Here is a 132,077-nt window from a genome sequence, read left to right on the forward strand (position 1 = left end):
AATATCCTCAGGGGCACAACCGTGGTGTGCAGACATCTCCACCGCATGGTGTCAGCGAGCAACTTTGACCTTTCTTGATGTATTGTGTGTACCGTGTGACTGGTATCCTAAACCCGTTGCAGAATCGACACGCAATTCCTTTTCACTTACCGTTTAGACTCACAGTTCAGCCAAGCATTTTAGGTGCCAAAATGCACCCCAAAAATCAGGTTCCAAAATCACGGTAACCAAAATACCATAAAATGCGCCTTTTGTTTTGGTGATCTGGCTGAAAATTCGAGGGTCTGCTTATAAAAGTATATACCGTATTTTTACAACTATAAGATGCCCCCATGTACAAGACGCCCCCCATTTTTCCAACCCAAAATTAAGAAATCAATATTTTAAAGATAAAGAAGAGCACATTTTTTTTTAGTAATTAGGTAACATTTACCTGATACACTCAATGGGAAGAGGTCCAGACTGTCTCTCTGCAGCTCTGTTTCCATGCTGTTTTGCAAAACTGACTACATACAGTTAAATTTTGCAGAGTAAGACATTCTCTTATTTATATTTTTATTTTCTGACATCTTTATGGGCTCTCCACCTCCAATGGGATGCGTTCCAATTGGTTTGTTCAGCATCAGCTGACATCAGTTAAATAAGGCTCCTGATTGGAGGAAGCCCGTTCGCAGAGACAAGGTACGGGCAGTTTTGCCGCCGCCCCGTTCTCTTTTTGGCTGACTTCCTTGAATAAGACGCCCTTCAATTTTGAGCTTAAGGATTTTAGAAAGAAGTATCGTCTTATAGTCGGAAAAATACGGTACACTAATACTGTTTTTAAAGTACCCGTATTTCCAGTATATACTGGCGGATAAGTCGATCCGCGTATAAGGAGACCCTTAGATTTTTAACCAAAACAGCAGGATGTAAGAGACTCATGTGCCTGTGAGTAGGTGTTATAACGGGATGTGATACTGTGCTCAATTACGACAACGAGGGAGCCTACGTTGCTCACGGACACTGCATTTTTGCATGACCAGGTTCCTGAACCTCTCACTTCCCTGCCTTTCTGACGCAGAACCACCGTTCTTGACACCAAAGACGATGCCTATCTGAAAACGTGTCGCCACGGAGCAGAGCAAACTTACTGCCCCATCTTCTCACTGGGGAAACTGGTCAGCTGGGCCGGGAGCAACTTTCAGGAGATGGCATGAGAGGTATGAAAGAACTAGGTCCGCTCCTTCCTTCAGGTGGTGGTCCCTCCTACAGTGATGAAGGATGAAGAGGTGCAGCAGGGTCTCCCTTCCCAGTGGAGGAGCCTCATGGACTTCCATTTTCTGGGAAGGACTATCTCCCCACTGTGGAGCTTTAATGGGACCTTCAGACGCGGCTTGGAGGGCGCTATGATGGCAGAGGTGGGGTTGGGTTGAGGGGACTTGTGGTCATCAACCCTAACTGTGAGAAGTAAAGCTGCAGAAATAATTCTTCTTGGATTTGGAAAGGCAAAGTTTATTTCCAAGCGTTTGCAAAGGCTGACGCTTCTCAGCACACAGGCTTCAAGAAGCGGCCCATTAGAGATTTCAACAAGGTTTTTACACATCCCTTCACGCCTCGCGTTGGTCCTGCCTCATTTTTGCCCTGAGGTGTGCAAATCTGAGTTCACTACCTATCCGACAAGCCTAAAACAAATACATTATCTCTTTTTTGCAATGATTCCCAGCCCCCTTTTTTTCTTGTTCACAGTTTATACTTCTCTTGAGATCAGTGTCAAGGCCCAGGACCATCCTGTCTCCACTAAATCTCTGTCCTTTGTGTTGTTATCTTCCTTGCTTCCCTGATTCACACATTCTTACCAACAAAAGGCAACGTTTGTTTCATTCCCTTTCATCCCCATGTCTCTCCTTGGTGTGACCCCTTCCTTTTTTGTACACACATTCAAATTCCAAGCCTCATCACTTTAACCCTTAAGTGTCAGAAAGCCTTATTACCAGGAAGTTTTGTTAAAAGGTAATTTCTATTCCTTACAATCCCCCCTCTAAAATTTTAGACATTTTTACCTTTTAACACTCTGGAGGTTTCCTGGAATCGATGTAATGTCAATTCTTTCATTTCTTTTTCCTTTTCTTCTAGAGATTTAAGCATTAGGTTAATTCTTTTATCTCTTTGCTTTGGCTTTCCTTTCCTTAAGACCATTATTTTCTGGACTCCGTGCTGTTGCCCTCTAAGGGCTTTTTCTGTTGTTAGTTGCATTCCTTTCACCACTTTACCAATTAATCGTATAAAGCAAGGAATCAAACATGGTTTGAATAACAATCCAGTTACTGCACATAAAAGGGAACATCCAACTTTTTCCACCAGGCCCCCCCAACAAATTATCCCACCATTGGGTGTCCCAGGTGCTTTTCCAAGTCTGAACCCTCTTTCGAACCAGATCTTCCCGAACGTGTGCAAAATCCCGTACGCGCCCCTTGAATCGGTATGGATATTTCCAGACCTGTTTTGTAACAGCCTCAAGGCTTGTCTTAGAGCGTACAGTTCGCACGTCTGGGCGGACCAGTCCAAAGGCGACCTCCCCGCCTCCAGGAGCACATTCTGGTCTCCATCTATCACGGCGTCCCCGTTCAACCTCTCTCCTTCCACCACTCTAGAAGACCCATCTCTGGAAATATTCTTTGCGTTGTGCATCTTTTAAATCAGGTTGGATTTTCGTTTGGAGATCTATGAATTCCAGGCAGTCGTCCTCATGTGGTTCAGCCCCATCCCGGTCAGGACTCAGAAATTCACCTGGGTTCATGTTGTGTTTTATGGTTAATAATAAATCAGGCTGTTCTATTCAGACAGCTTCATATTTCAAAATGCAGAGATTGGTGAGCCATCTGCCTTCCCTTTGATTTAAAATTGTTCCTCCTTGATGAGGGGTGCTTACTGCCAAGGCACCCCAAAGGTTAACTTTTGACTTTCCTGGACCAGCAGCTCAGAGGCAGGCACAGCTTGAACACACACTGGCCAGCCCCTGGTCACAGGGCCCATAATTCTAGGCAAAAATGCCACGGGTTTCTCTCTCCCTGCCCAGTTGTGAGCCAACACCCCCCTGCTGCCCCATTCTCCACCTCGACAAACCGATGGAAGGTCATTCTGAATCTGGATGGCTCAAAACAGGGGCAGTAGACAAGGACTTTTTAAGTCCCTCAAAGTCGTTTTTTCCCCCAGCCCTCCAGTTCAGTTCCCAAAGGTTGGAGTCTATCGATTGAGCATACAAGGTTTCGGTTCTTCTGGCATCATGTTCAACCCACAGACGACAATATCCGGTGAGCCCAAGGAATTTTCTTAGCTCTTTTTTATTCTTAGGAAGTGGTTGGGTCGCTGTCCCTTCAATCCGGAAGGGAGTGATCTGTCATTTCCCTTCACTAATGAAATGCCCCATATACTTTACCTCCTGTTGTACATATTGTAATTTAGACTTTGATACTCTTAAACCCTGTTGCCCCAGGAAGTTCAATAAATTCTTCGGTGATCCCTTAACTTGCTTTTTCTTTTCCCCTGAAATTAACACATCATCTACATACTGAAGTAATTTAGTTCCTGCTTTGGTGTAAAGTTTTCCAGGAGTGGTTCCAGCACTTGCCCAAATGGATTGGGGGCTTCTGTGAAGCCCTGGGGAAGGATAGTCCAATGTTTCTGCCTTTTCCTTCCTGTAAACGGGTTCTTACATTCAGACGCAAACAAATCCCTTGAAGCGGACAGGAGCAAAATGCATCCTTTAAACCAAGGACACTAAACCATCGATGTGCTGGTGCAATTCATCCCAGGAGGATGGAGGGATTTGGAACCACAGTGTGTCTGGCTTGGACTATCGGATTCAACAATCTAGGATCCTGCACCATCCTCTACATGCCGTCTGGTTTGCGCACTGGCAGGGTCGGGGTACTGTATGGTGACGTGGAGCGTTCCAGTAACCCATCCTTCAAAAAGCCCTCGATTACTGGTTGCAAACCCTTTTTCCTCTCTGTGGAGATGTCATCTTGTTTTTGCTTTACCACTTCTCCTTCATGCTTTAATTTCACCCTTAGGGGTGGAATGTTTATTCCCCCCCGCATTGCCTTCTTTGACCCAGACTATGGGGTCTATCTCCTTTCCATCTTCCTCAGTAAGGAGGAGAATGTCTTGGGCATCAGGCGGGGTCTTGGGTGATTTTTCAATTTCTATTTTTATTCCAAAAAGGGCCATAGCGTCTCTTCCTAAGAGGTTGGTCCCTGCTTCAGGAACATATCACATTTCTAATTCAATGTGGTCTTCTCCTAATTGCAAAGTGGTGGGTTTCATTCGGGATACATAAAACACTTCACCCTTTACCCCCGAGATTCTGCTCTTTTCTCTGGAGAGTTCAGTTCCCAGAGGGAAAGAGGAAGGAGAGGATTTCGACACTCCTGTATCCACGAGAAATACCACCTCTTCTCCCAAGGATCCCACTGTTAAATTGATCAAGGGCTCCCAGTGGGATCCTTTTATGAGGTGCCCCCGACCTCCCCAATCTTCTAATTCTATCAAGGAGGACACTTGTGGTGCCTGATCTGTTTCTCGTCTTTTTGAGGGACAGTCTTCCCAGAAGCGTCCAGGCTGGCCACACCCGTAGCGCTTCCTTTCAGGCCGGGGAGTTCCTGGTGTTCTAGTAAATCCCCGTCCTCCGTCCCGCCCAAGTGATGCTCTTCCACCCCTGCGCCCCAGCCTGCCTCTGCCTGGTTTTACATGTGATTGGTTCTCTGGTTTATCCGCAGGGGAAGCCTTTCTGGTAACTCCTTCATTTACAGTGCTTATCATCATTTTATTCTTTTGTTTCATCTTTTCAGTATCTCTGTTGACATAGACTTCTTGGGCTTCTTCTAATAGATCATTTAATGGCTGATCAGCCCATCCATCGAGTTTTTGCAATTTTCTTTGTATATCGGGCCATGCCCTAGTTACAAAATGCACTTTCAACAGCGCCTGATGTTCCGCGGTGTCTGGGTCCATGCCAGAATATTTTCTCAAGTTGTCCTTAAGTGGGTGTAAAAGGGAACTTGGTACTTCCTCTATCTCTTGTTCTAACCTGAAGGCTCTAGTTAAATTTTGATTTTTGGGTACTGCCTCTTTTATTCCTGAGACTATCATGGGTCGCAGATCTGTCATACTCTGTTGATCTGCTTCATTATTATTTTGCCGGTTGGGAATCTTCTGGTCCCCTTGGGCGTTATTGTTTGGTCTCGCAGGGTTTTCTCTGTCCCAAACTCTGATGGCTGCGGCTCTGATCAACTAGCGTTCTTCGCTAGTGAATAGAGTTTTTCAAGTTGCCATCATCTCTCTCCAGGAATAAATGCTAGGTCCTAGGAAGACGTCAAATTGCTCGGGTACCCCCAAGGGGTCTTCTACCAGACGTTTCATCTGTAATTTAAAAGCTCGAAGTTCTGAACTGATCAAGGGGTCTTGCACGTAACTTATTACTGCAGCTCCATTGGCCTCTTTGCCATTCGGCACCTCTTTTTTTTAAAAAAGTTTTTTATTTTTTTACAACAAACACAAACATACGTAAACAAACAAGAGCATAAAAAACATAAAACCATCTTCCATCTTATACCGTGTGTGAGCCAGTTACCAATCATTTGTGCCATCCTTTCATAGTCTTCACTCACCATTTATATAAATTCTCATGTTAACTATCCAACGTATATTTGTATATTTATCAGTTATCAATTATTAATCATTTATGACTGGTCTATCTATAACATCATTTATTACGAGAAATTATAGCTTTCATTATAAGATTTGTATCATTTTTGTCCATTGATTTTATATATATATATATATATATATATATATATATATATATATGTGGTAATTTGTATCAGTTTACCGAGTTTCTATTGTAAAATTTCCTAATCTATTACATTACTGTATCTTTTCGTCCAACCATTGATAAAACAAATCCCATATCATAAAAAATTGTTTGTCTTCTTGCTCTCTACTTTCAAATGTCAATTTACTCATCTCAGCCCATTCCATAAGTTTCTTAATAACTTCCTCCTGCATAGGTACTTTTTCATTCTTCCAATTCTTAGCGAATACAATTCTAGCCTCTATCAAAACATTTACAAGCAGATATTTCAATTCTTTACTGTATGTTTCTGGTATAATCCCCAGTAAAAATGTCTCTCTTTTAAAGTCTATGTGTTGTTTTGTCATTTTTTCCAGCCATGTGTGGATTTTAAGCCAATATCTTTGGGCTTCTGAACATGTCCACCACATATGGTAATATGAGCCGGGTATCTGATGACACTTCCAACATTTATCGGACTTGTTCTTACACATTCTCGCGATCCTCGCTGGGGGTAAATGCCACCTGTAAAACATCTTATACAAGTTTTCTTTATATGCAGTTGAGATTGTCATTTTATAGTTTTGAGACCATAGTTTTTGCCACTTCTCTAAATCAATTCCATATCCAAAATTTCCCCCCCATGCAATCATTGTTTCTTTGACCTGTTCTTCCTCCATTTTAAGTTCTAGTAAATGTCCATAAAGTTTTTTAATCACCTTTCCATCAGTACCCATCAAAATTTTATCTAGAACAGTCAGCTTATCATCAATACCTTCTGCTTTAAAATCTTTATCAAATCTAGATTGTATTTGCAAATATGAAAACCAATTTATTTTTACACCTTGTTCTTCCAACGCTTGCATAGTTTTAAGTTCACCCTTTTTCATTCAATACCTCAGTATATCTAACTGTTTGTTCCTTTTTATATATTATTGGGTAAGAGAAGGCTTCGATAGTGGATATCCATCGTGGAACTCTTAAGTAATATTGTCTTCTTGTCTTCTCCCAGTTTAAAAACAATGCCTCTCGAATATAATGCCTTCTAAAATAACCCTGTGTTTTCGTTCCCTTATACCATAGGAAAGCATGCCAGCCCAACAACAAGTCATGTCCCTCTAACGTCCATAATCTATTATTTCTTAAAGTTATCCAATCCTTTACCCACATCAAATTTGTCGCCTGGTGATATAATTCCCAGTTAGGCAAGGCAAACCCACCTCTTACTCTCGCGTCTTGTAGTAATTTAAGCTTTAGTCTTGCTTTTTTACCCTGCCAGATGTATTTCAATTCAATTTTATTTAAATCATCAAAAAACTCTTTCCCTAGACGAATAGGGATTGTCTGAAATAAGTATAATGTTCTAGGCAATATATTCATCTTAACGGTGGATATTCTCCCAATCGTTGATAATTGTAGGTTCTCCCATTTTATCACATCTCTTGCGATGTGTCGTTTGAGTTTAACATAATTATCCTCCTTCAATGTACTACATCTTGGTGTAATATATATCCCTAGGTATTTAACCCTATTTGTGACCTGTATTTCTAGAATGTCTTCCAGTTCTTTCTTTCGCCTTGCTAACATATTCTTTGTCAATATCTTTGTTTTATCTTTATTCATTTTTAAACCTGCTACGGTTCCATATTCTTCTATCTTTTCAATTAATTTGGGTGCTGTTTCCAATGGATCTTCTGGTATAAATACTAGGTCATCCGCAAAAGCTTGCGATTGTACTCTTCCTTTTTGATCTTCATTCCTTTTATTTCTTTCTCTTCTCTTATATTCCTATTCAACACTTCTAATGTTCAAACAAACCACAGAGGCGACAGTGGACAGCCTTGTCTCGTCCCTTTTGTTATATCTACAGTATCTGTTCTGTTAAATCTCCGTTGATCATAACCTTTGCCGTCTGCTTATGGTATATTGTTTCAAGGGCTTGAATAACATTTTTGCCAAAGCCCATTTGTACCAACTGCAATAACATAAATCACCAACTCACGTTGTCAAAGGCTTTTTGTGCGTCTAAAAATGTCAAGGCCATTTGCTTTTCAGGATGTGCCTCATAATACTCCAAAGTGTCCAGAATTCTTCTCATATTATCTTTAATTTCTCTCTTTGGTAGAAATCTGTTTTGATCGGCATGAATAAAATTATTTCAATATCTTTTCAGTCTCTCTGCCAAAATTGAAGCAAACATTTTATAATCTGAATTTAAAAGAGATATAGGTCTATAATTTTTAACCTGTTGCGGGTCAGTGTCCTCCTTCGGTATAAGTGTAATCTATGCTTCAGTCCATGTTTTTTGTGCTAGTTCCTCCTTTTCCATTAGTCCCATTTTATGTTTAATTAAATCCATTTTAGCTTTAATGTCTTTTTTTTGCGGGGATTTCTGTAACTCTTCTTCCAGTTTTTTATGGTCATCCTCCAATAATTTAAAGGTCTTTTTCTACATTATGTTTCTTTTCCTTGTATAATCTATTATTAAACCTCTTGTATAGGCCTTCATTGTGTCCCAAAGATTCTGTAATGATGTATCCTCTTTTTTATTTTCATTAAAAAAGAAGGCAAGTTCTTTCTCTATTTTCTGTTTAAAATCTTTTTCTTTTAGTATCCTGTGATTTAAGGTCCATCTAGATCCCTTCCGTTGTCCTTTCCAGATAACTACCATTGGGTTGTGGTCGGCCCAAATACTTGTCGGTATTTCAATTTCTCGTACGTTGGCAAATAAATCCGCTGACATCCATACCATATCACTTCTAGACCAAGATGCATGTCTATTTGAATACAAAGTGTATCGCTTATCTACCGGATTTCTTTCTCTCCATGCATCTTTCAAATTTATTTCTTCTATCATTCGAAGGAAGGATTTTGGCAGTGTCTTCCTAGTTCTCTTTGTCGATTTCTGTGTTTTGTAATCCAATTGATCATTAATTATTCCATTGAAATCTCCCATCATACAAATATTAGCATAGTCCAATTCAACTATTTTCATATGTAATTTCCTGTAAAATTCTTCTTGATTGTCATTAGGAGCATAAATTGCAATTCAAAGAGTTTTAGCATTATTATCTATTATTTCAACCATCAGAATCCTTCCATCATCATCTGCATAAATTGGTTCTGCCAACGTTGTATCTCTAATATATAAGACCACACCTCTTTTTTTACATTGTGTCAAAGAAGTGAATAACTTACCTAATTTTTTTTGCTGCAGCAAGTATTCATGTTGTTTTTTGATATGTAGTTCTTGCAGACAAATTATATCAAACTTTAACTTCTCTAATTTATGGAATACTTTCCTTCTTTTAGTAGCTAGATTGAGTCCATTTATATTAATCGTAATCAATTTTCTTTCCTCCATTTTAAGCTTTGTACGAGGGTTTAGTTGCTCTAGTAGATCTGACTTCTCGTTGCTGTCTGGGAACACCATCTACCACACTTTCTTCTTTTTCTTTTTCAATTACTGCCACATATTCTTCTTGAAACTCAATTAACGATTCTTCCTTTTGTGTGTCTTCTTCTTTTCCTCTGAAAAATTCTAAATAAAATAGCTCTGCTTTTTGGACTGTATCAACTCTTTGTCTTTGTTCCTGCCAGGTAAACAGGAGACCTTCTGGAATCAGCCATCTGTAGTTTACTCCTCTTTTAAATAGCTCTTTAGTCAAGAATGAGTATTGCCTTCTTATCTCTCTTACTCTTCTTGGCACACACCTGCTTCAGGACTACAATTTCTTTATCTTTGTACTTTAGTGTTTTCTCTCTTGCCACCTGAAGTATCTGTGCCTTAGTAGTTTTTCTGGTAAATCTTATATGTACTTCTCTTGGTAATTTATTTCTCATTGCATATCTTGTGTAAACACGAAAAACTGCATCCATCCCGTCCATCATCTTCTCTTTAGTTATCTCCAATGCTTCTGCCAATATTTCTGTCATTGTTTCCGCAAGATTTTCACCTTTTTCTTCCTCTATATTTTGGAATCTCAAATAGTATCCTGATTTATCAATTTCCCATCCTAACAGTTCACTCCTGCCTTTTTTGACTTCACTCAAACGAGTATCAATATCTCAAATTTTCTTATCTCTTTGTATGTCTTCATCTTCGATTTTCTTGAATCTCTCCTCATATTTTATCATCATCTGTTGTATACTTTCATCTGTCTTTTCAATTCTATGCTCAATATTCTCCATCCTCTTTCCAATCTTCTGGATTTCTTGCATAACTGCCTGCAATGTCACTTCCTTCTCTTTTTCATGTTGTATCATGGTCTGGATAGAGTGTTGTCTCCCAGGCGGTGAGGAGGAAACTACTGATGTTGGTGAAGTTGGGGCTATTATTTTCCTGCTCATCTTGGTGCTTAAAACTGCAGATGAGAAAAAAGGAGGAAAGAAAAAAGGCAAAAACCACAGCTACTACTCCAAAAGATAAAAATAAAAAACAGGAAAAAGGGAAAAAGGAAAAGGAAAAGGAAGGGAAAAGGGAAAAAATCTTCAGGCACTTGTCTACCTTAATCCAATAATATACAAATAAAAATTTTTAAAAAAAAGGAAGGAGAAAAAAGCTAAGTCTCTTTAAAAATCCAACTAAACGGAAGGTGGAAAAAAACCCAGAACTTCTAACAAAAAATGAGCTACTGCCACTAAGTATCCAAGGCTCTTGTGACTAGATCAAGCTTTCCATCTTAAAACTTTTCAAAATGCACCTTCAACTGCGCTTTCTTATTTAGAGTTGTTCGGATGGCACCTGTATAAACAGTTTATCATGCACATCCCACTCTCTTTTTAGAAAGCCCAAAGTCCTTGACTATAGATAACACAAGTCACAATAAAAAAAACAATATATCCAAGCCTCTAGATGGCAGTGCTATTGTGGGACTAGGCTGAAGCTGCCATAACCTAAAGATGAAGCAGGCACGTAAGCAGAGAGGACAAAAGCCAGGAAACTGATCTATGGGATCCCTTCGGGGAGGTAGATAAGAAGGAAGCAAGTCGTTAAGGAAAAAAACAAAGGACCTAAACCCGAAAAAAAAGTTGGGCCTGAGCATATGGAAACCCCAATCCCATCAACACCTGCCAGACTTGTGAATCAACAAAGCAAGGACTTTTGGGGATAAAAGGGGTCCCAAAGCCCGCCCACTCTGAGTCGTCTGAGTTGTCTGAGCTGAGTCATCTGAGTCACCTTTGGATCCAGACTTGGCGGCTTCCGTCCCTCTAGCTAGTGCCTGGCAGCCTAGTTGGGAAGGAGGAGGGTAAGTGTGGATGAGTGTGTGTGTGTGTGTGTAGGAGGAAGAGCACATGTACCTTGCAACCAGTAAAGTTTTGCTGTTACTTTAAATTCACTGGGTCTCCGTGTATTACCAAGAACCTCTTCTGCCTCAGTGTTCGGTTGGAAGTGATTTGTGTGTATCCCCAATTTTTTCCCGGCTGTTGACCAGGGCTGTGTGTCTGTCTGCTCCAGCCGCACCTATCTGGAAAACCCAGGGAGAAAGCAAGGGGGCCCTGGCAAGATCCGCGTGCCTCAACAGGCTGTGAGTGTGTGAGTGAGTGACCATAAGCCGAACCTGGGAGCAGCGTGTGTAACACTACTTTCTTTCATTAACTTTCTCTTCACTCCACTTTCCCTATTTCCCAAAGCCGAGAAATATATATATATATATATATATATATATATATATATATATATGTTTCTTAAGGCAGTAAAAGAAATCTTAGTCCCGAAGAAGAAGCTTGAAATCGAAAATTGTTAAATATCGAAAAGAGAAGCCAGTGCAGTTGCATTTTTTTTTTTAGTGCAATGAAAAGGGAAAGTTGAAAAACTAATTTTTTTTTTTTTTAAAGGCTCGATCTCGCCGCTTAGTCCCGCTTTAATTCACATTTAAAAATTCTTTTTAAATTACTTAGGGTGTTCTCTAAGAAAAGTTAGATAGTAAAAGTCCATCTCACCTGGCTGACACACTTTGACTTTCTTCTTCTGTTTTGGAGCTGTCCCGACTTTTGCACTCTTGATGGCTGCCGCTCCGTCGCTGGTTTTAGGGGCTTCTCCTGGATCAACCCGGGACTTTGCGATGTCCCTGGGATCTACAGGACGTGCCCTATATAATCGCCGTCTCTACGGGACAGCTTGGGTCCTTCGGGACCATCCAGCATCGGAGATATCGGCTGCGATCTTCGGAACTCAATATCGCACCCCATATCGCTGCGATGCCAGCTCCGCCTCCGCCATTCGGCACCTCCTTGAAGAGGAACATTTTTTTGTAATCGGTTAAACTCCTCCTCCCCCTTCATGGATCACTGCCTTGTCGTGGCGAAGGGGCTTGCGTAACTCAGTGAAGCCATGAGCTATACCGTGCAGGGCCACCCAAGACGGACAGGTCATGACAGAGAGTTCTGACAAAATGTGGTCCACTGGAGAAGGAAATGGCAACCCACTGCAGTATCCTTGCCAAGAAAACCCCATGGACAATGTTAAAAGGCTAAAAGATATGACGCCGGAAGATGAGCCCCTCAGGTCGGAAGGTGTCCAATATGCTACTGGGGAAGAGCGGAGGGCAATTCCAAGTAGCTCCAGAAAGAGTGAAGCGGCTGGGCCAAAGCCGAAAGGACGTTCAGCTGTGGATGTATCTGGAAGCGAAAAGAAGGTCCGATGCTGCAAAGAACAATATTGTATAGGTACCTGGAATGTAAGATCTATGAACCAAGGCAAGCTGGATGTGGTCAAACATGAGATGACAAGACTGAACATCGACATCTTGGGAATCAGCGAACTGAAATGGACGGGAATGGGTGAATTTAATTCGGGTGACCATTATATCTACTACTGTGGGCAAGAAACCCTTAGAAGAAATGGAGTTGCACTCATAGTCAATAAGAGAGTGGGAAAGGCAGTAATGGGGTACAACCTCAAAAACGACAGAATGATCTCAGTGCGTATCCAAGGCAAACCATTCAATATCACAATCATCCAAGTCTATGCCCCAACCACTGATGCTGAAGAAGCTGAAGTTGACCGCTTCTATGAAGACCTACAACACCTTCTAGAACTAGCACCAAAAAGATGTCCTTTTCATCATAGGGGATTGGAATGCTAAAGTAGGAAGTCAAGGAGTAATCGGAATAACAGGCAAGTTTGGCCTTGGAGTACAAAAAGAAGCAGGGCAAAGGCTAATAGAGTTCTGTCAAGAGAACAAGCTAGTCATAGCAAACACTCTTTTCCAACAACACAAGAGACGACTCTACACATGGACATCACCAGATGGTCAATACCGAAACCAGATTGATTACATACTTTGCAGCCAAAGATGGAGAAGCTCTATACAGACAGCAAAAACAAGACCAGGAGCTGACTGTGGCTCAGATCATGAGCTTCTTACTGCAAAATTTAGGCTTAAATTGAAGAATGTAGGGAAAACCACTAGACCACTCAGGTATGACTTAGATCATATTCCTTGTGAGTACACAGTGAAGGTGATGAATAGATTTAGAGGATTAGATTTGGTAGACAGAGTGCCTGAAGAACTATGGACAGAGGTCTGTAACATTGTACAGGAGGCAGCAACTAAAACCATCCCAAAGAAAAAGAAATGCAAGAAAGCAAAATGGCTGTCTGATGAGGCTTTACAAATAGTTGTGGAAAGAAGGAATGCAAAAAGCAAGGGTGAAAGGGAAAGATATAAGCAACTGAATGCAGATTTCCAGAGAATAGCAAGGAGAGATAAGAAGGCCTTCTTAAATGAACAATGCAAAGAAATTGAGGAAAACAATAGAATGGGGAAGACTAGAGATCTCTTCAAGAAAATTGGAGATATGAAAGGAACGTTTAGTGCAAAGATGGGCATGATAAAGGACAAAAAGGCAGGGACCTAACAGAAGCAGAAGAGATTAAGAAGAGGTGGCAAGAATACACAGAAGAACTATACAAGAAAGATCTTAATGTCCCTGATGTCCACGCTGGTGTGATCACTGACCTTGAGCCAGACATCCTAGAGAGTGAAGTCAAGTGGGCCTTAGGAAGCATTGCTAACAACAAAGCTAGTGGAGATGACAGTATTCCAGCTGAGTTATTTAAAATACTAAAAGATGATGGTGTTAAAGTGCTGCACTCAATATGCCAGCAAGTTTGGAAAACGCAACAGTGGCCACGGGATTGGAAAAGGTCAGTTTATGTTCCAATTCCAAAGAAGGGCAACGCCAAAGAATGCTCAAACTATCGCACAATTGCACTCATTTCACATGCTAGCAAGGTTATGCTCAAAATCCTACCAGCTAGGCTTCAGCAATACATGAACCGAGAACTACCAGATGTACAAGCTGGGTTTCGAAGAGGCAGAGGAACTAGAGATCAAATCGCCAACATTTGCTGGATCATGGAGAAAGCACGAGAGTTCCAGAAAAATATCTACTTCTGCTTCATTGACTATGCAAAAGCCTTCGATTGTGTGGATCACAACAAACTGTGGCAAATTCTTAAAGAGATGGGAGTACCAGACCACCTTACCTGTCTCCTGAGAAATCTGTATGCCGGCCAAGAAGCAACAGTCAGAACCGGTCATGGAACAACCGATTGGTTCAAAATAGGGAAAGGTGTACGACAAGGCTGTATACTGTCGCCCTGCTTATTTAACCTATATGCAGAGTACATCATGAGAAATGCCAGGCTGGAAGAATCACAAGCCGGAATTAAGATTGCAGGGAGAATCACCAACAACCTCAGATATGCGGACGATACCACCCTAATGGCAGAAAGTGAAGAAGAACTAAAGAGCCTCTTGATGAGGGTGAAAGAGGAGAGTGCAAAAGCTGGCTTGAAACTCAACATTAAAAAAACTAAGATCATGGCATCTGGACCCATCAATTCCTGGCAAATAGAAGGGGTAGAAATGGAAGCAGTAACAGACTTCATTTATTTGGGCTCCAAGATCACCGCAGACGGAGACTGCAGCCATGAAATTAAAAGACGCTTGCTCCTTGGGAGGAAAGCTATGGCAAGCCTAGATAGCATATTAAAAAGCAGAGACGTCACCTTGCCGACAAAGATCCGCATAGTCAAAGCTATGGTTTTTCCAGTAGTAATGTATGGCTGTGAGAGCTGGACCATAAAAAAGGCCGAGCGCCGAAGAATTGATGCCTTTGAACTGTGGTGCTGGAGAAGACTCTTGAGAGTCCCCTGGACTGCTAGGAGGTCAAACCAGTCAATCTTAAAGGAAATCAACCCTGATTGCTCATTGGAAGGATCGATAATGAAGCTCAAGCTCAGATATTTTGGTCACCTAATGCGAAGAGAGATCTCTTTGGAGAAGACCCTGATGCTGGGAAAGATTGAAGGCAAAAGGAGAAGAGGACGGCAGAGGATGAGATGGTTAGATAGCATCACTGAAGCAATGAGCATGAAACTGAGCAAACTCAGGGAGGCAGTGAAGGACAGGAAGGCCTGGCGCAATATGGTTCATGGGGTCACGGAGAGTCGGACACGACTTAACGACTAAACAAGAACAACAAACTCCTCCTCCTCCTTGTTTGGCTGTATTCTGGTAATTCATTGTCTTTCAGGTCATCCAATAAGGCTTTTAATTCCCAAGAATAGTCACCAGGAGCTCTCAGGGTTACGGGTGGCGATGTGGGCCGAGGAGAAGGAAGGATTGATGCCTGGGGAACAGCTGGAATTTGTTTCCCTTGATTTCAATGTGGATTGTAAGGTGGAGGTAAATGGTCCGGGGGGTCCATTTCTTTACTGGGACCACCCCCTCTGTCTCTTCTCCTTGATCCTCTGCCAACAGTTTAAAGCAATTTTCTTCCTCACTTTTGGTCCAAACTCTAGCATAAAATCTCTCTAGTTCAGACGGCTTGTTTTTGTTTCAAAATTCCTTTAGTGCTTGACGTGTAAAATAGTCAGTTGTACCAAACCGGGGCCAATGAACTGAACCCGCTTGGATCGGTTTCTTGGGCCACACGAAATAACAATATTTCACCATTTTCTCTTTTTGTAGATCCAGGGTATACTTTCTCAGTGGTGGGGCATCCCGTCCACTTAACATCCTGCCTAACGGGCTTTCTGCAGGGATCTCTGGAAGCTCGCACTTAGTAGTTCCTTCTGATCTTTTCGGCTATTGTTATTTCCCATCCCGACTGGATATTTCAAGGCTTTACTGAGACTTTCAATCACATACGTTTAACCAAACCAATCGCTTTCTCTTTCTCTGGCCAGGCTCCTCACGGAGAAATGGACTTGCAAATCGGGAGTCTGCTCTCACTTCTCCCGTTCAGGGACCCGTGTCCCGTAATGCGTCTCGTACCGCTCCGTCATTCAAGTCTCACACACGCACCAGTCCTACCCGACCTCCCAGGGAATGCTTTGCGAATGCCTGCGTTTCTTACCTGATTTCGCGCACGATGTTCAGTTCTTGGCCGTTTTTGGTGGGAAAAATGCCGGTCGGGAATTCACCCTAGCCAGCTTGCCCTCCCGAACCACCATTTCCAATCCGGTCCATTAACGGGCGACGGGATCCGAAAGTTACAGCTTCCCTTTGGCTCCTGAAATCAGTAGGGCGCCCCCCAAGAGCGGGCTTGCAACCCCGGACTTACCGAACTCCGCTTCAGATTTCAGGACGAGCCCCCAGTTATGAGAAACAAAGCTGCACAAATAATCCTTCTTGGATTTGGAAAGACAAAGTTTCTTTCCAAGCGTTTGCAAAGGCCGACGCTTCTCAACTGACAGGCTGGAAGAAGCGCACCATTAGAGATTTCAGTAAGATTTTTATGCATCCCTTCACACGTCGCGTTGGTCCTGCCTCCTTTTTGTCCTGGGGGGGCAAATCCAAGTTTACCACCTATCCGAGACGCCAAAAGCAATACATTATTTCTTTTATGATTCCCAGACCCCCTTTTCTTGTTCACATTTTATAATTTTCTTGAGATAATTGCCAAGGCCCAGGACCATCCTGTCTCCACTAAATCTCTGTCCTTTGTGTTGTTATCTTCCTTCCTTCCCTGATTCACAAATTCTTACTAATGGTTTCTTCCAGGCCCATGGTTTAAATAGAGCTATAATCTCTTTCCTTCCTTCCTTCCTTCCTTCCTTCCTTCCTTCCTTCCTTCCTTCCTTCCTTCCTTCCTTCCTTCCTTCCTTCCTTCCTTCCTTCCTTCCTTCCTTCCTTCCCCTGGACCCTCCTGTCTCCACTAAATCTCTGTCCTTTGTGCTGTTATCTTCCTTCCTTCCCTGATTCACAAATTCTTACTAACAAAAGGCAACATTTGTTTCATTATCTTTCATTCCCAGGTCTCCCCTTGGTGTGACCCTTTCCTTTTTGTAAAGACATTCAAATTCCAAGCGTAACCACGTTACCGTTAAGTATCAGAAAGCCTAGTTAGCAGGACGTTTTGTTAAAAGGTAGTTTCTACTCCTTACACAATGGCTCCTTGCTGCAAATTAGGATATTTTTTCTGCAGCTGGCCAACCTTGGCTGAACCTGGAAAGCCAGTCAGGATCAATCCTGGTTAGTGCTTAGATGGGGGACCACTCAGAGATCCCAGGTCTGCAGAGGTGACATGGAAATCAAAACCTCACTCCAATGGGCAATGGTAAATTGTGGCTGCATAATTACCCAGAGAATCACCCTGACATGTCTGTGAAATTCAAGGAGCCAGGAGGATTTTCTTCCCTTCGCTTCGCTTTCTCGGAGCCCCATCACAACCCTGTGAGGTAGGCTGGCCGAGAGAAAGTGTGTGGCCCAAAGTCACCCAGGGAGTTTCCACGCCTGATGCGGGACTCGAACCTGGATCTCATCCAACGCTTTGTGCACTGGGTGACACCAACACAACGCAGCACCGTTCTTAGGGGGCTGTTGAGGGCCTCCAAAACTGTATTGGGTGGGGGGCTCTCCAGCATGCTGCCTGGGGAATTCTGGGAGTCGAAGTCCGCCCATCTCAGAGTGGCTCAGGTTGAGACAGGCTGGCGGGAAGCAAAGCTGGGCCATTCGTGGTCTCTGCCGCCCTCTAGCGGGCACCTGAGGAACAGCAGCACAGGCGGGGCCGTCTCTTCCCTCTCGCGACCGCCTTCGCCAGTTACCGATGCCGAAATGCGGCACTGGGGCGCGGGATGTCCACGGGCACGGTCAGAAGAGTCAAGAAGCCAGCCAGGGCAGTGCGAGGGAAGCGCCACACATATTTCTCAGGTGCTGGGGGTTCTCCTTCGCTGGAGGGGTTTGAACAGAACTGGGGGGCGGGGGAGGGAAGCATCCGTCGGGGGTGCTGCGGGACTGCCCTGGGAGGGCTGGATGACCTCCCGGACCCCTTCATTCAGTGCTTCTGGGAGCGGGGGTGGTGAGGAAGTATGGCAGGAGACCCCGGCTGCCTCAACCAGGGCGTCGGAGGTCTTCCTTCCCTCCCTCCCTCCCTCCTTCATCTTCCTTCTGCTTTGTCTAGCAAAATTCTGAAACAGTCTTTTTCTAATTCTTTCCCCCATCTTAGGGCGAAAATGTTGTTTTCATAATGGCCAATTTGATGAACACCCCCAACGAGCGGCAAGATACCTGCGCTGAGGTAGGATGGGATTAAAATGGACAAGGGCGGCGTGTGTGTAAGGAGTGTGTGGAAGTAAAGGAGTGAGTGTGCAAGCAGTGCAGAGCATACAGTAAAGAAGATTCTGATACTCTGGTGAAGAGTTTCTCAACCTTAGCAACTCTTAGATGTGGGACTTCAAGTCTCAGAATTCCCCACCCAGCATGCTTTAAGACGTGGGCGTTTAACTCCCAGAATTCCACCCATCTTAAAGCATGCAGGCTGGGGAATTCTGGGAGTTGAAGTCCAACCATCTTAAAGTGGCCAAGCTTGAGAAACACTGGGCTGAACAAACCCCGTTCCTTTAATGGTTCTTCATGGGAGAAGTCCACATGGGGCGCCTTCTCCCTTGCATCTTGGTCAGTTGAAGGATTCTTCTGGAAGAAAGCCGGTTGGCTTCCAGCCTTGAGTTCGGGTTTTGGGAAGAAGACTCCGTCCTTTCCTTCTCTCCCAGAACCCGGACACTCCAGATGCTTTGTGTTCCCGTGTCCAAGACTGCACGCCAGGAGAACCAGGGAGATCCGGCAATGGCATAATTGCTATTATTACTGTTGTTACTGCTGGGTAGTAAGATTAACAGAAATGAAATATAAATATCAAGCTTTACATCTATATCAAAAGATACAAAAGAGAAAAATTAGGCATAAAACATATCTTCAACTATACATAAAAGAATCAACGAATACATAATACAATACAAATATAGCAAGACAGCGGGGAATTAAGCAATGAGCCTAAAAGGAAAAAGCAGAAAAGCAGAACAAGTGAGAAGAATTCTCTTGTTAATCTCTTGTTAACTCTATAGTTAACTCTATTAAAGCTGTAGATCTTGCAAATATCCAACACCCCTTCTCAAGATCTTATCAGCATAATGATTGTTAACTACAATTAAACATATTCAGCATTTCTTCAAAATGTATAAACTTTTCTCTTGTCCTTGGCTTGGTTGAAATGTCAGCGACCATTTCATCAGTAGGACAATATACAATATCTATTAGTCCCCTCGGGAATAAATCCTTTACAAATCGACACCTTAATCCAATCGCTCTACTTCTCACCTTAATATTTTCTTCTTTACATTTAGAAATACAGGCTTGATGTCGTCAAACATCACAACTGGTGTAGTTCATTAATATCAAAGTCCTTGAATAAGTGGAGAATCCATTCCAATTCATTGCACGCATTCGCTGCTGATCTCCATCCTGCTTCCGCTGAGGGTTGAGCCACGACAGTCTGTTTCCTACTAGTCCAGTCAACAAGATTATTTCCAAAATAAAACAGATATCCACTAGTCAACTTATATTCCATGGACTCTTCTCCCCAGCTAGCATCCATGCATGCAACTAATCCAGGATTTTCACAAGATGATTTCTTCAATCTTAAGTCCTCAGTTCCTTTCAAGTATCTCGCCACTCTCTTTATCGCATTCCAATCACGATCGCTTGGTGAACTCACTTTTCTACTTAAAATACTAACGGCTGCTGCAATATCAGATCTCGTGGTTTTACTCAAATAAAGAGGTTTACCTATAGCTTCTTCGTACTTACCATGATTTGTAAATAACTGTCTTCCAATTTTAAATCAGTTAATTCCAATGGACTACTTACAGGTTTACAAGTTTTCATGCTAACAAATTCTATAAAGTCCATGATCTTTTGCTTTTGACTTAAGAGAAAACTTCCATCATTATGTTTTTCAATTTCCATTCCTAAATAATATTTTACTTCTCCAAGCTCTTTAATTTCTATTTCCGCCTTTAATTTATTAGCAATTTCATTAATATCCTCCTTGTGTTGACAATATATTAACAAATCATCTACATAGGTCAGGATATATTGATATTGTTCATTCTTAAGTCTCATATAGAAGCAGGGATCAGCCTTTCCTTGCTGAAATCCTTGATGATATAAAAGGTTTGTTAATTTATCATACCAACTTTTGGCTGATTGTAAACTTAATATGAGTATATATGGGCTTAAACAAACAAGATTTTCTTGTCCAATTTTTTGAAATCCTTCAGGCTGTACCATATACATTTCTTCTAAAAGATCTCCATTAAGAAAAGCTGTTTTAACATCTAGATGTTCTACAAACATATTTCTTGAACAAGCAACATGAAGAAATGTCCTAAATGTTGTATCATGGACCACTGGTGCAAATGTATCCAAATGGTCAACTCCATATCTCTTGGAAAAACCTTTCGCAACCAAACGTGCCTTATATTTATCTATACTTCCATCTGAATGATATTTGATTATATATACCCATTTATTTCCAATAGCCTGTCTGTTAGGAGGTAATTCAGTAAGAGTCCAAACATGATATTGTAGTAAAGACTGAGATTCCTCCTCCATAGCTTCTATCCATTTTTCTCTTTCTAAGATAGGTCAAATTACTAATTTCTTCCCAATCTACTGGATCTTGCAAATTTTCACAAAATCCACATCTTTCCGGAGGTTTACCTTTATTACTTCACTCTGATCGTCTTACATTAGTTGTTTGTTCTGTTCCTGTTTCACACAGTTTAATTCTTCCTTCCCCTTCTGTTATAACAACATCTCCCAAAGATGGACCTACTGATTGATCCATGATCTCTATAGGTAACCCGGTGACCAATTCTTGTGGAACGGTATCTATGCCCTGTCAATCAGGTGTTAGCATAGCCTCAAGGGTCTTTTGCATTCTAGTTCTCTCATCCACATATCCAACATTGCAACATTTAAGTTCAAGAGGTTTAGGATCAAGGACTCTATACTCCTTCCTCTCAGAGGCATATCCAACCATAATTCGAATTTCAGCTCGTGGATCAAGCTTCCCCCTTTCTTCTTTTGGAACATAAGAATATGCTTTAGCACCAAAAGCTTTTATGTGCTTTAAACTTGCTTTCTTTCCAAACCATAGTTCAAAAGGGGTTTCACCTGTCACTTGACTAGGAATTCTGTTCTGCAAATAAGCTGCGGTAACGACCGCTTCAGCCCACAAAGAGTCAGGGAGTCCAGCTTGCATCAACGTAGATCTCGACATCTCCTGCAACGTCCGATTCAACTGCTCCGAACATCCCTTCTGTGGTGGAGAAGAAGGTCTGGTTCCTTCGTGTTCTGTGCCCTCCTGTTCCACAAACCTCCTAAACTCTGCCTGACAATATTCTCCACCTCCATCAGGACGTAGCGTTAAGGGTGCCTTCCCAAATCGATTCTTAATTGCGGCTACATAGCACTTAAACCTTTCAAGGGTCTCTTCCTTGTTTTTAAGTATACTGTACATAACGATATCTACTCTTAAATTCAGTAAAAGTAAGAAAATACCTGTTCTTGCCAGAAGATGATGGCATAGGACCCACAATATCTGAATAAACCTCTTCCAAGAAATCCTTATCTTGTACTTTGGATTGTCCTGAATAACTAGGAGCCATTCCCATTGCTTTTATACAGATTCCGCACCTTTCTTTTGCTTCACATTTAACAAATCACATTTAACAGCATTAACTCCGCTTTCTGTCAATCATTTTTCAATCCTTTGCATGTTCTTGTGGGCTAGCTTCACATGCCATGAATAAAGACAAGTTTTATGATCACAGACATCTTGCCTAGTTTGACATATAGGCCTCCCCTCATTTATTATAAGATTATAGTTAACTCCTTTAATCTACAATACTTAGCAATAAGCCCAGTCTTCGGGCACACATAACATGTCCTTTCCTCCAGATCAGGTCTTGTTCTTAACACTGACATCTCTCCAGGCGTGTTATCCATTACCCTTTTCAGGCCAGAGTCTCTCAAATGAGCAATGGTATCATCTAAATCCACTTTTGCCATAGACTCAAGCACAGCCTTTTGGGTTGCAAAGGACTGGGGCAGACTAAGGAAGATACAGGTGTGAAACTCAGAGCCAGATCTCTCTGCTCCTGCAGACTGAAGCTCTGAAAGTAGCTTTAACGTTTCCTCTCAGTGCTCATCAAGACTAGTTCCTTCTTTCATCCTCATACTATGCAATCTTTCTTTCAAAATTATCACATTCTTACTTGATCTAATGGAATGTTTCCCCTTGTGAGAAATGGATAAAATATGTTATTATTGGCAAAGAAATAGTAGCTTGAGCATGCTAAGAGTGCAGCTGTGTGAGAGAGAAGGAAGTAGTGTTAAGTGTTATGGTTATCAAATACTGGCAGATGGAGAGGAAGTTGTCTCCTCGTCTGGGACAATCTAAATAAAAGCTAATTTAACCTGGGGCAGTCTTTATCAGTATAATGCCATTAGCTGAAACCTTGAGCAAATTACCATAGACTTGCAATGGATGAGGTGGGAGGGACCAGGAAGAAATCATAGAGCGGCCGGAAAGACTGTACACCCTGATTCCCTTAGCCAATGGGGAAGAGGGGAGGGACTTGCGATCGGGAATGTATATAATTCGGCCGGAGGGTGTATGTGGGTGTGGCTTCCTATTGGCAACGAAGCCCACCAGCCTTTGCAGACGCTTCCAGTAAAACTTTACTTCTGACTGACCCAGAGAGAGATTTGTGCTGCTTGTTTCGCACACCCTGAAGAGCATTATATAAACCTTGAGCTGTTCTATAGTTAGTCCCTAGTGGACTTTCAAGCTCTTCTGTACAGGCGTATAATATCATTCAGACATTGGCTTCTTTCATTTTATACCCCTTCTGCTCTCATTGGCTTCCAGGCAGATCTTCATCTATGATGTCTAAACAGTCCTGTACTTGAAGGGAATCTCTTATCCTTGCACCCCACATTTGAAAGTTATTCCTCTTTCACTTTGGAATTACAAATACACTGTTGTTATTACTTGCACCCTGTTGGAAACTTTGAGTAGATATACAGTGGTACCCCGGGATACGAACTTAATCCGTTCCGTGACTCTGGGCGTATCACGAGTTGGTCGCACCCCGAGGAAAATATCCCCATAAGATTCAATGCAAATACGGTTAATCCGTTCCGCCCTCCGCCCGAATTTGGTCGCACCCCAAAGCAAATTTTCCCATAAGGTTCAATGTATTTACCGTTAATCCGTTCTGGCATTCGCGGACCATACGTCAGGGGCGCAAAAATGGCCGCGGACCTTGTGTCAGGGCGGAAAAATGACCGTACCCCGAGGCGGAGTTCGCACAGCGAGGTAAATTTTTGCGGCCGGAGCTGGTCATAACCCGAAAAGTAAGTTAGTAGAGGCGTTCGTATCCCGAGGTACCAGTGTAATAGCTTCGTCTGTTCAAGTGCCGAAGGTTACGGACATGCAAGCTCCTCTGCTAAATTCTCCTTTAGTTTAAAAGATTTACTATCAATATTTCACTTGCATAAATCACCTTCTCTCTTTAAAAATGTCCTGCCATCAAAAAAAAAAAAAAGGGGAAAAGCTCTTTGCTTCGCCATCTGGATCAAAAAAAGAATCCACAACCCAACTTAATAACTTTTAATGTCTTCTCTTAAAAAAAAGCTCATCAGCTTCCCAAGCCCAACCATCCTCTGCTACCAATTTGTTGGGTAATAAGATTAAGAGAAGATAAATATAAATATCAACTTTTATATCTATTTCAAAAGATACAAAAGAGAAAAATTAGGCATAAAACATATCTTCAACTGTACGTAAAAGTAACAACCGACAAATACATGATATAATACAAGTATACCAAGACAGCAGGGAATTAAGCAAGGAGCCTAAAAGAGAAAAGCAGAACAAGTAAGAAGAAGAATTCTTCTCTTATACAGAGTTCGCCACCTGATTCGATTTTGTTCACAGCCAAAAAGCCATCTCTTGTTAACTCTACATTAACTCTACTAAAGTGGCAGATCTTGCAAATATCCAACAGTCACCCTTTATGGGAGTCATGTGTCACCCACTGCATTCGGTCATGGCGGCTTAGATGTGCAAGATTAAATCTTCATTGTAAGCCCCGTTCTTAGGGGGCTGTCGAGGGCCTCCAAAACTGTATTGGTTGGGGGGCTCTCCAGCATGCTGCCTGGGGAATTCTGGGAGTCGAAGTCCGCCCATCTCAGAGTGGCTCAGGTTGAGACACGCTGGCGGGAAGCAAAGCTGGGCCATTCGTGGTCTCTGCCGCCCTCTAGCAGGCACCTGAGGAACAGCAGCACAGGCGGGGCCGTCTCTTCCCTCTCACGACCGCCTTCGCCAGCTACCGATGCCGAAATGCGGCACTGGGGCGCAGGGATCTTCACGGGCACGGTCAGAAGAGTCAAGAAAGCGGACAGGGCGGTGCGAGGGAAGCGCCACGCATGTTTCTCAGGTGCTGGGGGTTCTCCTTCGCTGGAGAGGCTTAAACAGAACTGGGGGGCGGGGGAGGGAAGCATCCGTCAGGGGTGCTGCGGGACTGGCCTGGGAGGGCTGGATGACCTCCCGGACCCCTTCATTCAGTGCTTCTGGGAGCGGGGGTGGTGAGGAAGTATGGCAGGAGACACTGGCTGCCTCCACCATGGCAGTGGAGCTCTTCCTTCCTTCCTTCCTTCCTTCCTTCCTTCCTTCCTTCCTTCCTTCCTTCCTTCCTTCCTTCCTTCCTTCCTTCCTTCCTCCCTCCCTCCCTCCCTCCCTCCCTCCCTCCCTCCCTTCCTTCCTTCCTTCCTTCCTTCCTTCCTTCCTTCCGCAGTGCTCTTCTGGGTCCCGCGCTGAGCTGCACGTCTGAACCGCCACGATGCGGACGATGGACTGAGGGCCGCGGGAGCCGCAGGAGGCTACCACTCTCGCCCACCATCTACCTGATCTGATCTCTGCAGCCCCAACATGCCGCCTGCCCCCCAGTCTTTCTCCCCCGGTCCAGCCTGTCCTGCGTGGCCCCGCTGCCCTCCGCGGTTCGGCTGCATTCTGCTGGCTGGCGAGGTGCGAACGCAGCTGCCGTCGACCGAAGCTGTGCTCCCCTGACCTGCTAGGCTGTGATACAGTTGGCCAGTTTCTTGAGTGTTCACGTTCCCATGCAGCGTTAACCCTGGTTTATTCAAACCCAGTTTTGGGGGTCCCTGTGTCATACTTAACCCTAAACGTCTCCGAGAGGCTGATTTTGTAGAACAACTGGGCTAAAACGTTGCTGGTGTGATCATATATTATGATATTCTCCCTAGAACAGCGTTTCTCAACCTTGACGACTTTAAGGTGGGTGGACCAACTCCCAGAATTCCCAGCGAATGTGCTTTAAGATGTGTGGGCTTCAACTCCCCATGCTGGCTGGGCAATTCTGGGAGTTGAAGTCCACACAATCTTAAAGTCGTCAAGGTTGAAGAACCCTGGCATGGATGAATGGGTGCAATTGTTGGAATAGACACCTGACTTTTCTTGTATTGTTTTTATTACTGTTGTTAGCCACACAGAGTTGTGTGTCACAAAAGGGGCAGCCATATAAGTAAATAACTGACAAAATTATGATTAAAAATGTTACGTGAAAGTTGGCAATAGGATAAATTTCCCCTTATTCTCCTTTCTGTCCCTCTACATATTCACAATTTCTTTGGTTATTTGTGTTAAGCGAGCAATTTCATCTTCTTGGATTCTCTTCCTCTTTTTTAGTAATCTTTATAAATTTTTAAATGTTATGTATTTATCGGTATTTATGGTTTTAATGTTTTGTGTAAACCGCCCAAAGTCCCCCATTGGGGGGAGATGGAATGGGAGGAATTTAATAAATTAAAAATTAAAAAATTATAAAAATTGTAAATAAATAAATACATAAGAGAAGGGGCCCCGACAATCTGATCAATTTGATGATTTTTGTCCCCTGGCTTTGAATCCCACAAATGAAAACCTTTCTCATTCTCTCTCTCTCTCTCTCTCTCTCTCTCTCTCTCATTCCTTCTCTACTGAAATGAAGCTGCAAAAATTCTCAGAAAAAAGGTACGGAGCTGGCCATTTGGGTCGGCAACTCTCTCGATAATTGGAGAGCACGAAAACGTTTCCCCAGGCCTTTCACCATGAAGGGTTCTGCTGTTACTGCACAAAGTGGACGGGGAGGGTTGGCTGAGAAAACAGAGATCTTAAAAAAAGTGTAACCACACCAAGACGGATGAGCAAAGCCTGAGCCATCCGCGTGTTCAAAGATCAACAGCTATGTGAAGTGAAAGCAAGCTTCTTCAGAATCGTTTTATTAATCCAAGACTCAAGGGGATGCTCCTGTAGACCCGCCACGAGCATCTGTTCCTTCACTGCTGTCTGCAAGACTCTGAAATCAAAAGGAGAAAAGTCGATTGAAACACAGCTCCCTGCAGGCAGAAGCTTGGATGGCTACGGATCCAAGATACAGCTCTCTCACTTTGCTTGCTCTTTGCGTCTCTCTAAGAGAACCAGGCCTTCGGTCAAGCTTGGGATTGTATGGGACGTCCACGGTTTGCCCCCTGCCTTCTTCTCGGAGGTCTTCTCGACTCTCCAATCCGGGCTACCACCTTGGGGTTTCCTCGCCATCTCCCATCGGAGAGTTAACCGGGTGAGATTCTGCTTTGCTTTTTCCAGGTCAGCTAAGTTGTGCCAAGAAAAGAATGCCAACTTTGGCTAGCTGAAAGGAGAGAAAGAACAGCTTAGGGATAGATTGTCATGCAGAAAAGTCTATCTATGTGGTGGCTAAGAGTCGAAAACGACTGGATGGCACTTAATCAATCCATCAAAGTTTTCCCAAAGCAGCTGGGAGATATGCAATGGGCAAATCTGGGGTGGCCAAAAGATGCTTCCGGGCTGGCAAAGCCAACATCAGAAGTGTGGAGCTGGACACAGAAACCCACAACGTTCGAGGCTGGGAGGAAAGAGGAATTCCAGGAGCTGGAGAAGTGGGTGGCTTTGACGGCAAAAAACTCCAAAAGAGGTTTCAAAAGCACGAAAGAGCCACGTAAAGGCTCGGCTTCCCGGGATCGCAGCTCAAGTCAGAGGAAAAGGGGGCTTACCTTTTCGCACTCTTGGCAAAGCACAGCAGTGCGACCCCGAAACCCCAGGTCTTCCCCGGAGAGAAGGCATTCAGACAAACCGCTGCCCACAACAATCTCCAGCCGCTCGACCGGCACCTGCAACGCAGAGGCTCCGTCAGAACAGACTCCGATCCCCGGGCTCCTATCGTAGTGCTGCAGAACTAACAGAAACCTTCAAACCTCCCTGGCTTTTACGCCAGGATTGCAACGACCCGCCGTTGAGCGGCTCGGCAAGCTACGGAGGGAAACGCCTGTCTTGGTATCAAGTCAGAAGGGCTTTCCAGGGCAGATGAAAATGGTGGAGAACCCCGAACGTAGAGGCAGGAAGGATGCCATCTGGGGCAAAAATACCTGGACTCAGAGTTTTATTTTGAAGGGGGGGGACTCAAGATAGCCAACGAAAACCTTTCCTGTTGAAGATTTCCATGAGCTCTAAAGGCGTGGGGGGGAGGGATTTATTTCTGTATTTATTAATCAAATTTCTACGGCCGCCCATCTTACAAAAAGTGACTCTGGGCGGCGCACCGTTATTACATAAAGCCAAGATGTAATAATTATGAAAAACATGAAAAACTATAAAAACAGAACTAAAGCAGCAGGAGGAAATAATAGGCTGAGGGATGTTCATAATACAGCCACCTCACTAGTGACCTCATGTGGGCCGTGACATGGCAAAAAGGACACAAATGTGCATTATTCGCACTGTGAGGTCACCGTGAAAGGTCTTTGGGGTGTGCACGAGGGACCTACGATTGCAAGGCACAAAATGGAGCCGAGTAGACAACTTGGTCAACCACACCTGGGTTTGTGCATTATCCTCAGCTACGTTTGTCTGGAGTTTATTGGCTGGAGTTTACAGCTCACGGCACCTACTAAGCCAAAACCAGACCAATCACATTTATGGCCTAGGCCATTGTTTCTCAGCCTTGGCAACTTTAAGATGGGTGGACGTCAACTCCCAGAATTCCCCAGCCAGCATTGAGATGGGGAAATTTGGGGAGTTGAAGTCCGCCCACCCTAAAGTTAGAGGTTGAGAAACACTGGTGTAGAGAGAGCAAGCCAACTATAGTGTGCGTCTATTACAGATATAGTGTGTCTACACACACGCACAAATATATCCACGTACTATCTCTGCATCTATTATTCGCTGCCCCTTTTCCTCTTCCTTTCTTAGATCAAAGCGGTTATAACAAACGCCATAAGCCCCTGGCTCCTAGACCCCGGTCCTTGAACCGGGCCCGGCCTTCAGGGGCCGACTCCCTGTTGCCCCGTCTCTTTCCCCTGCCCAGCTCCTTTTCTTGGGGGGGGTCGCCCTTTCATTTCCAAAGGATACTTACGGAAGGAGGAACAGAGGAGACGTAGAGGCTCTCCCTGCCTTGGGAGAGGGAGGGAGGGGGACGGGAGAAGGAAGAGGGGGAGAGGGAGAGAAAGACAGGACAGGACAGGACAGGACAGGGTTAGTCTTCGTGTTCGTGTTAATGTTAGGGTTACGGTTAGTGTTAGGTCAGGACAGGACAGGGTTACGGTTAGAAAGGAAAGGAGAGGAGAGGAAAGACAGGAGGGAGGGAGGAAGAAAAAAGGAATGAAAGAAGGAAAGGAAGGAAAGGGAGGGGAGAGAAAGGAAGGAAGGTCAGGAAGGAAGGAGAGGAGGGAGAGAGGGACAGAGACATGAAGGAAAGGAGGAGGAGGAAGAGTGGAAGGAAGTACAAGGAAGAAGGAAGAACAGACATGAAGGAAGGAGGGAAGGAGGGGGGATAGGAAGGAAGGAAGGAAGGAAGGAAGGAAGGAAGGAAGGAAGGAAGGAAGGAAGGAAGGAAGGAAGGAAGGAAGGAAGGAAGGAAGGAAGGAAGAAAGGCAGACAGGAAGGAAGGAAGGACAGGAAAGAAGGAAGGAAGGAAGGACAGACAGGAAGGAAGGAAGGACAGGAAAGAAGGAAGGAAGGACAGACAGGAAGGAAGGAAGGAAGGACAGGAAAGAAGGAAGGAGGGGGAGGAAAGGAGGGGAGGAAATGGCAACTGGAGAGCCTTGATGGGTCCACTCCAACCTCCAGGCCTGGTCTGGCTCCCACCTTGGCTCAGCGTGATTGTGCCAGTTAGGAAACCATGGCAACCGGGACAGACAGACAGAGAGCCCCTGGGTTGCTATGGCGAGGCAGCAACCATTGGGCAGGAAGTTGCATTGACACGGGGCAGAGAGGGAGACATCTGTTATGAACAGGACCGAGTTTTGCTTTTCAAAGACTAACTTGTCAATCATGCCCTACGTTTGCATAGCCCACGGTCCAGTCCCTTAAACTCATGGAGCCTTCCCTGAACATCATCAGGCAGACAGTGATCATCATCTATCATGATCTATAGGCAGTGGCACAACATTCACAAAGCTCTGGTTGGACTGGAAAAATATATCCCGGTCTGCATAATAAGTGATGATCGCCTGCATAAGCCCCCAACCCTCCAACCCTACGTGAAAATGCCGGGATTGTCACGGGGTGTCTTCTGTGTGCAAAACGGGGGCTTTACCGTCGCTTTTTCTTGGTGAAGCAGACTCTGTGTGAGAATGAGAAAGAGAGAAACGAGACGAGAAAAGCAGCAGCACAGGGGACTGGATAGAGCGGGGTTTCTCACCCTCGGGCATTTTAAGATGGGTGGAGTCCAACTCCCAGAATTCCCCAGCCAGCCGTGAAGTCCACCCATCTTAAAACGCTCAAGGTTGAGAAACACGGGGATAGAGGGTGGGGTTAGGGTTAGGGTTAACCCTAATTCAAACCACTGTGCATTTAACTTGAATTTTGCTGCCATAGGCTCCGTTCTTCTCTATGGCTGGTCCGTAAACCGGGCGCTATTAACCCGGGGACTCCCTTTAAATGCCCGTTTCCCCTCTGGGGTTTTGTGGCTAAATATCCTCTCCACAAGCCGGTTCTTGTCCCCAACCCAGTTACTTCATCAACAAGCCAAGGTCGAGGCTTCCGGCCTCTTCTGCTCAACTAGGCCTAACCCTGCCAGTTGCCACGGCAACCGTCTTCCCTCACGCGGTCCCGTCCCGCCGCTAGCGAGAGCGATGGAGACGGAGGCCGCTGACTCCTCTCGTCCTCCTCGGGTATCCTCCTCAAACATCTGGGCAGAAAAACACCTTTTTTGCCCCTTTTGCAATCTAAGAGGAAGAATTTTCTCTTTTGCTGGGCTTTTCTCCACCAAATTACTTTATGATCTGGTGCATTTCCAAAGTATGAAAGAGAACTTGGTGGCCGAAGTTCAAATCTAACAATCGCTTTACTTTTGCCTTCTTTGTTTTTTCTGATTTTAGTCTCACAAATAGCACAGAATAGAATAAGTTTATTGTCATTGCACTATTCGCTATACACCAGGTTCATAATGAACTGATTTCTTGCATCAGGAAAGTCCTCCGATGCAGACCCACGAAAGAGGAGGCTTGCGAGGGACCCTGGAGGTCGTCCAGTCCCACCACCGGTCCAGGGCCGGTAGAGACTGTCACGACATCCCCGAGAGAGGGCCGGCCGGCCAGCCTCTATTTCGGTGACGGCGAACCTGCGACACGCGTGTCAAGGGTGACACGCCACCATGTTTTGGGGGATGTGCCAGCGTTCACCAACCCCTGACAACAACTATCTCCCTGCGTTACCACAGAAACTGAGTTTGTTTTACTCGTATTTCGTTTTGGTAATTATTTGACGCCTCTTTCTATAAGACAAAGCGCCAGATTTTATAAAAATGCGTGAATATGGAAAGAATTGTTTCTCTGTTGTTCCGGGGGAAGGTGTGACACTCCAGCAGAGTCAAGATAGGCATTTTCTGAATTTTTGACACGCCGAGCCCAAAAGCTTCGCCTTCCCTGGTCTATTTAAATACTTCCAAAGGAGATGCCACCAGCTTGTGGCTGAACTTAAAAATCTGTTCCTGAACCCCCCAGAATAGGCACTCCTGAAATTTAAAACCTGACTCCATCCGCTCCGATTCACACAGACCCCGTGCCCTTTTTTCACCGCTTAACCTCTTTCCTCTGGCTGCATAAAGAAGGGGTGTTTCTGGCCAAGAAGGGGTACCAGGAAGAGGATCCCTCGATCAGAGTTCGGTGATCCCCAAGGCGAAGGGGGTCGCCTTCACCAGCGCCTCGGAGATGGGCAAGAGGACCTGGGACGTGGTGGACTACGTCATGCCCCCGCAGGTACCGGGTTCGGACTTCCCGTGGTCCGACCCTTTTGCTTTCAGAACTGGGTTCACGTCCTCTGCGTTGTCTCCTCCAAACCTCCCGAAACGGGTAGGCCCTAGAAGGCTTGGGCTTCAGGGCCCATCATCCCCAGCCAGGAACTCAATGCTGGAGATGGGGGGGTAGTGGCCCAATCCATTTAAAAGGCCCAGGTTTGGGGAAGGGTGGTGTCCTTTGGACTGGCAGAGGTCCTCTGATAGTTCAGGCAGAGGAGAACAATTTCCAGACTTCTCATGAAATCTCACAGATGCCCTCAAGACCACTCCTTGGGACCACTTGGCCACGATAGAGAATTGGTTTGCAGTAACCTTCTTCTGGAATGTCAGCTTCTGAGTCTAGCCTACAACCCTGGGATCCCCTGGTGGTCTCCCATCCCGCTAAATCCAACCCTGCTTAGCTTTTATGGAATCAGCAATGACTAGCCAGGATGTATTAAAACCAACTACTGTATTCCTATTAAAATCCTCCCACCCTCCCACACTGGACATCAGATTTGGGAATATTGGGATTTCAAGGAAAGGGGTGGAGGGATAAACTATGCCCATGGTTTAAATAGAGCTATAATCTCCTTCCTTCCTTCCTTCCTTCCTTCCTTCCTTCCTTCCTTCCTTCCTTCCTTCCTTCCTTCCTTCCTTCCTTCCTTCCTTCCTTCCTTCCTTCCTTCCTTCCCCCGGACCCTCCTGTCTCCACTAAATCTCTGTCCTTTGTGCTGTTATCTTCCTTCCTTCCCTGATTCACAAATTCTTACTAACAAAAGGCAACACTTGTTTCATTATCTTTCATTCCCAGGTCTCCCCTTGGTGTGACCCTTTCCTTTTTGTAAAGACATTCAAATTCCAAGCGTAACCACGTTACCGTTAAGTATCAGAAAGCCTAGTTAGCAGGACGTTTTGTTAAAAGGTAGTTTCTACTCCTTACACAATGGCTCCTCGCTGCAAATTAGGATATTTTTTCTGCAGCTGGCCAACCTTGGCTGAACCTGGAAAGCCAGTCAGGATCAATCCTGGTTAGTGCTTAGATGGGGGACCACTAAGAGTTCCCAGGTCTGCAGAGGTGACGTGGAAATGAAAACCTCACTCCAAATGGCAATGGTAAATTGTGGCTGCGTAATTACCCAGAGAATCACCCTGAGGTGTCTGTGAAATTCAAGGAGCCAGGAGGATTTTCTTCCCTTCGCTTCGCTTTCTCGGAGCCCCATCACAACCCTGTGAGGTAGGCTGGCCGAGAGAAAGTGTGTGGCCCAAAGTCACCCAGGGAGTTTCCACGCCTGATGCGGGACTCGAACCTGGATCTCATCCAACGCTTTGTGCACTGGGTGACACCAACACAACGCAGCACCGTTCTTAGGGGGCTGTTGAGGGCCTCCAAAACTGTATTGGGTGGGGGGCTCTCCAGCATGCTGCCTGGGGAATTCTGGGAGTCGAAGTCCGCCCATCTCAGAGTCGCTCAGGTTGAGACAGGCTGGCGGGAAGCAAAGCTGGGCCATTCGTGGTCTCCACCGCACTCTAGCGGGCACCTGAGGAACAGCAGCACAGGCGGGGCCATTTCTTCCCTCTTGCGACCTGCCTTCACCAGCCACGGATGCCGAAATGCGGCACTGGGGCGCAGGGATGTCCACGGGCATGGTCAGAAAAGTCAAGATGGCGGCCAGGGTGGTGCGAGGGAAGCGCCACACATGTTTCTCAGGTGCTGGGGTTCTCCTTCGCTGGAGGGGTTTAAACAGAACTGGGGGGCGGGGGAGGGAAGCATCCGTCGGGGGTGCTGCGGGACTGCCCTGGGAGGGCTGGATGACCTCATTCAGTGGCCTCTGGGAGCGGGGGTGGGGAGGAAGTATGGCAGGAGACCCCGGCTGCCTCCATCACGGCGTTGGAGCTCTTCCTTCCTTCGCTCCTTCCTTCCTTCCTGCCTCATCTTCCTTCTGCTTTGTCTAGCAAAATTCCGAAACAGTCTTTCTAATTCTTTCCCCCATCTTAGGGCGAAAGTGTTGTTTTCGTAATGGCCAATTTGATCAACACCCCAAACGAGCGGCAAGATACCTGCGCTGAGGTAGGATGGGATTAAAATGGACAAGGGCGGCGTGTGTGTAAGGAGTGTGTGGAAGTAAAGAAGTGAGTGTGAAAGCAGTGCAGAGCATACGGTAAAGAAGATTCTGATACTCTGGTGAAGAGTTTCTCAACCTTAGCAACTCTTAGATGTGGGACTTCAAGTCTCAGAATTCCCCACCCAGCATGCTTTAAGACGTGGGCGTTTAACTCCCAGAATTCCACCCATCCGCAAGCATGCAGGCTTGGGAATTCTGGGAGTTGAAGCCCAGCCATCTAACAATGGCCAAGCTTGAGAAATACTGGGCTGAACAAACCCCGTTCCTTTAATGGTTCTCCATGGGAAGAAGGCCACATAGGGCGCCGTGCTACGACCGCCTTCTCCCTTGTATCTCGGTCAGTTGAAGGATTCTTCTGGAAGAAAGCTGGTTGGCTTCCAGCCTTGAGTTCGGGTTTTGGGAAGAAGACTCCGTCCTTTCCTTCTCTCCCAGAACACGGACACTCCAGATGCTTTGTGTTCCTGTGACCAAGACTACACTCCAGGAGAAACAGGGAGATCCGGCAATGGCATAATTGCTGTTCTTACTGTTGTCGCCCTTTATGGAACTAACGTGTCACCCACTGCGTTCAGTGATGGCGGCTTAGATGTGCAAGATTAAAACATCAGTGTAAGCTGTGCCACGTTCATGATGATTAGAGATGATACAAGCTTTCTAACGAGATTAAAAACTCCAACAAAATCTCTAATAACAATCAAGCAACTTCTCTAAATAACGTTACGATTTAAAATCAATCCCTTTATGGTCCCCCATGTTCATACATACGGTAGAAGGGTAATTAAGAGCCAAGGCTTGGAGACCCTCCAGAATTCAGTGCGGCTAAAAAGTTTGGAAACGCTTTTGAATTTTCAGTATACTTTTGCCACACACAAATCTGTAGCTTTAGACCACTTTCCTCCACCACTAAAGGAACAAGCATAATGTTTTTGACTCATTTGTTTAACTGGGTCCTCTCCATCTGCTAGTAGGACTTGTGTGCAGAACAGATGACATTTTAGGTCGTATTTAGGCAGAAATGCTGATAATTTAAAAGGGTTCACAAACTTTTAAGCACCGCTGAAATTCAGTGTTTCGTGCAGTGTTTCCCAACCTCACCAACTTTAAGATGGGTGGCGTTCAACTCCCAGAATTCCCCAGCCAGTATAGCTATCTGCTTTTTTCTTTTTTCTTTGGTAAATCTATTCTAGAAATTGATTTTGAATTTGTATGCTGCGGGTGGGCATTCTAGAGTTTATCTCACTTTTATGGACCCCCACCCAAAGTTGTTGGGAATGATCTGGCTGAAAATTCGAGGGTCTGCTTCTAAAAATCTATACAGTATTACTCTTTTAAAGTACCCGTATTTCCAGGATATACTTGCGGATAAGTCGATCCGCGTATAAGGAGACCCATGGATTTTTAACCAAAACAACAGGATGTAATTGACTCATGTGCCTGTGAGTAGGTGTTATAACGGGATGTGATACTGTGCTCAGTTACGACAATGAGGGAGCCTACGTTGCTCACGGACACTGCATTTTTGCATGACCAGGTTCCTGAACTTCTCACTTCCCTGCCTTTCTGATGCAGAACCAACGTTCTTGACACCAAAGACGATGCCTATCTGAAAACGTGTCGCCACGGAGCAGAGCAAACTTACTGCCCCATCTTCTCACTGGGGAAACTGGTCAGCTGGGCCAGGAGCAAATTTCAGGGGACGGCATGAGAGGTATGAAAGACCTAGGTCCACTCCTTCCTTCAGATGGTGGTCCCTGCTACAGTGAAGAAGGATGAAGAGGTGCAGCAGGGTCTCCCTTCCCAGTGGAGGAGCCTCATGGACTTCCATTTTCTGGGAAGGACTATCTCCCCACTGTGGAGCTTTAATGGGACCTTCCGACGTGGCTTGGAGGGAGCTGAGATGGCAGAGGTGGGGTTTGGTTGAGGAGACTTGTGGTCATCAAGTGAAACACTGCAGCAATTCTGATTCGCACCCTCTTCTTTTTGAACCAGGACCCTGCTCTGTTTATTTTATTAATTCATGTCAATTGAGATGGCCACCCTGCGCCCTCTCTCAAGGGGACACTAGGTGGCGAGGAAAACAATAAAAATAATCGTAGACACTTCTGCCACGTTACCCTCTCTTTCCACCCCTCCTGTCTCCCCCTGTTGTCAGAGTGGAGCGATCTGTGATCTGTGACCAGCTCTGGACCCTGCTTGCGGGAGGGGTTGGAGTGGAGGAGGGGGCTGGTTTGGAAGGGTAGGGAATAGAGATGTAAGATTTCCAGAAATGTTGAAGCCTGAGAAAAAACCATTTTTTTCAGGAAAAAATAGAAATTTTGGAAAAATTGAAAAAAAAGTTCAGTGTGGAGCAGTTTTACAAATTGCGTGAAATGCAGTGTACATAAAAGTATTGTGCTTGCAATAAAACAGGTAACCACCCCCCTTTCCCTGAAAAGCAAGAAAAAAAGCAAGAAACCATCAACATAAAAAATCATCCGCTTTGCCCCTTAGTGCCAACGGCAAATAAAGTTAAGGTCCACCTCAATATCGAAGCTCCATAGAAGGTCTACTCATTGAGTGGTGCTTTAAAGAAAAGAAGCAGAAGACACAAGATATACGTGCAGTTTATTCTATCTCATTTTCTGAACTGCTGCCGTCATTTTCCGTTTCTTCCTCCTCTTCCTCTTTGTCGTTTTTCTCATGGACTTCTAAAAACGGTAGGTTTGCACGGATTGAAACAAGCTTTTCTCCCCTTTCGTGGGTCAGTTTGTTTCTTGATTTGGTGTGAATATTACCAGACGTAGACCAGATTCTTTCACGTGCAGCAGAAGATGCAGAATCTGCAGTCAGCGAGATGCGAGCGGTGTCAGAGGTGGTGTGGCGCCGAGACCTGGCCACCGTGTTGCAGGAGGGATGTGTTTTGCAGAATCCAGGGGCGTTCCTGGCCCAGATCCCTGAAGATGGTCCATAACCTGCAACCTTTGAAAGTCCTTTTCCAACCTCATTCCGAAGAGCGCAGCTTCTTTCGTCATCCAGTCAAACGCAGCAGCTGTTTCCTCATCACTCACACCGCGGCCTTTGAGTCGTGGATCCAGTAGATTTGCAGCAGCATGTATTGGAGGGCAACAACATTCTTCCTGTTTCTTAACAAGATCGTTCCCTTGATTTTGGAGATGCACTTAGGTTTCCAAAAAGAGATGTTTTTATCACAGCCACGTGGTTAGGAATTTCTGACAAAAGTGCTGGGTCTGATTCAGATGAACAGATTGCTGAAGAAATTGGCGTTAAAATCTGCCGGGAGTTCTGCAGCTGAACCCAAAAGACGTCCACATCAAGCACAGCGTTCCTGATATTTCTGGGGATTTTAGGATCCTCAGTTATTCCTGTTGCTTGAAGAGCTTCTTTGTTTTTCAGTAAACTTTCAAAGGAGACCACCACTCCACCCCAGCGTGTTGTCCTACAGAGCTTCGGTGTCACTATTTTATTCTCTGCGTTTTTTTCTTCTTGTTTCTTCTTGAAGACTGCGGTGACAACATGAGTAGCTTTGACGTACTTGACAACTTCTTTAGCTCTTCTATAAATCCTTTGAAGGGTGTCCAGTTTCATGAAGCCACTCAGAAGTAAGTTTAGTCCATGAGGTGCACATCCTATTGCAGTAATCTGTGGATACTTGTCCATGATGATTTCCCACGCAGCTTCCATGTTACTTGCATCGTCAGTCAGCAAAGCCAAGACTTCACCCATGTTCTCAATGTCCTCTAAAACTGCACATCTTTCACTGCTGATATATATACTCTGCAGTATGTCTGTTCTCTCCAGTTTCAGTGCTTCTATAAAAGACTGGTTGCGGTGTTGTTATCACAAAGTTGATGATTCCTTCTCCCCGAACATTTGTCCGTCCATCTGTAAGTCCTGCGAGACATAGAGCTTCGCTGATTTTTCCTTGTGCAGATCCCATCGCACGCTCGTATTCTGACTCCGAAAGAGGCTTGCTCAAGGAATGTCTGCTTGGCAAACGATACGCTGGTCGTAATAATTGAAAAGCTTCCTGCCAATATGCATTTTCAGTTATGGACAATGCTGATCCAGAAGCAGATGTTGCTCTTGCAAGGGCATGATCCATTTTCTCCTGATTTTCAGGTGTCACTTTATGTATCAATGAAGGTATGGTGCATCTTTGCGAGGCAGTGGTTTGCAACACTTCTTTACCTGAAGATGCTGCTGGTGAAGAAACACTTTGCAGTGATGCAGAAGCAGCAGAAATAGCGTTTCTGGAATTCGAACTCTGGAAGGAAAAGCTACTTACACTTTCATTCTGGTGCCTCTGGGAGCGGGGGTGGGGAGGAAGTATGGCAGGAGACGCTGGCTGCCTCCACCATGGCAGTGGAGCTCTTCCTTCCTTCCTTCCTTCCTTCCTTCCTTCCTTCCTCTCTTCCTCCCTCCCTCCCTTCTGTGGCGCCCTTCGGGGTCCCGCGCTGAGCTGCGCGTCTGAACCGCCACGATGCGGGCGATGGGCTGGTGGGCGCGGGAGCCGCAGAAAGCTCCCACTCTCGCCCACCATCCTGCCGCCCGTCCCCCGCCTTTCACACGTTTCCTGACTCGCTGCACGCGAAGTCTCTCCCCGTCCAGCCTTCCCTGCGCGGCCCCGCGGCCCTCCGCGGCAGGCGCAGCTGGCGAGGCACGCCCGGGATGCGCCTCGCCGGGCCGCGCAGTCCGGGGGACGCGCGGCGGAGGGACCCGCCCCAGGGAGCGCGGGCGCCGCACCCCGTCCGGGTTGGGCAAACGCGGGTTCGGCTGCCTTGCGCCAGCTGTTGAGGTGCGAGCGTGGCCAGCGTCAACCGAAGCTGCACTCCCACGACCCGCTAGAGTGGCAGACGGTTGGCAGTTTGTGCCCCGGCGGGTGGTGCAAACTGAGCAGGGCGGTCAGTTGGATAACCGGGTGTGCAGAGGTGGAAAACGATCTGCCTCGCGAAGGGACGCAAGGAGAAGAAGGTGTTGGGCAAATCTGGTTTCTCTGGGTGCAGCCACCTAACGTGCGCGTGTACACACAGGCACGCGTTTCAGGCTCCTCTGCAAGGAAGACTTTTGGAGACAGCTTGCTATGTCCTCGCAGCACTTTCGTGGTTAAAAGCCGTGGCTCGCTCAGTTTCTTGAGTGTTCACGTTCCCCTGCTGCGTTAATCCTCGTTTACTCAAACCCAGTTTTGGGGGTCCCCGTCTCATACTGAGTCCTAAACGTCTCCGAGAGGCTGACTTTGCAGAACAGCTGGGCTAAAACGTTGCTGGTGTGATCATATATGATGATATTCACCCTAGAACAGTGTTCCTCAACCTTGGGAACTGGGAGATGTCAAGTCCCAGAATTCCTCAGCCAGCATGGCTGGCTGGGGAATTCTGGGAATTGAAGTCCAGAGATCTTCCAGTTCCCAAGGTTGAGGAACACTGTCCTAGAATATAAGGATTGAAATGATCCTAGAGGTCATCCAGTACAACCCTCAGCCCTGTGCAGGAGTTGGTAGCTCAGGGGTTGTTTAAGTGTGGCCAGAGCGGTACAACTTAACCCTGAATTCCACGTTTCTGACTTCACTAAAACCTAAAGTTTTCCAAGCCATCTGAAAGGGGCCCCGAGAGCGTCCTGTGGGAAGGCACATTTTGGAAAATCAGCAGGCTGCTGGTGCATCAAGGAAGGAAGACCCAGAGGTGGTCCAAATGATAGCTGTGATTGTAGAGAACTCAGTTCTTGATTTGAGAACTGTGCGGAAATGGAGGAAATCAGGCTACCTGGATAACCGTCTTCTGCCCACGATGCTGCAGGAGTGGGTAGGCCCCGCATGGGACAGGGGGGTGGGTTAGATTTCCCCAGGGTCCTGGCCCTTCTGGTCTCTGATTCTGCATCGCCAAGCAAGTTCGGCCTCTTTGTTTGACGGGAACTCCCCACTGCTCCTCTTTTGCACCTATCGCTTCAATCTGACGATTTCAAAGCAGACCGCCTGTCACTGTAATCAAACAAGTGCAGCACTTATTTGCCCACATTTTAAAAGCAGGCATCCTTAACCCCGTGGCCAAATTAGAGACGGTTCCCTTTCTGATCCAAGCCCAGGGGGAGCCATTTTCAATATTTTAGATTTGGAAGGGAAAGGAGAGCGCCATCCTGTTGTGTGAACCTAGCCCCTGTGATTTGTAAACCAGGGTCCATGGCTTAGCCAAGGTGAGGCAGGGTATATCTTGCTGGGGAGGGGGGGCTTCCTAGAGGAGCTATTTGGGCAGGGTGGGCTACACTCCATGCATTAATAATAGAACCTTCGTGCCCAGGAGCAGTCTACCTTTGGTTTTAGAATTGCTAGGAAGGCACAACAGATGCCCAAAGACTGGGTAGATGGAATTTACCAGTGTAAATAACTGGGGGGTCCAGGTAATCTGCTAGTTTGGGGCTCAATCCGCTGCATGAACCCAGCCTGTGAGTTGATGATTTGCAGCCTGCAAACCCAGCTGACTGGCTTAAGTTAAACACAGGTTAACTTTAACAGGTTAAACAACAGGCGTATGAGATGAGAACGGTCCTTCTGCTTGCTGGCTGGGGGATTCTGGGAGTTGGAGTCCACCCCTCTGAAAGCTGCCGAGGTTGAGAAATGCCGGCTTAGAGTCTGGCGGCCTCTCATCCCAAGACCAGCCAGCTCCTGCCCTGCCTTGCTTGGCTTTCAAGGGTTACCCACGGTTGCGCACGCCCCCTTTCTTGTGCCCGCGTGCCGTCCCCGCGCATCGAAAGAGGGCTCTCCGCCGGGACTACTTTCCCCAGCCCCGCCGCGCGGATGGACTCTCAGGAGGACGGTTTCCAGGGAGTGCGCAGTACCGTTGCCGTGGAGACGTTGTCGTGGAGACGCGCCGGCCCACCGACAGGCGAAGAGCGCAGCGCCGGTGGAGGCAGAAGCGGAGGCAGGAGGAGGGGGAGGGGGGAGGGGGAGGGGGAGGGGGAAGCGCCCCCCGCGAGGGAAGGGGAGGGGAGGGGGAATCCCGGAGACCCCGAGGGGGGAGGGGGAGGCGGGTGGTCCCCGAACTCTTCAGGGGGAGGAGAGGCGCCCCCCCACCTCGGGCGGCGGGGGGGGAGTATGGCGTTTTAATAAATAAAAATGTGATCAATGAAATAATAAATAAAAGTGTACTCAATATAATGATAAAGATGCAATAAATAAAAATGAATCAATAAAGGAGATTTAATAAACAAAAATGTAATCAGTATAATGATAAAGTTGTAATATATGAAAATGAATCAGTAAAATAGTGAAAATGTAATAAATAAAAATGTTATGAAATAATGAATAAAAATGAATAAAAATCATACCGATTTGGTAAAATGTAATAAATGAAATAATAAATAAAAATGAAGATATGAAATTGCGGAGATTTAATGAGTAAAAATGTAATAAATGCAGTGATAAATAAAAGTAATAAAAGTGTTATAAAAGAATGATAAGCCAAATGATTTGATAAATAAAAATGTAATAAATAAAATAAAGATTTAATCAATAAAAATTTAAATAAAATAACAGGAATAAAATAGGAATAAAATAAAAATTATCAATAACATTTAATATTATTAATATATAAAATTATATAATTAATACTGATTAATATTAATAATAATAATACTCAAATGTATTCAGTTATACGTTTTGAAACTGCCCAGTAGCCAAAGCTCTGTGGGCAATTTACATAAAAGACTCGAAAGAAAGAAAGAGAAAAGGGGAAACGATTTGAGTTAAAACATATCCAGTAAAAGGCAGAATAAGGACACCGTGCAAACCTGGCTGCGGCAAGGCAGGGGCTTCAAAGCTTACATTAAAATGCAATTAAAAAAAAAAGCCTGGGGAAATTAAACAGTCCTCACCTGGTGCCAAAAGGAGGCCAACGTGGGGGCCGAGCGAGCCTCTCCGGGGAGGAAACCCCACCCGTGGGTCAGCCCCCCCATGAGAGCAGCTGAATCATCCTGTGTCAAACCAGCTGAAGTTCCCAGGGGTTTTCCAAGGCAGCCCCCCAGAGGAGAAGGGCCCGGGGAAAGGGGGGCCTTCCTCGTAGAAGGGGAAGGCCGGCAGTGCCTCGAGGAAAAGCTGCAGAAAACGGTGGGCAAACTCTGGGGGGGCCGATGCAGGCGTGAAATCAAAGGAGGGCCATTTGCACGGGAGGGTGGCAGGTTTAGGAAGAGGAGTGTCACGGCTGGTAGGGAGTGTGCTGCCCTCCCAATGCCGTGTCCAGGTAGCCCCGGTTTGAACGCCCTAGCGATTTGGAGGGGGGGTGCAGTTTTCAGAGAAAGGGGCATAGGGAATGCCCACAGGAGGAGGAGAGGCCATGCCCTGGGCAGACTTAGGGATGTGGCAACCCTAGATTCTAAATAGATGATGATGATGATGATGATGATGATGATGATGATGATGATGATGATGATTGCACAGTCAGCCAGATGTTCAGACTGGATTTGGCATTTTTGCCCACTATCAAGTGCTTCCCAAGGACCTGGGATAGGCAGATATTGGGTTTTATGGTGTTCAGATATAAGCTGTTTTAAGTAAAGCTGCCTTTTGCAATGGACTGGTGGAGATTTCGTCAAATAATTATTATTATTGTTGTTATTGTTATTGTTATTGATGCCAGGAAGGTGAGTTCTGGAGTGAGGAATCAGATGGGGTCCCTCCAGAAGGCCTTTCCATGATTCCTGGGGAGGATGGCCCAGGGAGAACATTGGCTGGTTTGTGGCTCGGGGTGCTGTCCAAACCCAGCCTGTGTAGTTACCCAGGGTTCAGGGTCTCGTGCAACTTCAGCTAACAGGGTTGGACTCCAACTTCAGGACTGTGTGGGTCTGCAGCACCCAGTGGCGAGGTGGCAAATAACCATGCGCGTGTCCTGGCGTTTGTCTCAGGCTCAGCCTCGGCGGCCACGGGGGCTTCCCAGAAGGATGGAGACGGGCCGGCGAGACGCCTCGTCTGAAGGGGAGGGAGCGAAGGGCAGCAAGCTGGCAGCGAAGTTGCCCTCGTCGCCCGGCAAGAAGAAAGCGAGCAAGAAGAAGAAGAAGAAGAAGAAGGCAGTTCGTGATCACGGTGGGTAGCCGTATGAAATCCAACCGACGTTTCAGGGGTTCGCAGTCGAGGGGGCCATTAGCAACCCCCTTTCCTAGCTCAGCAGTCCTTGGCTGCACTCACTGCATTGTGGGTAATTCCACAATTAGGGACAGAGGGAGATTTATCATGGCAGCTCACGGACCCATTGGTTTGGCATGGGAATGGTGGTTAGGATGGATTCCTATGGGCTCTGGAACTGTTTGTTGGCACGGGTGATGATGGCAGCGGCGAACCATAGAAGTAAGGCATTAACGTGTCATTTTAGTCCCCTAACTCTTGGAAGGGTTAGATGGGACATTTGACCCCAAAATGAGTTGCCAGCTACCAGCTTGGCTGGTTTCCAAAACGGGTTGATCCACTTCCTGGAAGCCCTGAGGATCCAGGGCTATTAGTGGGACTGATGGCCCTCTGCTGGGAGACCTGTGGCTTCCTTGGGCCATTGGTGGGCCACTGGGAGAAGAGGCTCTGGACAAGATGGGCCAGGGGTCCAATCCAGCAGGGCATTGCATATAGGTCAGCATTCCCTCCCCCTTACATTGGCCACCCTAATGGAGAGAAACAACACATTTGGCTTATTCAGTTACAAGTCGTCCTCATTGAGCAACCACAATTGGGACCAGCAACCTGGTCGTTAAGCGAAGCGGTCACTAAGTGAAAAATCATGTGACCACAACTATGCCTACGATTTTACACAGGATGATGTGTATTGACTGTTATGGTGAACACGTGACTGAGAGAGAGAAGGTAGTAAATGCGAGGATTGGTTGCAAAGTTACTTTTTCATCACCGTCGTAACTGCAAATGGTCGCTGTCCAAGGCAGTCATTAAGTGAGGACAACCTGTATTTTCACATTAGGAAGTATCTGTGCAGGGAAGGAAGGATGGAATCATGGTTGGGTGGCAGGCAAGTCTTTAGACTGGACTTTTGCCCCATGCCAGGTACTTAACAAAAAATACCCATGAGAAAGGATTGTGGCTAGAAGCTGTGCGCCTGTGTACTTGTCCAAATGTCAGCCATGGGGGGTGAAAGCTTCCTTTGGAGGTTGGGAATTTAGGCGAGTCAGTATTGGATGCTTGGTTACGTGTAGCTCTTCCCGCCCAGGGGTGTTAGGATGATCCTCTTTGGTACTGTCCGAATCCAAAATTGCTCCGAATGACTCTTGATCTTTTGAAGCAGAAAAGACTTCCAGCAAAAGCAAGAAGCAGCCCATCTTTGCCATATTCCCCCTCCACCTGCTCCAGCGCCAGCATGGCACTGGCGGGCCGCAGGAAGACCACGCCAGGGGCGTGCCAGGCAAAGCCGCGAGGCGTCCGCTCTCGGCCTCCCCGCCGGCCATTTCCGTCTTGACTCCAGAAGACGCTGGCCAGCCCAACGAGAGTCTTCGCTGGGACGGCGTGCTGGAGGACCCCATCGCAGAAGAGGAGAGGCTGTGCAACTACAGGCTGAACCGGAGGAAACGCTACGGGGCTTTCTTGCAACAAAGTTTCCCGCTGGAGCCTTCCTTTCCTTGCAAGCAGCTGCCCGAACTGGACAAAGCGGCCGAGGTGGAGAAAGAGCATCCGCTGCCCAAGAGCAAGTCCTCCTCCATCATGGCCACCAAAAGCAGAAGGCGACCCATTCCTAAGCTGGGCACCAAAATCTCGAAGAAACAGCCGGCAGTGTTGCAACCCAGTAAGTCTCAGGGAGTTCTGTAAAGCACCATCACTTTTACCACAATTATTATTTTTTTTACAGCCGAGATTGGAGTTACCTTAATCTTTTTTTTTTCCCCTGAGTATCTAACCACTATCCTTATGTCCTTCTCAGTTTTACAAATTTGGTGTGGATGACTAGATAATAAACGCTGCGCTTGACAGCCGCACCTGCCCGAGTTTGCATAAATTGTATGGAAAGTGTGTGTAGGGGGAATCCACACCCAGGGGACATTCTTCAGAGGCGTTCAGGATTGCAAACACATTTGCACGACCTGAACTCCCAGCAGAAATTTATTTGCACGAATAGAACAAGAGACAAGTGCCAAGGGTAGGTGTGCAATATTATTTTTTTTAAAGCAAACACTTTCTTTGATGATTGTAATGTCATTTTAACCAGAATTGAGAAAGCTCTGTTATACTCTGTCTCAGTCCCATAATGCAGGGTCTCTCAACCTTAGCAAGTTTAAGATGTGTGGACTTCAACTCCCAGAATTCCCCAGCCATCCATGCCATGGCTGGCTGGGGAATTCTGGGAGTTGGAGTCCACACATCTTAAACTTGCTAAGGTTGAGAAACCCTGCCATAGTGGCTTTCAGTTTAGAATTTCTCTAACATGTATTTGGAGAAAAGGCAGCCAAAAGTAATATTCCAGTTCAAAATCAGAAACCACGTACTGAGGATTTCCAGGAGTGACATACCAGCATCCGCAAAAAATATAATTTAATATTAATACAGTTGAAAGTGCTCCCCATCCCAAAGTCTCTGAACACAGTTTACAAAAGAGAAAACCAGAGACCGTTAAATTTAAAATCAACAACCGTACAAAGTAAAAAGCCAAACCAGAGGAACAATCATTCATCGAACGTTCATGCAGAGATGAGAGAGATCTTCAACAGGCGCTTAAAAAGCCTCAGAAACAGCAACTCAGTTCTGTTTCTTTTTTCCCCACGTGGTGTCGTATGGTTGCTTATATCATTATTCATATTTTTTTTAATGGTTGTTAATTTATTTATTTGATTTCTATAGCCACCCATCTCAACAAGTGACAGCATGGTTAACCTGGAAGGACAGGTTAGGGATAGATCGTCACGGAGAAAATCTAACTCTGTGGGCGCTAGGAGTCGAAAATGACTCGATGGCACGTCATCAAGACTATTCTTTTAGATGGTCGCTTCGGCTAGAGGGGCAGCGATATAAATCTAACTAAATACATTTCACGGACTTCCGGGAAGAGCCTTCCAGAACGGAGAAGCTCTGCGATGTTGGTGTTCAGCACAAGGAGAAGGAATTCTCCTGTTGTCGTCAGCGATTGGCCAGGTCTGGAACAGTGAAGTTGGTTTGTCAGGAAGGCAGCTGAAACCTTTGGATGTCATAAGACAGCCTGGTTCAACAGGCGATCGGTCGCAGGCGCGGTGGCTGTAACAGACACATAACAGATTCAGGCCAAATGCTCCACCTAGAATCGGACCGTCAGATCCTGCATCAGCTGCAACGTCTGGACTCTACACGGACACTAACATCTTCTATACATTTCTTACTCAGAAGAGGACGCATCACCTTCATTGGAACTTCTAAATAATACTAGAGGTCTTAATTAGAGTCTTTGTCGGTGGGCAGCCATAAATGATGACGACGACGATGATGATGGATTACTGTCCAAATTGTCTTCCCCCAGACATTCTAACCCTAGAAATCTCCTGTAGGGGAAAAAAAGTTTAAAAAACAAGGGCCATTTCCTTGTTTTCCTAATTAGAATGGTATTTGGGACTCTTAAGAAAAAAAATTACACGCCACACTATTGGAAAGCATTCAGGCTGGAGAAACTAGTGGAACAGAATAATATTAAGTGAAGGTGCCTTATCAAATATCTATTTCTAACTAAAGCAAGAGTGATCCATTCTTGGTTATCCTGTTACCTATTTCTCACTCAGAATTAAGGCCTCGTTCCCATCAGCGCTGGAAAAAATACGAGCACAAGAGACTAAACTGTTTAGCCCACTGCTATCCGGTTCACGGCAGTGAATACAACGCACATCTCAGGTTACGTTCTTCAGATAATTTATTGTGACATTAAAAGGATGGATTTAAAAGCACATTGGCATTGGCATTGGCACCACATTGTAGACATTGCACAGCAAAATCCAGGCCTTTCCAAGGGCCCAGCAAGACGAGCTTTAAATCATGAGGACGCACATTTTAAACTTTCTTTAAAAATACACAGGTAGTTATTTAAAAGTACTCATGTTGAAAATGACATAAGAGTGAGACTTAAAGAAAAAAAAAGGATTTATACAAAGCTTTTACCCTTGAGAAATGCAACTTAAAAGAGGCCCGGAGTGCATCTACTCTGGAGTAATATTGCTACACAAATGTGTTCAAAGGTATCTCTTCTCCATCGTACAAAAAGCGATGCTGTCTCTAAGAGATGCTAATGTTGGGAGGGTGCCAGATTGTGAAAAGCTTTGGGGGGGGTGTTTGTGTGTGTGCAAAATGCACAAGAGGAGGCCCCAGAAAAAGCTATAACACGTCGAATGAACGCTGAGGAATCTTTTGCAGGCTCTAAGGGCCCTTGGCTTCCAACTTTGGCCAGGCAGGTAACACTCAGAAGTCCTATTTTTCCAGTAATTTTGCAGTACAAAATGTCATTGCGAAGAATTTAAAACTTGGACGTAGCCCAATAAAATGCAAAAGTTGGCCAACAGGAAAGAATGCAACCGTTCTAATTTCTTAACCTTAAAAGCAAAATCTCTCCTATAGTCTTTGTATTGCTAAAGTATCACTCGACCCGTTCTTAAGCAGGAATTTAACTTTTTTTTTTAAATAAACGCCCACCAAACCCTGCCGTCGCCACCATTTCTTACACCTGGCTGCGAGATCTACAGCTGCCTTGCATCCACGTAGACTGGTTTTCGCTTGGATCCGGGGATGCGTTGAACCATCGGACTGAACTGTTGCAGAATCCCCATGCCATCCCTGTCTATTTTAAAAAGGGCACAGTGCGCTTCCCCAACTGATTTTCACAGAGTTAAAATATTAGAACCACACAGTAAAAATGGCAGCAGCATAACGAATAATTATTGTTGTTATTTTCCACCCTAAGATGGTTTCACAGCGCTTCGATTTCTTTCGGAAACACTGCTGGCATGCGCTGTTGATCACGGAGTAACGTTTCTAACCAGCAAGAAGGAACATCGTGCCCTCTGAAATGTTCCCCGTTAAACCCAAGGCCGCAAGACAATAGCTTGCGGGTTTAAAACAGGTCCTTTCACAAACTTAAGGAATTCCGCTGCTGTTGCAAGATAAAAATCAAGCCATTTGGCCTGAGATATCGCTCGTGTCAGCAATTCAGAGCAACTTTAACTTTGGCGTACTTACAACAGCCCACAGCATTCTTCATGACATGCTCCTTTCAGGAAGATTTGCTTTTCAAAGAATACTGCATTATTGCTCTTTTGGCAAGGCTTAACCAGCATGTGATTCCTGAAATCTGTTCTCATAATTTATTTGCACCCTGCCCCGTGTTCATGGCTTCCAGAAGCAGAGTTCTCTTTCAGTCAGGGGCTTGGGGGTGGCGGGGGGGGGGGGCTGTAGAAATGCAATGTTTTCTTAAAGGAATGTGCTGCCGTATAACGTGCCTGCTCCCTGTTTCCAGCTCCTTGCTTCTCAAGTTTCGTATCGAGCAAAAGAATGAAAAATAAAAAATCAATTCTAAGGAATGATGAGCTCCAAACGATTTCCCTCCCCGCAAAATCGGGAGTCTGGTCGCACCTTTTCTGCCTAACGAATTTTATTCAAAGGCAGCAGCTTTCAAGGTTTTATTAACTGGTGTGATGTTTATTAAAAGGGATAAAGCTCATGAAAGTCCCTGAATAAATTTGTTAGGTAGAAAAGGTGCGACCAGACTCCTCCCGATTTTTTGCCACCATAGACCAGTGTTTCTCAACCTCAATAACTTTAAGATGCGTGGACCAACTCCCAGAATTCCCCAGCCAACATGCTTTAAGATGGGCGGACTTCAAGTCCCAGAATTCCCCAACCAGATGGCTGCCTAGAGAATTTTGGGACTTGAAGTCCACCCATCTTAAAGTGGCCAAAGTTGAAAACCACTGCCATAGACTAATGCTGGTCTGCTCCCCTAACACAAATAGCACAAAATACCTCTCCATTTGTACCATCACGTGCGAAGAACTTTCTCAGTTAAGGCCAAGCATTGGGCTCTGCTCCAGACAGCCATTCTGGATTCTTCATATTCCATAAATTAAATCTGCGCAAGCCAGGTTGATTAAAAAAAAAGAACAGTCACTTTCTTCTGAGGTGCGACCATCATCCCATGGAACATTTTCTGGATTGACGAGAGAAGAAAGCCCGAGGCACATAAACAGTACCCCTTTCCAATCAATCAAAAACTTCCAACGAACCTACATTTCATCGAAGTTTAGAAAAAAGGCATTTTAAAAAAGGGCATTTTTTAACATCTTAAATACAATATCTAACATTTTATTTTTGCACATTCAGAATGTTGACCGTAAACCATCTATTCATGAATGGTTCTGGTCCTTCCTGCTTCCCAACCTCTTACAAATCGGTCAGCATGTTGGGCTTGTTTAGCTTAGTCCTGTGGCTTGTGTAAACCAGGACTTAGAGATCACCAGGCTAGGAGAACGTGCCCACTGCGGCTGGCCTAACAAATTATGATTAACCCAACCTTAACTTTGTGACATGACTTCCTATACAAAAGTTAATATTTGTTGTTGGTTTTTTTTACTTTTCTGAATTTTTCTCCAATTTTGTTATTAGGGATTATTGATCCTGAAACGCAACTTGTTTCACCAGGAAAACAGCTGGATGGCCATAAAACACAGATTACATTCACTCTTCGTGAAAGAATGCAGAACATTCTCCTGCTAACAAATTTGCAGCTGCCTCTTTCTCAAAATTAAAGGCTCATTCCCACAAGTGCATATAATCACCTGCTTCTCCTCAACTCTGTCCTCCGTATGTGAATTATCCAACGATAAGAAAAATTTCCTATCCAAAGTGAAGATAGGAAATAACCTTTCATAACCTTTAGTCATCTCACTGCTGGCAATTAATTACTGAAAAGGCCTGTCTGCAAAAAAAAAAAAAAGAAGGCCTGATCACTGCAACAGGGATAGCAAACCGAGCCATAAAAGCTGGAGAGGTAATTTTATAGCAAATAAAATCATTTGGCTAAAGTACACGCATATCTTTTTCTTTAATGTAAAACCATTTGAAACAGCTGCCTGGATGAATGTTGAATTCTCCAGATGTTCTGAATAGAATAACACAGTCAGAAGGTTATTTTTAACAATCTACATCAATCTAAAATTAGGAACTGCTCCAGCAAAATCTATATATTATATTTTAGCTGAGTGTTTTTCAAACTTGGCAACTTTAAGATGTGTGGACTTCAACTCCCAGAATTCCCCAGCCAGCATAGCTGGCTGGGGAATTCTGGGAGTTGAAGTCCACATATCTTAAAGTTGCCAAGTTTGACAGACACTGCTTTAGCTTAACAAAGGAAGTGCTGTATTTAGCCTAAAAACACGATAGCTTTAAAAGATTAGATGAATCTAATTCTGAATCAAAGCCACCAATATAGTTTCCACAATCCAAAAAAGTTGTTTTCCATCGAAGACGGTTGTTCCACGTCCTTCGGCTGTGAAAGCAAGTGACTTTTTTCTCTGAAAACAGACCCTTCTTTTCACCCCATATAAGAAAACATCAGGACCCCCAATACAGCATTTTTTTTTTTTTTTTTTTTAAGGGAGAAGGGAAAAAAATGAGAAAAATTTGCTATTCCTATACATAAAGAAAAAATGAAATGCGGGAACCTTTAAGCAGAAAGGGACATGTTAGAGGAGAATCAACTTTTATACAAAATTTAACAATTTAAGCTACGTGTGAACTATGTCATGCTTTACACAAGTGTGCTGTGCTAGTCTGAAAGTAGCTCTTGATTTCTTCAGTTCCGTGACATCAGCGGCGGTGGAAAGCTAAGCTGATTTATTTATGGCTTTATTTGAGATGTAGCTGAAACTCTATAAAGATATTGCTTTCTCTTCCAAAGGCTCTGAAATGCTGTCCCCCAATTTTCTCATTCAAGGGAACGCTTACTTCACCCTGCCCTGGGCTTCAGCTGACCTTGCAGGTCCTTTCATGAGAATGGTGGCTTGGTGGCTTTGGAGCTCAACCACTCAGATTTTTTTTTCATGGAACTCAGCAATGCATGAAGGAAGAACATGGGTTGAAAGGGGAAAATTAGATTTTTTTAAATTTCTGACTTTGGAAAAATCGGGAATTAGGGGCTTAATTTCCTTTTTTTTAAACTCCATGGCCTGTAACAAATAGCAGGAAGCAAAGTGGCAGTTGTTTGATGCTCTCCGTTCCTCGTTCCCAGCCTGTTGAATCAGCAGCAGTACGGATGTCCACGGGTCACTCCAAAGCTATTCTGTAGTTCTGAGAGTGAAAAAGGTGGTGGGGTAGAAGAGACTTAAGTTGCAGCAAGAGAGAAGGAAAAGTCAACAGCCGTCAGGGTTGCTCTCATTTCCAGACGATTCCAACTCCACGCTGGACAAGAATTTCCGCGTGAATTTTTTGCAGTTGTAATCCAGCGTAGTAGTGTACACAGTCTTGGTGTGCTTTGGGTAGACGATAGTGGTGCTTGTGAAATTCCTGGGCCTGTTGCAAAGTCGGAATTGCACCTCAGCTTTGTAACTGCGCCACGTGCTGTCAGGAACACAGATGACCGTTTGGCTGCAAGAAGACACGCCTAGCCTGACCGGCATGTAAATATTACTAATGAAGTGCTTCTCCGAGTCATACTTCACCGAGGAGGTGTATCTGGGCGAGAAAAGAACAACACGGATTAGCCTCATTTTCTGGGAGGGGGAGAATTAAAGGTACTTGAAGATTCCTGTTGCATCTTTCAGCTGAATGTTATGGAAGACTTTTTACACAGGATCCTACGCAGACAGACTTGGAAACGAATCCCGTCTCCGAAGGCTCACTGTTTCAAGGGAGAAGTTTAACTCGCTCTGCATTCTGTTCTTAGTGCAAAGAAGTCTGTTTTCATTTCTATTTGAAGCTGTAACTTGAGACCCACTTCCATTTCATTGTGCCATGAAGCCAGCTCTGCTGGCACTTGCTTCTGTTTAGAGCAGTGTTTTTCAAACTTGGCAACTTTAAGAAGTGTGGACTTCAACTCCCAGAATTCCCCAGCCAGCCATGCTGGCTGGGGAATTCTGGGAGTTGAAATCCACACTTTTTAAAGTTGCCAAACTTGAGAAACACTGTTTTAGAGCAAGTTTTTATCAGCTCCCTTAAGATGATTGGTTCTAATGGGGGGAATATCCAACATTATCCAAGTTGCATGCTGACAGGCAAGGCACACACCAACATTTAGACTGGCATTCTAGCACTAACCTGGTTGCCGTGCCCAACTAGGAATCGTAGGCAGATACCTTCCTCCATGCCAGTAGACCTATAGAACATCTCCGGATAATCATTTATCTACAAGGCTTCAATCAAGAAGCAGTACCCGGAGCCATGTTCTTTGCGAGTTTATTTCACATTTCCCTCTGCCAGAAAAGCACTGGAGATTTGTGGTGCTTTCTGGCCCATACAATTCTTTACAAAGGGACTTTTAGTCAAGTCAGATCATATCCCTCTGCAAAACACGGTCGGCTTAACGAGAAGCAGGACGAATTTTGGAGGGTCGCTTCCTGCAGCTTCCTGCAGAAGCAACATTTGTTTTTTTCAGCGCTCGCTATTTCATCACGCCAAGCTGGGTCTCATTCACGCTGTCCCCGCTTGACCAAGGATGCGGCCCCATGAATAGCAGCCTCCAAACCATCTGCTGAAAGATATTACAGGGGCTACTAGAGGAAAACATGGCTAAAGTAGGAGAAAGGGCCATGAAGCAACCATAATAGCTGAAATTCTCACTTAGATTCAAAGCTTATTAACGGTAACACTAACCCAATTTGTTTTAACCCGGATATGTTGAATGAGCCACAACGGTTGGGTGCATGCAACCCGTTGGCCAATCCCAAACATGATGGCTCAGGAGGAAGAGTGAACCAAGTCAGTTCCTGGCTAGATCTTCCATCCAGCTACAGAGCATAGCACCCTCAGCGGTCCTTCAGCCGTATCCTTTCCAACCTCAAGGCAACATCTCTTGCAAAATAGTTTCGTAAGAGGCTAAACGTACAAAAGCAAAGAGGCTACCTTATATCCTTGGGTGGCAACGGATCAAATTCCACTCCTTCGCCAAAAGAGAGCGGGCAGAGCCGCAGAGGGTTGGGAGAAGGCAAGGTCTCCTGCAAAGTGCCAAAAAGAAGGAGGCCTTTTAAGCACAAAGAAATGTGAAAAAACATACTAAGAGGAACAAAATCATGTCTAACCCAAGAGCAAGGAAAACGCAGCCAAGTATCAGATCCTTTTCTCCAGTGATTATTACAAAGCGTTAAACCTGCTTGCTGTTCTTGGAACCCAGATCAGTGTTTCTCAAACTCAGCAACTTTCAGATGTGTGTATGCTGGCAAGGGAATTCTGGGAGTTGGAGGCCGCAGATCTTAAAGAAGGCAGGCTGGAAAATTCTGGGAGTTCGAGGCCATCCATCTTAAAGTATGTTGGCTGGGGAATTCTGGGAGCGGAAGTCCACCCATCTTAAAGCTTCTGCCTTTTAATAAAACGTCTTAGCGGGAAAAGGCGCTACCAGACTCCTGATTTTTGCAAAAACATTAGCCCCCTCTTCAATAAGGTGAGCCCTGGAAGAACAAAATAAGAACAAAATATAATTTAAATCCGACACCCGTCTAGCCACTGCATCGCATCTGACGAAGTGAGCTACAGCTCACGAAAGCTTCTGCCTTTGCCTAAAACATGTTACTTGGAAAAGAGGTTGCCAAACTCCTCCTGATCTTTGCCAAGCCATTAGGAATCTGTTCCAGAAAGGCCACAGGTGAGCAAAATAATAAGCTATGCTTTAAACCCTACACCTGTCCAGCCCCTGCTGTCTGATGAAGCGAGCTGCAGCTCATGAAAACATCCTTTTCATAAAATATGCTGGTCTGAAAAGATGCTACCAGATTCCTGCTAATTTTTGGCTCTGATAGACCAACCCAGGCATCCTCCTCCTACATCTACAAGGAGGACGGTTTTGGGTTCACCTAGCAAATTGCTATTCCATAATTTTCTGCACTACCTTCACCCACCTTGCTGCTGAAAGATCCTTTCAGTGGCTCCCCGGTCAACCCTGCCCAACCCCAGCTGCATAGCCACCCCTAAACTTTGCTGGCCTTCCTTGCACAGTTCCTCAGAGCCTCCTTCCAACTGAATTGTAGGGCCGGAGGTAGATCGGCTGATTTTTATCCTCTCTTCTGTGCCCTCTGCCAGCCCCCAAACGGGCAACGGGATTGTACTGAAATGGCAGTTTTTCATCACTGGAGAAACAGGAACTTTTTGGCAGGGCTGAGATGTGGCTAACTTTGGCCACCATTCCCACAGAAACTAAAATGGTTTCTACGCGGCTTGAAGGCTGGATCGAATTAAGGGCTGGGAGTGGTTAGGAATCGGTTCCAACGCTTTCTGCGCCAAGACAGTAGCTGTTTCTGTTGCATCTTTGTGGGAGTTGGGTCTGCCCAACATTTTGGACGCGAGTTCATAATTCACTCATTGCTCACTAGGCAACTTTTAGCTTAGCTGAAGCTGCTTGGGATCATGCTTGCAACAACAAGGAACGATTGTGGGCCAGCCTCACGGGAAAGCTGGGAAGCTACTATTAGGCACACTGGAAAATGCAAACGGCAAGGGATGCTACAGTGCGGTTTTCTGGTTCCAGAAACAGGATTAGAGGCAGCCGTCTGTCAAGTTGCATGTTGAGTTTTGCTGTCATGTCACGACCCACGACATCCAAGTAAACATGCTGGGCAGTTGGGCCAATTGCTTTGGGTACAGCAGACCCCAGTATCTCTGGATGGTACTGGAATAGCTCATCTCCCATCATACACACCTTTTTGCAATCTGGTGTCTTCCACACGTGTTGGGACTAACTTCTGGAATCCCCCAACCACCTTGCAGTTCATTGTTTAGGTGGTTCAAAGGGCAGTTGGTCTAGATCAGTGTTCCTCAAACTCAGCAACTTTCAGATGTGTGGACTCCCAGAATTCCCCAGCTTTAACCCGCTTTAAGACGAGTGGCCTCCAACTCCCAGAATTCTCCCAGAAGAGGCGCTGCCAGACTCCTTCCAAAAACCTTTCCCCTCTGTGACAACACGGCCGGCTCCTTTTTCCTTGCCTGCGTTCCGCCCCTGCGCAATAAACTGAATGTGATTTTTCAAGGACTGAATTCTAGCCAAGCGGGAAGGCAGGTTCCCTCTGCAGCTCTCTAGCAATGAGCCCCGTGCCACGTTCTCATCCGCTTCCCAAAAGGTGCTTTTGGGCACTCTTGAAAGCAGGTCTCTCTTTCCCCCCCATCCCAGGGCAGGGGGCCACTAACCCCATCCTGGGGAAAGACGGGGCTTCTTTAAAAAGTTGGCAATGGGCTCTCTTTGCAAACCTGCAGGCTCTGAAGCCCCTTTTCTAGAACTGAATCCGAAGCATTGCACAGCCCTTTTGATTAAGCTTTTTTGGGGTTTGTGCCTTCAAGTCTGTGTGTTGACTCCTGGCGACTGCCTGGACTAGTCCCTGCAGTTTTCTGGGCAAGGTTTCTCAGAAGTGGGTTTGCCCTTGCCTCCTTCCTAGGGCTGAGAGAGAGGGACTGGCCCAAGGTCACCCAGCTGGCTTCGTGCCCAAGGCAAGATTGGAACTCGCAGTCTCCCAGTTTCTAGCCTGTGCCTTTACCCCTACACCAAACTGGCTCTCCAATGAACCTTTAGCTCGCCATAATGCCATTTAGCCCCAATTCAACACCCTTCGGCTCGTGGGCACTCAAGCTACCCCCTCCACTGCGAAATCGGAAACCCAAGGAGGTCCATGTCACCTTCCTCTCGACTCTGCTGTTGTAATCCAGAGCAATAACGGGGGTAGGAAAGGAAGTGGCTACAACTGAATTTCGTGTATCTTTCCTCCCCCCCATTACAGATCTGCTGTTCTGGTTGCAACACCCCCAAGCTCCCCTGCCCCCCGCCCTTGCTGCTCATCTCTAAATCCTGTTACGCATGTTGGGGACACAGCAGCTGCCTAACAAATGTTGCCTTGAAAACCACAACAGCTGGGAAGGGACAGGGCAATCGCAAACATCTCATTGCCCGGGAAGGGGGATCACATGGCTGGGGGTGGCCAAGGGAGAAGAACGGAGGCCGAGGCTCAGGGTCTGAGACTGCACCCCCTCCCACCCCACCCCACCTGGTACCTATTCCCAGAAGAGAATTTGGAAAGGCTGCACTTGCTTCACTGATGCACCAAAAAAGTTTTCGGTTCTTATGCAAAGAGGCCCACCGAGATGTTAGCTCAGCAGCTGGGGTGGTCTCCTGACTGCAATCCTTGGGGGGGGGGTTGACATCATGACCCGCTCTTACATTTTGGGACTGAAGCACAGGGACCCATCCTGGTTTCTTCCACTCCCTGCACCCAGCAAGGAAGATACACGCCATGGATGCGTTTCTACCACACGCTTAAGGGAGTCGGTGAACAACCTAGCAGTTGGATTCACACAAACCTGTCCCCTTCGGTTAGCTTACAGTTCAATGCATTGTGGAAACCCGGGGGTTAAGGCCCTTCAGTGGCTGAGACAGCAACCAGGTTCTCCCTCTGTCTTCATTTTAATCAGATTAATGCTGCCTTTCTTTACAAAGGCGTTGTACCAATTTCTTGAATCACGTCAATGAAGCACGACGAACGCCCTGCAAGGCTAATCCAGTCCTACCTGGCTGGAAAAATCACGGTTGTTGCGGATGAGGCTTGATTTCAGCTGTCAGTGTACTTGCTAATGAATCAAGGAAATCCAGCAGACGTGCCACCCAGCTGCCCTGAGAAATGCCCCCAAAGGCAGACTGAGGCTGGGGGCGGGGAAGGGAATCTGTGGCGATCGCTCAGGTCCAGCTTCATCTGCGCTGCGCTTACAAGCAGGATCCGGAGGGCGAGTCCCGCCGCCAGCTTGCACGCTGACATCGGGTTAACGGTGGCGGGGGGGGGGGGGTTACCTCCTCACCAACCGACTGCGGTGTTCAATGGCACCGGGGTGCCACCCAGCTCATCCTCCAACTCGCCCCGGCTGTCACTGCTCCCCCGTGGCCCCGGACGCGCCTCCGCTCCCCGCTCCCTTCCACCAGACGCTTCGTCGGCCGGGATCGCCCTCGGAAGCGCGTTCCCCCCCCCCCCGGCTCGACTCGCTTCGGTCGGTTCGCTTCTTCGCGCTTCGGCGCACGGGGCAACCCCCGCCCGGCGGACGGCGCGAGCCCACGACACGGGCGAACTCCCCGTCCCGTCCCGTCCCGTCCCGTCCCGCCGCGCGCAAGCGAGCGAGCGCAGCCCCGGACCTGCCCTCCGTCGGCCCCCGGGGCCCCTCGGGGCGCGCCGCCGCTCGCTCACCTTGGCCTGGGGCTTGGCAGCCGGCGGCGCCCCGCTCTCCGCCTCCTGCAGCCCGTTGGCCAGCCAGCTGCCGGGGCTCGGGCTGGGCGGCAGGCCGGAGTCCGGACTGTCCAGCGCCCGCTCGGCCCGGCGCTTGGAGTCGGGCAGCTCCGGCGCGTCCGGCAGGCTGAGTCGCCCCACCATCGCGCCGCGGCCAGCGCGCCCGCGGCTCCAGCCCCGGCGGCGGCGACGACTGCGACGGCGGCGGCTGCTCTGCTCTGCTCCTCTTCCTCCCCGCGGCAGCGCGAGGCGGCTGGTCCCGGGCGGGGGCGGCTCCCGGGGCGGCTCCGCCCCCTCCCCTCCCCTCCCCTCCCCTCCCCTCCCCTCCCCTGCCCAGCGCTCCCGCGGAACCTGCGGCGGGAGGGGCGGGAATCCCTGTCTGGAGGCTTCCCCGGGCCGGAGGTGCTGGAAGGTGGGCTGCTCTGACCCCCCCCCGCGGTCCGGGGTCTTGCAAAACGGGGAGGGGGCCGCGCAAGCGCGCTGCTGTGCTCCGAGAAAGGAGAACTGGGGGGAGGACCGACCGCCCTGCCGCCAGCATCGCCGGCGAGCGAGCCGCAGCGATCGGCGCTCGCCCAGCTGCGGAGCCTCCCCGGGGCTCAGAGCGGGGCCGCCTGGGCCGGGGCAGGCAGCCGGCAGCACAGCGTGCCTCCCGTCGGCCCAGGAGCCGCCGCGGGGGTCTCGGGGCCGGGGGCGCCCCTGATTCGGCGGCCCCGTCGAGGGTCGCCCGGGGAAGCCGGCCGCCCTTCCTCGCCCCGCAGAGGCAACGGGCGTCAGACCGGGCTGAAGCGCTGCTCTCCGCGGGCGCGGCGGCGAGTGCTCCGCTTGGCTGCAGTCGGGGCCCTCGGGGGCTGCACCCGGGCCGTGGGCGGCGGGCTTGGCTGAAGGACGCCTGGACCCGCCGGCAAACGCCTCCTCGGGCCGAGCCGCCCTGGGGACGACCGGCGGCAGTTGCACCTCAGGGCGCATCCTCAAAACAGTGTGGCCGCATTTCCCCATAGAATAGGACCATTCGGCCAGATTTCGCCTTATAATAGGAATGATTTCCCCATCTTTCCCCGTATAATAGGAATAATAGGCTGGACTCATGCAACATCTTTAGGCCTGGCTTAGCAAGACTCCTCTCTGAAATCCTTTAGGAGGGCTGAACGCACCTAATCACGATGGGTGTAGATCAGGGATGGCACACCTACGACACGCGTGCCAAAGGTGACACACCATGAGCGTTCACCAACACCCGACAACCACAATTCTCCCTGTTTGAGTTGCCAAAGGAACTGAGTTGGTTTTACTTGTATTCCATTTTTGTAATTATTTGACATTTCTTTATATAATACATAGCACCACACATGACTGGACTGTATTTTTTTTAAATAACTGAATATGTAAAGAATTGTTTCTCTTTTGTTTGGTGGAGGGGTGACACGCCAGCAGAGTCAAGTGAGGCATTTTCCAAATTTTTGACACACCGAGCCCTAAAGGTCTGGCATCCCCGGTCTAGATGAAACCATAGCCTCCGCTTGGGGTGAAGCATCCTTGCTTGTTCTTATGTCAGGCAGGGCTTTGTTCAGAACCATGAGGACTAGAATCTCTCCGTGGCGAGGAAAGATCCCTGTCCCAAAGCTCAAAGACCTATTGCCAGCTTAATCAGACAGCATTTCGTGCTCTCTTTTTCTGTTTGCCTGTCTGCTCTGGAAATTTTCTTTTTGAAGGCCTTGAGAGAGGCTCGGCCTCCGGGAGAGTCTTTGGCACAGAGGGCAGCCATCTGCGAGCATAAATAACCGAAATCGAAAACAGGCTTCCTAACCCAGCCAGCTGGGAGCTGCGTGGAATTCGCACTTTTTCAGTGAATCACAGAACTGTCCATCAGCAGATCAGTGTGGAAAAGGCGTTTTTGAAAGGTCAAAGGCACTTGGTAATTACTTTTTTGTTTAAGTTGGGGTTGTTTGAGTGAGGGTGCCATGCTTCAGCTGTCTGAGGTCCGGCTCTCAGCTCTAATCCGTGTTCCTGAGCTCTTTACAGACAGTGTGTCAAAGGAGGAGAGGTTTCTATTCACAGCACCCCCCAAAGTCAATTCTGAAGGCTGGGAAGCCTTCACTCAGAAACGGCTTTGTGTGGCCAAATATGCCATCCGTGGGGTCTCAGCCAAGATTTCCCCCGCTCCTGAAGATGACTGTCATGAGCCCCAAACTGGACAAAATGTTTTAATTTTAAATGCAGGTGATCTTCATCACTAGGAAGTGGAACAGCATCCAACTCTGGGGACCAGAAGTCCTGGGTTCGGTTCCTGACATCTCCAGTTAGTGGGCTGCTCCCAGCCCAAACATCTGATAAGGATCCCAGGTTTGAGTTCGCAATAGTCAAATACCTGAAGAACTTTATTCTCTTTCCTTTTCTCCTTTCCATTTTCCCTGCCCTGTGCTTGTGATTTTTGACGGGGCTGGAGAACTTCCACCTCGAGGGATTGAAAGCGGAGTGTCCAGGGCAAAGGGAGGGTCTGAAGAGGACAAAAGCCGCGCGCTCCACCTTTGGAGGAGCAGGCGCCTCTCCTGAGTGCAACAGGTTCCCGGTTGCCCACGGAGGCAAGTTCTTCTGTGTTCAGTCTTTATGGCTCCTATCAGAGACAAAGGGGTCTCTCCAGAGATGAACACCTCTCTGGGTTCGTTTCGCCTCGCCCTCATCAACGCTCTCGAGCCAGCAAAGATGCCTGTCATGGGATTGGAACTCGGTGCTCACAGGAGCGGCAGCCACGCTCCTAGGAACGGTTGAATCATTTCCCAGTGAGATAAAGTGACTCTCCAAGAGGTGTGGGTCAGCAGAAACGGACAGGGTTTGGCAGGCCCGGCTAAGACCGCCGCCCCTTTATTCAACTTGGCTTGCTGCCACCCCCACCCCTGGAAAAAGGTGATTCTGGCAGGGACTGCTGGAAGCACCCATTCAGAACCTGGGTGGATTCCTTGGAGACACAGGGAGAATTGGGCAATCGGATGAGATGGTAGGCTGGGTGGGTACTAAATAAAGTCACCCTTGAAGCAGCTGCTCCTCCCTGCTAGGATAGGACTATCCACTTTTGGGGCAACGATATCAAGTGCTTCTGCCTCCTCTTCCTCCTCCTCCTCCTTTACTCTTCCCAGTTGAGTCTATATCTGATTTCCTGTTGGTCCCCCATCCAAGCACTAACCATCTCTGAGGTTCAGCTTTTTTTAGAATGGCCAAATTTAGTCACGGGCTACCACTGTAGTAACAGCCTAAACCAGTGTTTCTCAACCTTGGCCGCTTGAAGATGTGTGGACTTCAACTCCCAGAATTCCCCAGCCAGCCTTGCTGGAATTCTGGGAGTTGAAGTCCACACATCTCCAAGCGGCCAAGGTTAAGAAACACTGGCCTAAACATTAGATGGCCTTTTTCAACCATTGGACACACTTTGGAATTTGAAAAGCCCACCGTAGGCGTTCTCACAAAATGGCTTCCATGATTGATGTCATGAATTGCCTCTGCCGTTCCTCTAAATGTCTCCCCAGGAGGCTCCTGGCCACCTCAGTTTCCCATGGCCTCCTCTTGCCAATAAAGCATGGGGCTGTAGCCCCCATCCTGCCCTCCCCCCCCCCCCGTATTTTCCAAGGGACATTGGGCAATCTTGAAGATCCAGCATACAGCAAGGCTGTATCCTGGGTTTGGTCAAAACAGTCAGGATGGGGGCGGTGTGGTCAAAGCCCCATCTCTGTGTTACGTGCACCGTGCCTAAAAAGCAAGCAGAGTTTCAAATGCACCCTTGTGCCCACCATCTTGACTTCTTTGACCCAACTCCGCCGACACCCGTTTTCCGCCTTCATCTCTGCAGTGGGCCAGCTTCCCAACGTCTCTGCGCCAGGATCCCAATGCAAAAAGAAAATGAGATGGGGCGGGGAACCTGACCCTGGCCACCAGATAGCTGGGCATCCGCTGGGCATCGCGAGCCCTGCTCTGCTCGCTTTCTTCCGATTTGTGCTCAGCCTGGAGGTTCAGAAACAGAACCGAAGGCAACCCGGTGTGGCTAATGCGTAGCTATCGACCTCCGATGGAAATCAGCCTGCGCGTGGGGCCATCGGGGCCCTTGGAACTCCCTGCCCCTCCCTGGGAAATAGCACACAAGAGCGAAGCAGGTTTCCTGTTCATTGATGGGAAGGCAAGAAGGAACTTCAAAAGAAATGCGGCGTGTCTGGATGTGTGCTCCTCCGATCAAGACCCCCGCAGCATCTCTCAGGCTAGCTCCAGCCTGACCCCCCCCCCCGAGCTGAAGGGCACCACATAGGGAAGTTCCATGCGCACAATGCCACCCTTTGAAGTGGCCGCGCGGGGCCAAAACAAGCTCGCACCTGGTGTCTGAGCCAGGCCGCCAGACCCCTTCCACCCTGCCCCTCCTGGAATGGAAACCGGGGCGAGCAGAGAGCCGCGGTGTCTGCGGCTCACGGCCAGGTGCTCCTCCAGGGACCGGCCAGCTGCCGCGGGCAGGAATTCCACATTCTGCGGCTGGGGAGGGTCGCCTGGCCTCGGATGACACCAGTTTTGCAGCCATGGATGCCGAACGGGGGGCAGTGGGGGCAGGACTGTGCAGGCAGATTTAGCCTTTGGGTATTTAGTGGGGTTTTCTTTGGGGGGGGGTTATATCTAAGCACAAGGCAGGTGCAAGGAGGAGGCCAAAGATGGGAGGGCCCGCTCTGCCTTCAAATAAACAGGTGGGGGCTTCTCTCAAACGCTCACCCTCTAAATTGGGAGCTTTTCTCCTTCCGTGTCTGGGTCTGCAAAACCTCTAAACCAGCGGGAACACGGGTGCTCCCGTTCCACCCTGTCCCCCATCCTGGCCAGCTCTGGCAAGGGAACCCAAGGCTTAGCCATCATTTGCACCCAGAGCAGCTCCCATCTGGAGTTTGCAAAATCCACTCTGAGTAACCGGCCCGCAGCCTCCATTGCGCATTAATTTGTGGCCCATTGGCACAGGACACCTTCACCTGGGTCACGGAGGAACCCATTGGCCTGTGTTTGCCCAACACCTTCCACCGGGGAGTAACCAAGGTTATTTATTTATTTTCATGGATCGTACGGATTGCTACAGCCGCCCGTCTCGCCAGTGGCGCCTGAGAGACCACGATAAGAATAAAAACCAACAGACCAAAATAGAAAAAATGCCAAAAGAACAGAATAAGAACATTATGGCAGTGGAGGACAATCTGATCCAGTGTTTCTCAACCTCAGTCACTTGAAGATGTGTGGACTTCAACTCCCAGAATTCCCCAGCCGGCTGGGGAATTCTGGGAGTTGAAGTCCACACACCTTCAAGTGACTGAGGTTGAGAAACACTGGATAATGAAACCCATAGAACAAAGAGTTGTACTAAAAAGGCTTCATGGACAGGCTCGCCCAGCCTCCAGACCCCACATGCAAGGAAACATCTAGCTCTTCAAGGGTTTCCGAAATACCAGGAGGAGTTATTAACTAACCAAGCTTAGCATTAACTGGGCTTACCCTGGGAATGCAGCTGCTAGATTAAACTGCCCTGGAGAAGCAGAACGCAGCCAGGAGGAGCTCTGAGCCTTTTATAGAGGTATCTGATACGGGGTCAAACAAGGCAAAAGGGGGGCCACAACCTTGCCACCCAAGCCCCGCCCCTTTTATTGGCCCCACCCCTTCAGGTATTCCTTTCCCTCTACTCACCAGGTTAGCTGGTCAGAGCATGAACCATGTCCCATATTCTGCCTCTGGGCAGGGCCTTCCAGTGTGTGTGGCTGTGTTAATGAGGGTGTGAGTGTGAGTGTATGTCCATCCCTGTTTGTGCTTCTCGAGACCAGAACCCCAGCAGCTGTTTGGGCTGGCAGAAGCCGGAATTTATAACGAGTTTGCTGTAACATGAAGACCATCCATATTGGGAGCGCGGATATTCCCTTATCCTCATCTATTCCAGCGCTGTTTGAAGCTTTGCGTGGCTTAAGCCCCCAGTGCCCATCAACCTCTACACGACACCTCTGAGGTGGGAATGATGGGCATGGTCTACCGATCCCTTTGGGCGACACAAGTCTGGGAGAAAGCTGGCTCAGAGGATGGCTGAATTTAGAGGTCATACAAATTCATAATATGCCATTTGCGATTCAGCCTGATGAATAAAACAATCGACTATGGTGGGCTTATAACTTAGCAGGGGCCCATGTGGGAGGGCAAAAATTCAAGATGGTGCCTATGCCCACACCACCAAAGCTCCGCCCCTTTGTATGTGACACATACCAAAAAGGGGGTGGGGTTATAATTGTGCAGTTGTTGGCCACCATCTTGACTTTTTCGACCTCCCAGGCAGGCACCTCTGCTTAGAAGCATTTTGGACAAGTCATGTGATTATGGTTTGCTCATAGTTCCAAGATGTTTCCCAGGAATCTGTGGGCTAGATTTGCCCACCGTGCTAAACCCAAAGGTGGTTTGTTGGTGGCTTACCATCCTAGCCTGCAATCCATGCTCTGTGGCTCAACAGGTTAGCCAGGCCCAGCCTATTGTGGCTTATTCAGCAAAACCTGGTTGCAGGGCAAAGTAAGGCTTAGCAGGTGCGAACCAGGTCTGTTTTCAGCTCTTGCTTCCTTCACGTGCTTATTTGTACTCAAGTCCTTAGACTGGTGAGTCATGGAGGACTGCCAGCGATGGAGGCACCAAGCAACATTCAGGCCTTCAGGCCTTGCTCAAGTAGATGACTGGGAGGCTCTCTGGAAAAAATTCCCCGTCCTATGAAAACAGCCACATCTACATGCAACAAAGAACATAAAATGCTGCTGTGCGTCGAGTCACCCGGAGGATCTGCCAGGGTGCTGACCAGTCTGGGCGACCAGCTTTCCCGGTTCTTCCTGGGAATGTGTGAAGGCTGAATTGGGCCCTTAGCAAGTAAAGTTACAGAGATGACCATTAACAGTTAACCACCAAATCCTGCCACCTCTCCTGCACGCATAAATCCTGCCAAATTTAACTTTCTTGTACTACGGACATCACTGATTGGCACAGGTTCTCTCTTTCACCTGCATGTGCAGAAACTGGCTTTGCTCGGATTAACCTTGCTTAAATGTCACCTTGCAAAAACTAGTGAAACACCTTTTTGATGGAAAAATCATTCAGAAAACAAACTGAAATCAAACTCATCAAGTCACAGGACGATCCGCTTTATTAACAGAAAATGTACAACATCAGAGTCCTAATTATGATCCAGAATCATTTGGGTCTGACAAATTAGGTAGCATTTTCAAATCAATGCTAAGGAAGGGAGGGAGGGAGGGAGAGGGAGAGAGAGGGAGAAAAGGAAGGAAAAGAAAGGAGGAGGGAGGGAGGAAAAGAAAGAGGAAGGAAGAGGAGGGAGGGAGGAAGGAAGGAAGGAAAACAGCAGACCTTACTATTTACAAGGCAGCGAGTTTCTGAAGAGGGCAAAGAGCCTTCCTGTTTTTGAAACATGTCTGCAGTTTGATGGTTGTGGTGGGAAGAACGGGATCCCAGGGCAGTGACCTCCTCTGCAGGTTCCTTTGTCACAGCTGTCAGGAAGTCTATAAAACTTGGGAGGTCCAGGGTGCACCTTCCCTGATTAGACTTTCCTTGTGCAAGCTGATCTCAATCGAGGGCAAACACCGCTCACCCTGGATCGCAACCAACTGGGGCAAAGGGACAATGGAATGGCCGTCAGCCCCACTTCCTGGCGATGTGAGCCGCCTTTTGCTTTGAGGGTGCCTGCGTGGGGGTCAGCAACTGGCTGTCTGCGGGGCTCACTCTTGCCCCCGAAAATTAAGAGCGAATCCCCAGAATTGCCCACCCAGGGCAACGCGATCCATCTCCAAAGGCCATGTGGGGAAGGGGAGACCCGGTCACCTTTGAAAAACCATGCAAACTCCAGCGATCGCAAGAATGTTTGCAAAGGAGGAACAAGCAAGCCCCTTCTAAGCTTTCAGGGTTTGAACTGACGCAGCCGCAGAGCGACCCAGATTTTGGGGGAGTGAAGGCTACCTTTGGGTTCCCAAGGGCTAGCGTGGAGCGATATACCCGCCAAGTATTTGGAGTGCAGGGCTCGCAGCTCCCAAAGCATCATTCTCTGGAAGGGAGAAAGAAAACGCAAGAAATCAGCTGAAAAAGCAAGAAATCAGCTGGCAGGGCTCGCTTTAGACATGCCCCCCCGCCCGCAACTCCATATCCAGACCCTCTGAGCAGGAAGGCAGGAAGAGGTCACTCAAAAAAAGGATCCAGATCCAGGAACTTAGGAAGCAAAAAAGCTTAGTTCACTCCGGGCAAGTGAAGGGCAGAAGCAGCAAAGGAACCAGCAGGCAGAGTTTTGAAACACACACACACACACACACACACACGGAGCGCGGAAAGAGAAGGGGAAGGGCTGTGCACATTCTGTGCTTACTTTGCAAAACACAGGGGCCTCCCGCGTGGTTTTAAAAAAAATCAGGAATGTTTTGCCCCGCCAAGAAGCAGGAGCTATGAAAACATGGAGGGGGGGGGAAGGCTCTATTGCTTGGACCACTCCGAGGTAGGTGAGATCCGGATGAATCTCGGCAGGGATCTTTGCTTGGTTCCAGTTGGCCAGTAAGTGCCGTAAGTACCATAAATTGTTTTGCCCCCACCCCCGAGCAAGGGGGAACTGACATGGGGCAAGAACTGCCCCACCGAAGTTGGGGACGTGAGGGCAGAGGGAGCCGAAGAAGAAATTAAGTTCTAGAGTGGGTTCAAGGAGTTTGGGATGTGGGCCAATTCATGAAAAACAACCTCCAGTCGACTTCTCGCGCCTGCCCGCCCCGTCTAAGGAAACGCCTTCCCACAAAAGTGCCAGCTGCTTCGGAGACGAGCATCTGTTCCTGAAACTGACTCTGCCCCAGTGCCCAGCTTTGGAGTTAGTTAAAAACTGCCTATGTCAGTGTTTCTCAACCTTGGCCACTTTAAGCTGGGTGGACTTCAACTCCCAGAATTCCCCAGTCAGCCAGGCTGGCTGGGAAATTCTGGGAGTTGAAGTCCACCCTGCTTAAAGTAGCCAAGGTTGAGAAACACCGGTCTATGTGATGAAGATGCTGACAGCAGGCATAAACACCAGGGAGTCATACGCCGGAAAACAGCTAGGAGAGGAAACACCCATTGGGTACCAAGGGAAAGAGGAAGGAGTGGGAGTCAGATGAAGAAGGGGACGGGGCCATCAAAGAATGACTGAAATCTAGGCCGGGCAGCGTTCTTTCTGGGCTGAGGAGTCTGGCGTGTTCAAACACCCCTCTGCTCTTGGAAAGAAAACTGTGTTCAGAAAGATTAGCCTGTCACAAAAGGAGATTCCAGATGTGCACAGGCAGAGGTCGGCAGTCCTACGGGGCTACACCTTAAAAATAAAATAAGCCCTTGCAAAATTCTAGGGATCCCATCTCTGACACTTCTGTTGAGGACACCCCTAAGTCTCTGGAGCAGGGTTTCTCAACCGTGGCGACTTTAAGATGGGTGGCTGGGGAATTCTGGGAGTTGAAGTCCACCCATCGTAAAGTCGCCATGGTTGAGAAACCCTGCTCTGGAGAATACCAACATCCTGCAACAGGTCAGAATAGTCCTGGGATTTGGGGCACGCTTAAATTCGTTAGGGAGGTCCACCGTACAATCTACAGGGCGCCGGGCACCCAGAGACAGCTTGTCGCCGATTTCTGCTCTCCAGAACGCTCTCCACAGGGGACAGTGCGGACCCAAAGGCAGAACGCCCGGAGCCCGCCCTAAGCTTGGACCACGATGCCTTCAGAAGCTGCAGAAGAAGCCGGCGGGGGACCGGCTAGAGTCTCTTCTTGATCAGCTTTTCCAGTTTGCGGATGCGCGACGACTCCTGCTCGGGCGTGGGGGCCGTCAGCGAGACACAGCCGCCACTCTCCGCCCCCGAGGGAAGAGCCGGGAGCCTCTGACGGAATAAATCCAACATGCTACTTTGCTCGCTTCGCTTGAGACCCTGTGGGGACACGGGGGGAGGGAGGAAAGAAGATGGCCATGCGACTCGGCACCCACGGCGGGCCTCAGATCTCGCCCTCGGATGGGCCTGGCAGGGCCCCAGTGCTTTGCCTTATTATTCCGTGTGGGGTTTATGGAGAAGGCCGTACGGAGAGAAAGTGGTAACAGGGATCCTGCTAAGGATGGGCTGCCCCCCTGCAGAGCATCTGGAAGCATCTGGAAGAGCGGCCTCCAGAGCATCTGGAAGATACACCTCCAGATGTGTCAGGAAGGCCACCTGGCTGGGAAGTTTGGGAGATGTGATGGAATGGAATTATGAAGGCCAGGCTCAGAGAGAGAAACATTTTCTTAGCTCGCCGGAGGAGCGTGGGAGCTACAACAGGATGAGACTGGCACCTCCCTGAGGAATTCACGCTGTTGTGGCTGGCTGGCTTGGGAGCTGGGGTTTCAGTCTGGGAAGATTCTTGTTAAAGGTTGTAGCTAATAAACATAGCTGAACCAAATTTGCATTGTCTCTTGGAGTTCCTTGGGCTAGGCCTGACAGGAGCTGTAGTAATGCAAAGCCGGCAAGATCCTTAGAGGGGTGTTGGGAAAGCTGAGTTATGTGGAATCTAAAAGAAAGTGGATTAGGGCAAACCTGGGTAGACTGACTGGCCTTCTTTTTAGCAAGACGTGCGTGGGGTGGAACCAAACTCGCCCTGGGCAAGCCAGCCCCCTCAGCACCCGTCCTCCCAAATTCTTCTATGCTCCAGAGCAAGTGGAATAGCCCCGGTCTTCCTCACTGCCCGCTGGCCACCACGCCCGGCTCACCTTCATCTCCAGAATCTTCTGGAAAGTATCGGTGGTGCAGTCCGACAGGAGTTTGATGTAGTTGTCCACAAACACCACAGCGGGCTCATGGGGGGCCATCACGACCTGCAGGGACAGAGAAACAGCCAACGGTCAGACAGACATCACGACCTGCAGGGACAGAGAAACAGCCAACGGTCAGACGGACGAGGCCCTTGGAGGGGGAGAGCCGGGATAGGGTCAGCCCTTCGAGGTAGTCCAGACTAGGAAACCAACATCATGCATGCTAAAACTACTTTTATTATAAAGGTTATAGTAACAGAATCTTGCAAGTCTGAATGCGCTTCCCCCCTCTATCTTTGTGAGAACTAGGGAGGTCCTTGCCTGATATATTTTCTCAGGTTATGTTCCTGCCCCGGGCTCAGTCCTCTTTTATCTGACCGTTGTTTTTGGAGTGGCACTTCCTCCTGCCCTTCAAAGCTATTCCCGCTGCCCTCTACACTTGGTCTGTGGTAGCCCAAAATCAGGAGGAGAAGGGTAGCACCTCTTCTGACAAACACGTTGGATGAAAAGGCAGTTTTCACACCCTGCCACTCACTTCCTCTGATGCCCAACATGGCCAGGTAGGCGTGGGATTTAAATTATATTTCGTTCTTATTTTGTTAATCCAGGGCTCACCTTACTGAGGAGGGAGCTAATGTTTCTGCAAAAATCAGGAGGAGTCTGGTAGCGCCTTTTCCCACTCAGACGTTTTATTAAAAGGCAGAAGCTTTCGTGAGCTGCAAGGGCTGAATTCTAGCCAAGTGGGAAGGCAGGTTCCCTCTGCAGCTCTCCAGCGATGAGCCCCGCGCCACGTTCTCATCCGATTCCCAAAAGGCGCTACCGGCCTCCTTCTGACTTTTTAGGGAAGAGCTTCTGCATCTCGGCATCCCAGAGCCACGAGGCAGAACCCCGGATGCGAGAAGCCCTCGGAGAACAGGGGAATGCAAGCTGCGATCCACCACAACCCTGCCGGACCCCACCCATGGCATCCTCGCCAGGCATGAAGCAGCTGCCACCAGCCTTCCCCATGATCTCACTGGAAATGCCAAAGGAATACCCACCCAGGGAAAAGGCGAACGCCTCACCTCCGGAACGGGGAATGGAATTTGGGGAATGAGGCCTTGCCGTCCCTTGCCTTTAAAAGCGAGCGACAGTCGGGGTTGAGAGGAAGGGGAAGAGAGGAAGCTGCAGAGACGGATGCAAGACCGGGCTGGCCGTGCCCCCTCCCTGCGCCTGCCTCTTCAACGTCGCCCTCGTTAGCTGCAAGCATGGAAGAAAGAAAAGGGGAACTCCCAGCCAATCTGGCATCAAATCATGTGGATCGCATTAAACTGGCTAGATTTGCTTGAGCTCTTGTATATTATACACCGCCCAGAGTTGTAATGGAGTTGGGCGACTTAGGCATTTCATAAAATTTTTAAAAAATGTGGAAAGCAGGCGGGGGGGAAGAGATCTCCCCCTCCTAAAATGACACACACAGCAAGCGTTTGCAACAGGCACTCTGGGCAAGATGCCGGTTTTCTTCAACTCGGTGCCCTAGAGACATTGGGGGGATTTAAGCGGGGGGGGGGGAGAGTGGCAGGGGATGATGGGAGTTGGTCCAACACCACTGGCGGGCTTCAGGCGGGAGGAAACCGATGCAGTGTATGGCAGTGCTAATGGAAGGAGTGACCCGCAGATTTTCACACCGGCCCCATAAGTGCAAGAGCATCTTCTTCCCTAGCAACATTTAAGGAAGACTTGCTGGACCCAAGTTATTTATGATTATTCAGTAGATTTCTAGCTTCCATTTCATGCAGGAGCTCAACGTGGCTCCCTCCTTCTATTTTTCCCCGTAACCAAAATGCTCTGAGGTGCCGATCTAAGAAAGTGGCCGGCTCAACGTCACTTCCTGAGCTTCTGTGGATGAGGGGGGAGCAGAACCCGGGTCTCCTGGTCCAGCAACTTCCCCCTGGACAGCCTGGGTCTGGGGCTGAGAGGGAGGGACTGGCCCCAAGTCCTCCAGGGAGCCTTCAGGGCTACGAGGGACTAGAACTTGGGTCTCCCCGTTTCAGGCCTGGCACCTCCACCATGCCATGGTCCTTCAACGCGGCTGCAGGCAGGCAGGCAGCCAGTCCCTTCTTCCGAGTTCTTTGGAGCTTTTAAAAGAGAGCGAGCTGGCCCGGAAGCGGCAAGGGGTGTACCTTGAGGATCATCTCGGCACGCGTCATGCCCTTGACCACGATCTTTGTGTAGCTGGCGGGCGCCTTCCTCACCACCTGCGAGCCGATGGATGGCAGATCTAGCAGGACCATTTTCAGGGAGTGCGTGTCCAGCAGTAGCTGAAGCAGATAATAAGAATGATGATGATGACGACGACAATGTGTCCTACAATCATACCAAGGTATGATACACTTCAGAAAAATACAGCACAGAACCAATCCATTAACATATCTTCACAACTTAACAGTCACATTACTAAACAAACGTGAACACGATACATATTTGAAATAAGGCCCTGTGATGCAACTGAACATGTATACATCTATAATTAACATAAACCAGGTTTTCATCCAGGAACTATCAAGAATGACACACCTAGAAAGGGATCTCCAGGTTTTACAGACTGGAAAAAGCAGTACTTAATTGCAAGACCCTCTGCAGGAACAGGGTTTACCTGGTTAGTCGGTTAACTTCGACAACTTTAACCAAACTCAGGATGTTATGCAGGTCTTTCACTGACTTGGATGCATTATAACTCATTGTTTCAAGTCAGTGAAAGGCCTGCATAACCCCCTAAGCCTGATTATGTTTATGGGAGCGTAGCTGCAAAGATGCACTTTTGTCGATGAGAATATATATGTATATATTTTGTATTGTTATTCTAACGTTTCACCTCAAAGGCAAAAGGGAGGGAAGAAGACAAGCAGGAAATTGCAAGATTGTAGGTTTTCCTTTGGGGTTTCGGGGTCCCGTTCCCCACGAGGTTGAGGAACGTAGGTTTGGAAGACACGATTCACAGGAAAGCCACGTTCACAAGGGTTATGACAGATCAAGTGACAATCATTTTATAAAAGCACTATGGCTGTCAAACAAATATTGCTAAGATATCCATGCTTAGAATGACTTTGAGTTAAAAGTTGGAACGCGGGGGGGGGGGAATGTTTGTCTCCTGTACTTCTAGGCCGCCGCGCTGGGTGTGTGTGGGCGTGGGTGCAGACAGATCAACGTGAGCTGTAAAACAATTAAAAGATTATAAATCACTGACTTTGTTAGCACTGGGAAACTGAAACTGCTTTTCTCTGCCTCTTAGGTTAAATAAAATAAGGAAAGACTGGATGCGATGGGACGCTCCCTCTTTCTATCAAATCCCCCTCAAACTCCCGTACGCGCCCTGGGACAAAGCAAGGGCAGAGGTGGGATTTCAACCCACGTCCCCAAAGAGAGGAAGCCTCAGTCCAGCAAGCTTCAAAACCACTTTCGAAAATAGGAGCCTACAGAGAGGAAACGTGGAAGGGTCTTGCCTAAAGCGTTTCAGGATGGGGGAAGAAGTCACGAAGGCTGTTTCCTGCAAGCAAAGCAGGTGGGGGCCATTTAAAGCCCTCCGAGAGGCAGGAAACACCCAGCAAAACCTCCACTCTGACTCTGATTCTCTACCGCAGTGGAAACAGAGCTCCCTCCTCAACAAACAGGGAGCAGAAGACGTTGGAACTGGAGGCAGAAAAATGGCAGGGCGTTTCCCACTGCGTGGGGTTCACAGTCTCCTCCCCCAGGCCACCCCACAGGGGAGGCCTGCACCCCAAGCCTGGTTCCTCGTGCAGGAGACCTGCCGCCCCCCTACTCAATTCACACAGGAACAGCTGCTACTCTGATCGGCAGCTGACCGCCCGGCCCGCCATAGTTGTATCTTGCACGAAGGCCACAGAGACAGGTGCACGCTTGCGTGTGGAGGGTGGAAACCTAAGGGCTGACAGGCCCCAACAGGTGCTGTTCTTGGATGAGAAGCGTGGGAGACCCCAAATCTGGATCGGCCTCTGGTTCGGTGGACCAGAAGAGCAGACGAGCGGGCTAGCTGGATGGACGGTGGGGCTCAGGGGCCTTGACTGGCTAAGACGAGTGGCCCAGAGTATAAAGGCACTGAGAGGCAACCTTGGGAAGGTAGGAGAGAGCTGTTAAGGAGAGACTTGGAGAAGCAGTTAGAGTCCAGAGACAGAAGGAAGCGTGAGAAAGAAACTCAAGATAACCCTGCCTTATTTGCCTTAGTAGAAGAGGAGGATGGCGATAAACCTGGACAGGCTTTCAAGATTCTGTTATCACACCCTACAGCAGGAAAGGAGCGCTCCTCAACTCCTGTAGAGCCTGTTTCTCGACCTGGCCCATGTCAAAGGACTACACAGAGTCCGTTGTCCCCCCCACCCCCCAATTTAGCCTGTCTTTGAGCAGCTCCTGCTCTTTTCAGCTGCACAAATGGAGAATACGGGGCTGACCTCTTCAGCCCAGCTCTTTGCAGAGCACTGCAGACCTCCTTCTTAACTGAGCCAGCTGGTACGGCCATCTCTGCTGGGGTGTCATTTTGGTTGCCACAGGAAACACTTGACAGCCAAAATCCCACAGCTGCCCACAAATCCCACAAGAGGGAAAAGCAGGTCCAGTCCTTTCCTTCCTTTTCCTCCTTCCTTTCCTCCTTTTTATTTCGCCTGCCTGCCTGCCTGCCTGCCTGCCTGCCTGCCTGCCTTTTTAAGGCTGATTACATTTAGAGAAAAGAGTTGAAACAACAAAGACCAACGATGAGGTTGGCAAAATCTCCATGGGGCAGAGCAAGGGGGCCCAGAAGCTCAACCCTTCCACCTTGTATCACCTCAGGATCCACCAACAAAAGCCAACGGGGCTGCGACCGGCAAGAGAGGAGATGGTTGTGTTTTAAAAAGGGAGGAGATGAAATCACAGGAGAGGAGGCACTATTTTAAAAAGTAAGAACCGAAGCAAGGCGTGGATTCTACATCTGAGCATCAGTCTAGCGGTCAGTTTTTGCAATTTCTCAGAGGCGTCCTGCTGTTCCCTGAACGAATCACATTCCTTCAATGTATTTTGGCTGTGCTACATGAGACATTCCTCATAAGCTCCACCTGGCACCAACTTGGGCAGTCACTCTGGGGCCAGGCTGGTGCTTAGCGGTTTCAGTTCATTCATATGAATTCGTCCTACTGCATCTGGAACTCTCTAATGAAACCCACACATGATGCTACTGTGATTTTCAGTGGTATCAACGAACTGCTCAGGGGGTCTAAAAAGACTGTGGTAAACCCAAACGATGCTGCGTTCTGATCAAGCCAGCTCTCCTGAGCACCCCCCACCCCCAGCTGCTTGCCAAGAACCCCTTCCCCGAATTTAAACTTGGATTCTCACCTGTTCGGCCCCCACCATGCTGATCGGCTTGCACTTGAAAAGGTGGTTAATAAACTTGGGGATGAAACAGCTGTGGGAAAGAGGGGAAGAAATTAAGACTGCCCGTTCTCCATCAACCTAAAGAAGAAAGATTTCTCTAACCCAACGTTTCTGAACCTCAGCAACATTAAGATGCTGCCTGGGGAATTTGGGGAGTTGAAGTCCACACATCTTAAAGTTGCTAAGGTTGAGAAATGCTGCTGTAGACATTGAAGCACATTCCCACAATTTACACTGGCCAATGTACCTGCTTAATCTGTCAACAGCATTGTTCTCATCGGAGGCATTTGAACTGCGCTGTTAATGAGTTGTTTTTAAATGGACTTCTAAATTTCCTCGGATGAGGGGAGAAGTTGCGAGACCCCTCCTAAGGGTCTTTTCCAAGTGGGAAGGACATGAATCCCATTTGAACCATCGTGCCAAGAATAATTCCTCTATTCAGAAGGAACTCCCCTCTCCCCGCTGGGCCAAGATGCCTGTTCCCCAAGCGGTAGCCCGAGCAAGGGACTCACTTAGCAAACTTGATGCAGAACTGGGTGAAATACTTTCGGGTGGAGGCCAGGTTGTCACGGATGATGGGAACGTTCTGCTTAATGTGCAAGATGACCGAGGTGACGTAGGGACTCTGATCCCCGACGTGCTCCACATTTTGCCACTGCATCTGCCGAGGTCCATAAGAATTGCAAGAAGAGAAAAAAGGAGACACATTTCAGCCCAACATAAGCCTGGGCAGTTGGAGAATTACTGTATGCCTCCCCAGGTTGCAGCATCTGGAGGATAGATGATTATTATGGCTGGTCGCACAGTCAACCAGATGTTCAGACTGCATTTGGCATTTTTATCCACCCATTGCGTCTTTCCCAAGGACCGGAATAGGCAGACGCGGTTGTCTGATGGTGCTAAAGGTATCATTGCAGGATGGAAGCTGTTCCAAGGAAAGCTCCCTTTTGCAATTATTATTATTATTATTTTAAATCCTTCTTCCAACAGGTTTGAGAAGCACACAGGGTTCCCTTGCTTCTCCGTGCTAAACAGATTCACAGCAACTCTGTGAGGAGTTGAGGCGAGGTGGGAGGGAGCATAAACTTCTTAGGGAAGCCAAAAGCTTCACCTCAACCTCCTTACTTCCTAATTCCACAACAGTGGAAAAGTTTTGCCACTGTTACCAGATCTCCACTAACACACTGGATTTGGATCTTGCTGCAAGCGAATTCCCCGCATCTGAAACGTGCTTGATTCCCCTTAGAAATTAAACTGCCCTGGCAACCTTACGGGAGGGTGAGATATCAACCATTACGTGCAGAAGAAAACAAGGTGAAAGAGCCAGGCTGGGAAAAGCAAATAAAATAAAATCTTATCTTAAAGTATGTATTCTGCATGAATCATGTTTTCACCCCATGCGCTTCCAAATACGTGCACGCTCGCACCCACCTATGCAGGACACCCAGCGGCAATGAAAGAATGAGGAAAGAAGAGGCCTGGCTAGAAACGCGTGGAGTCTATTCTACACACCCACACCAAGGCTTGTGTGTTTTGCCACTTCTCCCCGTATTTGCCAAGGGAGGAGGGATGTGTTGACAACCCACCCTCTCTGCCAAAGCAATGGAAGGGGGCATTTAAGAACAGGGCAGGGGAAAGGAGGAAAAAAGTACGAATCAGAAACTACTATGAAACTAAAACTTTACAAAACCAAGCTCAGTTCACTGAAGGCCTGCCCTACTTCCTTCCCTTCCATTCTGCAAACAACCCCCCCCCCAAAAAAAGAGTTTTAAAACTCCCAGGCACAACAACAATCGCTTTGGGGATCAGCGTCAATCTAGCAAATGTTACACCCTTTTCAAATTGCCTTTTGCTGGGTTGAACGTGGCAACCGTCTTCTTTTTTTTAAGCCGCCTCCACCTCAAAAACCCAATCACGAGTTTCAAGTTCTCTCAGCCACTGTGCCAGTCCCACGGGGGGAGGGGTTTGGAGCAAGAAAGGAACCGAGCATTTCTCCCCCAGCCCCAAACAGAAGACTTCGCTTTTTCTAGGCGGAAAAAAATCCCCAAGAGATAATATGAGGGAGAATTATTTCCAAAATAATGAATAAGGTCACAGATTTCAACTGATACGGAGGAGAAGCCTCCAGATAGGAAGAAATGTTCATCCAGGGGTGCAGAACGTGTAAAATTCCTGCACAGAGCAGGGAGGGGTTGACTAAAGACCCTCAAATCCTCCTCAAATTCCCTGAAGACTTTACTTTGCTCATGGCGGTGAGGGCTGGATCACAGGCTCCATCCAAGTCCTGTACCAGAAGCTGGATGCTACTGGAAATCACTCTGAAAAAGAGAGAAAAAAAGACATAATTTTATTTTTGAAACAGGTGCTAGTCTCAGAAGACTGAGCCTTACTCTTAGGGTTATCAGGTGTTATTATTTACTTCTAATTTGCAGCCTGGGAAAAAGGTAAACCACCAGGAAAGTTAGAATAAAAGGAGGGCTTTCTCTTCCTACAATGGCTTAATCCCCACTGAATGGACAAACCACATCCAGGCTTCTACCACTTCAGGCAAAAAAAGAAAGAAAAAGAAAAAGATGGGGTTTGTATTGCTGAGTGCAAATATTTACCAAAAATCCCTGCATACAGAAAACCAGCAAGCTGGAGAAAACTGTTCAGTCTTGTCTCCCTGATATGCTAGCTTTCTACTGCAGAGGAGGACTTTATCCAGCTCCAACCAGGTTGAACTGGACCATGGGGGAACATAACATCATTAAAGGGTGTTTACCTCCTTTATTCCTTCTCCCTTTCTCCCTCTCTAGCACCTTAATTTTTGGAGGGTCCTGTTCCTGGGCACACCAGCTTGGACCTTCCCAAACTGTCTTCCCAATGTCTTCCCAAACATTTCCCATCTCTCTCCAAACAGCTGGCTCCAGAAGATGGGACTTCTTTCTCTGACGCCTCTGGAAGAGCCTGGTTTAGATACAGCTGTCCTGAGACCCTCTTGTTTTCTCCTTCCCCCTTAAGATAAACTTGGTAATTACAGACCCTTTAATTCAGTCATTAATTGCCAGGTTCAACACTTCCAGGGGGAACCGTCGGTCTGCGTGCTAAGCCCCCACTGCACTTTTTCAGAATCTTTTCCACCCACGTAAGGCTTGAGCAGCACTGGGATCTGTTCTCCAAAATGGAGAAACAAGCTAGAACCAGGTCACTTTCATTTCGGCTACTTTTAAACCAAATAAAAGCAAGCATTAACACAATTGCACTCGTCGTGGGCTAAATCTGACACAGATCCAGAGGAGCAAAGCAGATCCAGGCCCGGTTAATACATGGATGGGAGACCAGCAGGAAATCCTGGGCCAGCAGCCTCGACTGGAAAGTTAAAAAAAAAAAAAAGATTCCCAAGAAGACAGTGGCAAAACGTTCTTTTTAATGTCTTGTAACCCATTCAGAGACTCTAGACTGGGGCAGCCTTTTGTTTTGTCCCTTCAAGTCAGTCTCGACTCTTGGTGACTACGTGGGCAAGTTCCTGAGGTTTTCTTGGCACCGTGTTTGGAACTGGTTTGCCCTTGCCTTCTTCCTGGGGCTAAGAGGGAGGGACTGGCCCAAGGTCACTCTGCTGGCAGGACTAGAACTCACGGCCTCCTGGTATCTAGTCTGGTGCCTCTAATGCAGTGTTTCTCAACCTTGGCTGCTTTAAGAGGTGTGGACTTCAACTCCCAGAATTCCCCAGCCAGCCATGCTGGCTGGGGAATTCTGGGAGTTGAAGTCCACACCTCTTAAAGCGGCCAAGGTTGAGAAACACTGCTCTAATGGCTCTACTCTAATGGCTCTTCATTGCTGTAATGGCTACACCCAACTACCTTTCCTTGAGCAGGCTACGCAAACAGTGAAATAAATAAAATAACCAATAAATAATATTGACACCCCGGGATCCACAAAGACACCGGGAGGCAAGTTGAAGCGGTTTTGCTTCACGTTATATGAGTGTAATTGTTTCCCACTGCTCTCATTGGCAAACATTACAATTTGGCCACCACCGCTGGAGATCTCAGGGGGGAGGCAGCCAAGGGCCAACGTGTGGGCCTGCCAATGCGGGGGGCGGGTGTCATCCCCAACTAAAACCAGCCTCCATGCCGCGGGAAACCATCAGGACTTTGGCAGGGTTGTCGCAAACTATTCCCTGACATCAGACTCCGGTGGAGGGCCCAAGCCCCGCTTTGCCTGGTGGAGAAAAGTAAAGCAAGGAGGCCCGAGCAAACAGCGAACGAGATGTGTCTTGGCGCTGGGGACATACGTGCTGAAAGTATCCATCTCTCCCATCAGTGTGATTCTTTCGACCAAGCTGGCATCCACTTTCTCTTTGAGCTTTTCTTCAAGCTGGGGGAACAGAGGAGAGAACATCACCCAAATGCAGCCTTTCCCCATAACGTTCAACTATTCCAGTGCTCCAGTCCCTAAATCAGTGTTTCTCAACCTCTGCAACTTTAAGAGGTGTGGACTTCAACTCCCAGAATTCCCCAGGCAAGTTGCAGAGGTTGAGAAACACTGCCCTAAACAAAGCTCCTATTGAGTTGGGGATGAGAGAGATACCACAAGGGAAACGAGCTCCTCTGTCGGGTTCAGCCCAAGAAACTCCATGAGACGGTTCTGGGATTGCTCAGTTACTTTATTAGCTTGCACCTGCTAGACAGAATCTCGCCAGACTAACTCTAACTCCCAAAGACTGCAACTAAACACTACGAATTCCTTAGGGTGGTGCCAGTCTCATCCTCTTTGCTTTCACACGCTCAGTCTGTGGGCTGAGGAGATGCTTCTCCCCATGGCCTTGAATCTCCTCACGCACGTCCTCCATCACATCCTCTTTCACGTGGTCCCCTCCCCTGCATTGCTAGCTAGAAGAACAGCAGAAAGGCAAGTATCTGTGTCCTTGCTGATTTTCAGTATGTAACCTCCAGGTTAAGAATGCCCAATCTGCAGACAACCCATAGTTAAGAACCAAGCCTATTGTAGCAAAATTTGAGTTAAATACAGGTAGTCCTCACTTAACAACCACAATAAAGACTGGGAAATTCGTTAAGTGGGGCGGTTGTTAAACGAGGCATCATGTGACACTTGATTTTACATCACTTTTTGTGTTGGCAGTTAAGCAAATGATGTGGTCGTTAAGTGAATTGCACAGTTCCTCATTGAGTTTGCTTGTCAGGAGCCAGCTGGGAAGGTTGCAAATGGCGATCATGTGACCCTGGGATGCTGCAGCTATCGTAAGTGCGAGCTGATTGCCAAGCACTCGGATCGTAATCATGTGACCGCGAGGGCGTTGTGACAGTCGTAAGTGCAAGGACCAGTCATAAGTCCCTTTGTTCAGCACCGCTGTAACTTTGGACAGTCGCTAAATGAATGGTCATTAAGTGAGGATTACCCATACACAATGGTTTGAATTAATTATACAATACTACTTATACAGTATTATACAACACTACTGTTCCAGCTGACATACAAATTTGACTTAAGGACAGACCTTGGAAACTGAACTCATTCTTAAACTGTATAAACTGGGGCTACCCGTATAAAACAATATGAAAAATGCAAACTGAAAACTGGGAAACAGACACCCCCTCCTGACCCTGAATCCACATTAAAATACCCTCAGAAATTTGCACCTGCCCTCCCTCGACTTTTGAGCATCCCGGCTGAAGAGCCAGGGTTCTTTCATTTGCTGAGAGTCATGAGTGCTAGAAGCTTGGTGGTTTTCTTTTGCGGGGCCTGGAAAAAAGTCAGACCACCCAACTGCCTGGCCCTGCAATCCTGAACAGCTGTGACCCAGGATTTCAGGCAGAAGCCTCTCCCCCTCGGCTACCTAACGTAAACACCAGGGTTTGAAATGGGGTCTGCAAAGTTGTGGTTCCACCCCCGAAGCACGTTTCCCCACTGAGAGTCAGAACTGGCATGTCACCAAGCCCCAGGGGATCTGCCTGCAAGGAAGGCTGCAGGGCCCTTACTTGCTGGGTGGTCGCCAAGCAGTACTCGGCTGTGCTCAGAATGCTGCAGATCAGGCAGAGTTCTTCCAGCGTGAATTTGGCCACCTCGGAACCATCCTTCTCCTTCAGCAAGCTGGTGATGGTCAGGCCGCTGCTGCTGGTGCTTGTGGTCCTGGTGAGGTTGGAAATAATAATAATTATTATTATTTATTAAAGTTGCATGCCGCCCGACTCCTCATGACTGTGGGCGGCTCACAGCCATCAAAGAAATTACAATACAATCAATCAAAGATGGCCAGTGCAATGAAAGGAGGAGTGTCCCTCGCCGAAGGCCTGGGTGAAGAGCCAGGTTTTTGTGGCTCTTCTGAACAGCAAATGGGGGCCATCTGGATCTCGGGGGGAACCTCACTGCAACAGAGGCGCTGCAACAGAGAAGGCGCGCTTCTGGGGTCCTGAAAGATAGCATTGTTGAATTGAAGGAATCCGGAGCATGCCAACCCTGCAAAAGAAAATTGGCCAGGTGGATATTATGTGAGACAGGAAGGAGTGATGAACCCCAGAATACAACAAGTAGGACAGAAGCCGAGATCCTCTGAAAGAGAATTGCAAGTAACCAACGGGCCAATGATCTTCATCTAGAGATGTTTGGTGGACCTCAGGATCTCAAAAATAAACGTACCGTGAAACATGATGTCTGTCTGCAGTTTTCATAGAGGGTCTCAAGCTGATAACAGCCTTTTCCAAACGAAGCATTCTCCAGATGTATGGATTTCTTGATTATTTATTTGTTAGAGTTACATCTGCCTTTCCTCCAGGAAGTCAAGGTGGCCTACCCTGTGAGGTAGGCTGGACGAGAGTGTGTTCCTGGTCCAAAGTCCCCCAGGGACCCTCTGTGGCTGGGGAAGACCAGAACCCAGGTCTCCCCACTCCTAGTCCAGCACCTTCACCAAGGCACCACACTGGCTCTCTTAATATACATTGTGCCTTTCCTTCAAGGCAGTGTATACAGAGCTCCCCCCTCCTATTTTCTTCAATAACAACAACCCTGCGGTTAGGCTTGCAAGGGACTGGCCCAGAGTCAGCCAGAGAGTTTCCATGGTGGAGGGTGGACTTAAACCTGGATCTCCCCAGGGCCAGTCTAACGCCTTCACCACACTGGACTTCAACACCCAGAATCCCCCGGTCTGTACTGCTGAGAATTGCAGAAGCTGAAATCCATACACCTGGAAGGCTTGCAGGCTGGGGAACATCAGAGTAAAGGTTTCCCATCTTCTCCTTGGCAGAGAATGCCGGTGGGCTTTGCAAAGCTCCCTACAAGCTCCAGGGCTTAGAAAAAATCAGGTAAGAAGGTGGCTTATCACCCGAGGGGGCTAGACACTCACTTGGGTAAATTTCCCGAGAGGATCTTCCAGGCGTATTCTCGCAGATATTTCTGGAAGATGGTGGTCAGGGCAATCATGGGCTCCCCGGTGCTCAGCTGTGAACACTGGACCATGCATTTCTTGTAGTAGACGAAGAGGTCGGCGCAGCTGGGCAAAACGGCCCCGCCCTCATCCACGTTCGGCTTGGGGGGTCCCTGGGCTTTGAAATCCCCCACGAACCGGTCAATCAGCTCTCCAAGGTTTCTGAAGTCCAATGAGAACCAAAGGACAGCAACACGATTGATTGATTGATTGATTGATTGAATACATTTATATGGCTGATCATAGGCATGACTCTGGGTGGCTACTAACAGTTAAAAAAAAAAAAGAATAAAAACATCATAATAAAAAAGAAATCAAATTTAAAAACCACAGAAATAACATAAAATAACATAGCGGCCGAGAAGACTCCGTTAGCACAATCAAGGCCAAGAAACGGGTTCACCCATCCTATCAGGGCCCCGGGCTTGATGGCAAAACCAGGTTTTCAATGCCATGCGAAAGGCCGGCAGGGTTGGGGCAAGTCCCAGCTCTGAGGGGAAGATGTTCCAAAGGGTGGGTGCCATGGCCGAAAAGTTTCTCTTCCTGGGCCCCCCAGATAGCTGGTGAATGGGACCTGGATCATGCCTCTCCTGCTGGATCTCACAGGACAGGGAGACGCCACAGGGGAGAGAGGGTCCCATAGGGAGCCTGGCTCCAAGCCCTGCAGGGCTTTAAAGGTAACCACCAGCACCCTGAATTGCACCTGGAGACACACCGGCAACCGGAGCAGAGGCGTCACATATGCTGAGTGACCACCATCCACAACTGCCCGTATTGCTGCATTTTGCACCAGCTGAAGCTTCCAGATGGTCTTCAAGGGCAGCCCCACGTACAGCACATTGCAGTAATCCAAGCGGGAGGTGACTAAGGCGTGAGTGACCGTGAGCTGGGACTCCTGGTCCGCAACTGGCGCACAACACTAAGCTGTGCAAAGGCCCTTCTGGCCACGGCTAGCACCTGCCCTTCAAGCAGGAGCCACGAGTCCAGCAGGATCCCCAAACTGTGCACGGGATCTGTCTGGGGCAGGGCAACCCCACCCAGAGCAAGAGGTGGAAGGTCCCCAGAAGCAGGGGGCTCCTAAAACCCAAAGCCACCCAGTCTTCCTAGGGCTGAGCCAAAGTTGTTGCTCCCCATCCAGGTTGCACGAAAACTGAGGAGCAGCAGAACATTTAACATCAGAGCAGAAGGGAGGAGAAGTAACTGAAGAAGAAAAGAGGGTATTTTAGCGCTTGCAAAAGCTTTGCCACCTGTGATTTTCTCAGTTCAATCAAGTGAAGGCTTTAGAGAGGCCAGCGAGCATCAGATGCTTTCAAAGACCCTAGAAAAGCTCCATCTATCTCCTAATCTTGTAGAAGCTCTTAAAAACTCAGCATCTGTGGAAGGCCTTTGGACGTTGAGCGCTATGGAGCTCCCAGTGCTAGGAATATTAAGTTAATGGTAATCTTTTCCTGTAATTATGTGTTACAGTTCAGTTATTGTCATTTGCTATTGCACTAGCATGGCGGGCTGGGGAATTCTGGGAGTTGAAGTCCACACATCTTAAAACAGCCAAGGTTGAGCAACACTGGTTTACGCATTCAAAAATAAAAAATAAAATAAATCCATTTTATTTCAGTGGAAGCAGAAATGCTCAGAGAACTGACACACTATTTTGTGAATTCTTCTTGAATGCGCAAAGCGTAGGTTTGGTAATTTTTTTAATCAGCCCTGCTCTCCCCCCACCAAGGCAAACAACTTGCAAATAATTGTTACTCACCTATCCTGAGATTCAATGTAGACATACAGATGGGGTTCAAAGCACTTAGAAATGATACCATGGAATGGATTGTTTGGAACTTTGGGCTTTTGCGGCTAGGGGGAAAAAAAAGATTATAAACAGATTCTCAGGAAAAGAATTCCACTCTCTTGGTGTAAACTTGCTTTTCACTTTGTTAATTCCCCTGGGCTAATGAATGAATGAATGAATAAGCTACGTTTATTCTGTAATGTCATGAAGATTTTGCCTCAATTTTCTTTAATAGTCTCTAATGGATGGCAATTCATCTGGCAAGCGTTGTTTTTAAATAAGGGGGTGTCCCTAGAAAATTAGTAGACTTTGGTAGCAATATTAAATGAAACAAAAATGAGAGGAGGAGAGAATGTGCAACTGGCCAATCTTACTTTGAAGCATCAGACACGCTGAGTTTCTTTCTATTCCAAGCCCATTTCAGCTCACCTACTTGGAGGCTGTCTCCAACCACAGAATCATAAAACTGGTGGGTTGGTGGGAACCACAAAGATTATCTGCTCCAACCCTCTGAAGGGTGCAGGAAAACCAACAAACCATCCATGACAGGGGGCTATCTAACCTCTTCTCTAAAACCTCCAGAAACTACCTTCATATTTAGGCTCTTCCACTGTTGGGCAGATCTTGCTCTCAGGAACTTTTTCTACCCACTATTTCTGGTCCTGGTTTCTGTGTCCATGTAAGAGAGTTCTTGACCGTCTTCTCTGTAGCTTCCCTTTATGGACCTCCACACTGAAATCACATCGCTTCGCCACCTTCATTTCTCCAGACTGAATATCCCCGCTTCCTCCAGCCTGTCCACAAAGGGCCTGTTCTCAAGTCCCTGTATCACCTTCATTGCCTTTCTCTGAACCTGGGGTAACCTGTCAATATCCTTCCAATTCCTGTCCAATACCCAGAATTGTGGAATTGGGAGGGACTACAAGGACCATCTGGTCCAATCCTCTGCAATGTGCAGGAAAACTCATCTTTGAGAAGTAGCTATCTAGCTTCTTCCTAAGAAACCCTAGAGATGGAGAGCCCACAACCTCTGTGAGTCCACTATTCCACTTATTTGACTGTCAGGAAGTTTCTCATATTTAAGCAAAATCTAGCTGCAACTTATCCTTTTTATTGCTGGTCCTAGTTTCAGTGGCCATGGAAAAATGTTCTCCATTTTAGCCCCACGGTTTCCCTTTAGGGACTTGACTATAGATAGCATGTCTCCCCTCCATCTTCTGTCCCTGTCTCAACATCTCGGGTACCCTTCACTAACCTAATGCTCTCCAGATAGGTTGGACATCCATGTCCATCAATCAGGTTGAGGAAGGCTGGAGCAGACAATGTCCAAGGTGCTCTTGTCCTAAACTTTCACAGGACTACATAAGAAATCTGAAAGAGGAAACCCTGGGGCTGGAGAGGGGAAGAACTCATTGTGAAGGCTGTCTGTTCCAACCCCTTGCTCTGTATAGGGAACCGAGAGCTATAGCATCCTCAGCCACAGGGGATCCAGCACAGCTGGGAATGATGGGAATTCTAGTCCAATGCATATCAGTGTGTGGAAGAGAGAGGGGGAAAGGCCCACCTGCCTGTTTGGGAGAAACATGGAATCTCAGAAACACCAGCACTTACTTTATCAACATCAGCCTTTTCAGACGGGGCTTCATCCTCATCCAGCACAGATTCATCCTCCAGGAAAGGGTTGGTGGAGGGTGGTGGAGGGTCGGGCTTTTTCTGTCAGAGAAAGACAGGAAGTTGAAGGGAAAAGGTGACTCTGGTTTGGTTCCTCTTGGAAGTAAATAGTCAAGGTTTTAAGCTCCCCAGATCCTTTTTAAGCTAGGATAGGCCAAAGAATTTCACATGCACTTTGACAGGTCAACTGAAGGATGGCTCTTGGAGGTGGGCTATCACCCTCCTCTTCCTCTTAGGCAGAAGAACTTGGAATCAGGGCTGTATTTCTTACTTTCAGATTCAGAGAAGCAAGGCAATCTTTGCCTCAGTCCTTCAACTCTCTGCCTCCAGCATCTCCTTTTCACATGGGGTCTTTCTTTCTTCATGTACCATATTGTGTTACATGGACCCTCATGTCCCTCAAAGGGCACTGCTCTAGCTTAGCAGCTGCACCCCTGTGTGTGACATCCATACCCATTCCTTCCCATCAGGTAGCCCTCAAGACTCTGCATCACCTTGGCCACCTCTCCTTCTTCCCTATCTTGCCACCTGGGAGTGGCTTCAGGTGGACCGCAACCATTCTCTCCCTGAAGACCAACTCATGCTTTGCTCTCCTCCAGAGCCACCCGAGGAAAGCATTATTTTGGGACCAGATCTGGAGCTCCTGACAGCATGAGCCCTTCTTATGTGCTAGAAATCATTAACGGTGCCAAACAACTTATTAACGATTATTGATAATAACTAGAGAGCCAGCTTGGAGTAGTGGTTAAAGGTAATGAGCCAGAAGTTGGGAGATTATGGGTTTTAGAATCGCCTTAGGCATGGAAGCCGGTGGGGTGACTTTGGGCTGGTCCCTCTCTCGGCCCAACCTACCTCCCAGGGTTGTGGTTGTGTAGAAACAGGAACATTATGTATGCTGCCTTGAGTTGTAAAGAAAATAAATAAAATAAAGGCAGGATATAAATCCAATAAATTAAAAAAAAAAGACTCTCGGCAGCTCACCCAGAACGCAACAGAACGATTTAAAATGTTCATGGTAACGTTTAAAACCACGCAAGAACTTAACAATAAAAGCAGGAATTGAAAAAGAAAACCAGAAGATGCAAACAAGAGAAAGCAATCAGAATGAAGTTTAAGACGGCATCCTAAGAAATGGAGGGGAAAGCTTCCTGAAATAACTCTGTCTTAAAACCCGAAGTCTGGACCTAAGAAGGGTAGGATAGATCCATTTCTTCCAAAGATCCCTCTCTTGTTCTTGTATTTTTGTCACTTTTTTGGTAATACCACCTTTTAATGTTTTCTTTCTTCTTATGTATTATTATTATTATTATTATTATTATTATTATGCTTTTTCCTTTTTGTTATTAATTAAAATGCAATAAAAATTTATAAAAGAAAAAGAAATGGCTCTTTGATTTTTGATCATGAGAAGAAAAGCCTTCTTCTTCCCCCAAGGCCTCCTGGCTCAGTGACTGAAGGGCACAAAATTGTCGGGGGGGCGGGGGGCAAGGGCCCCAACTGGCAAGGGGTCCTCCTCTCCGCCGGAGGAGCGTGGAGCCTCCCGAACCGAGGGGCCCTTTCTTACCACCACCGTCTCTGTCAGCGTGGAGCCAGAGAAGCGTTTGGCCAGCAGTCCTTCAAAGTTGGTCGTCCTCTGGATGGCGAAGAGGAGCAGCTTCACCTCGATCTCTCTCGCTCGGGCGCGCATGATCTTTCCCAGCTCCATCCTGAGAAGAGAAGGGCGCAAACTTAGGGCCTCTCGCGGCACTCGTTCCAACCGGACTGTGGCCTCAGGAACAGAACTGCTTTAAAAACCCCAGACCTTTTCATCCTCTTCACATTGCTTGGTTCTTATTTCCACTTTCACAGCCATTACTTTGGGGCTGTGGGATTGTGAGATTTGTTTTATGGTAATTTTAGCTTTCTGGGTGTGTTCCTGCAAGACGGCAACCGTGAACCGCAGCTTCCCCAGGAACGCATCCAGTGATTTCTCCCCCCCGCCCCCAGTTGCAACAGGCACTATCATAAGCCACCCTTTCGTGGTTGATTCGCTGGTGAGCTCTTGGCAAAGGGAAAGCACCCAGAAGCAGACTTGTTTCTCTCTTTATTTCAGCTGTAAGTAGTTATTACACTAGACTTGGGCGGCGTGGCTGCTGGAGAACAAACGACAGAGCACGGCTCCCAATTTCAGCATCTGCAGAAAGGAGCAATCGGGCATGTTGGTGGACTGGGTTACGCCAACGCACCTCCCGGAAGCTTGCCCAGCAATCTGTTTACAAGATCGATGCACTATCCTTCCAGCAGGTAAACAGATGAAATTTGGAACAGCTGCTTCTAAGCAGCCTCTTAGGTTTTCAATTAAACGCAATTATTAAATTGCACTTTGGTTCCTTTAAGTTGCTTGGGTGCACACCGGCATACAACCTAAATTGCCAATGGTTTAAAAGCACGCTCGCATGGCATTCATTCAGTCAGTGCTCTGCCCTACACCCCTATAGATTCTGGGGTGACCCAAATCCCCTTACCAAAGTTGGGCAGCGTACAAGTTGAATAAATTATTATTATTATTATCATTACCTCCAACTGCACCAAAAAGAGAAAGAAATTTCTATCTCAGTTATGAAGTATTTGCTGAAAAATAACCGCACCACTGCAGACTAGGGATTTGTGCTAAGATTCATCCCTTGCTGAAGAGAAATCCTTGCCTGTCTTGCAGAATTCTTGTCTGTTTCATGTCGGCAGGGACACCACGGGCACGAGAAGAGTTGTAAAGGTCTACTCACCCTCCCAAGAACCCAGATCAAGGCTGATTGCATTTTAAAATGGAATCAGCTGGCTCCTGTGAATTTCTTTCATTCCCCCCAAAACACATTCTACTTGGGAGAATTGCTTTTAGGGGAAGGGCTGTGAAACCATCAAGCCTCCTTTCCCCTTTCAGGACCTCTGAATCAGATGGGAGCTCAGCTGAAAGCTGAAAGACTGAAAGCTGTGAGACAGGCTGAGGCAAGAAGTTATCTAAGGGAAAAACAGACCATCCATGTGCTCTGAAGAACTTCAGATTAGCAAACTGAAAGACTCTGTGTGCGTGCATGCACGTGCATATGCCATTTCAGACATTCTGCAGCCAAACCAGAAATAAATTGACTTAGTGACTGAACTCAGAGGATGACGTGAGATCACGGAAGCCTGGTGTTCATTCGGGAGGGAGGGAAAGCGCCTTAAGATTGACTGCCTTGCAGAAATTAGTAAAGCAACACATTTTAAGAACTGGACAGAGAGAAGAAAATAGAACTAATACAAGCAACAACACAGAAAGAAGAACCCTTTGGACCTATCTCAGCCTGTGCAATTCAGCTTTTAAAATTAAATTTAAATGCATTAAAATTAAATGTTATTTGGACTTTTAATGACGTGGGTGGAAAGGACCAAGAAGGAGCATTCCTAGAGGTGGAAAAAAAACAGCTTTTCCGAGCCCCACCTTGTAATATGGCAGAAATCCACTGCAATTCGTTCTGTCATGCACCATTCTGCTGGGAACATCCGGCCATATTTTTCCTCATAGTCTACCAGCTGGCGTTTTATCCAGGCATAACGCCGGTCGATCTTATCTAGCCAAGCAACCTGATGGAGAACAGCAGGAGCAGAGTTTAGGGTGGAGATTTCAGCCAGCCTTCTCCTCCACGTTGATCAAAATCTTCCTACGCTCAATGCCCTTGGGTTTTTAAGGGGTGGGGTCAGGGTGGGAGTCATACAAATCCCTGGGGGAACATCATTCCACACATATAAAAATCCAAAGCCATTCAAAAATTCTACAACTAACTGTTGTGAACGTAGCCTACCTTTCAGGCTACGTAATGCACATCTCCATGACTGAAACATGGCAGTTGGTTCTTGTTGCTTGAATTTTTAACAGTCTGAGAATCAGCTCTTACATTTATTTTTTTAATTAAATTTAAGTATTAGTTGCCTAACTTGCAAATTGTGACTCTGGGTAGCTAACACAGGATTAAAACAGTGCAAAAGCAATATATTCTTCAGCCCCAAATATTTGCACTTTAATATTTTATATTAAGTGTGTGTTATATTTTTATCTTATCATTTTTTAAAATAAGGTTTGGTTTTCTTTATGTCCGGTGAGATTGATTTATTTTGCATTGGTTTTACAAAAGAGGTGGATGGAGGGAAAGGCTGAATCCTCAATTCACCAGTTACACAGTCTGAAGATGGTACTATAGAAATTATTTTAATTTTTGTATTTTGACCTTTCTATCATTTGAAAGTCAGCACAGGGCGTGAGAGCTCTATCATTCTCTCACACAGGGGTTAGGGAACAGAAGCTAGAATATGTGTCCAATGGAAGTATAATGGGTTGTAAGAATAACTTTGGGAGACAGGAGAAAGAGCCACAGTCTAGACAATGGTCTGATAAGAGAAATCTGAGTCCAAAGCAGGAATGTAATTTGAGAAAGTCTCTCAGATTGGACCCTCTCTAGTTCTCTGGAACATAAAGGCAGGGGAGGGAGGAAGCGCTTTCAGACTTGCAAGATTCTGTTACTGGGACCTTACAATAAAGGTAGAATTGGTACTCATGGTTTTGGTTTCCTGTAGGGACCACCTCGAAGGGCTGACAGGGAGACAGGCAGCAGCAGCAGCAGGAACCACAAAGCTATCATCCCAAAAGAGGAGGGTGTGAAAACCCAAATGGTTTCTGGCAGAGGGGGTTTCAGACTCACTGCCTTCCACCCTGTACGCCTTAGCCATTCTTTACTCCAGTGTTTTTCAAACTTGAAAAACTTTAAGATGTGGGGACTTCAACTCCCAGAATTCCCCAGCCAACATTGGGAACTAAAATGGAAACTCTTCTGAGTTCTGGGTGAAATCAGATGAACCTCCACTTTTCTGAAGAATTGCCCCAAGCAACCCATTTTTCAGAACGCCATTAAGAGAGCCTCGGATGTAGATTTGTGATGAGGGGATCCTCCTGCTATGAATTTGAGTCTCGGTGCTGTTTTTTTAGGGCACTGTTGTTTTCTTCCTGCTCAGTCGCTGTTATTTTATTGTATCAGACTGTGAGCCACTCAGCGTCCTGATGGGAGTACCACATAAATTTTAGCAAATAAATAAGCATGTTCCTGCCGAATTTGCAGGGTGCAAGGAGGTTCAAAAAAGTTACAATGGTGGATATAGCTGTGTAAACCAACCCCCAACTCTTTTAAATGTGTGATATATGTGATACACATAGAAAAGGGGCGGGGCTTTTGGTGCCCACCATCTCAACGTCTTTGATCTTCCCCCCCCGTGGATGCCCCTGGGGGTGGGGACCAATTACGTGTACCCAGGACTTGCTTGCAGCCTGAATATGCGAAGCGCTTCTTTCGCTGATGGGTCCAGCTGAAAATTATAGACCAATTCCTAGATCCCCTCCCCATCAAAGAAGATTGCAGTTGCATTGGGACAGCAATTCCCAGAATTTGCCAGCCCTTCAAGGTAGACCCAACTGGGAAACCAAAGTCATCCGGCTAATGCTACTTTTACTACAGAGCTATTATAACAGAATCTTGCCAGCCCGAATGTGATTCTTCGCTCCCTGTGAGAACTGGGGAGGGTCAAGTCTGAGACACTTACTCAAGTTACGTTCTTGCCCCGGACTCAGTCCTCTTTTATCTGACTGTTGTCTTGGTTGCGGTTTGTCCTCCTGTTCCTCAAGGTTCTTCCCTCTGCCCCTTATGCTATCTGGAAAGTGCCAGGCTGGGAAAGGCTGACCTAGGACTAATCTCATGCTTGGGTGAAGCACTCTTTTGCAATTCTTTTATTTAAATGCATGCGTCAGGAAACCAATATAGCAGGTTTGGTTCCCCAATGTAAGCAGCCCAACCTAAAAAGGATATTTCAGTACCGTAATTTTTAATTTAGAGGGATGGAAGGAAGGAAGTAAAGAGCTGTGCATAGTTCCCCCATGATTCAGAAAACGCAGGCTTTGATCTCCATGCTAGTCGAGCATCTGTCTGCTGCACTTTCAAGCAGCCCACTCTTTTTTCAGGTTTCCACACCAAACTGGAAAAACATTTCAGCAACTTCAAAAGCTGCTGCACAACTTTAATTAAGTAGTTTCTTTAAGGCAGGTATTTTTTTTTTCCCCAGGCTCCAGCAGTAGCCTGAAAACTGAGAGTGAACAGCTTCAGTGAACAGCAGAAAAGTGCTGGGCACGCTCTAGACGCCAAGGGTTTCCGAATCTTCCTCAAAGGCTCCCCAGCCCTAGGGGACCGCAGAGCCCAACTCACGTCTTGGTTTTCCTGGAACAGCACCAGATACTCTGAGAGGTGCTGCTTAATAAACTTCTTGATGATTTCTTGCTTGATCCGGGGATCTAAGACGTTGGCTACCAAACAGGCATCGCGGAGAACGTTGCTGGGGCCAGCAGATCTCTGCTAAGAAAAACAAACAAACCCAGAGATTTACAAGAATTAAGCCGGATGAGTTTTTTGCTGCCATCTGCTCTGCTTGTGGTGGTGCTCCAGAGTCGCAGGCCCAAAAGGGCCTTTTCCATTTCTGCTGGACACTCTACTGCAGTGTCTCTCAACCTTGGGAACCTGAAGACGTGTGGACTTCAACTCCCAGAATTCCCCAGCCAGCCATGCTGGCTGGGGAATTCTGGGAGTTGAAGTCCACTATCTTAAAGTTGCCAAGTTTGAAAAACACTGGTTTAAAACATCTTCCTCCATTTCTCTTCTCTTTTTCCTCTTCCTCTTCTTCTTTCTCTTCCTCCTCCTCCCTCCTCCTCCTCCTCCTCCTCTTGCAGAAATGATGCCTCTAACACAGTGTTTCTCAACCTTGGGAACTTGAAGATGCGTGGACTTCAACTCCCAGAATTCCCCAGCCAGCCAGCCTAGTTGGGGAATTCTGGGAGTTGAAGTCCACGCATCTTCAAGTTCCCAAAGTCGAGAAACTTTGCTCTACTGAATGAAAGCACCATCGCTCAGATAGAGTGCTGCTGTGTGTGGAGAAACTCCCAGGTTCAATGCTTGGTTCCTTTCGTGAAAAGGGTCCAGGGCTAAGGGATATTAAAGACCCAGGTCTGCTGAAAGGTTGAGCAGACGTCATGGATGCTGGCATCCTACTAAACTCTGGCTTACAAAATAAACCATGATTGGCCAAGTATGCAGAACAGGCTAAGGCGTAAACAACCAAATCTCACGGCCTTGTTCCAGCCCAGAGCAGGGCTCAAAAACTGGCTCAGAGTTTGATTTAAGCAGGTTGCAGCTCTCCTCGGGGCCCTAAAACTTCAGTGGATGCTCCCAAAGTCTGCAACCATGATCAGGCCCAACTTGGTTATTCTCCAACAGCAGGACGGAATGCCTGCTGAAAAAGGACTCAGATTTCTGGAAGGAATCCACGGTGCAGAACTCCAGCCTCCAGGACTCAGAAGGGGAAGCCACAAAACTGATGGTACTTGCTTAGGTTTGGAGGGGGGGCTCACCGCCACCAAGGGAGGGGGGCTGACAAGAATATGTCTGGTCTGCTTCAGCCCCAGGGAGGCAGAGCTCGGTCTGAACAATGATGATGACGGGGACAATGACAACACAGGAATGATTTATTGGAAGGCGCACCGGAGGCGAAGGGGACGCAGCGAGATGGATGGTCAAAGGTGGGTTGCTGGCAAGATTCTGGACCCAAGTCAAGAAAAGGAGATTCAGTGGGGTGGCAGAACAAAAGGAGGATGCCTCTGATCCTCTCTCCGCTGGTGTGCAAAGAGAGGCATTTCTATGCCGTTGGAAGAAAACAGACTTTTCGCTTTCTTTTATGAGCCTCAGATTCCAAGCTGTCGACAGAGAATGGGGCTTTCCCACCTCCGCTGCCAGCCAGGAAACGCAGGTGCCTTGTATAAAACGTTGCTACACTCTAGTAACTTCGGAGGCCTTATTTACAGGGCCGCACCACAAAATGTGTAGCAGACCCCCTTGCCTCGCACGACACCAACCACAGTTGCCGGCGAAATGTCAGGAAATCTGTTGTTTAGACCACGGTCACTAAACCAACACTGTCCAACAGGTACCAGCTGTGAAAATCTACACCCTAAACCAGTGTTTCTCAACCTTGGCAATTTTAAGATGTGTGGACTTCAATTCTTAAAACTGCCAAGGTTGAGAAACACTGCCCTAAACGTTTCTTCTGTTGAAGGTCCCGCAGGTTTCCCTGCAAACTGCTTATTGTCATAAGCAGCTTTTGCAAGCAAAAGTTATCAGGATTTTTAGAAAAAAAAACCTTTGTGCCTTGAGAGGGAAACGCCTCTTCAAAATCAGCCAAGATTTGTTGCCCGAGCTCGTCCTGGGCTGCCTTCACCCTGTCAAAGAGAGAACATTAATACCCCTGTCAAAGCTTTGCTCAAGGGCTGCAGAAGAAAAGATGGAGCTGGCCCTCAGCCAAAAGACTGGTGCTCGACAAGCCAGGAATCAAGGTGCAGATCTGATGCCCTTTAATCTAAAGCATTGTTTCTCAACCTTAGCAACTTGAAGATGTGTGGACTTCAACTCCCAGAATTCCCCAGCCAGCACAAAGAGTTCAAGCACTATGGGTAAAAGAAGTTAAATGCTTTTTTTTTTCTCCGGGCTGTTAGACTAAGATGCAGAGGGGCTGTTTTTGTGCAGCTGCGCTCCAAAAAATTACAGGAGCTGGGACGAGCACTGAATTTAACTCCACTGAAATTTAAGTAAGTTAATGGAATACCATTAACGTAGTTCCCCGCCTTCGCCCTGCATTTGATCATTGTCTTTAGGTAAGCACGTAAGAACAGACCTGCCAAGGTCTATCCTGGTTTACTCTTCTTGCTTCTCGCCAGATGCTCCGGGGAGGCTTGTGTGCTTGAGATGCAGATGCGCTCCCCTCCTGATGCTGCTCCCCTTTTCGACAGATGCTACTCCTGACCCACAGGTCCCACTGAGCCTTCAAGACCAACAGCCCTTGATAGATCTGTCCTCCATAACTTCATCCAATCCCCTTTTCCAACCCTCCCCATTTGTAGCCACCACTATGTCTTGTCCCGCTTCTGTCGGTATCTACGCACAGTTTGGATGAAGCTTGCAGAAAGCTGAAGCAGAGAATTTTAGGTCTTGATTTACAAAGAGAGGGAAGCCACTTCCGAAATGTCCTACCTACCAAGTTTAGAGGGCAGAGTTACTCCCCTTTCATGATAAACTCCTAGAGCAATCAAGGGCTAACGACTAAACGAGGAAGACTTCTCTAGACCTGGAGCCACATTTTGTACCATTGCTAGCACAATTAGAAGTTTTTGGACCTGAATGTTCCTCCAGGTGTATCTCCTGCAGGCATGAATAAATATTTACTGGATTTTTAAACTTCTGTTTGTTTGCTCTATGGCTGTATATTTTAATAAGCTACACCAGTGTTTTTCAAACTTGGCCACTTTAAGACGTGTGGACTTCAATCCCCAGCAAGCTGGCTGGGGAATTCTGGGATTTGAAGTCCACACATCTTAAAGTGGCCAAGTTTGAGAAACACCGAACTAAACTAAACCACGTGGAGTCCTTGAGGTTCTCTGAGCTTGGTTGTTTTCTTACAAACATTTCGTTACTCAGCTAGGTAACATCTTCAGTGCTAGAAGGGAGTGGGGCTTGCTCCCTGTTTATATACAGTAGCTTGCCCTGCCAGTTTGGGTAGGGGTGGGGTTTTTTTCCCCTTGGTAGTTCCTTGATTAAAATATTGTTTACTGCTTGATTGTTTGTCTGGTGTTAATCTTGGTGTTAATCTCTGCTTATCTGGGTGATGATTGCTGGTGAGGAGGTGTTCTGGTCTTTTGTCTCCTTTTTATTGTCTCTTTTGAATAATGTGTAAATGTTGTTTCTCTCTAGGTGCCTGTTGATGGCTGACTTGTCTGATTAAAGCTTCCAGGAATTCCCTCACATTTTTGGATTCAACAAAAAAAAACCCCAAACCCCACCCTCACTCCCACTGGCAGGGCAAACTACTGTACATAAACAGAGAGCAAACCCCACTCCCTTCTAGCACTGATGATGTTACCTAGGCAGGTAACGAAACGTCTGCAAGAAAACAACCCAAGGACTCCACAGTCCAACCCTTAGCTACACATATTCACTTCCATTGGTCCTAAATCATGTCTTGTGATATTGAACTGCACATTTTAATGATGTCCACAGAACATAATGTTTTGGGGGGCAGTCCCTGGTCCCTTGAATTATGCACTCCCTTTTTAAAACCGTAAGAAGGTTTCTAGTTCTGCAGCCAATGTGGTACGGTCCTTCTCAATCTGCACCACAGGCCCCTTTGGAGAGGTACGACTGCTTTCAGTCCTGCCAATGAAACTCCTTTGCGGGGGCTCCTCTGTTCAATAATAAAATTCAGCCCCCGCTTCATCCTGGGAGCCCACCTTCCTCCATCAGCTGTGCCTGGGAGACTCAACTACTTGCCTTTCCGAAAGCTGTCGGATCTGCGGGATCCCCATGTATTTGTTGAAGTGTTCCAGCACGTTCACAACCCCTTGCAGAAGGTTGGCCAGCTCCCCGTACTGCCGCCTCCTGGTCATGGCCCTGGGGTGACCGAAAGGAAGGAGGAGGAATGAATGAGGCTGGTGCCGGTGACTTCCAGGTTCCAGGTGGCTTCGCTCTTTCACCATGCTCAAACCAGGGCTGGGTCCCACAACAGATGGACTCGCTAACAACTGAACCCTGCGAACCTCCCCATTCTGGGAAGCCTCGCTCACGGTCACTCGTGCCTTGGTCACTTCCTGTTTGTATTACTGCAATGCACTCTACATGGGGCTGCCCTTGGACCACCCGGAAGCTACAACTGGTCCAGAATATGGTGACGCATGCAGTGTTGGGTGCCCCTAGGTTTATCCATATTACACCCCTGTTGCGCAAGCTGTACTAGCTCCTGATTTCCTTCTGGATACAATTCAAGCTGCTGGTTATTATCTTTAAAGCCCTACATGGCACAGGGCCAGGTTATCTGCGAGACCGCCTCTCCCTAAGGACATCTACCTGTCCTGCCAGATCAGACAGGGTGGGCATGCTCCTAGTCCCTTCCCTTAAACATTGCCATCTTATGGGATCCTGGAAGCATGGCTTTTCCATGGCAGCCCCTGCCCTATGGAACACCCTCCCCGAAGTCCAGCAGGACCCCACCTTCCTAACCTTCCGAAAAGCCCTGAAGACCTGGCTTGTCCTCCAAGCACTGGGATTGGGTGAGATGGATGAGACGACTTAGTTTAACGTTGGTGCCAGGTTTTAATGCTTGTGGTTTTAATAGATATATGGATGTATTATTGGCATACTGATGTTGCTTTAATTGCTGGTTGGGAGTTGCCCAAAGTTTGATATGGAAGGCTACATAAATGTTTTAAATAAATAAGTAAATAAATCTCCAGAGTCTTTTCTGTCCTTTATGGTTTTCTGTGCTTATGAACAAAAGGCAGAGTATAATCTGTAAAATACAGGAACAAAACACCACCCATCTGTGTAAAAATACTGAAAACACTGACTCCAGCTTTGACCTGAGTTTAACCAAATATACATTCTTGCTTCACCCATGTGTTAAGTGCAAACCTACATATAATTAGACATTTAATTGATTGTGAAGAACAGTAGCCTTCCAATTATGAGCAACAAATCAACTCTGATTTTACTATCCATTCAAAGATATCTTCTGCACTTTGAGGGCTAGAAATTTACTCTAGTTACCATGAAAGGCAGCATCTTCAGAAAAAATGAATTCAGTGTCCGAAACCACGTTCTAATATTTTACTGTGTTTGCACAGAATACAGTCCTGTCCCACCCCAGCACATAACTTACTCCAGCGAATCCACTCCCCCAGCTAACATGTGGAGATGGTTCAGCGTTGTGATGGAGGTGGTCAGGTGGCGTTTAGCGTGGTCAAGCTGCTTGATATCGCGGGTGATTTCTTTAACCTGTCAGATGTAGGTATGCACAGATATTTAGCAAAGAATTCAAGAGTCAGAACAGCCCCCATTCTGTCTGTGGGCTTTGGTGAAATGAAGAAAATGCAGTCCACAAAATAAGGGAAGAGACTTCAGAGGTCATCTAGCCCAACCCCTCCCCAAGCTGTATGTTGGGGTTAAAGTAGAAGGTCAGAGCAGAAGAAACTTCTAATAAATCATTTAAACATGAAAGACTGCAAATCAGCCTGTTCTTTCTTTCTTCCTTCCTTCCTTCCTTCCTTCCTTCCTTCCTTCCTTCCTTCCTTCCTTCCTTCCTTCCTTCCTTCCTTCCTTCCTTCCTTCCTCCGTTTTCCTTTCCTTTCCTTTCCTTTCCTTTCCTTTCCTTTCCTTTCCTTTCCTTTCCTTTCCTTTCCTTTCCCACCCCCATCTTTGCTTCAATCAACAGATTGCTAAACAGCTCACAACATTCCTACAGTAACCAAGAATTATTGATCTAAGTATTAAGGACAAACAATAAACCCAGCACTCACCATCTGCTCCGATTTTTCCGCTTTATCCTTAATGTCTTTAATCTTACCAAAGAGCTGCTGAATGGCTTTCTGGGCCTCTTCAAGAGCCTGGAGAAGACAGGAGGGGTGAACGTATTGAGCAACGAGGAGACCACCAACTGAATTTATATGAGCGTCTAGTCCTCTTGATGGGAACACAGAATTCCACAAGCACAGCCCACGATGGGCCACGCAATGGAACCCTCTGAATCCGGGAACGGGAATGGTGGTTTGCAAAATATCGCAGGGCAGAAACATCTCTGCGTTCCTCCTTTATCAGGCAAATGGATCCCAACAACTTTCCTACAGCAAGTGACAGTTAGAAAGAGGATTGGAGAGATCATGGTGGCCCTGTCTTAATGTGTTTGCTGATAAACGGGGTGCTAAAGTACACGGATCCAGTTTCCCAGATCCTCCTTTTCCTTTCAATACATCTGATTAATGGGTCTCCCTGAGAAGCTCACTTTCTTGGTGGCCAGCAGCCTGACTCGTCATGAATAGGCAACCGGATGCCGCCCAGTTGTGTTGGCTCTCCCAGGGTCGCAATCCGTTGCTGGCTGTGGATAATGGGATTGGGAGCCCAAACCATCTGGAGGCATACAGCTGCCGATCCACGACAAAATGAAATCTGGTGAGACCTTTCATGTGTCTTGGCTCTTAATGGTGAGAAAAACTTAAAGCAAAAACTTTTAAAAAGTGTTTTTAAGAAGCAGCACTGTAGGAGTCGAGGGCAATCCTGCAAAGGAAGCTAGAAGGCCCCCAAAGTCGTTTTCACAGCCAGCTTTCCTCAAAGTTGTTTGCTATGGCAGCAAAGTGGGGCTGAAATTCAAATCCACTTCTCTTTGACGTGGAAAACCAGAATCGGGGAATGGCTGAAACAGGAGGAGTCTGGACCAGGGCTGACTTTTGGCCCCAGCTGCCAATGAAAAGACCAGGAACTGCCCCAAATGGAGAGCTCTTCCAGAGCCGATTCAGTGTTTTATTTCTCCTTTATTTTATTTTTTTTCCCCCTAGAATATCTGCTGCTCAGGCTGGGAGAAACCTTGACGACTGCCAGCTATTTAAAGGATGTTAAAGCAAAGAAAAAAAATTATTGCATTCTGTTACAAAGGGAAGCAGCTAAAAGCATGCCTCTCTCTCTCTCTCTCTCTCTCTCACACACACACACACAGACACACACACAGGAGGCTGAACATCTCCAGGCTCAATTTATCTCTCTGCCATCCACATGTTGAAAAAGGCAGCTGCAGACAGTCACTCAACAGCTACTCTCAGACACAGAGCTGCCAAGTTTCTGTTTTTTAAGACAAAAGAAAAGGATTGTGAGTTTCAAGCCTTCGAGAGAGGCCGAGGGGAAAAGGGACCCCCCCCCGCCCATCGCCACCCCCCCAATTCTCCAGCTGGGGGCTGCTGCGCTCCCCTCCTGGATGCACCCCACGCTTCTCCACACCTGCGGCCAAGCCAAGAGCTGTTGCAGCGTCTAACCACGATTAGGGATGGGCGATTCCAGCAAGCGCGTTTCCTCTCCCTTTCTTGTTTCTGGCAACCACTGAGGTTGGTCTGTTGGATGCGAAGGTCTGTTCTGGTTTGTTTATTGGAAGCTCACACTAACCTCCATACGTAACTAGATCAGGGTTTCTCAAACTTGGCAACTTGAAGACGTGTGGACTTCAACTCCCAGAATTCCCCAGCCCGGATGCTCAAATCAGTATGCCTTTAAATATGTTACGGGGGAAAAACGAGTCAAGTGAAAGGTGAAGTCTGTTTAGAGTCCCAGGAATGTCTGAATGCATTGACATAGCTTTCAGGGCAACAATACAGAAGGGGTTGGCCTCTGCTTTCTTCTGCAATCTTGCCTCAAGTAGCCTACAGCCCTGAGATCTCCTTGTGGTCTCCCATCCAAGGACTAATCTAACCCTGAAAAATAAGTGTTTTCATGCTCGCGTCCTGCTGGGGGGCTTCTGAGAGGGGGATCTGAGTCCTGGTGGAAGAGGAGAAAGCAAGGCTCTCTTGCTCAGACCCTTTTTAGGTCCTCAGCACAGCGGGGTTCAGCTTCTCTCCTCGATAAATAGAAAAATCACAGTGGAACTTGCCGTGGCTTCAGTTGAGATCCAAACTCGGCCAAGCTGTTTTTAGCAACTGCAAAAACGCCCAGAGACTCCCTCCCTCTTGTCTTTGTTGGGGAGCAGGAATCATAAATTATATTCCAGGGAACAAAAAAATTAAATTTGTTTTATCTTGGCCGGCCACCAGCCTGAAATCCTCCATCAGAACCACACCGTCCTCAAACAGATCTCGCGCCTCCGGCCAAGAAACAAGAGGATTCCAGCTACCCTTTTAATCAAACGAGGCTTTAATGAAAGGGGGGATTAGAATCTGATGGGGCAGCTGTTTTATTACTCGGTGATTTATGAAAGCAATAAGGGCATGAAACAAAATACAGTTCAGGCCACGCTAACGGGAGCCTCACCAGGGATTTCAGAGACAGCGAGCAAAGGAATGTCCCAACTTGTGTTTTCAGTAGCAGGTTTGTCAACGGGTTTGTGAAAAAATCAAAAAATAAAACGAGGATATTTTCCCCCCCTTTCATGCCCCATTCACTAACCAAGATGCCAGGATGTGCAAATCGTTAAAAATACGGCAGTTAATAAGGTAACGTCTCCAGTCTGCGCTTGAACCGAGGGTCAGGTCCCTGTCGTTTTCTTGGCAACTTCCTTTCTTCTGGGAAGTTTTTTCAGTTTCCCAATTTCTCCTAAAATCCTGGGATTCTCGGCAGCCTCCAGCCAGCAGCAGCTGTACCTCTGGTTAGCTTCTCAGGCCAGACAGGATCAACCTGGTACTTTTCATTTTAGAACTCATCCTCTCCCCAACTGGCAGCCCATTTAATCTCAACTTTTTTTCCCCTGATGATATTTGTTTGGCACATTTGCAGCTCGGCCTGCTCTATTTCATCCCTTTAAAATCCTTTACTTGGCAAACGCTGCCTTGGATTACACCATCCGCCCTGCTCCAAAGAGGCTGGCGAACGTCCCGACGGGTGTTTGGTAGCAGCTGGGAATTTGGGGCTACTCTGCACCCAAACAGAATGGAGGGATGGCCGTGATGATGATAATGATGATCTATTACATTTATATGCCACCTGACTCTGGGCGGTTTCTCTGAACGGAGAAAGGGTTTCCAGGGGGAAAAAGGCTTCTCTTCAGACTGCAAATCAGAGCTTGCGTCAAGAGATGGAGCAGTAACCCCCAAACCTGCTCGCAAATCCCTGCACTTAGAAAGCTAGCTCATCAGGGAACAAGGCAGGCATTTACTTTTCTAAATTTTCTAAATTTTCACTGTGCAACCTCCCACCTGTTACAGGGAGGGAGGGAGGGTGGGCAACCTCCATGAGACGTAGGCCGAAGCCGACATCCTGGGACGGTCGGATGCCCTCTGCTAGGGCTACGTGGTGGCTGGGAGGCAACCGGGAAAGTCCATGGGTGTCTACGACTCTTCAAAGCGGTCGCATCTTTTTCCAAGACTGTCCTACAGCTGCTTGGAGTCGGTTGCAAAGCCCCAGACAGCCCATGTGTTTCGGACGACAGCCCCCACCCAACACTGCCAACAGTCAGGGATTATGGGAGTCCCAGTCCAACATATGCGAACAACACTAGGCTGTTCAAGTTTTACCGCAGAATAATCCTGCCGAATGCAGCCAAGTGACTCCATCGCAGGCGTGCCCAGGCGGGCGTCCCGACCTGCAAATCTGGAAAAAGCTCTATCTGGAGGCTGAAAGTTTGCAGAAAGGGGTCTCCTTGTTAAAAGGGTTAAGCTATTCCAATAATCCACCGAGAAAGGAGCAGCCAACAGAAATCCCGCTATTTCTCAGCCAACCTCCCCAGGGCTCGGTCAAGGTCTGGCCACCGAGTCCGGGTGCCCGCCGGATCGATTTCCCAGAATTCCTCCACGGGGCATTGTGGGAGACCAAGTGGCCGGGGCCTTGATCCAGCTGCCAGCCCGAGGGATTCAGCGGCAGCCCTTCAGATAGTTTCCCCTCTGGAGGGAAGAGAAATGCTAACCAGGTGGGGCGGGGGAACCATCGGCTACAGCGCTGGGGCCTGCCAACCGCAGCCGAAAGGGGATCTGTTTTCCCAGCCTCTGCCAAGGCGTCAGACGCGGCCGCCGTCTGGAACGGCAGAGGAGAGCCGACATTACGCCCCACTGTGGAATGTTCCGCTAAGGTTTCCTCCCCCCTCCAAAGGGGCCGCCGGCGACACGGGTTTGGGGGTGCTCGCTTTTTTCCGCCTTCTTTCAGCGTGTCGCCTGCAGACGTTGTGCAAGCCGAACCGGTCCCCCCCACCGGGGAAAGGGAGAAAAAAACAGAGAAAGAAAGAGAAAAAAAGGCACAGGGGAAGCGCCGAGGAGGAGCAACGGTTTGACAGCCCGTCTTATAGGCTTGGGAGTTTTAAAAAAAGGAAAAGGCAGCAAGTTGGTTCTTTGCTGATTTAGCTCCGAGTTAAAAAACTGTCGAGAATGTTCCAAGCTGGGCAGGGCAGGGAATCGGGGGATGCCAAGGGAGGGTCCACGGGAGCATCGCTTCCCCCACCCCGCCCTAAACTTGCTGCACACTTTGGATTAAGATCTCTCCAACATCCACCCTGAAGCAAATCCTCACCCCGCTAAACAAAGACCCTTAACGGCCCTCTTTGCTACAGCCATCTCCAACCTGGTGCCCTCCAGAAAGCTTCAGAGGTAACTTCTGAGCCTCCTGGGGACTACAAACTACAAACCCCATCGTCCCCCAATCGCCAGGCTGCCGAGAGATCCCGCAATCCAGCGCATCTCGAAGGCTGACAGCTAGCCCATCCGAAAAGGGGCAGCGAGAGGGGATAAGAGAATATTTCTACGATTCCGTGATCACACCCAAATTAGTTATCTTTTTGGAGGAGAAGAGAGGTGAGGTGAATGGGGGAAGATGCTATTATTGGAACCGCCTGTTCCTTCTTTTTCACTTCCCCAGAGAAATAGCAATCCGGGAGAAAGGAATTGCAATTATTTTGATAGGGTTTCCTGTTCGTCAGCGCCTTTCTTTGGGAGGGGGTTGGGAACGAGATGCCCCGGCAGACTGAAATGCTACTCCAGAGCTTTTCCTGTGTAACGGGATCCTGCTCCGGACCCGTGAGCGAATGGAGCTAGGAAATTCGTAACATCCTTTTTCCGACTTTGCAATGCCAGGGATTTGCAGCCAGGCCGGGGACTTAGGAATCGAGGCCGTGGGCGTGCAAACGTGTGCAGTTTACCTGGCTGGGAAAAGCCACGTTAAAAAAAAGAGAGAGAGAGAGAGAGAGAGTTCCTAGGTTCCTGGCTACCCTGGATTTCTAATTTGCACCTTGGATTGAAACCGCTTTCACATTTTCAATCCTTAGTAATACCCACAGACTGGGAAAAAAGATACTGCAGTCAATCATGGTGCCTGAAAAGATTTCCATCTCTAGAGAAAAGAGTGATTTATTCTAAGACAGTGTTTCTCAACCTTGGGAACTTTAAGATGTGTGGACTTCAACTCCCAGAATTCTCCTTCCTTTCCTTTCCTTCCTGACCAGATTATGGCCAAGCCTTTCCAATTCATTATCAACCATAAATGGCAGGCTGGAACTCTGAACAGCATTGCCACATTTTGTATTTAAGTAATATTTTGTCTCCTTCAACTAACCACTCAGAATTGCTCACTGAGTGAGATGGGAGGTGAATGCATTTGAAATATAAATAAATAAATAAAATATGAGCATTCAGAGAAGATGTACAGGGAAGATGTACAAAGTTCTTCCTATGAGTAAGGACTGTGGACAGAGTAGGTCAAAAGAAATACAGGTAGTCCTCACTTAATGACTGTTCATTTAATGACATTTTGAAGTTACAATGGCCTCGCAAAAAGCGCTTTACGACCTGTACTTGCACTTACGACCATTGCAAACCATCATACCATCCCTGCAGTCACGTGATCGTGATTTGCAACCTTTTTTATGATGGCTGTAACCACGGTGATTAAATGAATCACACAGTTGTTAAGTGAATTCCAGCAAAAAAGTCCATTGGGGAAGCTGGATTTGCTTAACGGCCACCTGATTCACTTAATGAATGTGATGATTTGCTTTATGACCATTGTAAACATGGTTGTAAAATCAGCTCCAGTCACGTGGTGACTCGCTTAACAACCAGCCCACTTAACAAACAGTTTTCCAGTCTGTAGTGTGGTTGTTAAGCGAGGACTACCTGTACATCATCTTTATAACTTTTAATTCAGAGGTTATTTAATTCAAGAGATAAGAGCATACCTCGCGGCCATCTTGCCCCACATTGGTATGGGCTCTCACCACAGTCCGAATATTATCATCCAATCGTCTGCAAAGGAAAAAGATAAAAAGGCTGAAAATAATTCTCTGCATCATTTTTTTTTAAAAAGGTTGCCAAGGTATTCTTAAATCTAATGGACTAAGAAATTGAGACATTTCAAGCTTCAAAATAAATATTCTTGCCTTGCATGCCACTTTTAAGATTAGAAGTGAGTTCCAGGTTTTGTTTCCACAACCCTGACTTAATCAGAAAAGGGAAACTGGGATGATCTCTTAATGCATGTCAGTAATCACACCCCATCAGTGAAATCCCTGGAGGCAATTAACCTGTGTTTTTCAATCTTGGCAACTTTAAGATGTGTGGACAAACATCCAGAATTCCCTAGCCAGCATACTTCAAGATGGGTGGACTTCAACTCCCAGAATTCCCCAGCCAGCCATTCTGGAAGTTGAAGTCCACTCATCTTAAAGCTGTCAAGGTAGAGAAACACTGTTCTACAGGATGGGAGTGGTTAGTGTGCAAGAGACTATCCACAATTCTTTGCTTTAGTTCAAGGGTGGGGCATGTGTGCACCAATACACCCCCCTCCCTGGATGCCCACCAAGCTTCATGCTGTGCTTCACCTTTTAAAAAAAAAAAAGAGATCCTTTTAATTACAAAATAAATGAATAGGAAGTCGACAGGGTGCAAATCAAAGCACCAGCCTCTCCCTTTACCGGTATGAATAAGCTGGGAAAGGTGTGTTGTTTTATCCTTGAAACAAACACTTTATGGTTGGGAAGTTCTCAACCTTGGCAACTTTAAGACATGTGGACTTCAACTCCCAGAATTCCCCAGCCAGCATTGAGAAACCCTAGGCTAAGTGGTTCATTTTAAGGGAATAAGAAGCCATTTCCACCCCTCCTTGAAACGGAAACAAATAAAAATCCCTCTCACTTACCTTATTTTCAACCTGATCTTGTTCACTACGTCATCAATATTGGCCAAAGACTGTAAGAGAAACATGGGAAGCAGGGCTGGGCTTAATCTTTTTGTAACGCACCATCCACCGGATCAGACCCCAGCCCCCATTCATCCAACACACATCCACCTGTAGCGTTGAGTAATCTCTGTACAGGGCTTAGAGGCAGCACCCATCAAAAACACGCTTGGGTGATCAATCATAGAATAATTGAGAATCCGCAGGTGAGAACCAGAAAAAGCTGATCCATCACCTGGAGGGACCCTCGTAGCAGTCCTAACCGAGTCTTCACTGCCTTTCTAAAGATGGGGGGGAAGAGGGGGCCACTCCAATATCTGTGGGAATGTTATACCACGGGAAGGGGGGCAGCAGCTGAGAAGGCATGTTTCCACGGCCCCTACTGGTAATTATTGCTGACAGAAGGGACGTGCAGAGATATTCAAGGCTTGTGCACTAGTCTCGGATATTAAGCAAATACTCTTTTCTGCAAAGGCACCAGGTTCAGATGCACATAAATCTGTGTTTGCTCCCTGCATCTATCTAAGATGCTGTTCCCCCAGAGCATGCTGGGAAGTGTAGTTCCATGGAGGTGCTCTGAATTCTCTACTGGAGCTGTTTCTCAACCTTGGCAGCTTTGAGAGGGGTGGGCTTCAACTCCCAGAATTCCCCAGCCAGCACGCAGCTCTATTGGGCTGGGAAGTGTAGGTCCATAAAGGTGAATTCTCTACTAGAGCTGTGTTTCTCAACCTTGGCGGCTTTGAGAGGGGTGGATTCTCCCAGAATTCCCCAGCCAGCATGCAGCTCTAAGATGCTGCTTCCTCAAAGCATGCTGGAAAGTGTAGTTCCATAAAGGAGTTGTGAATTCCCTACTAGAGCTGTGTATCTCAACCTTGGCGGCTTTGAGAGGGGCAGACTTCAACTCCCAGAATTCCCCAGCTGGCATGACAGGATGGGGAATTCTGGGAGTGGAAGTCCACCCCCCTCAAAGCCACCAAGGTTGAGAAACACAGGAACAAAAGGGCTCCCTCCTGTCTTCCCAATTCTTCCTCCCACCCCTGCAGGCTATTTCCAAAGGACCCTCACCCCACACCCCGCCTCCTTCCCCAGATTAGCTCCTTTGAAAAGGATGCAAGGAGAAGGGCGCAACCTCTTATGCTTCTCAGTTGTATGGAACTCTGGCGCAATCCTCGCATCTCTTTATGCGGCTCAGCCCCACGTTATGTGCAGGAGCGTGCTCACTAACACGCTTGGGCCCATGCGTTTAGATGCTTCCATGTTACACCTTTTGTAAGCCCTGCCAGAGACGGCGTCAGCACTGACCATTAACACGGCTTTTTCCCAGGCCAGATCCAATATTACAGAACGGCCACAGGAACTGAGCCTCTCCCCTTCGTGTTACAATTTAGGAGAGGGTGCAAAAATATTTTTACAGCTCAGGGCTTTCAATGGTTGGTAGATATGCCCTAAAAGCCATGGGGAACGACTGGAACGCACGCTTTTTACAAACAAGTATGTATTTTCCTCTTTTTCTAAAGCGCCCATGGGATGTAACTGAAAGGTAGAACAAAAATAAATGCAAGAAATAAATCACGGGAATGTACTGAATTTGCTGCAATGGAAAATCATTCACTCTGTATGGATTTCCTTTGCCAGAGATTTACAAAAAAGGGAGTGACGTCCTCCAGCGGACAAATGTGGGAGAGCGAGCTCTTCGAGTCTAGCCAAGCGTAGGAGTTCAAAAACAAAACACTAACCAATTAATCATTCTAGATTTACAAACTAGGAAGCGTAAAATGGAAAGAGCCATCCGTCACCGCTGCAATGAAGCTTTTTCATTCAATGTACAAACTGGTCTGGCTGCCAGACGTCCTTACCAAACTTAACAGGCAAAAAGACAGACCGATATATTACTTAGCATGTAACGTTTAAGGAGGTCTGGCTAAAGTCGACATCCTAATGAAAACAGGATGGGAGCGAAGACGGCGTTGCTTAGAAATGGAAGAGAAATATAAGGATATTTGCAGGGCGGGGAGGACATCCGAGACTATTAAACAGAAATGTATATTAAAAAGAGGAAAGAAAGCTCAGTGGCCGGCTGCTTTGGCCACGTGCTCCTGCCACAGTTTGTGACGGGCCTCGTTTGTGTCCTTGGAACTGCAGTGATAAAGAACATGAAGGTAAATCAAAGCACAAACTGTGATACAGAGACGCAGAAAGAGTCAACTCACCTGCTCGGTTGGGAAAAGGGTGTTGATGTATTCCACAGCATTGAAGTCAGCCCTGTCCAGTGGATCCTGGCTGGGGAATACCTACCGGTCAAGGAAGAAGGAAAACCACCGAGTGAATGGTAGGTACTGTAATTGCAAACACCATTAAACAGCACACTAATTCCGCAATTTAAGATGCTCAGCAGCAAGTTCACCGCAGTTTATTTTATTTTGTTTAATAAAATTGTGTTGTTCTGTAACGTCGTGCTTTTTTAAAAAAAAATTGTATTTCAAATCCGTCACCGCCCATCTCGCTGCAGAGAGACTCTGGGCAGTTTACAGTAGAAAGAATAAATAATAATTAAAATACACTGTAACAAGATTCCTATATAAATAATAAATATCTTCCAAGGAACGGATGTTAACTAGGAGTTATGAGACTCGGGGAGCATCTTCAAGGCGCCAGCCACCCCCAGGGTTGGTTATATCTACCCGTCCCACCTGTCAGGCAGAGAGGGTATGCTGCGGACCCCGTCAATGGAAGAATGTCGACTGGCGGGGTCCAGAAAGAGAGCCTTCTCTGCCGTGGCCCCCGCCCTATGGAGTGCTCTCTTGTCCTTCCAGAAAGCAGCCAAGACCTGGCTCTGCCAACTGGCATGGGGCGAGAAAAGGGGCAGCCATCCCTGGGGGTGGCTGGCACCTTGAAGATGCTCCCATATGTTAACATCTTACTGACCATCAACATCTTGGAAGATATTATTATTTGTGTGTGTGTTTGGTTTTATTCTATTCTTACTGTACTTTATATTGTTTTATTGTATTTTAATATTTATTGCTGTTTTATTGTGAACCGCCCAGAGCCACTGTTTGTGAGATGGGCGGTATCTAAATTTGAAATATAAATAAATAAATAAAATATCTCTTCTCGCCCCACGCGAGTTGGCAGAGCCAGTCTTTAGTCCTTTCCGGAGAGCCGGGAGAGGGGGGGTCTGCCACATCTCTGGGGGGAGAATATTCCAGAGGACGGGGGCACGCTAAGATACAGAATACGGTTTTTGAGGAAGAGAGAGAAACAACTGGAAAAAATGGTTCAGATAGATATAAGCAATAACTGTAGAAGTTTAAAGCAGAGTATAAATAGCTAAGTAGTGTTGGGGGGAAAATTAAAGGAAGTAGGAGAGGGTGCTATTAAATACTTCTTCTTACAATGCATTTTTTATTACACTGTATCTTCTTGCATTTCTATTTTTGATTTCTGACTTTTGTACAGTGCTTATGCAATAATTATAACAATAATTGCAGGGTAGTGTGAGGAAATAAGAGGAGGGAGCATTATTTATACCCCCTTGAGCTGCACAAAACAAACGTGGGATATGTATCTAGCAAATAAAATGGTGCAATGACGGAGAAGGCTCTCCTCCTGGGTCCCGCCAACCGACATTCTCTCGCTGATGGGGTCCGTAACACGCCCTCTCTGCCTGACCGGGTGGGACGGGTTGATGTGATGGGGTGAGACGGTCCCTCAGGTAGCCTGGACCCATGCCCTGTAGGGTTTTAAAGGTGATAACCGACACCTTGAATTGGACCCGGAAGCAAACTGGGACCCAATGCAGTTCCTGCAGCAGCGGTGTTCCACGTGCCATCCTTGGGGCACCCAAGATTGTCCGCGCGGCCGCATTTTGAACCAGCTGTAGCTTCCAGATACTCTTCAAGGGTAGCCCCATGTAGACCGCATCGCCGTAGTCTAACCGAGAGATGACCAGGGCGTGAGTGACTGACCAGAGAGCCTCCTGATCTGGACCAGGAAACACAGGCAGGTAACCCTACCGAGTTCTCTCTGGTTACAGATTCCTGCAGTTCAAAGGAGCCCTGGACACCATCCAGTCCACCCCCCTCTAAAGCCTCCCAGATGGCTGTCCAACCTCTGCCCAAACACATCCAGGGAAGAGGGACCTACCATTTCCCGGGCCCAGCCACTCTGAAGAAGTTCTTTCTGAAGTTGCCCTAACAGCCTTCCCCGAGATTCGGATGATCCGGACCCCTCTTTGCCTTCTGGGAAGCTGTCAGAACGTGGCTTCCCCCCCCCCCCAGCCTTAGGGCCAGGCTATTAGGGGAGTCCAATCCACTTGTGTGTTTTATGGAACTAGGGTTGTTTTTGCACGTGTTGTTCACCGCCCATTGTTGTGTCTTTAAGGTGGGGGCTACGTACGTTTTCTAAAGGCGTAAATGTTCTAAATCAACTTCCTACAAACTCAAACTCCTACAAACGGAGAGCCACGATTCTGCACTCCAGCGTGGCAGAAAGCTGCCCCGTCTCCTCTGGGGGACATCCTTTAACGTAGCTCCCCAAAGCCAGCCGTCTCATAAGGCTCAGTGTTCCTTCAACCTCCCTTCCCAAGGGTTAGCCTTTCATTCTAGCCTGCCCCAATTTTAAGAGACTCTGGGAGCAGATAAAAAAGAGAGAAACCATGTCTGCAGTAACATTCCTCTGGCTTTAACTTGCTTACGAAATGCAAGCCAAGCTGGGACTGTGTGTACCTTCAGTGGGGAGATATTCCACAGGTTAGAGCAATGCTTCTCAACCTTGGCGACTTGAAGATGGGTGGACTTCAACTCCCAGAATTCCCCAGCCAGCATGCTGGCTGGGGAATTCTGGGGGTTGAAGTCCACACCTCTTGAGGCTGTCAAGGTTGAGAAGCACTGTGTTAGAGGTACCACAGAGTAGGCCTGCCACCTTGTTCCCCAGGTACCATGTAAAGAGGGCAGACTCAACAGGCCCTCTCTAGGTGACCACACCACAGCTCTGATTCCATCAAGAAGCTGTCTGATGCAACGGGTGCTTCTCCTGTAGAGCTTCAAAGTTCCCCATCGGCGGTTTGAACTGGGCCCCGAAGGCCCACGCAGCAAGTTTAAGAAAGGGGTGATTTTAGACTGGCAGGACTGTCCCACCAGCAATGGAACTGCTGCATTTTGTAACCAGCGCCCCTTTTGAGCCATCTGCAAAGGCAGCCCCACGTAGAGCACTTTACAGTACAGGCAGTCCTCAACTTATGACCATAACTGGGACCAAAACTTCCATCGATAAGTGATGCGGTTGTAAAGTGAGTTGTGCCCAATTTTACGACCTTTTTTGCTGTGGCTTAAGCAAATCACATGATCGTTAAGTGAATCCAGCTTCCCCCATTGGCTTTGCTTGTTGGAAGACCCCAGGAAGGTTGCAAATGGTGATCACATAACCCTGGCATGCTGCAGGTGTCATAAATACATGCCGGTTGCCAAATGCCTGAATTTTGATCATGTGACTGGGGGACGCTGTGACAGTTTTAAGTGCAAGGACCAGTCGTAAGTCACCTTTTCCGGTGCTGTTGTAACTTCGAACGGTCGTTAAATGACTGGTCGTAATTCGAGGACTGCTGTAGTCCGGACTGAGTTTCCTGCTCATTCTTATTGCCTGCTCTGAATCCACTCCAATTTCTCCACAACTTTTGGAAAGTATGGTGTTCAGAAGTGGGCACAGTACCTGAGGAGCTAGCCATATCTAACTCTCCCATTCTAGAATCAGCATTATTTGAAGCACATGCAGCCCCCCCCCCATTTTACAATTCCGTAAACAAGTTAAAGCTGTTTTATTTCCACGTGCTTTTGGCCCCAGCTGACCGGCAGCGGATGCCCATCTCAGGTTACATTCGTGGTTTAATTCCCGCTTTTCCTTCTTGTTATCCTGTTTTTGATTCTCTTTTGAATTTGGTTATCGTTCTGTTGTTGTCATTAGTTATTATTCCGTTGTTGTTGCCATTTTGCTTGATACTGATTGTGTTTGGTATTGATATCGTCCTCTGGGACTGCGCCGGGTTCGAAGTATGGTAGAACAAACAGAGGACAAGAAGCAGTCACAGAACGGACATTTCACAGACCTCTCTTCAAACCTTGGTCCGTTCCACTTGCACCATGTGAGCTTGCCTGCGGGTCTAGCACCCTGGCATCCTCCCTGGGCCCCCTAGCTAGATTCTCCCTCAAGCCAGCTCTGGGACTGAGTTCTGGCTTACAGTGCCCAAGAACCAAGTTCAGTCTACCCCAGAACCCAGCTGGGGATCTGCTGGCCCAGAGAGACAAATAGGCCCTCTGAATATCCCCAGACCCCCATCCGCAACCACAGGGCTCTCATTACACTAGCAACAGCCCCTCCTGCACCACAACAGGCCCCACTTCACCTGAGAAGGCTTTGTTAGTCCACCACGGCCTTGTGCTCCTTCTGGGGGGATCCCCCAATCTCTTCCCCCACCAGGAAAGGTAAATCTCCAAGTCAACCTGAAGGCCAGGTGGACCCCTCCATTATTAGATCAGATTTATATCTGCCTTTATTTTGTGCAGTTCAGGCTGGTGCACACAATGTTCCCTCCTCCTGTTTTCCCCACAACAACAACCCTGTGAAGTGGCTTGGGCTGAGAGGGAGGGACTGGCCCATAGTCAACCAGCCAGCTTTCTGGGTTGGGCTAGGACTCACCATCTCCTGATTTCTAGCTTGGTGCCTTCACCACTACACCAAACTGGTTCTCTTCCATTCAGTTTCCTTGGTAATAATACTATGGGGGTTTGGTGTTGCCTTCTTCCAGGGTTAGGGTTAGGGTTCACTCGACTTCCCAGGCTAAGCTGCATCCCTGTGATTTCCTAGTGGTATCCCATCCAAGTGCTAACAGGCTGAACCTTGCTTAGCTTTTCAGATCAGCCAAGGTTGTTTGCCCCCCAAGTCCTGCTGTCCTGCCTCACTGTGGGAAGGGGGTGCCCCTGGAAGGGATGAGCAAAGAGCGCTGGGAGTGTGCGCAAAGAGTATAAGCAAGGCACGAAGGTGAAGCTGAAGCAGGCAGGCACCTATATCGGGCAGCAGTGAGATAGGAAGATGCTGGAGGTGGATGAACACTTTTAGCAACAATGGCAAAGGCATCAATTAACACAGGTAGGGTAGGTCGCAATTAGTGTGAGCCAAAATTCACTAAGTGTGAGGCTAGAGCAGTTGCCATTGGTTTTTTAGACACTATAATTGTCGTGTGTGCAAAATGGAGAAAGGGAAGTTTCCATTCGAGGACAACTCAAAAAAAGAAGAGGCTCATTTTGAAGGACTACGGCAGAATACAGGAGAGAGCAGGTGCGATTTGGATATGGGTTTATCCTCCAGCTGCCCCCTTCTTCGCTTGATGTATTTATTTTAAATATTTATGGGATCCATCTATCTAGAAGATAGATAGGGATGACATTTCAGGGGTTCTTTTGCTTTTACCAATACCAATACCAATACCAATACTTTAATGGCCAAGTATAAAACATACACAAGGAATTTATCTTCGGTGATAACAGCAAAATCAACGGTGCGTTTGGATAAGAGCAAAAAAAAGATCACATGGTATTCAGCAAAGCAATGGCACGAGGGAAAAAACTATTCTGATGTCTGGATGTTTTAACATAAGGAGCTCTACGGGGCCGTCCTGAAGGAAGAAGTTGGAACAGATTGTACCCAGGATGAGAAGAGTCTGCAGATATCCTCTCTGCCCTCCTTTTGACCCTCACAGTATAAAGTTCTTCTACAGAAGGCAGATGGATTGCAATGATCCTTTCTGCAGACTTAACTATTTACAGTATTTTGCTTGCTATAACGCCTGTGACTTGGTTAAAAATACATGTCAATTGTAAGTACATTATTTTAATCGTTTACTGTTATAGTTCATTAATAAGCATGTAAACATTTATGTTTAAAATTTTTCACTGCCTCTTTCCCTCCAACTGGAGCCCACTGCTCTGTTGTCCATAGAAAGATCCCTTTGCATGGCGTGAATTCAAATAATGCGGCCATTTCATAGAATTCACAGACCTCGCTAATCGAGGCCTACCTGTACCATGTGGGAGAAGGCAACGGTCGACCACTCCTGTATTTCTCCCAAGAAAACCACAGAGATACAAAATGATCGACGCTTAGAAATCTATCTAGGTGGTCGCTAGGGGTCAAAAGTGGCTTGAGGGCATATCATCAATCAATCAGTCAATCAATCAGTCAAGGTTGTCGGGGTGCTGCCCCCTGCTTTGTCATCCTAAAGGCATCCAGCTCCCCCACCCACCCATTTTATCCCATCTGGAGGACCCCTATGGACACCCACAACCAGTTGCCTTCCCCTGGACTCCTCAGCCCCATCCCCAAAGGGATCCCAACTCCAGCTGACTGAGGCTGCTGGGAACTGGAGTCCAACCCTCCTGAGCAGCCCAAAAATCCCAGGGGTTCCCTGTGCTCCCATTAGGGTCACCCCCAGGGACGCTTCCCAAAAGAGGGAGTGCCCCCCAACGAGCCCCCCCTTAGCAGTTCACTTATGGACCCTCTAAGCAGCCCCCTGCCCCCGACCGGGTCCCCCACTGTCACCTCGAGGGTCGGCCCCCCAGACCCTCCCCTCAGCTGGAACCGCAGGCCGCCCCTCTCCCACCCATGCCTTGATTAGCATACTAAAGCCCCGCCTTCGGCCAAATCACGCCCCTCGCCCTCCTGGCCACGCCCCCTCGCCCCTTCACCTGCTCAATGGCCAGCTGCACCTCCGGCGCCAGCTGCAAGGCGGCCTCCAGCTCGTCGGCCAAGTCCAACTCCTCGTCCTCCATCCCGGCTTCTCCTCCCCACACACAGCGGTGGCAGCGCGACTTCCGGGTGCAGCGGCATTCTGGGATGCTGGAGGACCGCAAGGGGCGGGCGGAGGAGCAGTGGCCAATGAGCGCCGCGGGAGGCGCGGCGAGCAGCAGAGACCACGCCCTCTCAAGGTTCCTATCTGGAGAAGGAAGCCGCTAGGTGGCGCTGGCGCCGCGTTCAGCGTGTTGGGTGAGATTTTAAGCTTTGAGTCTCTGTCTATCTGTGCCAAGAGCCTCTGAGCAAGTACAGAGGGCCTTCTGCTCAAGAAGTGCATGAAAAAGCCAAAGTGCATGAAAAAGTACAATGTGCATGAAAATGCTCAACCCGCGATATTGGCTAGGGAAAAAAATAATAACAGGAATAGGAAAGGCAAAACCTTAAGTCAACGTTGTTTCAAAACGCCTTCCTGACTTCAGAAAGTATTAAAGTGTTTGCAAAAGGGTAAACTTCAGCTGTCTGGAGTGATTTTCCACCCACAGGGCTGCTCATTTTTAATCTACTGAACGAGTGTTACAATCTGCTTCCACATGATTTACCGAGCAAAACTCCAGTTCTCTGGATTCATACAAAACGCTATTCCAAACCAGTGGCTTGCAATTTTTTTTCCTTTTCTGGAGACCACAATATTCCTATTGGAAGCTTTTGAGGACGTCCCATCTGCCGAGGGTTAGCAACCCCTTGCCTACAAGCCCACCTGATTTGACTCCCTGATGTCATCCACAGGACCACAGAATGCATAAAAATTAATCTCATGATCGATCTGTTCCCCAAAATCATAGAGAGCATGCTGGCCGGGGGAATTCTGGGAGTTGAAGTCCACCCATCTTAACGTGGCTGAGACTGAAAAACACTTGGTTAATCTACAGAACAGAAGGTTAAGGAGAGACAGGATAGCAATGTTTCAATACAGGTAGTCCTTGAGTTACAATGGCAATTGGGACCGGACATTCCGTCACTACGCAATGCGGTTGTAAAGTGCAGTGTCATGTGACCTCATCACTTAGCGTCGGAAGTCCTAGCACTCCCGGTTGCCGTTGTTAAGTGAGGCAGTTCGTCAAGCGAGCACCTCCTCACAACTTCCTGTCGGCTTCCCACAAGCAAAGTCAGTGGGGAAGCTGGAGGAAGTTGCAAGTCCCAGGTAGTTCGCAAGCAGGCTGGAGGACAGGCGAATGGCTGCTGCCAGGCAGGGGAGGGTGCAAGCGACTGACTGGAGCGACTTGCGACCTTCCCTGCCGGCGTCCCCACTGACTTTGCTTATGGGAAGCCGGCAGGGAAGGTTGCAAATGGTGATCACGTGACCGTGGGAAGCGGCAATCATTGCAAACGTAGGCTGGTTGCCAAGCGCCCAGATCACGATCACATGACCACGGGGGTGCTGGGATGGCTGGAACTTTGAGAACCAGTCATAAGTCCCTCTCATGCAGCACAGTCGTAACTTTGAACGGTCGCTGAACGAATGGTCATTAACCGAGGACTACCTGCATATGAAGGGGTGTCACAGGGAAGGAAGTGTGGATTTCTTCTCCAGAGCTCCCAAGGGTAGAACAAGAACCTATGGGTAGAAGCTTTGCAAAGGGAGATCAAAACTTGAAATGAGAAAGAATTTCCTGACTGTAAAAGCTATTAAGCAGTGGAACAGTCTCCTTCATGGAGTCGTGGGTGCTCCACCAGTTGAGATTTTCAAGCAAAGGCTGAAGAATAATTCAACTGGATGATATGGGGACTCATCCCTGGGAATCCAAGCTCCCTTTCAGCCCTAGGATCCTATTATTCCAAACTCAGGGTCGCCCTGGAATCTGTGAATTCCTGGGCCATCTCCGGCAACAAACTGAAGATGGAAGTGCCAAAAACCTGGGTGAAGTCTTCAGAAGCTGGATGGTCATCAGTCAAGGCTGCTCTGGTGGAACTTCCTCTGGGCAGGGGATTGGACTAAATGACCTCTAAGGTCCCTTTCAATGCTCTGAACTCGCCTCTGGTGTAGTCCTACCGGTCACTGTCAAGATCTCCTGCAGGATCACGGCAATCTCGTCCCCATCCTTGGTGTTTCAGCTGTTGCGGGGTGTGAAATCTGTGAGGGTGGATCTCTGACAAGCCAACTTTTCCACAAACAACAGGGCACATGTTCACCCACCTCTGGATCGTAGATAATTATGGCTTACCTTCCAAACAGACCTGGGGATTACCCAGAGCATCGCATTCCCGCAGCATGACTTATGGTACTCCTTAACCACAATTTAACCTACAGTCCCAATTTAGACATTAGGCCAGGCCCAGTGGCAATGCAGCTTAACATGCCAGCAGGAACTCCACACCCTGCTGAGCTTCACTAAGCTATAACACGATTTATTTGGTTTTGCTCCACACAATGTGTAAACCAAGACCTACGAAACATGGGCGGCTGACTTAGTGCAGGCTGTAAACAAAGTCCCCGGATCCTGAAGCCTTTTCTGATCACTCCTGTTTGGAAATCAGGCTTCTGTTGCCCTAATTGGCAAATCAAGTTGCACAAATTAGATTGCAAGACTTGTGAGTGATGTCTCCTTTGGCACAGCGAGTCTTACGAGTCCTGGTGCTTATCAGTCATTGTCTCGTAAAGGTGGGATAAAAATGGAAGGAGAAGGAAGAGGAGGGAGAAGGGGAAAGAGGAAAAGAAGAGGAAAAGAAGGAGGAGGAGGAGAGAAGGAAGAAGGAGAAGAAGGAGAGGAGGAAGAAGAGGAAGAGGAAGAAAAAGGAGGAGGAGGAGGAGGAGAAGAAGAAGAAGAAGAAGAAGAAGAAGAAGAAGAAGAAGAAGAAGAAGAAGAAGAAGAAGAAGAAGAAGAAGAAGAAGAAGAAGATTGTCATCATCATCATCATCATCTCAGGTAGTATCCACCATTTAGAACCACAAGGCCATACGCCCAGTTTCCTGATGTCTTGTTTTGATTCTCATCAAGCTCTGACGATGACCCGTGTAGATTATTTTGCAGGACGTTCCAGTCTGGCTGACAAAGGTTTCCTTTTTGCTAATTGTCCTGTGATAGGAAATGGAAAAGGAATGTATATAAATGAATTTAAGTGCCTTGGTTGTGTTATGCAGGGTGTAGGTAAAACAGTGGTTATGCCTGGGCTGGAGGAACCCTACCCCTGCCCTTTGAACCATCCGGTTGCAAACTTTAGATCACCTCTCTCTGCTTTGCTGGCTGGGGAATTCTGGGAGCTGAAGTCCACACATCTTAAAGTGGCCAAGGTTGAGAAACACTGAGTTAGCTGATGCATTCTGTACCAGTTGTCTTCAAGGGCTTCCCCGTGTTAACTATTCTATAGCGGTCAACCTCAAGGAGATGAGGGCATGAGTCATTCTTGTCAACCGCCACTTCTATAAAGGAGATCTTAGTTTGGGAATATTTCAGTCTCAGAAATGCTGATTGGACTGCCACATCCTTGTATTCACCCAGGAGCAAGCGAACAAGGCTCTTGATGTCTCACTGTTAATATTTCTCGTTGGCGAGATGCTCTTGCACCCTCCTGCACGTCTAAGCTGAAAAAAGCAGGAACTGGATTCTTTGCTGTAAAAATGTATTTTTTTTAAAGAGAGGCGATATCTAGTTACGGTTTTAGGGAATTCGCTGCGCCTTTCCAAGACGCAGGGCAAACCCATTGGAAATGGAGTTTTGCTTCTGTAAACATTGAACACATGTGGGTGGTGTGTCTGGGCCTCTGAGTCAAGCATTGTCCCAACTTCCTTCCTGCTCAACAGCCAGAGGACAAACATTGAACCATTGATTCTGTTTTAAATCCAGGCTTAAGTCAAATTCTGCCAAGGCGGCAAAATTCGGCCATCCATTAAAGCCGCCAGCCTGTTTCCAGTCTTCGCCCACAAGCCTGAACAACAGGTGTGGCTGCTTTAAGCAGCCAGTTCATTAAAGTGAAGGCAACTCTTAAAGCAGCTCCAACTTTTTTCCAGCTTGTGGAGAACGCAGAAAAAAGGCAGGCTGCTTTAACGAATTCAAGAGAGGTGCTGCACACACTGAGGTCCAAAACATTTTTCCAAAGCATTTTTGAACAGTCCACTGTCCTCATATTTAGGAATCTGGGACCCCTTGAGGTTTAAAAAATCCATATCAGCTGCATAATTCTGTAATCGTTGGCCGTCGTCCTGGCTGGGCCTAAGAATCCAGCCGCCTGGCATTGCGAGCAACCTTGATTTTGGATTAAGACTCCGGTTGATTTGCTGCAGGGCCCCTGAGGTCCCATTATCGACAGAGATTCTGGGAAACGAAGGGATGGTCAGACAAACCTGCTCAGGTTCCTGTGAGACGGTACGGCTGGTGTCTGAGGATATAGTCAAAAAAGTCAAGATGTCAACTGTGACGGTGCAATTAAAGCTCTGCCGATGGTGGCCATCTTGACTTTTTTGACCATACACTGCAGATACCCCTGGATTGTGTGAAGGCTGGAAAAGGAAAGGAAGAAAACCCAAACGTAAATCCTCAAGTGATAGGAGGGGACTTATCTCATAAACAGCAATGCCGCCCCGGTGGCGAGAAACCCAGGAAGAAGAGTTTCAGATCATTCAAAGCAATTCCGCCGTAACGAACTTACCAGAAATGAGGTGGGGAAATGCTTCTTGCAGTTTCTTTTTTCTTTTTAATAGTATTTTATTGGAATTTTAAAATTACAAAGTTAAAAGTTAGAAATGAAAAAGAAAATTGAAAATGCAAATTATAAAGAAAAGGAAAAGAAAAAGTGAGATAAAGAGAAAGAAAAAAGATATGAAAAATAGATAACTTCCAATCTATCTCTGGTTTTAGGAATAATAAGAGTATCATAAGTGCTAGTTTTTAATGCATTAAGTAGGAATAATTCTTTGTCAAAACATATCCCATTACATTTATAATCTAATCTTCAAATCCCCATGTAAGCTTCACCCCGCCTGCATTTTGCAAATAGTCCATCAATGGTTTCCATTCTTTAAGGTAATAATTATTTGAGTTTTCTTTTAATAAGCAAGTCAGTTTATCATTTTCTGCCATTTCCATCAGTTTTAAGCTTCTTGCAGTTTCTGATTTGTATTTGAACTAGCATTAAAGACTCCTTCCTGGGGTCTGAGTTCTTGCTTCTTTGAGCTCGCCCGGATGCTATGGGGCTTGAGAGACCCAAAGACGGAAGAAAACCTGACCAGGAAGAGCACAGCCTTGCAGGGACTCAACCCAACCCAGCATCAGCTGTACACGGGGGAAGAGGGAATGGCCCTGAAGGAGAGGAGGAAGAAAGGGCTGCTAACAAGAGAATGGTCAGATAAGTGGGGCCTGAGCCCAGGCCTGGGAAGTAATGTGAGAAGACGTCTCAGACAAGCCCCTCCCTAGTTCACACAAAGAAGGAGGGGAAGCACATTCGGGCTTGCAAGGTTCTGTTACTACAGCTTACAGTAAAAGTACTCCTGAACAATATGGCATTGGTTTCTTAGTCTGGTCTACCTTATAGGGCTGACACCACACTTATTATTATGTACAACAGACTTTGGGAAAACGGTGTCACATTGTACTTGACATCTGGAAATGTTTGCTAGGGGTAAAACAGACCAGGGCGTCCAGGGAGGGATGTCAAAAAGATTCAAGGTGGCAGCTGTGACCATGAGTCACAGGATGGGCAGCCATATACATCAATTAAATACATTAATAAATAAATGAGGTCCAAGCTACACCCCTTTTAAGATGAAATGCAATGCACCTAAAAAGAGGAGGGACTTCAATTGCCCTGTCACAGCTGCCATCCTTGTTTTTTACCATCCCCCACCCCACCCCGCCCTGCCAGAAGGCAGAAGGTCAGGTGTGTCTTCTTGAATAAGGATTACAGGTAGTCCTTGACTTACGACCACAATTGGGACTGGAACTTCCATTGCTAAGTAATATAGTTGTTAAGTGAATTATGCCCAATTTTACAACCTTTTTTTGCCACAGGTGTTAAGCAAATCTGGCTTCCCCCATTGACTTTGCTTGTCGGAAGTCCCCTGGGAAGGTCACAAATGGCAATCATGTGACCCCGGGATGCTGCAACCATCATAAATGCATGCCGGTTGACAAGCACCCACATTTTGATCAGGTGACCGTGTGGATGCTGCGACGATCGTAAGTGCAAGGACCATTTGTATGTCACTTTTTTCAGCGCTGTTGTAACTTCGAATGGTCGTTAAACGAACGGTTGTCAGTCAAGAACTGCCTGTACAGGCTTGACAGCAAAGTTTGCTAGAGTGGAAGAGCCTGGCCCAATATGGTGCCTTCCAACTACATTGGATTCCTCTTCTCATAATCCTAACCTTGGCTGAGCATTATGGGGCTGATAGTCCAACCTCTGATGGAATGACTAGAGAAAGCAGGAAGAAAAATGATCGCTGGTTTTCCTTGGTCGGTTCCTCCTCTCTCCCCTTAAAATCACATAGAGATGGAAGACACCCCAAGGGTCATCTAGTCACCCCCTCTGCAATGTGCAGGAAAACCAGCCCAACCACCCCCGAGAGGCGGTTGCCCAGCCTCTTCCTTAAACCCTCCAGAAATAGAGACACCCCCCCCCCCACCCTGCAAGGAGACTCTTCCACTCTTGGACAGATATTATCATCCGGAAGTTCTAGCAACTGCATCTTTCAGAGATGTCCACCAAGGGAAGGGGGCAAGAAAGTCAAGCTGGAGGCCACCTCTGTGCATTTGAAGCCCTTCCCTTTTTTACTGTGTCATGATCATACAATTGTGGCCACCACCTTGACTTTTTTGACCACCTCCCTGCAGGCACCCCTGGCGTCTTGCGTCCATCCATCAGCCCGGGAGAGTTCTGATGCCATTGGTTGTTCCCTCTTGATTGACAGAGAGGAAAAAGGCTTTTTTCAGGACCCCAGTTCCTACGTTCCACTTGCATTCTCTGCGTTTATATTCCTGGAAGAAGGTGTTAGATTTAAAGGCAGACCCGTCCTTCTGTTCCTGCACACTGGTCTTTGGTGGTATACTTCAAAATTCCCCTACACCCGCCCCCCAACTCCCAAATCTGACCCCTACCCTTACTCCCAGTCCTTCACTAGTGTTCAAGGGGCTGGGCAGATAATCAAAAGCTGCTTTTGAAAACAGATAAGAACAGGCTATGGTTTGCAATGGAAATTCATATCAGCCTGCTTTGTCTTCTCTGGGGCTCTCCAGATGTTTTGAGCAACAGCTGCCGTTGGCATTTGTCGTAGAGCATGTCCTGAAGGCACCAAGTGGGGAATGTGAAAAATTCAGTTAAGCACTGCAAGTCAAAAAACAATAGAAAAAAGCTTTTATTTTATTTTATTTTATTTTATTTTATTTTATTTATTTTATTTTATTGCTGTTGCTCTTGGTTTCAGAAGAGAACAGAGATGCACATAATAGCTGTTTACATATTTGTAAATGCTCAATAATAAATAAAATAAATAAACCTCAGCTGCTTTAACAATTGTTCCTATGGCCTGATTTCCTCTCAAGCGTCCTCATGTCCTTTTTAAAGTGCTGTGACCCCAGCTGGACACATTATTCCAAGGGCAGCCTAACTAATTCAGAGTACCAAAGAATTATTACCTCTCCTGTGATCTGGCTGCAATGCTACTGTTAATGCAGCTCAAGATTGCATTGGCCTTTTTAGCTGCTGCAGCACAGGGCTTGCTTATGTTCAGTTAATGGCTCAGAAATACACCCAGATCCATTTTACAAATGTCACTACCAAACCAGGTCTTCTCAGTGCTGTATTTATGTATTGATTCTTCCTACACAGATGCAGGTCCTTACACCTGTTACAGCCAGGCAGCACTTGATGGATTTGTCCCAATGTTCAACAGGTTGGGGTAGTTTAGAATTGTGGTACTGACGTCTAAGGTATACGCCAATCCCCCAAATTTTATATCATCTGTACAGCTGATAAGATCCCTTCCATTCCATCCTTCAGGTCATTCACAAAGATGTTGAACAGAACTGGTTTGGGGACAGAGTCTGAGGGGCCCCATTCATACTCTCGCCAGGGCAAGGTAGAGCCACTTATGAATGTTTAACCACTTACACCTGCAAACCACAGGACTATATATTCCACATTTATCCATTTGTTCCCCAGGAGACCATAAACTCAACTTCATTGAGATCAAGATATATTACTGTATATCTGCAGCATTCCCTTTGTCTACCGAATTCACTCTGTCATGAAAAAGTGAATCTGATATAACTTGTTCTTGATAAACTCATGCTAGCATTCTTTTCTAATTCAGGAAAAATAATTTCCATTGGTCAGTGGGGATAGTTACTAAGGGACCATGGACAAATGTGCTGGTTTTTCCTACTCTCGCTGTGCCCGCTTTATTTGTTTGTTTGTTTGTTTGTTTGTTTAATTATTTATTATCTTTATTTTGCTTATTTGTTTATTTATAAATTACATACATTAAATAAAAGCTATGCTTTAACTTTGCTTTTTATTGATCTGCTTTTAGTAGCAAAATGCACAATTGTCTACCAGTGATTATCTGGATAATCTTTCAATTAGAAAATGGTTTGATAAGGTTGCCTTGCTTGAAAAGATTTATGATAAAAATCATATATTTAAAAAACAAAGCAGGAAATCATCCTTTTATCAGGACTGGCAGAATTTTAACTGTTTTATAAATGCCGAAATGAACGCTTAACAGGAGGTATGGAAAATCTAAACTGAAACAGCCTGATAATATAGTCGAAGCTGTTGTATATAACAAGCATTTTTTAAAAAAACGATTCGTTTATTAAACTATCTATCTATATATTTATTTTAAAAATTGATAACCTGTCCGCCTTCCAAAGGATCTTGTGGTGGGGCCTTTCCATTAAAAAAAAATTATTTATTCCATAAATAAATCGGTGAAGCTCAGTAAAACAAACAAACAATACATTTAAAACATGCAATATTGATCCTAACAAATCTAACAGAGAGGAACATAAATCGACCAAGGGAACATCTTAATGCAGAGCAATAATAAATAAAATAAGAACAAAAGCCTTAAGCCTCTGAGATACAAAGTCAGAATGATTCAAGGTTTACTCATGCGCTCCTACACAGTGGCTAAATATGTGTTCAGTTTCTGTTTCCAGCCAGATAAAGGAGAAGATAAAAAGGAAACAACAGGGAGAAACAGGAGAATTCTTTTCTCCAGCTTGGCACGCTCCAGATGTGCCGGGCTCCAATTCCCATCCTGGCCCAGAACGTGGGTGCTGCCTTCCTAGGATGATGGGAGTTGTAGTCCAGGGCCTCTGGAGCGGTCCCGGTTGGGGAAAATTGGGTTGTGAGATTTAAGCACTGGTTTGGAAAAGGAATTCTACAATCTGAGCCCTCCCCCCAAATTCAAAAAGTACATTTCTGCAAGAGAAGGAGGAGGAGGAAGAGGAAGAGGGAAAAGAGAAGATAAATGGAGGAAGATGTTTTAAACCAGTGTTTTTCAAACTTGGCAACTTTAAGATGGGTGGGCTTCCACTCCCAGAATTCCCCAGCCAGCATGGCTGGCTGGGGAATTCTGGGAGTGGAAGCCCACCCATCTTAAAGTTGTCAGCTGAGAAACTGCTCTAGTCCAATCCTAAATCCTAGGATGTAGTTGCAGTGCACGGATTGCAATCTTAATTTTCCATCTTAAATAGATGACTTTTTTTTTTTAACTTCCAGGAAACAATCGAACAATCTTCCCAAATTCAGCTGGGTAGCTCACCTACCCGAGTTTCTAACTGAGGACCTACATTTACCTCTCCTGGGCCACTCCCGTCTCCTGAACGTAATGAACGCTTGTGGGATTTGGTTCTCGCGCCGTCAAAAATAAACCTGATACCAGATCAGGCTGTTAGAAAGAGATAAAGCTGCGTCTCCCGCCCCAGAGCGAGGAGCGTCGGGCTCTTTGCACAGGGCAGGTAGGAGAAAGAGGCGCAAGGAATTTGAACCCAGATGGTTATCGGAAGCCTTTGCTTTGCGCTTCCGTCCGTCATCCCTGCAATGCTCTTGTGATGGCTTCATAGTTTTGCTGCAAAAAAGCGAATCGTCTCAGCCTTCACGTCCTGGGAAAAATATTCCGCTGGGTTTTGCCTTGCTAGCCCCAGAGCGGCTGGCAGAAGCGATCATAATTCGCTCTCGTCGCCAAAGGGTGGGGCGAGGGGTTATTATAGCGATCAGCACAGCAGGAAAACAGGGCTGCCAACCCAGGAGGCCCACTGGGTGTTCATTTACACGCACACGCACACACACGCGCACCTATATAATTTGTATGAAAGAATAAAAACGATCCCAGGGCTGAAAAAAAATGTAACGAAAATAGTCATAAGGGAAAAAAGGCGCAAAGAAAGGAAGAGAAAGCAAAGCAGAGCAAAAGATAAAGAAATGGCTTTTTAACAGCAGTTACAAGTACACTGATATTTTACTCTCTCTCTCTAAGCTTCTAACATAATTCCCTTTTTTCCACAACCTACTCTTTCTAATCATCCGACCCATAAATCTTTCTTTTTTCCTTTTTTTTCAGCAAAAAGTCACTAATGCCAACTGTGTGTGCTTCAATGATTTCAGGTTGTCATGGAACTTTGGGGACATGAAGCAAGGTTGCTAGTCCTCAGTGTAGCGGGTGGCAGAAAGATTGGAGGGTAGAAGCCCGATGAGATGACGGGAATTCAAAATGTACGTCCAGTGGTTGCATCCATTAATTTTAATTCTCCCATTCCTGGATAAATAGATGAGCACCTTTAAGCATGCCCTTGGATATACTTAACTGAGATTAGAGGAAGGGCAACTGGGGATAATGGAGTTTGTCATCCAAGAGATCTGGAGGGCATCAGTTTGGAGGAGGCTATATACAAGATTTAAATTATCCTCCAGGGAGAGCGGGGTGGAATTGATGGAAACAGAGTCCTACCATCAACTGAATTTCCCTAATCCAAGATTCTCCCCATATTATATTTCTGGAGTTATGTTTTTGCAGGCATGGTACTGTATCATAAAGCAATGGTTTCATCAGGTAAATGTCAAACAATTGTTTATCTTTTTTTAAAAAATAAAGATGTAATTCGGTTGCAACCAGAGAAACCATAGCTCTCTGTCCTGAGGAGTATACAGTCTTCTCTCAAACAGAGGGAGAGATGTCAGCTTGGGAATGTGAGTTGCTGCAAAGCTCAACTTTCCCATCAGGGAATTAATGCATTTTTTAAAAAAAAATTTAGCGGGCACTGTAGGTAGTCCTCAATTTATGACCACAATTGGGACTGGAACTTCCATTGTAAGTGATGTGGTCTTTAAGTGAGTCACGCCCAATTTTATGGCTTTTTTGTGGCCATTGTTAAATGAATCACTGTGGTCGATAAGTGAATCACGTGGTTGTTAAATGAATCTAGCTTCCCTCATTGACTTTGCTTCTTGGAAGCCCCCTGGGAAGGTTGCAAATGGCAGTCACATGACCCCGGGATGCTACAACCATCATAAATGCATGCCAGTTCCCAAGCTAGTGAATTTTGATCATGTGACTGTGGAGACGCTGCAACAGTCATAAGTGCAAGGACTCGGCATAAGTCACCTTTTTCAGTGCAGTCGTAATTTCAAATGGTCATTAAATGAATGGTCATAATTTGAAGACAACCTGTACTTGGAGTCATTGTGGGACAGTTAGGCAACATTTTAATAATGACCTGGATGATGGGATTGCTGCTTATCAGACTGAGAGATGGCACAGAACTGGGGGAAAGGATCTGGGCAACACCCAGATGGTAGCACAAGATTTCAATCTAATCTGGAGAGCTTGGAAAGGCAGGCAGAAAAGAACAAGACATCCTTACTGTGTAAAGTAAAGTAGAGAAAGAACGGCTGCAATTCACACTAAGTGTGTTAGTTATATAATAATCGTTTCAGTCTTGAATTAATTGCTTAATATGAAGATCTCCATCGTATTGTTACTCCATTGTATCATTGCATGCTGGCTGGGGAATCCTGGGAGTTGGCCCGCCCCTCTTAAAGTTGCCGAGTTTGAAAAACATTGAATTAAACGGAGTCAGGACCACCCTCTAGCGGAGAGCTGGAGGGATAAGCAAACCTGCTCACCACGTTTTCAAGCCACAGCGGAAATCCTTCTGGACGGGCTGATCCGGAGGAGGAACATGTTTTTGTCAAAATGTGGCTGAGATCTACAATCTCGATCAGCACACCTAAGCAATTAAAAAGTTCTTTTCATCATGTTAGTTTCACATGGTAGCCAAAGGTGCCATTTTAATAAATTATCCAGCAAGTTATAATCAAAACGATCATTTGGATCTTCCTTTTCCTCCTAGCATTCGAGACAAGATACGTATCATTCCCTCTTTCATTTGTCCTCACAACCACAACCCTTTCAGGTAGGCTGATGGGAGAGAATGATTGGGCCTAAATTACTTGACGAGTTTCTGCAGAGTTATACAGAGTAAGATAGCAGGGGTGTCTGGCTGACATTGGCTAATCTTGAAAGTTAGACCTGGTTACTACTTGGACAGGAGACCATCAACTCCTTGAGCTGGATTTCCTTCTATGGAAATTACTTACCTGGGAAGTTTAGTTTATTTATCCATCAGTCTGTCTGTCTGTCTTGGAAAAAGGCAGTGGCAAACACTTTTTATTTATTTATTTATTTATTTATATTTATTTATATATCAAATTTATATCACCGCCCAACTCCCCCACAAGGAGGAGTTTCTATATTGCTGCCAAAATACAGAGATACGGAGTGCGACTTAGCAGAATTTTTTGCATTTCACGTGACATCTCAACCGTTGCATCATCTGAGGTCCTTCCTTCTGCAGCGGATAGATTTCCCCCTCCCCCCATTATGAAAAGATTGCGAGTGGACAGGCCCTATCAAAATACACGTCGGAGGCTAGCTATGGTCAAGATCTTAATTTCATGTTAAAAAGCAGCCGGTTCTGATCCTTTGATTCTATATTCCCTCACGGTGGGCTCAAGGACATGCGGTGGCGTGGACAGTAATGTGTGTCTCTAGAATGGCACACGTGAGACCTCTGCTCCGCAAATTTGCCCATTTGCTTCCAGGTGTGATTCAAGGTGCTGGTTTTGACCTTTAAAGGCCTCCATGGCATGGGGCTGGGTTATCTGAGGGACCGACTCCGCCTGATTACATCTGCCTGTCCCTTCAGGTCCGGCATAAGAGACGTGCTGTGGGTCCCGTCCGCTAAGGAGCTACATCTGGCAGGACCCAGGAGACGGGCCTTTTCTGCCGTGACACCCGCCCTGTGGAACATCAACCTCCCACCCTCAAGGAGAGACTGATATCCTTCAGGAAGTCCCTTAAAACATGGGTGTGCCCACAGGCTCGGGGATCTCAAGAAGGTAGTGAATTAGTGAGATGGCTTTACTGCCCATAACGATACCTCTCTCTGCTACTCTGTTATTAGTCACTTAAATGGTGTTTTAATTGTTGAATTTGTAATTGTTAGGGTTTTTTTATTATTGTGTTGGAGTATTTTTCTTATATGTTTAAAGACGGTATAGGCAGTTTCCATTTTATAAAAAGAAAAAGCTGGCTCTCGCTATTTGAAACAAACAGGGCCATCACGTAGCAAGATCCATGCATATTTATATAAAGGAAGACATATACCTTATGCATAGAAAAACACACGTCTAGACGAAATGCCCATTTAAAGCACTTCTGCTTTAGCTCTAGATAAAGAGACATTTGTTTATCTGTAAATAAGGAGGCATCTGCTCCACCTCTAAGATAAGGAAACTTTTGTTTGTAATAAGCTAGCGTATTCCATTCCACTGAAAATGATTGGCTAAAATTCTAAACTTCCGATCCCTTTAAAAAGGGAAGCAAAGAGAAGTGCGGGGCGGCCACCCACTCAAAACAACTGGATAACCTCAGTTGAATAAATGTATTTTTGACTCTCCGCTGATTGTCTGGGGAGGGGGGGCTTCATTTCCAGCTTGGAACGAAGCAAGAGAAGGTGTTTTCGTCCTTCTGACAATTGACTTTTTTATTGTACGCCGCTCAGAGTCCCAAATTGGTGAGATGGGCTGTGTGAATGAATGAATGAATGAATGAATGAATGAATGAATGAATGAATGAATGAATGAATGAATGCTCCGACGCCATTGTTAGAAGTTAAGAAGTTTGTTTCCAAGCTGGGCTACAACAGACAGCAGGCAATGCTTGCGGAGAGATCAAGGAAATTTTATTCGCAGTTGAGCCCAAATTGGCAAGCAGGCAAAAATGAGCGGTGGCCACACCATGGCCATTCCTTGCCTCCTTTATTACAGATTTCTAATTCAAAAGTTTAAGCCAATCATTAACAACGAGGGTCCAAAGCGTGAACCAACTGCGTAACTGTGCATGCTCTCTCCCAGCACGGACGCTCATGTGTAGTTACCATCCCTTGCTAGCTAGTACAGATGTTAAATATCTGTGGTTAGCCACAATGGCTACAGAGGCAGCACCTCAATGAACAAGGCCTAAGTCTTTAATCTTCTTTTCACACTTCTACAATGGGACATGCTTGTTTTACAGAGCCAGCCTGGTCCTGCAAAATGGAATGGCCTCACTGGTGCTCATGACTTTTTAAGCTTCTTACCGATCCTTATGCTACTTTAGACATTATTGTAAACCAGCTTTCTCAACCTTAGGAACTTGAAGGTGTGTGGACTTCAATTCCCAGAATTCCCCAGCCAGCTATGCTGGCTGGGGAATTCTGGGAGTTGAAGTCCACACATCTTAAAGCAGCCAAGGTTGAGAAACACTGTTGTAAACAAATAAAAAAATGGTCCAACTCCGTGAGTTAAAGCTGTGTGCTGCACAAAACCCACTTCCTAAAGAAATGAAAAGCCTCTGTGAACACACAGCATACATTGACAGAAGAGGTTGCCTGTGGCATCTCTGCCTGCACACGTTCCTGCTTTGAGCTGCTTCTAAACTCCCGCTAAAACAATGCGTAATTTTACATCAACGTTTTGCGCCGGATGGATTTTTGCACAGGACAACTTTGTGCCACCCTGGAAGCGAAACACAATAGCGACTAGCGTGTACTTTTTACACAAGAGCAAGTCCCACTAACGTAGGTAAAAAGAGAGAGGATTGCAATCTTGTTGTTTGAAGCTCACTCATTTTATCGGTGCAAAAAAAAGTAGCTTTTAATCCACGTATTGGTGAGATGCATCTATTAAAAACCTCCGGACTCATTTAGAAGTTAAAGGGACCACCGGATTGGACTCACCTCCAAATTGCTCTGCGAATCTGGTAACTTTTAGACGCACGATATTCCTTGTCAAATATTATTAAAATATGGTTTATGTAAACAGGATTACCTGAGGTGCATTTGTAGGCTATAAAAACAAGCTCTGCAGATAACTCTGTCTTGTTTAATCATCATCGTTAATAATAGATTATTATTCTTTCCTTTTGTCTGGAACAAATGCAAAAGAAACCAACCGAGATTCTGTGTTGCTTTTCCTGGCAGATGCGCAGTTGTTATCTAAACAGAAATAGCGGGCTTTTTTGACTGGCCAGGCACCGAGTTTTATCAGATGCTGAAGATGCCCATTGATTGACTAGAAGCACAAAAATATGCTTATTTGAGATCTTATTTGGAATATCTAAAGGAGGGTTTCTCAACCTTGGCAACTTTAAGACGTGTGGACTTCAACACCCAGAATTCCCCAGCCAGCATGCGCTGGCTGGGGAATTCTGGGCATTGAAGTCCACACGTCTTAAAGTTGCCAAGGTTGAGAAACCCTGATAAAGAGCTGCTGGGAAGAAGTTTAACTTGCTCTGTGCTGTGCTGCAATTCTTAAGGACCAACAATTGCAAACTGTAGGCAACACATTTGGGCTGAATATCAAGAGAAATGTCAAAAGTGGAGAAATTTGCCTTAGAGGTGGGAGCAGATTTTGGCCCTGAGCAGAGGGGAGAGCGAAAGCAGAATTAAGAGTACAGGGTGCTCTGAAAAAAGGGCTTCAAGAGAGGGGTAATGTGGGACACAGCCAGTTAAGATCCTACCTGTTTCTCTGCTAACCTTGGGCCATTTTCTGGGAAGATGCAATATTAAACTGGCCTAGATCATTTGCTTTTTTATTTTTTAAGATTTCAGGGAGTGGAGGGAGCAGAGGCATATTTGGAGAGGTGCCTCTCTTTTTTCTTTTTTGACTTTTTTTTCTTTTATTGCCATGTTATAAATCTTGATATATTGTATTATTTCACTGCAGGTTTCAATGCCATCGTATTTATGTAACGTTGTGATTAAAAAGGGTGAACGTTGTTTGATTTAGAAAGCTTAACGTCCTGAAGATGAAAAGAGAAAGTAAACATTCTATCAGTATCCATCGCAGTTTAGGATATTGATAAATAAGATTACAAGACTTCAAAAAATGTTCCAGGGTAAAAAGTTACGGGAAAGGATTCTGATTTGCGATCTGGCTGTGTTCACACAACCCATTTATTAATATGAAACGGGAATGACAACACGTTGAACTCGATCATGGAGTTCATCCAGTTTGCAAGCCGGCACCATATACAGATTCCTAAATTCGTCAGGTGCACTGGGATCTCACAATGAGAACCAGCATTTGCTAGCTCTTGACTTGCTCCCAGGTTGTTTGAACTCAGCCTCTGAGTCTTTGTCTTCTCAAAAATAGCTCCTGCGGAAACCGTCCCCAGGGGTGCGTGGCATTACAATCTTCATGCGTTTTATTCACTGACCGCACCTTTCATGTCCTGCCTGTTTCAATAACAACTCCAGGTAGTTCACAACACCCCAAACACCCTGAGAAAACCGGATAGGCGATGTTAAAGTCCCAAATACCGCTCCATAAGATGAAGTTAAAAATAAGCCAACTAGAAAAACTGCCCATTCAGCATCCCTCCAGAGCTCTGCAAGCCAGCCATATTAATTTAATTCATTTATTTCACAAACTGCTGGGGAAACTCAACCATCTTTGCGCCTCTTCCGAAGGAAACAATTTGGGAGTCTGTCTGGACCTCAGGAAAGAAGATGGTTGCTAATACTGCAGCAGCCAGTAAGAAGGGGTCTCCTGCCCAACTCTTCTTTCCAGAGAGGCCTGCGCAGTGTGGTCAAAAAAGTCAAAATGGTGGTCACAACAGTGTAATTAAAGCCACACACCTAAAAAACAGGCAGAGCTTTGATTGCCCCGCTGTTGCACTGTCTTGACTTTTTTGACCACGCTGTGCGGATACCACTGCCTCTTTAAAGGCTCTGATGTAGTCCCTCCAGACTGGGCTCCGCAGATAGGCAGGTTCAATTTCTTTATTTATGTACTTATTGTGATTTACAGAGCCACCCTTCTTGCCACGACGATTCTGGGCACCGAACACAATTGACACTAAAACCACAACCTAAAAATTTAAAACATACCGTTCAAAACCAAAACGGCTGCTGAAAGTAAAAAGTCGTATCGTATCATATCTCAACCCATCTGGGTTTTGCTGACTTCACGCCTGGCAAACAAGCAAGGTTTCAACACTTCGTGGAAGCGAGGAGTCCTTGATGCTCTCTGAGCTTGGCGGTTTGCTTGCATACGTTTCACTTCCCACCTAGGTAACATCATCAGTGCGAATGAGGGTGAGGTTTTCTCCCTGTTTGTATACAGTGGCTTGCCCTGCCAGTGTGGGTGGGGTGTGGTTTTCTCCTAGGTCATTCCTTGTTTAGGGTATTGTTCTCGGCTTGATTGTTTGTCTGGCGTTAATCCCTGCTTATCTAGGTGTTGGCTGCTGGAGAACATGTGTTCTGGTCTTTTTGTTTCCTTCTTAAGCTTTTTTATTGTCTCTTTTGAATGGTGTGTAAATGTGGTTTCTCTCTATAGAGGTTTATCTATTTATAGAGATAAACTACATTTTATGTTATCTAGATATCTTAGATATCTTATCAGTAGAGATAAAATAGAGGTTAAAGCCAGGATTTTGCATTATTCTTGGAAACCTTGTAGACGAACATCCGCAGCTCAGGTCTCACATCAGTGAGGACACTGCCATATTCTGCCCCACTGAAATGTCCCTATTAACTTCAAGGGCAGCCCCAAGCAGGTTGTATCGCAGTAGTCTAGTCTCAGCTTGATAAGAGCATGAGTCACTCGGTTCCTCCTACTCCAAACAGAGACACAACTGGTACAACAGCCAATCCTGGACAATGCACCCCTGGCCAAAAGGTCCATCTGCAAATTAAGCAGGAGCCACAAGTCCAAGAAGATCCCAACTTGCAGACCTGCTTCTTCAGGGTGGGTATGACTCTGAAGAGGCCCAACATACATGTGATGGAATGGACTTATGAAGGCCAGGCTCAGGGAGATAAGCGTGTTCTTAGTCCACAGCAGGAGCGTGGGAGATTCAAGAGGATGAGGCTGGCACCTCCCTAAGGAATTCACGGTGTTGTGGCTGGCTGACTTGGGAGCTAGGGTTCAGTCTGGGAAGATTGATGTCAGATCCAGCCCAAAGAACTCCAAGAGACAATGCAAATTCAGTTCTGCTGTGTTTATTAGCTAGAACCTCCAGACAGAAATCTTCCCAGACTGAACCCTAGCTCCCAAGCCACAACACTGTGAATTCCTTAGGGAGGTGCCAGCCTCATCCTCTTGAATCTCCCACGCTCCTGCTGCGGACTAAGAACACGCTTATCTCCCTGAGCCTGGCCTTCATAAGTCCATTCCATCACATCACAACCCAACAGGGAACCAGATGGTTTCTGAATAAACCTCTGTCTTGCTGAGATTTAATCATCTTCTCCAGAAGTAAGATCATCTAACCCTCTGAATCTGGCTCCTAATTGGGTGTCAGCCCTTTGAAGTAGGCCAGGTCAGACACCATACAAAGGACCAGAACATGGCTTTATTTATATTCCACAAGCTTTACTGGAACCCACTTGATTGTTGTAGGGTACAACAGCAGACGCTTGAAAGCCTGAAGCATTTCCTTTTCCTTCTCTCTCATATCAAGGAGAATCAAGGAGGGTCGTCCTGAGTTTCTTTCTCATGCTTCCTGTTTTCCCGGGCTATGCTCCTCTTTTCTTAAGGTTGCTGCATATTTTCTCCAGGGCCATCTCTGTGCCCCTCTACACCAAGGCATCTGCAAGAGGCAGTCAAAAAAAAGTCAAAATGGCAGCCATGAGTGTGCATAAAAAAAGCTGGGGGCTTCAATTGCATGCCCACCATCTTGACTTTTTAAGCCTCCAGAGATGCCCCTGGTCTGGACAGGAAGTAAAGTAGTGGCCTGATACACCGATGTGTCAGAACAGAATCTAGCAGGACTGGCTGACTGCAGTTATTTCTGCCTATGTCAGCCTTAGCAGGTAGACCAGACAGGAAACACACCCAGATGAGCTAATTCTACTTCATCGGGAGGCTACATTAACAGAATCTTGCAAGTCTGAAAGTACAATT

General features: G+C 46.9%; 3 protein-coding genes and 1 long non-coding RNA gene across 5 annotated transcripts; 2 read left to right on the forward strand and 2 right to left on the reverse strand.

Moving 5' to 3' along the window:
- The first annotated feature begins 24,494 nt into the window (after positions 1-24,494).
- Positions 24,495-35,468, forward strand: LOC148213642 (uncharacterized). Its single transcript, XR_015794203.1, has 3 exons — positions 24,495-24,632; positions 33,481-33,552; positions 35,139-35,468. It is a non-coding gene; the product is annotated as an uncharacterized LOC148213642 (long non-coding RNA).
- A 7,056-nt stretch (positions 35,469-42,524) lies between these two features.
- LIAT1 (ligand of ATE1) lies at positions 42,525-44,486 on the forward strand. The gene is made up of 2 exons (XM_088131305.1): positions 42,525-42,665; positions 43,870-44,486. Exons 1-2 carry the CDS (start codon positions 42,533-42,535, stop codon positions 44,388-44,390), a joined length of 654 nt encoding a protein of 217 aa, XP_087987431.1. The 5' UTR covers positions 42,525-42,532; the 3' UTR covers positions 44,391-44,486.
- A 1,945-nt stretch (positions 44,487-46,431) lies between these two features.
- On the reverse strand, positions 46,432-57,249 carry RFLNB (refilin B). The gene is made up of 3 exons (XM_088131311.1): positions 56,945-57,249; positions 52,641-52,732; positions 46,432-51,254 (listed from the first exon to the last, which is right to left on the reverse strand). The coding sequence occupies exons 1-3, from the start codon at positions 57,125-57,127 to the stop codon at positions 50,933-50,935; spliced, it is 597 nt and encodes a 198-aa protein (XP_087987437.1). The 5' UTR covers positions 57,128-57,249; the 3' UTR covers positions 46,432-50,932.
- A 7,016-nt stretch (positions 57,250-64,265) lies between these two features.
- Positions 64,266-112,713, reverse strand: VPS53 (VPS53 subunit of GARP complex). Of its 2 annotated transcripts, none has more exons than XM_015889998.3 (22): positions 112,586-112,713; positions 106,058-106,138; positions 103,809-103,858; positions 102,850-102,916; positions 96,518-96,604; positions 95,881-95,996; positions 94,497-94,616; positions 92,317-92,395; positions 90,336-90,479; positions 87,533-87,675; positions 85,640-85,781; positions 84,016-84,117; positions 82,375-82,469; positions 80,538-80,780; positions 79,177-79,327; positions 77,472-77,554; positions 75,435-75,513; positions 73,708-73,856; positions 73,157-73,226; positions 69,955-70,092; positions 67,751-67,855; positions 64,266-66,941 (listed from the first exon to the last, which is right to left on the reverse strand). In XM_015889998.3, exons 1-22 carry the CDS (start codon positions 112,667-112,669, stop codon positions 66,771-66,773), a joined length of 2,499 nt encoding a protein of 832 aa, XP_015745484.1. In that variant the 5' UTR covers positions 112,670-112,713; the 3' UTR covers positions 64,266-66,770. The 2 variants fall into 2 exon arrangements, with proteins under 2 accessions (XP_015745484.1, XP_007439121.1); XM_007439059.4 differs by having other exon boundaries at positions 90,336-90,482.
- Positions 112,714-132,077: the final 19,364 nt, after the last annotated feature.

The sequence above is a fragment of the Python bivittatus genome, unplaced genomic scaffold (genome assembly GCF_059951505.1).
Source record: "Python bivittatus isolate LINGU-HERP-01145 unplaced genomic scaffold, Pbiv_v1 ctg000940_np1212, whole genome shotgun sequence".
In the NCBI taxonomy this organism is placed as follows: Eukaryota; Metazoa; Chordata; class Lepidosauria; order Squamata; family Pythonidae; genus Python; species Python bivittatus.

What these genes read in the sequence shown, in the direction of transcription:
- LIAT1 (XM_088131305.1), top strand. Translation starts at nt 42,533, where the DNA reads ATGGAGACGGGCCGGCGAGACGCCTCGTCTGAAGGGGAGGGAGCGAAG. An exon ending in GAAGAAGAAGAAGGCAGTTC is followed by an intron (nt 42,666 to 43,869) that starts GTGATCACGGTG and finishes GATCTTTTGAAG; the next exon opens with CAGAAAAGACTTCCAGCAAA.
- RFLNB (XM_088131311.1), bottom strand. Translation starts at nt 57,127, where the DNA reads ATGGTGGGGCGACTCAGCCTGCCGGACGCGCCGGAGCTGCCCGACTCC. An exon ending in CTGCCAAGCCCCAGGCCAAG is followed by an intron (nt 52,733 to 56,944) that starts GTGAGCGAGCGG and finishes GGCACTTTGCAG; the next exon opens with GAGACCTTGCCTTCTCCCAA. An exon ending in TTGCCACCCAAGGATATAAG is followed by an intron (nt 51,255 to 52,640) that starts GTAGCCTCTTTG and finishes TTTCTCGCCCAG; the next exon opens with ATACACCTCCTCGGTGAAGT.
- VPS53 (XM_007439059.4), bottom strand. Translation starts at nt 112,669, where the DNA reads ATGGAGGACGAGGAGTTGGACTTGGCCGACGAGCTGGAGGCCGCCTTG. An exon ending in TTCCCTCTCAAGGCACAAAG is followed by an intron (nt 90,483 to 92,316) that starts GTTTTTTTTTCT and finishes TGTTTTTCTTAG; the next exon opens with CAGAGATCTGCTGGCCCCAG. An exon ending in CCCTCACCGCCATGAGCAAA is followed by an intron (nt 73,857 to 75,434) that starts GTAAAGTCTTCA and finishes GGACCTCGGCAG; the next exon opens with ATGCAGTGGCAAAATGTGGA.